The sequence below is a fragment of the Phoenix dactylifera genome, chromosome 2, assembly GCF_009389715.1.
Source record: "Phoenix dactylifera cultivar Barhee BC4 chromosome 2, palm_55x_up_171113_PBpolish2nd_filt_p, whole genome shotgun sequence".
Taxonomy (NCBI): Eukaryota; Viridiplantae; Streptophyta; class Magnoliopsida; order Arecales; family Arecaceae; genus Phoenix; species Phoenix dactylifera.
Window position 1 is genome coordinate 29156865 of NC_052393.1, and position 144179 is coordinate 29301043.

The 144179-nt window shown below is 40.8% G+C and overlaps 9 protein-coding genes across 18 annotated transcripts; 6 read left to right on the forward strand and 3 right to left on the reverse strand.

Moving 5' to 3' along the window:
* Nucleotides 1-4977: 4977 nt before the first annotated feature.
* On the forward strand, nt 4978-6837 carry LOC103720449 (coniferyl alcohol acyltransferase-like). The gene is made up of 2 exons (XM_039123914.1): nt 4978-6523; nt 6624-6837. The coding sequence occupies exon 1, from the start codon at nt 5000-5002 to the stop codon at nt 6470-6472; it is 1473 nt and encodes a 490-aa protein (XP_038979842.1). The 5' UTR covers nt 4978-4999; the 3' UTR covers nt 6473-6523; nt 6624-6837.
* Nucleotides 6838-19440: 12603 nt separating this feature from the next.
* On the reverse strand, nt 19441-34779 carry LOC103720451 (U-box domain-containing protein 4-like). 2 transcript variants are annotated; one of them, XM_008810155.3, is made up of 5 exons: nt 34559-34779; nt 30656-30936; nt 29633-29749; nt 27492-29519; nt 19441-19770 (listed from the first exon to the last, which is right to left on the reverse strand). In XM_008810155.3, the coding sequence occupies exons 2-5, from the start codon at nt 30929-30931 to the stop codon at nt 19711-19713; spliced, it is 2481 nt and encodes an 826-aa protein (XP_008808377.1). In that variant the 5' UTR covers nt 30932-30936; nt 34559-34779; the 3' UTR covers nt 19441-19710. The 2 variants fall into 2 exon arrangements, with proteins under 2 accessions (XP_008808377.1, XP_008808379.1); XM_008810157.3 differs by having other exon boundaries at nt 27492-29507; nt 34559-34778.
* Nucleotides 34780-42959: 8180 nt separating this feature from the next.
* Nucleotides 42960-49742, forward strand: LOC103720452 (protein NUCLEAR FUSION DEFECTIVE 4-like). Of its 2 annotated transcripts, none has more exons than XM_008810158.4 (3): nt 42960-43512; nt 45911-46881; nt 47195-49742. In XM_008810158.4, the coding sequence occupies exons 1-3, from the start codon at nt 43201-43203 to the stop codon at nt 47688-47690; spliced, it is 1779 nt and encodes a 592-aa protein (XP_008808380.2). In that variant the 5' UTR covers nt 42960-43200; the 3' UTR covers nt 47691-49742. The 2 variants fall into 2 exon arrangements, with proteins under 2 accessions (XP_008808380.2, XP_026665555.2); XM_026809754.2 differs by lacking the exon at nt 42960-43512 and adding an exon at nt 45014-45334.
* Nucleotides 49743-50795: 1053 nt separating this feature from the next.
* Nucleotides 50796-52566, reverse strand: LOC103720453 (xylulose 5-phosphate/phosphate translocator, chloroplastic-like). Its single transcript, XM_008810159.4, has one exon. It carries the CDS (start codon nt 52445-52447, stop codon nt 51122-51124), a length of 1326 nt encoding a protein of 441 aa, XP_008808381.2. The 5' UTR covers nt 52448-52566; the 3' UTR covers nt 50796-51121.
* An 8808-nt stretch (nt 52567-61374) lies between these two features.
* Nucleotides 61375-68477, forward strand: LOC103720456 (maltose excess protein 1-like, chloroplastic). 8 transcript variants are annotated; one of them, XM_039123918.1, is made up of 10 exons: nt 61375-61667; nt 61748-61903; nt 62000-62290; nt 62375-62464; nt 65663-65764; nt 65846-65964; nt 67314-67376; nt 67457-67518; nt 68005-68092; nt 68160-68424. In XM_039123918.1, exons 1-9 carry the CDS (start codon nt 61422-61424, stop codon nt 68085-68087), a joined length of 1212 nt encoding a protein of 403 aa, XP_038979846.1. In that variant the 5' UTR covers nt 61375-61421; the 3' UTR covers nt 68088-68092; nt 68160-68424. The 8 variants fall into 8 exon arrangements, 6 of the variants coding, with proteins under 6 accessions (XP_038979846.1, XP_038979847.1, XP_038979848.1 ...); XM_039123919.1 differs by having other exon boundaries at nt 68172-68424; XM_039123920.1 differs by having other exon boundaries at nt 68180-68424.
* A 23562-nt stretch (nt 68478-92039) lies between these two features.
* On the forward strand, nt 92040-93378 carry LOC120104501 (aspartic proteinase CDR1-like). Its single transcript, XM_039115727.1, has one exon. It carries the CDS (start codon nt 92040-92042, stop codon nt 93327-93329), a length of 1290 nt encoding a protein of 429 aa, XP_038971655.1. The 3' UTR covers nt 93330-93378.
* A 3089-nt stretch (nt 93379-96467) lies between these two features.
* Nucleotides 96468-97784, forward strand: LOC103720458 (aspartic proteinase CDR1-like). Its single transcript, XM_008810164.2, has one exon. The coding sequence runs from the start codon at nt 96468-96470 to the stop codon at nt 97752-97754; it is 1287 nt and encodes a 428-aa protein (XP_008808386.2). The 3' UTR covers nt 97755-97784.
* A 19161-nt stretch (nt 97785-116945) lies between these two features.
* LOC113461444 (LRR receptor-like serine/threonine-protein kinase FEI 1) lies at nt 116946-126560 on the reverse strand. The gene is made up of 3 exons (XM_039123922.1): nt 126342-126560; nt 121472-121605; nt 116946-117610 (listed from the first exon to the last, which is right to left on the reverse strand). The coding sequence occupies exons 1-3, from the start codon at nt 126541-126543 to the stop codon at nt 117284-117286; spliced, it is 663 nt and encodes a 220-aa protein (XP_038979850.1). The 5' UTR covers nt 126544-126560; the 3' UTR covers nt 116946-117283.
* Nucleotides 126561-128264: 1704 nt separating this feature from the next.
* On the forward strand, nt 128265-131549 carry LOC120110029 (the record flags this gene model as incomplete). Its single annotated transcript, XM_039123996.1, has 7 exons — nt 128265-128504; nt 128612-128763; nt 128941-129095; nt 129372-130321; nt 130778-131026; nt 131114-131257; nt 131363-131549. Coding segments are annotated over exons 1-7 (2077 nt in total), but the record flags the coding sequence as incomplete, so codon positions are not given.
* Nucleotides 131550-144179: the final 12630 nt, after the last annotated feature.

Consider the following 144179-nt stretch of genomic DNA (forward strand, 5'->3'; position numbering starts at 1 on the left):
GATAAGGGTATTTCAAATATCTATAGAAGCAAATATATACCTAAGAAATAAGATAACCTAACCCAAGATGTGCACAATTATGCAGAGAAGTACGGAAAGAGAGCGCACAAGTACAAGAAGAATATACTATATAAATAATTTTTTATGTTTCAACGAGACTATGTTTAGGGCATAAAGAAGTCTAGAATCCACTTTAATGTTACGGATTATATTGGTCAAGAGATTGCTTCCAATACAAGCTTAGGAATGCCACCGCTATAATATGGCATCTCTTAATCTATCTTGCTAGGCTAACACCTTCAATGATGACAATCCAACTCTAAAACACTTTTTGGATGCATGTCCAATAGCCTTGGATCACAAGAGAACTTCAGCAAGAGGAAATAGGAGAGTATTATCCAAAACTCTCTTCTCTTCCTGCTAACAAAAGAGCCTCTTCTACTTGCTTAATTGGAGCTTTGGTTTTACTAAATAATATTCTATTAAGCATTCTTTTGCAAAGCTTGTCTTTGTGGGGAATCTTAGTATGACCCTACTTCAAACTAAGCCAACATAGATGACATAAATGGGCCAAGAGGTGATTTCGATACACCAACCTAATAATATTCTACTCAACCGACACGGTATGCATGAATCACTAAAATTGCATCGACAAAGTCATGATCTGCCAATCGATCTCATTTTTGTCAAACACGAGATCATATTATATAGTTCAATTTGTATCATCGATGTACATGTAATTGGTTGTTACCTTGTTAAACTGCTCCTCTGCCTAACAATGGTCCCAAAAGAGGCTCCATTGCCACATGTTAGACAAGGATTACGCTTTACCCTACCATATTTTTCATTTATCTCATGAATCATAGCAATTTCCTTGTGCCATACAGAATAAAATATTGAGTTTTCCTATAATATGAACATATGTGATATTTTATTGTATAGAAAAAGTGATCTTGACTATTCATTGATTGAGCGTATTATATAAAACTAGTACAGAAGCTATCAATTTTTTTGTTAAAAAAAAAACTCTAGCCTTCTAATGGACCCATCGTTCTTTTTTTTTTTTTTTTTGGGGCTCCATTTGGCTTGGTTGGCGAGAATGCTTGGTGGTGGTGGAGGCAGCTGTGACAGTGAAAGCGATGGAGTTTGGTGGAGGCGGTGACGGTGAAAGCCTTAGAGGGTAGCGGAACTTCTCGGCGATGCTGCCAAGGGAGTTCGCCGGCGAGACGACGATACCGATAGAGACGAGGCGTAGGGCAGGCAACAAGGCATAACCAACAGCCCCGTCGGAAAGTGGTGAGCCTCCGAACTTTAGGAGGTGAACTCCGACAAGCAGGAAGAGGATGGAGGCAGTAACACGCAATATAGTGCAACGTTCGCAGAAAACGAAAGAGTGGATCCGGACATTCTCCTGCATAAAATTACAAAAAATGTTTTTTTTTTTTTTTCTAGCTTGACCTCAGAAGCAAGCCTCCAATCGCATTTACCAAGTCAAGGTATAATATGTAAGCTCGATTAATGTCTAATATAAAACCTAGTTTAACTTTTTATTATATGATTCTTGCGTGTACATGGCCACGTGGTCCGGCAAACTTTTAATTTTAGAATGCGGACTTTTTCTGGATGACTTCTGATGATAAGTAGCCACCAACGAAAATGATCTCTAAGGTGCGTGTGTGCATATATATATACACACACACGCTTAAAAAAATTGCTGTCTTCAGAAAAAGAGCGCACACGTGGAGCGATGAAAAGACTCCCCCATGATGATTGAGAAGATCCAGAATTCCGAACATGCTGCTGGTGGGATGCGATTTCTTCACGACATCCTTCATCTTTTAGATGAGTACGCCTCTCATCAAGCTACTCATATTTATAGAGATGCCAACAGTGCTGTGGATTTGATATATCCTATGCAGCTCATTATTCTGAAGATTTTATTTAGAAGAACCACGTCTATGTTCCGTCTCCTTTGCAATTTTTTCTATTTTCTGACTTTATGGGCTGCACCCACATTCGTTGTGTATAAATTGCCAATGTAGTAAAAAAAAAAAAAAAAAAAAAAGAAAAAAAAAGAAAAAAAAAGAAGAAAGCATCTAGCACCAGAGTGAGTCCAAACTTGGGCCCGTAAAAATTGAAGCCTTCAACATAATATGGAACAAGTCCACAAACATTTTTTTTTGATCTGGCACTAATATGGCGTGCACGTTGACTAAAATGTATGATACTATTCCAACGTAATCTGGTAGGTAATTAAGTATACAAATCTATACATAGGTAGGTATCTTAAGTATATAATTAATTATTACTCCCTCTGGGTTGGAGAATCAGGATTAATGATGGGTTTTATTGCATCATATTTTGACGATGACATAGATTTGATACTAGCAGAGGGATATTTTGGTGTAGTGTTAGTTTTTCCCGTCTGCGTCTCATTTTATATATGGAGGAAATGAAAGCATGCATTTAAAGATCTATCGCAAATATTTACCTGAATGTATTTTTCGATATACGGATGTATTTTTACTAGGTTGGTCTAATAAATTTGATTTTATCCAAAAAAAAAAACAATCTGGACTGGATTGATGTGAAAACTGATGTGCACAAAGCTGTTGATTTGAGCCACTAAGGTGGTAGCCTGGTGGTAAGGAGGTTTGGACTCCATCCGAGTTGTCCGGGTTCGAAACGCACGAGCGTCGATTAAATCAGAGAACCGTATGCCCCACGTCCGGATAGCTCTGTGTGGATATGCTTTCCTTCCATCAGTAGTGAGGTAGCGCTGGGGTGACGTACTCACATGTGGATGGCCCAGTGGAATTTTCCACGGATTGGAGAGAGCACGCGGAAACTTGTGACCCGCATTGAATATTTTCTTGTGGAAGGGGGGCCAGTGGAGGCTGCTACGCGGGTGGGGTTCTGCCTCTCCCCCTTCCCTCCTACTTTTCACCAAAAAAAGCAGTTGACTTGAGAAAGAAAGAAAGCTTCTGCCAAATGGCTATAATAAAGCTTAAAACTAGACTTTAATTAGCTAAAGAACGATCCAGTGGAATGGATCCACGATTTGAACCAAACTACCAAATAACTAAACCACAATGCTTTTTCAAACTAATGAGTCGACAACGGTAGGTGACCAAACTGGTCCCGCAAGTTCAATTATATATGAAAAAGGACACCAGCTCGTGTACGAAAAGTTCTCCTAGAGTATTGAATAAGAGAATATATATATATATATATATAGTACGACAAAATTAGGAAACGTCTCACCTCACATTCTATCAAAAAACAGTGTCAAGCTATCTCCACCCACTCATATTCTTTTATTTCCTCAAGCTAATGTAGAACAGAATATCGAGTCAATTCAAGGGGTTGTTTGATTCATGAGGTGGTTGGATCATGATATATATGCCATCACAGGAAACTGAGTTGGAAGCATCCCATCATATTTCCAAAGCTTGATATTTCTACTGTTATATCATATAAAAACTATACTTTGCCATTTAATTTGACTTCTTCAGGCGTATAAATATATAGTCTAGCCGGATGATGTGCCGGTCCTCCAACTTGGAGTTGGGCAGTCTGACCGAGCCAGGCTTCTCTCATTTTTAATGCATGTATGCACGTACCAAAAGAAGAGAAGGGATAGCCTATGTCTTAGTTCTCCATCCAAAATGTTCTCCTTGTTACTTTACAGGTAAGTTGGCCATAACAGAATATTAAACAAGCATTAGTTTGACTTGGAGGCACGCTGCACCTAAAGCCTGTAAGCAGCTATCCAAAAATACTGTGAGAGATGTAAAGTCTGACCAAGAGAGCCAATGCCTCTCTCCCACCAACTCTACCAACTGAAGTTTGGACTGCAAATAGAAAAATATCGAGCTGCCCAGCCGCATCACTCATCCAAAAAGAGTAACATCTAAGGCATAATCCAACTAACGCTGCACTCACTCGTGGAATAGAAAAAACCTGGATTAGTAGGGAATCCCACCAGCAGGAACCTCTCAAGATTCTCTTAATTTTTTGAGTTGGCAAGTTGTTGGGTTAGAAAAAAATAAAATAATGAAAAAGATTGGAAGAGAACAATCCAGGCCGGCCGGGAACTCGGATCCTTGACAACTAACTGGATTTTTTTTTGTTTTAAAAAAGGAATTACTTATATCTCTCTCTCTCTCTCTCTCAAGTTTTTATATTGTGTATATGATCCTGTAATTGCGAATAGTTTTATTTTGCACTAATGTTCTCATCGTGACAATTATTTGTCAGTTAATACTCAAATTCTTTAATGGAATACTGCATGCTCCATGTCAAACAACTTGCTATCCTTGATTTATTATGAATCCAGCATAGCAAATTGTACTTGTATATGACTTGAGAAAAAGTTAACCTATCTCACCGGTCTAAGCTCAATTAATTAGTTGCCAACCTTTCATCTGAAAATAGAACTTAAATTTGTATCCAAACAAACAAACAAAAAAATCTCAAATCGCGATGCGACGTCCCTACTTATTATTGTTTTTTTTCAAAAAAATTGTGTCCACCGAACCCCTTGTACGTCTGCCGGAAAGAGCAAGTAAACGCACCCTACTGAGTGGACTTGGTCCTTCCTTGGCTGCGGTAGGATCACAGTTAGAACGGTAATCAATAATTTAATATAGCACAAGTTGACGCTGAGTAGTTTTCAAATATCCCCTAGATAAGTGTGGTTGTTCAGAGGACAGAGATGAAGCACCGAAATAAAAGATAACCAAAGAAGAACGTCAGCTAAATAAATAAAACAAGTGATCCACCTACTCCTCCTGATCGACATTGCTTCGCCGGCAGACCCCACCATATCCGTTCAAATGTTTGCGACCCATTCCACAACTAGAAGAGAAGAGATGAGATGAGAAAGCTCTTTGCTGTCTGAAACCTTACAGCTATATATTATCATATGGCGTTTCTCTCTCATACTCATACCATGCACCAGGACCACCTATATCAGTATAAAAGCTGAGCGAACCCCATGCCCAAGCCTCCATTGCCATTGCCTTCTCAATCAACTTCACAACCCTTTGGATCCATCTCTCCTCTTGAAATGGCTTCGGCCGGCGATTCCAGCAGTTTCCAGGTCAAAATCATCAGCAAAACCCTCATCAAAGCCTCCGACACCACAATCCAACCCTACGTCCTCTACCCCTCCAACCTCGACCACCTCCCTAGCAACATCCCCAGCCCGTTCCTCACCATCTATCCGAAGCCTCCCTCCGGCGGCGACTACTCCTCGGTCGCCGCCACCCTCCGGCGCACCCTCCCCACCTTCCTCAACTACTTCTTCCCCTTCACCGGTCGAATCAGGCCCGACAGGAACGGCGTCCCGGAGATCTACTGCAACAACGAGGGGGCCGAGCTCGTCGTCGCCCGCGCCGACATCCGCCTTGCGGACGTCAATTTCCACGACAAGTCCAAATCCTTGGAACGAATCGAGCTGCCGTACGAGGAGGAAATCCCGCTCTCTATCCAGGTTGTGGGCTTCGCCTGCGGCGGTTTCTCCATCGTGTGGGGCGGCACCCACCTCCTCTCCGACGGCCATGGCTTGTCTTTCCTTCCCACCCTCTGGACCGAGTATGTCCGGACCGGCGAGCTCTCGAGAATTCCCAACCACGACCGGTCCATCTTCCGGCCCCGCTCGCCGCCCAGCTACTCCCCGGAGACGGACCGCTCCCTTGCATGCTTGACCCCCGACGATCTCATCAACTCGCTCTCCGCCGGCGCCTTCGTCAAGCGGCTCTACCACGTCGACGGGAAGCACATCGACCGCCTGCGCGAGCTGGCCAGCCGGGAGGGCCGCAGCGCCACCCGAATGGAGGCCTTCTCGGCGTATCTCTGGAAATCCCTCGCGAAGGCCGTCGGGGACTCCGACGTCGGCTGCCGCATGGCGTGGCTGGTCGATGCCCGGCAGCGGCTAGGCCCCAAGTACACCGAGGCCATGAAGGATTACATGGGGAACGTTATCACGTTCGCGACGAAAGAAGCCGGCGTGGCGGAGCTCGTGAACGGCTCCTACTCGCAGGTCGCCGGCATGGTGTCGGCGGCGGTGAAGGAGGTGGCGGACAACGCCGAGGACCACTTCCAGGAGATGATAGACTGGGTGGAAGGCCACAAGGTGGGGAAGAGGGCGAACCGGGTTCAGGTCGGGCTCGGTAGCCCGGCCCTAGTGGTGAGCTCCTTCCACCATATGAACATGAACCTGGACTTTGGGCTCGGTCAGGCAGCCCTAGCAATCCCCGATCTGCCTTGGGGGAGATTGGGTTCGGCTTTTGTGATCGTGCTAGCGAGCCCTAAGGGCGACGGCTCCTTGTACATGAACGCCTACATATGGTCTCAGTTAGCCGTCGTGCTCGAGTCAGACCCGGACCGTGTGTTCAAGCCTGCCACCGCCGAGGGTTTGGGCGTGGTCGAGCCTGCATCTCATCAGGTCTGGCTCAGTCGATTATAATGATCGAGATCGATATCGATGGATGCAAGCAGATCTCTACAACTTAATTAGGTTGCGCATAAATTTTATAGTTTGGAAGCATGCTCGCAGCATGATCGGTAAAAATTATTCATGCATGCATCCTAATCGTAGAAATTTTCTGCAACTGCAGATTGCAGAGGATTTGTAGTCACTCCAAGGAGAAGAGCAATGATTGAAGGCGTCCTTTGTGTGAGCTTTGAGTCGGTCTGTAACCTAAAAATATAAAGCTTTGTTTGGAATGTTTGGGGACAAACATTTGTATTATTTTATTGTCGTCGAAGTGTGTAATTAATCTTGCCATCCTACTCGTTTTGGTTAAGAAGTGAGTTCAGGAGTTGTTTTCACTTTTCGGCCATTGTATCTTGTCACCGCGATGGATAACGTCGATCCCACGACTGCTTGACGCACTCTTCCTGGCCCTACACACCAAACAAACGAAAAAAAAACAAAGAAAGAAAAGAAAAGTTTCACTTGAATAGGAAGCAAACGAGAGCTCTTCCCTTTCTATCATGAGAAAATGCTCACACCTTTTCCACTAGTTTGGCTTCCACTGATACATGAACACCTGTAGGATGGCTACTATACATCTCGGGAGGCTGCCTCTGCAAACTAATACCTACGGATGCAACGAATAAGCATTTGAGGTTTTAATTTCCTCCAACACTGTATGTTTTTTTGTTTTAAATATACCTATTGCTTCTTTCTAGAGAAAAGAATGTATCTATTACTACTTTCTTAAGGAGAATATAATGATAATAACATTTGATTTGCTAGCAAATAGAGCAAGTCAATGCTATAGGAGTTGTACCATCTACGCTCCATTCAAGATGGTTTACTTCTCCAAATTTCCTAATTGACTGCCGTTAATTTCCTCAAAATCTGGCCCTTCTTTCATTATTTTTCTCTTTATTATCCTAATGAAATTGGTGAAGCCTTGGCTTTCTCTTCTTTTATTCTACTTTTCTTTTTGTTATCATTAAAAAAGAAAGAAAGAAATGAGCTTCCCATGCACTAGAGATTGCTAATGGCACAAGGAAACATACATACATATATATATATATATATGGGGATTGATAACCTACTCTCTGTTAGGGTAGGTTATCAATCTACCCATTTTTCATCAGACAAAAAATATTCTTACTTTTTATAACTTTTAAGGTTACTTTATGTCTTTTTACAATCTCACATATACTCACCCTCTTAACCCCTCCAATTAATGCTCTCTCTCTCTCTCTCTCATACATATACATATACATATGCATACATACATACATACACACACATACATACATACATACATACACATACATACATACATACACATACATACACACATACATACATACACACATACACACACACATATACATACATACATACACATACATACATACATACACATACATGCATACGTATGTATGTACATACATGCACGCGCACACACACACCGGAGGGAGAGAGCATTAATTGGGGGTTGAGAGGGTGAGTTGATGTGAGATTATAAAAAGACATAAAACACCCTTAAAAGTTACAAAAAATAAGGGTATTTTTTGTCCAATGAAAAATGGGTAGATTGATAACCTACCATAACAGAGAGTAGGTTATCAATCCCCTATATATATATATATATAGAGAGAGAGAGAGCCACGGAACATTGTTGATCTATCACATCAGAGGAATCTCAATAATTGTTGTGTACCCCAGTTAGGATGTAGCTAACTATATGAAGCTCCTAATATGCAAGCTCAACGGTATGACGCTTGGATCTACCCAATAGCCGCTCCCGATTCAACATATATTAGCATCGTGGCATATTTTAATTGGTTGGATCTTTTAATGAGCTATAGCAAGTTTAAAGACGTACCAATTAGAAGCACTTAAATATTATTTATACTATTTATTAGAATATTCTATAATTAAAATACAGGAGACATTTGTATTCCAGTAATCTCGCAACTTTGTCGCGCATTTAAATCATGAGGAGTGGTTGGTTGCAATTGGAGAGATAATCCCATCCAAAACTTGGGTGGTTCGATAAAGTCTTCTCAGCTAGCTTTCAAGAAGGCCATTCCGCTACCATGCAACTTGGGTTCTACTGGATAAGTAAAAAAAATAATTTTTTTTTTTTTTGGTACCGAATGGAAAATAATTATTGATAGCTTTGTGTGCTGCGACAATTCAGCATCTCTTGATCAGCATGTGTACTTGGATCCAATATTTAACTCAAAATTATAAGAATTTGTTCAAAAGTTTGGCAAGATCTCCATTGGTTGTACCTGCGTTATTTTATTATTTCTAAGCATAAATTAATTGCGTTTTTTAATCTTTTGGTTAAAAAAGAATGGATACAGAGGTTAGGTTGCCCGGCGGTTGTTAAGAAGTCTATATATGGTTTCCGTTGATGATGGATGACACCTCCATTGGAGGACAGCTCTAATCCTATCCGGAACCAAATAAAACAAAGTTTTATTTAGGTGGACTAGAAAACGTGGCTCAGAGTGCATGTCTGACTTCGTCACAAAGTTTCCATTATTCTTTTCTCATGGTTTTTAAACCATCATATCTCATGAGTTATCAACTAGATGAATCAAAATCTCAATTTATTTCAGTTGATTTAAAGTATATTTTTTTAAAAAAATTATAGTTTTCAAAAATTCGGTCAATATTTAGGAGCCAAGACATTGGAATCACGTTCTTTATAATAAATTTGTGATTAAAAACTATTTGAGCTATCCATTGGAAGATTTGATAGTTAAAAAATTATTTCAGTGAAAAATGATTGAAAGTATTGGTTGATATGAATATATCATTTCGACTAAGATCCCTAATTTTATCAACTTTTATCAGCTAGCCCAGATGGTTGGGCTAAAATTTGGTGCCCGGTGATCTCCGCCGCGATCATGGCCATGGTCAAGCCATACATTACATTTGTAGGTTTGTAATTTTGAGCAAGTCCCCATTACATTTTTGGGTGTGCAACAAGAAGACGGACGTGAGATATATACATGACATGCAGGCTCCAGTTCAGTCAGTGCAGGCCAAGGAATTTGAGGGTAGGAAAGGATGATAAGCTGCAATCTTCAAGAGTAGATATGCTCTGGATCACCCTTTCTTATTATTCCAGGCGTGTACTTTTCCATGTTTAACTTGTCTCATGGCTTTAAAGACTTTAGAATTTCCTAGAGAGTAGGATAAGCGTTCGTTACCAAAAAAAAAAAAAAAAAAAGTTTCTTGAATTCCATGCATGAACAGATTGCATGTCCACTCAGTCAATATATGACTCGAGCCATTACCATATTGTTTTCGATCATAAAAGTTCTGACGTTGTAGACTTGTCTAAATGTCGCCTAACCTAAGAGGTTGGAGTATGACCAATCCTTCGTCTTACAAAGATTATCCATGCTAAGATTTAAGATGACCGAAGGACGTACGACTCTTTGCGCTTCATGCATGACGTTAATTTTTTTGGTTTGCGGCTGCTCGCCATGGTTTGACTAATTAACTTCTCCCCACCAAACCTACCACCCCGTCTCCCCCCACAAAATCATTATATTTTGATATATTATTACTATATTCTATTGTATTTTATATAATCATATATTTATACGATCAACGAATAAAAATTAATTAATGATGGACATTCAAATTGAAGATCTAAACCATTGAACATGATCTATATTGCAAAAGATATTTGAAAATCAATGTGATTATCATTTGTTCTTCAACCAATTCAAACCTCACTGTGATTTGGACATAAGTTTGGAATATCATGGTGATTATATTCTTAAATACAAGTGGGCAACAATTATTGAGCTAATTTCTTGTTGGTAAGACAGTGATTGGCCGGTCCATCGAATCCTAAACCAATGAAAACTGCCATGATAGTGATGCCAATAATCGTTATTATAACAGGCAGAGCAATCCACAGTTGAAAGTTGAATAGTAGTAGGCATAGGAGGGAAAAAAAAAACAATTATCCCCTTTGCTGGCTGCGATTGGAAATAAGAGCATAAACATGCCAAAATCTATGCAATACATTAAAGGAGAGCCCGTGGTCTTCCGGAACAACAAGTGTCACATTGAAGTTCGCCCAGATGTCGGCGTCAGAGACATCCACTTGGCGCCATCCAACTAGTTTGAAAAGTTCGGAGTTTAGCATTCTGTCACACCGAAAGAGATCACTCTGCACCATACCTTGAACAAAAAAAGAAGAGAACAGTGCCTATATTAATGAATGAACCGTGGATTGCCCTCCCTCCTCCATACTTGTCTGAATGAAATGTGAACCGTCTACCTTGCCTCCGGAGTATGTAGCCCATTGAAACAAGAAAAAAAACAAAAACCAGAAGAAAAAAAAATGGAGGAAACAATACCTGTCTCAATGAATAAACCGTGAATCGCCTTCCCTCCTCCATAGTGTGTAGCCCACTAAAAAAAAAAACTAAAGGCAGAGAACGAAAAAAAGAAAGGAAACAGTACTGTCTTAGTGAATGAACTATGAAACGTAGTCTACTGAAATAAGAAAAAAACAAAAGGTAGAGAAAAGAAAAACGAACGGAATCAATCTACAGGCAAGCATGATTGTGCCATCACGCCGGCAAGCGGATGTCTGCGGTTACCTCGCCTCACCGTAGCTGAGGCAGATGACGACTGTAGCTGTCTTAATGAAGCAAGAAAAAAAAAAGCATAAAAAATAGAGGAGATTAGTTTGCAGGCATGCATGACCGTGCCATCCCGTTTGCAGGTGGATGTCTGTGGTCACGTTGCCATGCCTGCTGCAGGCACGGTCACTCCGTCATCCTGGCCACGGTGAGGTGTGGAGATCACTGCTCCGTTATGTTGCTACCTATAAAGCATTGTGACCACAACTTATTTCTTCTCTTCCGTGTCCCTTTCTCATCAAAATATTGAAGGGTTGCTGCAGGAGACCTGCAACCGTCCTCTTCTCGTGTCATCGTCTGATAAAAGGAGGACACCGTTGATCTAAAATATAAGTTTTTTCCTCTTCTTCTTCCTTGCCTAGGCTGAAACATTGGGGGATTTCTGCAAAGAAAAGATTCGATAGTCATTAACTTCCTGTGTTGTGGGCACGATAAAGGAAGGAGAGGAGGGAGTAGGGCTGTGTGAGGAGATGGAAGTGGTGGCACTGTAGCAGGGGGTAGGATTTGGAGGAGGGAGATGAGCATAGGACGAGAGAGGGAATGAGCTGGAGCAGCGTCAAGAGATAGCAGTGGGTAGGGGTTGGAGGAGGGAGATGAGGAGAGGATGAGAGAGGGAATGCGCTAGAGCTCTCTGGAAGTTGCCTGGAATTCTAGAGAGCTCACAGATTTTAACTTGTACCGACAGAGATCTCAAAGCGATCTGATGGTGGGGGTGAATCAATGTATCGATACGGGCCTCAGAATGTTGGTGTATGGGATACGATCGAGGAGAGGGTGAGAGAAGAAATGAGCTGGAGCTCTCTGGAATTCTAGAGAGCAATTCAACGGCAAGGAGTCAACATATAGGTACGGACTTCAGAGCGTTGCTATAGCTGATATAGGAAGAGAGAGAACAGATCTCAAAGTGAGGGGTGGTTCTATATACACCCCCCCTATTGCTCAGGACACCCCCAAAAATTAAAAAAAAATTAAATACTCTCTACACCCCCCCATTTGCTAAGGACACCCCTAAAAAATTAAAAATTCCTAAATTACCCCCCACCCTCCCCACCCCCTCACCTAACTTGCTCTCTACACCCCCCAAACCGCCCCCCCCACCCCGCTCTTCCCCTCCAAAACACCCGCCGGCTTCTCCCTTCCGCCCAAAAAACCTCGCCTCAAGCACCTCTTCGGCGGCCAAACCCCCTCCGTCTCCCTTTGAACTGTTCCGCCCAAAGCACCTCGGCAACGCCCAAACCCCCCCGTTCCCCCTTCTCCCTCTCGTCGCTGGCATTCTCCCGATCTCCGACCACCTCGCCGGCTTCTCCCGGAACCACCTCCCCGGCCATCTCCCGAGCAACGAGCACCTCGCCGGCGCCTCCACGACCACCTCGAGGTAGCTCCCCCCCCCCCCCCCCCCCCCGCCGGCATTTTTTTTTTTTACGGTTCGTGCTCCGTTCGGCACTGGATCGCCGAACAAAAGGCTTCTGTTCGGCTGAACAGTGCCGAACAGAAGCCTTCTGTTCGGCAACCCTCAACCGAACAGAAGCCTTCTGTTCGGCTGCACAGTGCCGAACAGAAGGGTTCTGTCCGGCTCTGTGCAGCCGAACAGAAGCCTTCTGTTCGGCACTGTGCAGCCGAACAGAAGGCTTCTAGTGCCAAATCGCGTGCCGTGTTGAATTTTGTGCCGAACAGATCCTCTCATTTATGTATGCAATTGAATTATTTTCTTTGATATAGCCTAACATTGAATTTCTATATTTTCAGACATGGATCTCGGTCCCTTCAGAGTTAGACCTACGGCGTCAGCTAGGAGACGTCGTGCTAGGATTGCTTCTCCCGAGCCTGCTCATATGCCATCGCCCTCTCCTGAGTCAGAGCATGATGATATGCCCGCTAGGGGCGAAGACGATGAGTCCGTTGGACCATGTCCAGGAGGTCCAGAGGATGAGTCCGTCCTGATCAGTTTCAGGACGCATATAGCAGCTTCCATCTGGAGCCTAGCCAGTACTTCTGGGTGATGAGCCTGGCCCGAGTACAGCACCCTCTCATTCGGATCCAGCACCCTCTCATTCGGACGTACAGCAGTACACGCGTCGACGACGGCGTCATAGGGATTGATGATGGAGCCTTTATTTTGATATTAATGAAAAATATATATTTTTGGTACATTTACGTGTAATCTTTGTAAAGCCTGGCCCGTTCTATTTTACACAAATATAACAGTGCACATAACAATCAATCTAACAATGCGAAGACAGATATTTTTTGATTTATATTGATGATGGAGTTTCACAGTACATGACTCTAAGAGCCCAAAAAAATTTACAACTTTCAAAAATTGTACATATATAAACAATCAATCTAACTCTACTGTCTCGCTAATTATAACATTAGGTGAGATGCTCTCTTTGAACTGTTGAATCCGGGCTTCATATGAATTTTCCCATCCGGTAGCACAAGGAAGATGATATTTTCGCCAGTTGGTCGCTACTGGCGGAACGGGATGTCCCGGCAACAAGAACACCTTCAAAATTAGAAATAAGAAAATATTAATAGCTACAAAATTATAAATAAGCAAAATTAAATAAGCAAAATTAAATATTCGCAAGTGTTGTGAACGTAGTACCTCAACAAAATGATTTCCATTTACGAATCCGATAGCGATATCTTTGCGGGATAGAAGAGGTACTGGCACAAAACGGAGAGGTAGGAAGGTCAGACATTGTTGCAACGAGAGATGGTATAGGACAACATTATAGCAGGATGCTATAAGATGACCCATTCCGGCATAGTCATCCATCTGTCATATGGTGGACAATCATCATAATATGATAATGCATGAGTGATCTCAGCAATCGTCCCTTCCACACCATATAATGTGCGATAGTGGTCCGAATGACATTGCAACTCTTGCAATAAATCCTTCCTAACACGCACCCAGTCATCTTCTCCAAATCCCAGTAAGTCAGCTATTGCCCTAAATCCGCAATTCCCATCAGCTTTTACATCCTTGATATGCTGGATGTATGGTCTCAAGGCAGAAGGAATAGCATCAATATAGATAATGGGCGTATGTGACTGGGCTCTAGTACGAAAAACCTGCAAATAATATCAAATGATAAAAAATATGTAACAATGGCAGAAATATCCAAATAGTTATCCGTCTCAGCACATCCCGTACCGGCACGGCACGGCACGTCCCGACATGTCCCGTATCGGCACATCTCGGCACGGCACGTACCGACATGTCCTGTATCGGCACATCTCGGCACGGCACATCCCGTATCGGCACATCTCGGCACGGCACGTCCCGAAATGTCCCGTATCAGCACATCTCGGCACGGCACGTCCCGACATGTCCCGTATCGGCACATCTCGGCACGGCACGTCCCGACATGTCCCGTATCGGCACATCTCGGCACGGCACGTCCCGACATGTCCCGTATCGGCACATCACATACCGGCACGGCACGGACCGTCCCGTAGACGTTGTGATACCTATTGTAAGGAAATAAATATTTGGTACTTACCTTTTGCTTGGGCCGCCTCTTTTGAATCTGAGTAGATGGATTGCAGATGGTAACTTTCTCAACACCAGGTGAATAACTATCCTGTGCAGATAGAACCAACTCAAACGCAGACGGGTCACGTCGAGTAGACGTATCAACCTTCATTGAAGCGCGCCCACGTGAACCGGTCTTCCGTTTTGCAGGCTCTAAAAGAGGTGTACTATCTGGACTTGCAATCTCTCGTAACTTCTTGATCATCTGCAATTGAGAAGCCCCATCTAACTTCTTGAATCGTAGCGCAATCAAATCTAACTCTGCATCACAACTCAACTGAATTGGCTGCACGGGGGGGGGGGGGGGGGGTAGGCAGAATATCAAGTTTCCTCCAATGAGGATCTATGCAGTCGAGAGGAATGGGCCGACCTTCCACCCTGTACCGCGCAATCTGGTGAGCACATGGTATACCATGTGTGCGTCGAATAGCGCACCCACAATTTGAATCATCAAACCCAACTGAATTGGCTCGTTTCGATTGGGCGAGGACATGATTTAACGCTCTTATAGATATGAAACCTCGCAACTCTTTGAATTCAGCTGGCTTGAAGTTGTGCTGCACTACCAATAAACTCTTCTCCAATGAGGCTTTAACGGAGCTGTGCTGCAACTCAATCAATCCATGTATTCCAGTCCAAGATGACTCGAAACTTCCTTGGCTTGATCCAAGCTGCTTTTTGAGCTTTGCATGTGCACTCTCGACCCTAGTAAACAAATGAAAGTTAGATATAACAATTGAGGCAAATTAAAATTAAATGAGTCTTTATTTGTGATACCTATTTGTCGTCACATTTCCGTAGTGCCTGCATGTATCCGTCCACGCCGCAACAAATCTTTCCTTGTATTTGCTCAGCCAAGTATCTGACACATACTGTAGTACATCTGGATAGGTACCGAACTCTCTCTGCAGTGCACTCCAGCGATCATTATACTCGTCTTCCGTGGAGGACAGCACTAGTACATTCCAACTCATAATAAATTTATCCCATTTCTCCTTCAATTCGAAAAAATTTTTGCACTTGGCCAAAACATTCCTACTAATATGCCATCTACATAATAAATGTCTAGCAGTAGGAAATACTCTATGAATTGCATTCATCAAAGCCAAGTCTCTATCTGTAACAATCAACTCAGGCAAAACATCATCAGCTATGACACTGCGCAATCTCTCTAATGCCCAAGTATAGCTTTCTTCCCACTCAGAATTTAAGTATACAAAAGCAATTGAAAATGTCATGTCAGTAGATGTCACCCCCACAATCTCTAAGAGCGGAAGACGATACCTATTCGTCTTGTACGTGCAATCCATTATCAACACACGGGGAAATGCACGGAACAAATCAATGCTGCCAGGGTGTGCCCAAAATAAGTCATGCACAACATCCGTATTAGTACAATTCCTATGCCACTCAATATATTTAGCCTCTGATAATTTACCTAATAGATGTTGCATTTCAGACCTCCCGACTTTCTCTACAACCTTAAACCGTTGACGTACATTGTAGATAGTCTTGATAGTCGTAACATTGAGGGCATCTCTTTCCTTCAATGTGGATAATATGTCCTTTGGACGAACCAAACTCTTCGACATATCCACTAACAATTCCGTCTCCTGCTCAGATAATCTCCCTGCATATGAGTGCCCCTCCAGATTCTCTGCAGCGGGATGATTGTGCACTCCACATACGACCAGTAATATCCAATCATCCGCAGTATCCAATTTCTTTCCTCTTAATGCAAAAGGGCATCCACACTTCTTTGTCCCACAGGCAGTCTTTATTCGCTTTTCTTTTTTGGTTCGGTACGTCCCACCCCTCTCACAACCTAACGTAATTCTGGGTTTCTTAGAAATGGTACCTGCATCGGATGATTTGATTACAACAACAAAACCATTTCGCCTCCCAGCTTCACGACACCAATTACACAAGTCCTCTCTACTCTTGAAGATCTATACATTAAACAATTTATGTAAGTACACAGTTGTAAAAATAGCTCGCTAAACTAATACAAAATTGCACAATACATTATAATACCTCGTAAGTTGTAAATTCGCTTGTGTAATCCAGTACAAATTCTGATCCAATTATACTCGATTCGGTTGTAGCATAGCCCTACATATAAAATAATTTATCACCAAGAATTAATGAATCAGAGGATCTGTTCGGCACAAAATTCAGCACGGCACGCGATTTGGCACCAGAAGCCTTCTGTTCGGCTGCACAGTGCCGAACAGAAGCCTTCTGTTCGGCTGCACAGAGCCGAACAGAAGCCTTCTGTTCGGCTGCACAGTGCCGGACAGAAGCCTTCTGTTCGGCACTGTGCAGCCGAACAGAAGGCTTCTATTCGGTTGAGGGTTGCCGAACAGAAGGCTTCTGTTCGGCACTGTTCAGCCGAACAGAAGCCTTTTGTTCGGCGATCCAGTGCCGAACGGAGCACGAACCGTGAAAAAAAAAAAATTTCGAAACAAGGTGGAACACGTACCTTTGCGGCCGATTCTTCGTCCCAAATCACTAGTTGCTTGTCCATGCTTCGAATGGGGCTTAAATCTCCTTCAAAGATCGCCTAAACGATGTAAATGGATCGAGGGGTTTAAGGGGGGGTTTGAGGGGTGTTTTTTTTTTCTTTTCAAAACGAAACGGAGGAGGAGGAAGGGGGTGTACTAAGAAAATTTCAAGGGCAATATGGTAATTACACTAAAGGTTAGTTTGGGTATTTTTTTTTTGGTTTTTGGGGGGTGTCCTTAGCAATAGGGGGGTGTATATAGAACCACCCCAAAGTGAGCCGGGAGTGGAAAATACCAGCACGGCTCTCAAAGCAATCCAGGGGTGGGTGAGGGAAGAAAGCGGAGCTCTTTGGAATGTTCTGGAGAGCTCGAAGGGTTAGGTTGTATCGACATGGATCTCAAAGTGATTCAATGCTAAGAGCAAATTGGCAGATGTGGGGAGAGGAAGGGGTGAAGAAAATATCAGCACGAATCTCAAAATGATTTGGTTGAGAGTGGGAGATTGGGCGGTAGGATCGTGTGGAGGGAGATGAGAAGAAAGTGAGGTAGAGAAAAATACCAGCACGAAACTTAGAACGATTCGGTGGAGGGGGCCGGTTTGGGCGGGTGGTCGACTCTGCTTCACCGATGTTGCGCAGACCTCCGTGAAAGCCGACGTTGCCGGAGTTTAGGCGGATCTCAAAGCATTTCGATGGGAGAGGGGTGGGTATGATTGTGAAGAGGAGAGAGATGAGAAGAGAGCAAGGGTGGCCGGAAATATCAGCGTCGATCTCAAAGTTATATGGATGAGAAGAGGGTGAGTGTGAGGGAAATAATTAAATTTAGATTTGAAAAATGTATTTTTCTTCTTATTTGAAAATTTAGTTTTTAATAATTTTTTTAAATATAAATGTATATAGTTCCCACACAAATCTTGGAGCTATAGAATTTAGCTATTGCAATTTTTATTTATTCATTGTATACTTATGATTTAGTATTAATGTGATTTAGTACTGATTCTTTTGAGTTAGATATCATTTACATGCAACAAAAATTGTTATAATTTGGAATTGAACCTTGTATTTTCCTACTCATTTTAAATTTCGATTGTTAATAGCTTATTTAAACATAAATGCATAAAATGGTTGCACAAATCTCAACTGTATAGAATTTAGTTATTGCACTTGAATTTAGAATTAGAAACTCTATTTTGCCTCTTATTTGCAAATTCAGTCATTAATAATTTGTTTAAATATAGATGTATATAGTTGTTGTACAAATCTCGGAGTGCTATAGGATTTAGCTATTGCATTTTTTTATTTATTATATATTTAATATTTAATGTTAATATGATTTAATACTTATTCTTTTCAATTAGATATCATCTATATGCAACAAAAATTGTTATAAGTCGGAATTGAAAGTTGTATTTCCCTACTCATTTTAGATTTCAATTGTTAATAGTTTATTTAAACATAGATGCATAAAATGGTTGCACAAATCTCAAATATATAGAATTTTGATAACTCATTTTTTTTTTCTATTTATTGTATATTTTGAGTTAGATATCATCTTGATGCAACAAAATTTGTGATTAAATATGTTTTTTTTCCTTTAGATGCTTGGTTGTCATTTGATAGCTAATTTTTCAGTTTAACTAAAATCACAGAGATGGTAACGGTGAAAATTTCATTAGAGGACATGTTGCAAAAAATCACTAATAAATTAAGTCTTTCTAGACCAGTTTATGAGATGAAGGTCAGAGCTAATGGTTGTCTCGGGTCTTATACAGACATAGTGCTAGGATGTGAGGATGTGTCATCTAAAATTGTTAGGATCTGGGGATGTTTCTAAAAAGATCAAAATGAGTCGGATGAAATTGCTGCCGGATTTGCAATAAACAAATTGAAAGAGGAAGTTTAACATTGAAATTGAAGATTTTAATTTTGAAGATAAGGAGTATTATAAATATTTGTATCAAAGGATTAATGCCGCTCATGACAATCTCGAGCATGAGTATAAACAACTACGCTGCAAAAATAGAAGAGAAGATACAATACAAAAATCTTATAGTGTGACAACTGCTGCTTACGACTGCCTGCACACTGATTCCCAGATTGGGTCATTTAGACTGCAGTGAGAGTTCTGCTGCAGTCTAAGTAGAGATAAAGCTATTCCTAGTAATTGTCACCAATAATGTGCATTTCAGTCTAAAAACATATTAATTAGACTTGAGGGAAAGGTCGATGGATGCTGAAGTTTACAAACGGCACGAAAAGATTATATATTATAGAAAAAGGCATATACAGCAGTATCAAGACAAACAAAGAATCAATGGACTTCAAATTGACCACTTTACAGATTAGTCACTCTTACAAAGAAACATCCCTAGAACACTTATCTGACCGACTTAACGTAGGAAAGCTTCAAAACAGTTGCACACTTCCGCTTAAGACAGTTAAATAAGACCCAATTGATAAGTACATAAAACTAAAAGCCAAATATAGATTGGTAATATGTATGCCAGGATCATCCCCTCCCTGCTTTACCATGCCGCTGATTTCGGAAAATGCCAAGAAGATTCTGTGCCTGCAAAACAGGAAGCAAGATTCACATCTTAGGGTTGCCGTCGACCAATTTAATCAATTAATTAGACTTAATGCAGATGGAAGGAATAAATAAATAAACAACAGAAATTATTTTCACACCCTTTCTTTAAAATGAAATTATTGCATAACAAAATAAATTGCAATTTTTTAATCTTAACTCTTAAGCTTTTTAAACCAACGTGCACCAGATGATACTGTATGCCAGTTTCATAATAAGAACCCAGTTGCTATGATGGCGTAGAGCAAATTCAATCCGTATCATATAACAATCTGAATATATTTTAATATTAACCTCACACAAGTATCAAATACAAAATTCATCCCAAAATCATCCCAATGGCATAAATTACTGCAATACAGCATGCAAAGGTCCACTTGAGTAAACCATTCATAAAATTCCCTTTGAGCATAAGGCAGAAACATTTAGTAGTAATCCTACAAACCAAAAAGCAAACAAAATAAAAAAAACATCCGTCAATAAACAAAAACAACATGGCATAAGTTTGGATGCAGATGAAACCATCATTTCCTGACTTTATATGATTTTTAAAATAACAAATCATGATTTTATAATACTGGGGCTTGGTTGTGCAACTAATCTCCTAAAAGTCCAAAGACCATGAAACTGAAAATTTCTACTTTGCAAAGAATTTTCCAATTTGCACCCTTTTTCCCTCTTCCATGTAACTTTTCTTCATTTCTGAGCCTCTACGTTAACAACCAAAGGAACGTTAAGCATAGCCATGAACAACAAGTGATAATTTACACTAGCAGCATGTTTTCTTCTGAATAAAAAGAAGTAAAAGTAATATGCAACATTTTGATAACAAATGAATATGCATACAAGTATGCCTCTCTCTCTATATATATATGAATCAAGGGATGTCTGTCTCGTTTGTCTATGCAGGAGTTCCTGAACCTTTTTATACAATTCCATCCAGTTTGCCCAGATCTTACTCTCCTCTATTCCATCCTTTCAAAACTCTCTTTATTATCACCTCCTCAAGACCCACATTAAACATGACCAGACAAAACCAGGATTTTACTGAAGCAAGGCAACATTAAAAACATTAAAAATAATATTGAACTTTTTGCCCAAAAAATATAATTTGCCATGGAGATTTGTAGGACAATATAATGTAAACTTCACCATATGAAGCCTTTCACTAGGAGAAGTCATAATAATTTCATGCAGTGGAGATCCAATTTGATTATTTAATTATTAAAAAAGCATTTATTTTTTAATTATATCTATGCTTAATTGAAAGTCAAAATAAATAATGGTTATTAATATGTGTAATTGATACAGAAGGATCATAAAATCATAAAACCTATTGTGCACCATTTTGGCTACCTCGGGTAGCTCTAGATAGGTTTCAAGAGTAAAATTCACCATAAAGACTGAATTGCGGATCAAAACTTCCGGCGGCCATAACTTCCCTCGATGATGTCTGATTTCAGTGCACTTTTATTTGAAATTGAGTAACTTTTGAAGATCTCTTGGAGTGCGACCACCCCCCAAGGGTTCATCACACCCTGCTAACAATAAGGTTTGACGATGTTTAGGCCTCAAAATGTGTTAGTCAAAGTATAAGCTTCCATTTTGGGAAAGACTATGACCGGGTATATCTTCCAGAAAAGAATTGGGTGACACAATAAAAAGCTAAATTGATGAGATCTAGCTCTAGTAAAATTTTAATTTTTTCATGATTATTTATACCAGTCATTTGCTATTTAGTAGAAACGGTAACCTCTTTTAATTAGAATAGAACTTTGCCCTGGATTTTGAAAAGGCAAAACTCGCTCATATAAATAAAGGATCTATGTGACAATTCTATGGCTGCTTTCAAAAATTCTTAATATTCTTTATTATTTTATTTTGGTAGATTTGAGTTGAGCATGTTGAAAAAAATCCCTTCTTCTCCTTGATTGGATCATTAATTGAATAATTAATTCAATCAAAAGATTTATTGTTCATCAAACAAATCTAAGAAGAAGAAACAAGGTAGGAATTGTGAGCATTTGCATTACCTTGTTTGATGCTAATGTCTAAGATCCTATGACAATTTTGACGGCGAGAGGGAGGGAGGGAGGGAGGGGGAGAGAGAGAGAGAGAGCATTCAAGCATTGTTGCAAATCATGTTTGGTCTCTTTAAAACCCAAATGCATGCCTACAACAATTAATCGCTATATAATTTCTAAAAATTCTGGCTTGGATGAAAGGTTCTAGTTCTCCTTCCTATTTAGTTTATCCTCTAGAAGGAAACAGGAGGATATTTCGAGCACTTTTAATTTCCTTCTTTTCAGTCGACTTATGAACTTATAGAGAGAGAGAGAGAGAGGAGCTTGGTGCATGGGATTAGGAGCAACTGTAAGCACTCTAACTGGTAAGGCTAGAAAGAAAGTGAAAGTTATTGCATAAAATTAGAAGAAAGATTAGAGAACAACCAAACAAATCAAATGAGATTTATTGCTTTATCATACAGATGGCATGTTACTAATTAAAGCCTCCAAACAAGTAAAGACTGGCGCATTTGATTTAACCCTCATATATTGGTTTTTCAGCTCATCCTTGCAAAAGTCATTAGACATCTACCTCAACAATCTAATCATTGTTATATACATCTTGCCTTCTCAGAATCCTTGGACACTGTTATTTTAAGTAATGTCCTGAACCAGGTGACTCAAGATCTTATAAACCATGTTTTCCTTTAAACTGTCAAGGAACACACCTAGTAACACTTTTCCACAAATGCGCACTCATCAAAATGTAATATCTTCAAAGTAGAGGACCGACTTCAGCACTTGGTTCATGAATCACATGACCAAAGTAAGCATATCAAGAAGGTCATAAGGCATTACAAAAATCAATAGAAGCGTTTTTTTTCATGAAAGCTATCTTTGAGTCATTCATTCAGATTGGACAAACATAAGCATTATCTTTCTTCGAAAATGATGTGAGACACCGTTGAGCATGTCGAATGTGTTGTCTACTCTCTGAATAAAAAAGAAAAATAGGGCTTTAATCTTCTTCACCACTTGGCCAAATCCACCCACATGTGTCACAGAGCCTGGCTTGGAATTAGCACCAAAAATGCATGAGATGATGCTCACCGACAAATTAGTTCACCAACACAAGTTCTTTAAAAGCCGCAGAACTTGCCTTTGAAAGCCTTCAGGACATCCTATATTGAGCCTGATTTGGAAGGACAGCTTCAAATATCGAATAAATGAAGTGAGAACTTAACTTTCGGGCAACAAATCTAGTAGATGCCATTTATAGTGATGCCTCTAATTTCAGCAAAAAGCAGGCATATTTTCATATTATGTCCTTCCATGTATTACTAACGGAATCACAATCAAAATTTTTTCTAGCTCTTCCAATGATTCTAAAAAATTAATTGATGGTCTTCCTTCTCCTTTTTTCAGCTTGTTCCCCCTTAAAGTATTTGCATAGTCCATGACAAAAGTATAGGCGATCTATTTCCAATAAACAATGTGTATGTATCTCAACGCCATGAACTTTGTACGTGATAAGAGATCATATCTTCAACATCACAATCTACATTATCAGCAAAATTCTTTCCAACAAAAAAGTTCAACTTGAACAAATGATCAACATGTCAACATGTAACTTACAGCCCTTCTTTAGCTAATAATCCTATAAGGAGAAGGATGTAACATGGAAATTAAATCCAATGATTCCACCCTGGTAATATATGTTTCAATATGTATCTGGGCCTAAAAGAAGAACTTCGGGAATACTTTATAGCCCAAAGATGAATGTAACAGCCTTAAAATAGACATTCGCCAAGTAAAAATGGAACCTCTGTCATTCAGACACTATGAATGGTCGCATTATTTATTCATTAACAAAAAGAAACATACAGCATGCACCATCCTTTCTTCTGCATCTTCCCTCCCTTCTTCCTACCTTTCTCCATGATTTCTTTATCTGTGATATTCTATTAGATGACTATGATCAGATTATAAAAGGGTAGCAAGCTAATGCAGCATTGAATTTCTCCTATCGAGGAAACACAAAGTGAATCTAAAACAATTTGTCAGACTTGGTATATACATAATATTAGACAAACAACAAGGATAGTGTATTCAGAAAGAGGAAGATGTAAGTATTCAAATCTATTTCCAGATTTTACATCTTTGTATGAGGGTCTACATGTATTCCTTGTCAGACCCTTCAGACCACTAAATACTTGTTCAACTCCCATTACATTATTACTAAGGCCTTTCCAAAAATAAGAACAGCATTTCTCCAGGCTACCCAATCAAAATCCATTTGTGTATTTGACTAGGATGTTATTACTCCTACAGCACCCTGCCCCCCCCCTCTCTCAAAGAATTTTTTTTTAAAAAAAAAATAAGATCCATGAGATCCCTACACAATATTTCAAAATCCCAACCAAACAGTTATACGGCTGCTGCAAACTTTAATTATGTAACACTTCACAATCTAATCATAAACTGATATCATATCCCTTACAAATAACATACAGCACAATATGCATATAGGTGCAATACGAGATGTAGACAATCTTGCAGACACAAGGAAAATGTTTTGCAGAAATCTTGCAGCCCATCAACACCAAATCCCATCTTTTTTGGATAAAGTAAATCACCTTGGATAAGAATCTGTTATATCTGAGAAATTTGGTTGGGGAAGAACAAAAACAAGCCAATCAATTCTCTTAAATTCCTCTTTTTTGTCCCTTTCAATGTCAACCCTTGTCATCCAGACAGTGAGTTCCAACATCTTAGCAGGCCATAAAAAAAAGGTGCGGCTTAGCATGGCAAGGTACATGTCATGTTAGCATCTTACCGGAACACAGCACTAGGATGATGCTAGCCATGTGCTTCTACTTGGGACACCACCATGCAGTCTGTCCCAATCACTGGCACCACACATCACAAAATAAAAGAATACATCCATGACAAACTGGAAAGCATAGCACTGACATGATTTTTAGATCCTTGGCCAAAGATGCTAAAGGATTGTTTGGATGAGTGGATTTCCAATCTGTTGATAGCTTAGGTCAGCAGCTGCCACAATCTCAATGAAAATATTATTAGTGTTGGCTTGGTGGAGGGAGACGGCCAAGCTCTTGCAATCACTTAGCTTTTAAGATAATTTATTCCATCAGAAAGCCAGTTTACCTTATCCCTAAACTTTAGGGATTTGGGAGCCGCAAGGTTTCTCAGTCAGGCAAAAAACCCTCTCCTTACCCTGCTGAGCTATTCCCTCTCTTAACCATAAAGGGAACATTCCATGTATAGCCTGAAAGAGCATCCAAAGAACCCCTAAATCTTAAAGTAGGCTCACTGCTATAGAATATTTATTGGAGTTGCCAAAGCTACCCATTACTCCACATCTTTAATCTACAAACATCACCTCTGTTGGAAATCAAACAACTACAACAAAACATATTATATATCAAGGGTTTTATACCTATCCCCATACTGGTTTTGTCCCAGAACAGTATGATATCAGTATGCTCAGGATGCAACAAGATAGTATCAACAATATCAAAAAGCAACCAGCATGCAACTTGTATGGTTGGTACATATTGCAGGTACACAACCATTATGGACCATTTAAGAGGGAATCAGTGTTCTGCACCCATACTAGAATCATTTGTCTATCACAACATCGGCAGAACCAATACCAGGCACCGTACCGGTTCTCTGATGGGACAAATCGGTATGGACCCGCGTCGTGCCATGTTGGGACTGTATCGACACAGTAGAAGAGGCGGGGAAGAGGGAGAGTGAGAGAGGAAAAGAGAGAGAGAGGGGGAGGGAGGGAGACCAGAGGAGGCCGATGGAGAGCGGTGGAGGGCCGGTGGAGGCAACCGGAGGCCGGCGCCGAGGCAGCAAGGGGAAGCCGTGGCCGTCTTGCCGACTTCACTTAAAAATCACGAAATTAAAAGAGCGGCCGAACCCATATTTCGAACGAAACAGGGGAACGACCACGACTTCCCCTTGCTGCCTCTCCGCCGGCCTCCCTCCCTCTCCCTCTCCCTCTCCCTCCCTCCCCCGCTCGCTCTCTTTTTTCCTTCTCCTTCTCTACCTCCGGCAATGGTTTTCATTTCCATTACCAGTACTATACAGGTGGGCCGCCGAAACTGTACCGGTGGGCCGCCGGTACGGCTCGGAACAATCGAAATCATCTGGTTCGGGACGGTTCTGCCGACCCGAATATATCGTAATGGTATAGTGCTCATGGTACCATACCGAACTGGTAGTATTTAATCCTTGCGATATATGCTTTCCAAGTTAAAAAAACCATACATAGATTCTCGTCACTAAATTTTTCACTGGTCACTATAACATATGTTCCTGATGAAAAGATTAAAAGAATCGATCCTTGACTATTATTGTCATCTTTCAATCAAGGATTAAAGTATTATTTGTTGTGCCCATGCCAAACATAGCTTCGCATGGTATGGTCATGCAGTGCTGAATTTTGATGGCCACTTGCCCAACCATGTATATGGGCTTGTGGCAATCAAAATGGGTCCCTGCCAATTCATGCTGCACTACCACATACTAGCATGAGCCTATATGGACTGACATACATACCCATGCTGATACAAGCACAACACGATGCCCTATTCCATGCCTTCAACATCAATATTCAATCCTCCTTACCTATATCTTCATATTTTACCCCTATGTCCTGTAAGGCAATCCACCCGATTTCGGAAACAACCTTTCTTCTTACAAATACTATATTTTCCTTATTTCAAGCTCTCACTAAATAAATTTTGTTAACCAAATAAAATCGAGTACTAGCCATAATTGAATTCCTCATTTTCCTAAACTTTCTTCTCATTTAACAGCAATTTCAGTGCTTGCTACTTCAGTCATCTGAAATATAAGTGGTAAATATATGGTTCCTCTAGTTCAGTCCTCCAGGTGTCCTTTCCAGTGGCTTCTAAAGAACGAAAATAATCTTACCATCTTCAATAAACCTCACTCCCTTCTCAAACGTATACTGCCTTACACCCAATGCACATAATTTGATGTACTAGGAAATTTTGTGCACATGCAGTGCATCTGTGCATGTGCCATTTGATAGCTTAATTTTGATATAGTTCAACAATCAAACTGTCACTAAGTTAAAGAATAGAAGTGGTATGTCTTTCTAAGATTCCTCTTATTTTAAGAGCAAAAACTCTACAACCACATATTCATATGTAATAATGATATATCTTCAACCAGATTGCCTTTAAAAAAGTATGCCAAACAAAACTACAAAAAATATATAAAAAGTATAGATCATAAGTAGTAATGGTTCCAAAGAGCTATCCAAATATATTTTTAAAACTAATGGAAAGTTGGAATGATCAAAGAATAAAAGACACCAATACTTTGATACCACTTATGAATTCCAGAAACTTCTATACCAGAAGTATGGAAATAAAGGAGGAAGGGAAATTGAAAGACATTAAAAAAATAAAGGTTGCATTAATCAAAGAGATCATAGAACAGCGACAATACTACCACTTACATGTGGCCGAATATTGAGAAAATTTATATATGAGAACTAATCTCCGATTCATAAATCTAAAATGATGAAAATTTTGGAAATATAAACAGAAGAGGCGCCTATCAAAAAACATAAAACATGCTTATGTACATACAAACACAAAAAAATAAATGATGATGAAATGAAAATACCTTTTCTTTAGCTCGTGGTGTCCCTGACTGTGATAATGCTACTAGTGGTGGCACGGCACCTTCTTGGAGAACTTGAGTACAAAATCTATTGCTATTTATACAGAGTTGAAGCAAAGCTGCAGCAGCATTTTCTTTCCCTCTTGCAGATCCCAATTCAACAACCTCCACAAGGGCAGGGATTCCACCTAAATGACCAATTGCTCCCCTCCCTTCTGCTATAGTCGCAAGGTTTGCCAAAACAGCCACAGCCTTATCAACCATGCCAGCAGCTGGGTCCATCAGCTCTACTAAGTGCTTCACAGCCCCAGCCTGCACTATACGAGCCTTGTTCTCATGAAATATCGATAAATTAAACAATGCTGTTGCAGCATCTTTCTTTCCTCGAGGAGTCCCATTTCCTAATAATTCAACCAGAGGTCCGATAGCACCAGATCGTCCAATCCTAACCTTATTGTCTTCAATTACTGAAAGGCTAAATAAGGTTGCAGCAGAGTTCTCTCTTGCTTCAGGATTCCCTGCCTCAAGAACATGGATAAGAGGATCAATGGCACCAGCATTTGCAATGATAGTCTTGTTGTTGTCATTGATCGATAAGTTCAGAAGTGCTGTTACAGCATTCTCCTGAGTCTTAGGGTCCGTTGAACGAAGCAGATCAACTAACGAGCTTATAGCTCCACATTTTGCAATTACAATTCTATTTTCCATGTTGTGTTTAGCAAGAAAGCGCAGCTCTTCTGTAGCAGCTCTCTGCACATCAACTGAATCACTTTTCAAATCCTCAATCAGTTTTCGAACTTGGGTCTCAACACCAGATAGGTCAGGCCTGGAATCCATAGATGAAGATGTTATGATCCTGGGGATAGATGACCGTCGAGAAATGGTTTGGCTTCTAGAACGAGCCTCACCCAACCTTGGAGGGAATTCTGGTTCTCTCTGAGGAGTGGAGGAAACCGGAGTCTCTCGTGTAACTTCTCCTGAGGTATCACTGCTGTCATGTGTAAGATCACTGGAAACTTGTGACACCACATTTGCATCTCCAGTACCTGGAAGATAATCATTACTTGAAACAGCACTTGAGGCTGAGACACTTCGGTTATGGCCCTGTAACTGCTCATCAACTACGGAGGCTTGAGAATCCTGTTCGGGTTCGTTAGCAGTTTGGCCACCAGAATCAACATGCCTCTCTCCCAAGCTAGGTGATAATCTTGCAATATTTGCATCACACCCATTTGCAATTTGCAAAGGTGCTGCCACAGGTAGGGAACTATGTTGAGAAGACAAAGGCTTCTCGTGCAGAGAACTGTCTTTGAGGACTCCATTGGACGAGTGCGAATCCTTATGTGAACTCACTATACACCTGTCAGATTCTGGTGATCTTGGATGGCTAGTCCTTGGAGAATGACCAGAATGAGGAACATGGCAATCATTACTACTTGAATCAATGGGGCTAAGAAAAGATGAAGGGTGATTCATATTCACGAGTTTTACGGGATGCGGAAGCTTGATGTCATTTGATTCACACCAGTTGGCTATTAATGCCTTGACAGTATAGTTGGGAATCAAATTAGTGTGACCGAGTGTTTGATGCGTCTTGGGGCAAACATTGAAACCTTGATCAAGCCATTTTCTAATAAAAGCCCGCTCATATGTTTGGCCAGATGCCACAATCACCGGGTCAGACATCAGTTCTAGGGAAAGTGGGCAGCAAAAATCAGCAGGAATCAGCACCCCATTAATGCTGTGCACCTGTTTTATTTTAACCAGGCACTCATGCATATGAGTGACAAGTGCAATCATATGATCAATCTGTTCTACTTGGTTTTCGCCATTGCCAACCTTCACTTTAAGCTTCTCAAGGGCAACAGCCTCCATCAGCAATTCTTGATTAGATGACAAGCTCAAAGAGTTTGAAATTTTATCCAAATGCTCAGGCCTAGGAGTAATCTTCTCCCTCTGATCTCTTAAGGCCTCTTTGATGACATCTGATATCTGGTCATTATGCATATGCTGAGTTTTCTGCACACAATGCTGAAATGGTTGGTCCAAAGAAACCTCAATCAAAAAACAGACAACGGAGCTAAATATATCACGATGAGATGGAAGAATAAAGAGCAGTTCAAGTTTCATATGTGTCTCATTACCTCGATAGATGTTGAAGTAGAAGTAACTATCACAGATGGAAGCAGAGAATTAAGTAGTTGGCATACTTCAATAGCATATTTTTGAATATTTGTTATTATGGATTCAATCTGCAAGACCTGGGAACAGCAATTCAAATTCCAGTTAGAAAATAACAGCATTGATGATTCTTTGGGCATTACCATAGCAACATGCTCTTCATTACACACATATCTCATTGAATTTAGCATATGAAAGCCAATTGATAGTGATGTGTCATTAATGCATGAAACGAAAGGTATTGCCTAGAGCGCTGTAAAAGTATATAAATAGTTGAACTTAAAAACAAGAAGTCTTTCTCCAAAAACACCAGCAGAAAAACAAAATATGAGCATATAACCTTCAGTCCTTAATGACCTTAGAAGTTTTAACAATCCTTACATTTTGCAGAAGGTGTTTCTCATGTTTTAATATTTTATTTAGTAAAAACGAATGGCTTCAAAAATTACTCTATAATCCAGTTCCACATTCTTCCAGCCCACGTTTAAATAGCTTACTCTCCAATTGCAGAGGTTAGATACGCAATCCAGTACTGTCCTCTTACAAGTTAAAATTGTTATCTAGCAAGTTATAATGATGTTAGCTTTGTTTAGAGGAAGAAGGCGTTCATAAATAGCGAGCTCTAAATTAACAAACTAAATATTTTACATTTCCAACATTGCTGCAGACATGTCAAGCTTGGAGTTGATATGAATCAAAACTAAAACCTGGGGGCAGAATCTGGCTAAAATTTCACTGTGTAATCCAGGAAAAAACATTTCCAGTTGAATGGTGACAACAATAACATTAAATGAATTGTTCTGAACAAATACAATGAAGAAATCAGCTTATTATGTGCACAGAACTTACCTTTCATGCAAAGAGAGACATCGAAAAGATAACAGTCCAAAAAGTTATTGGTAAGACACATTTTTTAATAACAGCAGCAAATGATTTCTTCCAGAAAAAATAGGCTAAGTTTCCAAAACCAGGTCAAGGTGACATACAAAATAAACTTTACTCATGGTAGGGTGCCAGCTCCCAATAAGTTCTCTGGCTTCATTGACAACACCATCAAGTTCTTCCAACAGCTTAATTAGATTCCCATCTGATGATATCTCAGAAGCCACAGCTTGATCAAGCACAGGTTTCAAACACTCCAAGATTTCATCAATTTTCTGGAAGTATCTTTGAACCAGCTCGGATTTTATAGAGTTACTAGATGACAAAAGATCAAAGCGTGCAATGCTACTGAGCAGTGTCTTTAGCAATGATATCTCCATTACACCTGTTGCAAAAGCAAAAACATGAGTATACTTCAAAACAGTCATGCATCTGTATAGAAACTTGTAACTCCCTCTTGGAACAAAATAAGAACTTCCAGCTCCAGGAAATTCTTACAAAAGGACATCTGCACAACAAGTTTGAGTAATTTAGTATACCAAAAGAAGTTATTTATTTTTTGTAATTCGTGTCTGATGCCATGAATTCTGCTACTCACACTGAACTGGAAAGTGAAATGAATCTGAGGCAAATGACAAAAAAATTGTTATAAAATGTACAATCAAGAGCCTCACAAAATTGACAGTCATGTATGTTTGGTTTCATCAACCTAAATGGTAAAAACAGCATCTAATGAAGAGTAATTTCCCATCTATCAAAAAAGAGTTAAGAACTAATATACAATTTCTCTTAAGCAACCATCATATACGTTTATAACGCATCAGATAGTGTATTTACTTGTTCTCTTGAGTATTTATATGGTGGACTATGGGTTGGCATCCTCAGTGAATTTATTGTCTTTCAAGTTCAGTTGTTACTTTTAGATTTCCTAATTGTTAATAACATTTGTTATATAAAGCTGGTAGAAGTAGTCATTTGGCTAGTTTTGCACCACTATTCAATGCAAACATTTCCTAGACTCTCTCATATTAAAAATTTCTTAGACATCCACTTCCCTGCTTTTTCCCCCCAATGCACTTGCCCATCCACTGCTGGTTCAAGGCTTCAAGGCTCAAGCAACTATAAGCTGGATTTGTCACAAAGCTGATAAATATATATAACCTATAAGTTTGTTCTTTCCATGTTGTATAAATTTTCTGGTGAGCTACAACATGATAATGATTTACCATTCTTGATTGTTTTTAACTACGATATCAATGATCTTTTGTAATTCCTGAACCATTCACCACTTTAGCTTTCAGTGGGATTGTTATTAGGAATTTTTATTGATTAAAAATTAATATTTTCTTTTTGAAGCAATTTTTATCACAAATTTTTCATGGATCATTATCCTTCATAAAGTATGAAAAATTCTTATTCCGAGTTCAAGAAAAAGAAGTGATTTCTCCTAAATCTATACCCATAAGGAAAAGAGAAAAAGCATTTTGCTGGCACCGCAAATGGTTAGTTGCTCAACCATTGAACATATTCTAGGGGGAAAGAATAAGATTTCACTCATCAAGTGCTGAACTTCAAGAAAAGAAGTGATTTCTCTCCTAACTTCCTATCCTTAAGAAAGGGAAGAAAAGCATTTGGTTGGCATTTGGCAAATCGTTAGTTGTGTGACCATCGAGCATATGCTAGAGGGAAAAGAATAGGGTTGCACTCATCAAGTGCTCAACCCCATTTGTGGTGTTTTTTTTTTTTTTTTGGGGGGGGGGGGGTATGCTCAATGTACATCTGAAAATTGTTCTCAGATTTGCAGTCATCCTCATATTATGCATTACACAATCTTGTACCATAATCAATATCCAATCACATCATTGTAGGTTATTGATGACACAGGAATCAATCCTTAAATTAGTAGACTAAAAAACCATACAAGATCAAGGTTTACAGTGGAAAGCTTCAAGTTCCCTGACATCCATTTCCAGAGTTCGGATGCTTAATTATGCGGGTAAAGATCTGATTATTTTAGCCAAGCATCAAAATTGTTCCTTCACATAGCTGTTAGTGTTACCTTTTTTAATATCTATTGGATATATTGATGCAAAATTATAATCTTTTGTCTCACTGCGATTATTAAACAGCAATTCCTATGCTCTCCACATCTTGCACTTTTTTTAATGCTTGCAAAAAATGTTTTGCGAGCAGTTCTTCCCATTTGCTCCCTCTCTAACTCTCATTATGATATCATGGAAAGGTTTATAGAATAACGCACTTGTCCATTCGAATGTCATCTATCTCAAAACCTTTAAAAGTATAAAACTTAAGAAAGCTGATTTTTGAAGAGGTCAAATGGTTGAAATAGTTTAACAGGCTTAAGGATGTAATTTTAGATCATGGAAACTTTATAACTCATCTTTGTAATGCTTTCCACATGCTTGCCCCCCCATCACTATCCCACTTGAACCCTCCAATGCTCATTCTTTGTCCTAAACCGCTCTTGATCCGACTTCCAAATATTTGCACTCTTTCTCTCTCCCTGTGTGTGTCTATATGTGCACATGCACTTAAAAATACATCCTACCAATGGACAAAGTATCAAGTGGTAGTCCACATATATAACCAGGAGGAATTAACAATCAAATTTGTGCCACAGATTTTCAAACTATCATTGAAATACAAGAACCAAGAGCATCACTTATAGTCAAAATAAGCTGAAAAGATAAGCTTCTCCAAAGCATCATGTCTTATTTTGGCGTGTCAAGGCCTAGGGGTTATAAATGATATTCCTTGTCTTTATTTCGTGTTTGAAATATATAGAAAAGATAAAATTAGGGGTTATGTGTAGAGTTCTAATATCTGAGTGCTTAATTTCTAATCGAGGCCATTAACTCTGGAGATTATCTTCTTAGATGAATATCATATTGTGCCTTTTCCCCTTATTGCATTATGGTATATCAAGCGAACACACCCATTTTATATCTTGTCAAAGTGTTCGGTAATGCATCTGAAAAATGTTTCTATCAGAATAACAGAGTTTGGTGTTTGTAAATTAACATTTAAATCTTCTCAAATTTCAGTTGCACATACCTATCTCATATCCTTGATTGACCGCCACTTATGGTCATCAAATTTCAATTCATATAGATCAAAGTTTTGAATAAGACCATGACTTATGAATCAATTATCACTACAATAGCGACGAATATAGACTACAAAATGCCAACAGGCCAATAAGTACAAAATCTCATATAATCAAATATGAACTGCAGGACCGCACAAACGAACAGATTTGGATACAGACATCAAAATTTTCAAGACGCCCTCCCAACAGCAAAGGGACCAAAACCCTACTCTACCAATGCTAACACCCTCACAAATTCTAAGCACAACCGTAATTCCAATATCAACGCGTAGCTAATTCTACCAGAAATCCCATATCCTGGCGTGTAAGCAAACTACTTGCCATTCAAAATTTAAAAGAAAAAAATCAACAAAATCCCATCAAGTTAGCCTAAGACGAACCAGAGACCCTATATATCCAACGAAACCATCAAGAAGAGGGCTCGACACCCCCAAAAATCATTCTTTCATAACGATTTCAAGGTTTCAATTCAAATGAACGAGAAAAGCACCCTGACCCTCCAGCTAAACCATTTCCCCAGTCAAAAAGTCAGGAAAAAAAAATATAAAAATCTGATTAATTTCCCACAGCCCAAACGAACGCAAAGCCCTAGAATCACCCCAAACCATAAATAATCCTGCTACGTCTCAAAACGATACCTTTACAACAATTTCGCGGCTAAAATTGATATAGAAGCGAGACGGAACCCTAACAATCGGCTTCCCGCACCAATCGACAAAGGCAAAACAATTGGCACCAAAGATTGAATAGGTAGATGAGAGAAGGAACCCATTAATAATGGATCCGAACGAATATGTTCCGGATTAAGGAGAGATCGAAATGAAACGAAACGAAGACGAGAAATGCAAAAGGGAACGAAGGGGATGAGGGCTCTAACCTTCACCTTTCTGCTTCGCCGTCGCCGCCGTCGCCGCCGCCGCCGAAGGCAACTTCGCCGGCGTTCCTTCAAAGAGGGAGGGAAGGAGGGGGTGTTGGATTTGGGGCTTTTATTATTTATTTTTATTTTTTTTGGTAGAAGGATCTGGGCTTTCAATGGAAGGAAGGAGGGGAGTGGGGGAATTTTTTCGTCAGCTTCGATTTTCACCTTCTCCGATTTTTAAGCGGAAAGGGGTGGAGAGAGACTCGGTTAACGCACACCGACGATGATATTCTTACCCCGACTTCTTTCGGTGTGAGTCCGCCACCCTGGCATTTAGTCGAGCTCAATATATATCAAGATTAGGACTAGATATCGTTGTGGGATACAAATGATCAGGTCCTAGCTTGGCTTAATTAGGACTTGAATGAGCCAATTGCAAAAATATTAGGGAAGCTCAGCTTGGGTTGGTAAGAGCTCAGTATATATATATATATAAGTTGCTCGAGCTGGTTTGAGCTCGAGCGAGCTTGACTTCAACCATTCAAGCTCGAGCCAAGCTCGAGCAGCTTGCTGGTTGGCTCGGCTCAACTCATTTGCACCTCTATTTTATTAATTATTATTAATAAAGCATGTTTAATTAACTAAAGATGATACCATGATTTATTGTATATTTAGAGAAATCAAGATTTTCAAACATAATAACATGAGCCACTAAATTTTTCTAATTGGAATTTAGATTTTTATCAAATAGGTGAAGTTCTTGGCTGTTGGACCAAGAAACTTAAGATTGAATCTCGCCTTCAATTTTGAAGGATAAACTCCATTATTTAGCTAGTTGCCTACAGCCCTTCAATTTTAAAAAAAAGAGCATAAATATTAATTGTTTTACTTTTGCATTTCATCCATTACGTTGATGAAAATTTAATTCCCGGAAGGAAACTTCCGACAAATCCAGAAAATAGTCATGATGGAAGTATTATTAATAGCTTAGTTTTGTTTATCAAAACTTAGAAAAGGTCGGATGCATGTTTATGCATGTCAATCTATCCTGCGAATGACCCGCTTTAAGCATATTTGGATTTGACATAAATAGATTTAAGTTGTAAATAAGTCAATCCTTCTAAATCTATTTATTAAATGAGTTAGGTTCATGTTTAAAGCTTTGATCTGTTTAACCCATTTAAAATAGGGTCGAATTATGATCCGACCCGTTTAACATATTTATAACCTATTTGATTAAATTGAAATCTACTTAACCTATTTCTAACCTATTTAACCCAACCCGCTTAATCTGTTTAAATCCATTTAACCTGTTAAAAATCCGTCTAACACGTTAAACCAGTTTAACCTGTTTAATAAATGGGTTATGTTGGTCAGGTCGGCTTACCTATTTAATAAACAACCCGGATTCAGATTTGAAATTTTGATCTATTTAATATACAGGTTGGGCTGGAGTTGTTGAATTTTAGATCCGATCTGCATCCAATTCCAATCTGCATCTAACTTGACCCGATTGTCACCCCTAGGAATTAGGATAGGGTCTACGAGAAAGAATAAAATGACATGATTGGTATGGTGCACAGTCATATGGTGCAAGCGGTAGAGGATATAATTTCTCGATGGTCTCGATTTGGTAAGTCCACACCATCCATCGGCAAAAATGAGTTGGTGGCGAGAAGTCGGAAATAAGCGCACTAGCAGTATCCATAAATTAATCAAGGGATCCATTTACCGGACCAAGTAGGAGATGACTGGGGGCAAGCATTCTTTCAAGACACTTGTGGTGTGTTCACATGCGCGGGATGTTGGTATGAATCTAAGCCACTGGATAAGGACTTTGACATGGGAATCGTTGAAGAGTCAAGACGCTGAACCAGCGAACTCCATAGCCGACTTTTTTGAGATCATATATTTTATTCTTCTCGGTAAGCTTGAAGATCGTTGACCAAACCAGCGAACAAGAGCAAATATATTTCCGTTTCTCTTTTAAATTCGCATAGGAAATTTTGGAGAGGCTTTGAAACATAAGAAATTATCGATCGTTGGAATGTTTCAAATGGTCGTCGCTTGGAGCGCCGACCTGCATGCAAGAAAGTTCGAGAAGTTTTGACCACTCCACCGGAATCAATGATAGGAGGATCGAGTGTCTGCTTGGATGGCATCATCTATCTCTTGCCCAAGACTAAGACACAAGAGAGCAAGGGTTCAATTTAGAATGATGTTAGTCCTTGTTTCGACCCGATCAACAAAGTTCTGGTTGCATGAGCTTTAGCTTGGTCTACGGAGCCGAGGGTTGCAACCTAATCGTTAACTACCTTCTTACCGTAGAAAAAGCGCCACCCGTAACCAACCGGTTGTTAAAGGTCCTCTTTGATGTAGAGTTGATCACGAGCCACGTTAGGTAAATAAGCCCAACTTGAAGTCCGACTAAAAATAAATATAGTTTAAACATGAGGCCCAGCTTGCGATCGGCTCTACTCTGATCTAAAAGAATAAGGAGAATAAATGCCCTTCCACTTCCTAGTAAGTGCGCTTCTCTTGGTTCTCTCATTCAAATATGAGTTAGCTTCTAGATATTTTATAAACCGAAGATTATGAACATTATAGAATTTCATTTTGCGGCGACTGTCATTTATTTTTATTTAAAAAATTATGAATATAACATATGCTCAATATTTCATTGCAAAATCATATGGTTAAATTAATACTCGATAGCTAGGACCTTAGTTGTCCCATAGCATTATGATTTTACACGACGTACATGGTTCAAATAGACTATTGTCTAACCAACTAAAGTGTGGAGAGGCTTCGGAGCAACCATATCACAGGTTCAAAAATATATGGAGCTTTTGCGTATGTTTATATTTTCATATATGGTTTATTACATATATATATAGATCCTCCAAACTTAATATGTACATATAAACTCCTTCCAAATCATTATTCTAAGTAGTTTCTTAGCTGATAGTGTCACTAAATAACAATTTTAAGCATAAAAATAATTTTATTATTCTTTCATAATAATACCTCTAAGAAAATATATTCAAGAATGCGACTTTTTATAATATAAACTGAATATATTGCTTTTTTTCAAGGATATTTGTGCAAAGGATAATAGTATCATCTTATATTCATAATAATTACTTATTTACGCTAATCAGTAAAAAATCTAACAATAGGGATAATGCTGCAAAACTAGTATTATATTTATACCATATATGTGATTCACTATCCATCATATACACATATTATATAAATATCATGTCAGGCCGGAGTGGATGCACAAACCACTGGCCCAAGCTTAGTCTAATTCAAATTTAGGCCAAAAATTTGCGACCGAAGTTGGATGCAATCCATGAAGTTATTGGCCCAGCCCATGCGAAAAGGTGGGTTTAGTTGAGCAGGCCATGGGCTGGATCGGTACGTGTGAGTCAGTACAAATAAACACGGTACTAAATGGCTCATAGCCGCAAATCATTGGAGGGCACACGTGACCCGATGTACTATCTGGGCCCGGCCCAGCTGCCCTCGGGTCCACCTGCAAAGGCCGTACCTTTTTCCTAATCTGAAACAGAGGACGGGTTCCACCGCCCCCACGCGCGCACAAAAAGCCAAAAACAGAGAACAGGTGGCGCATCCCTGTTTCTCCCGATCGCGCGCCCTTCCCCCTCCCGCGCGACCCGGCTCCTTCCGACCACCTCTCTCACCATCATTATATAAATTTATTTGTGATTACATTATTATTAGTTAGAGCTTCATGGTTTTTACCCATCATGCATAAGTTGTGTGATATGATCAAGCATGGAAGATCATATTTGTTGTATGTTCACTTAAAAACAAAATCAAAGTGGAATCAGACAAAAAATTGATTTACGTATGTGTCATGCGATCCGAGTTTGGGCATGTGGCATAGTCAGACACTCTTTAGGGCAGAGCTCTAAAGATTATACTAGACCTGAAAAGTTATCACAACTTCAATATCCATAATAAAAAATGATCTCCTTTCATAACAAGTAACAAACTTGTAAAATGATCTCCACCGAGCCCTCTCCTCTCTCTTTTTTCTCCCTCCTCAGTGGCCGGTGTGCCACCCCGGCCTAGTGCCCGTCCGAAGCTCCTTCTTCAATGAGCCCCGTTTTCTGTATTTTGAGACATCTTCTCTTTTTTTCGAGCACCGCTGCCACTAGCTCGCCAAACCAAGCTCCTCGGCCAAGATCCTTCATCTCCGCCACCCGTGGGTAAGCTCTCTTCCCTCTGTTCCTTCGATCGAAGCCAATCGAGTTGTTTCCTTCCTTTGTTTCGGGCCAAACTAAAACCGAAAATGATCTTAGTTTTTCCTTTCTTGTCGGCCGCCGCCTGCTAGCGACGGTTGGCCGTCGACAACCCAGGTCTGGCCGCCACCATCCTTCCTTGGCTCCTCTCCTCTTTCTTTCCTTCTCTTCCTTCTCGTTTTGTTGTTCTTCTTTTCATTTCTTATTTCCTTCTTATTTTATTATTATGTATTAATTCAAAAAAAAGAGATTTACTTCCCTTGCTGCTACCTTCTTCTTGGCCCATAGTTTAGATGTTGTAATGGCCTCTACCATCGACAAACCAAACCCAAGCCCCTGACTGAATTCGATCTGAGATTCTCTCTTTTCTTCTTCTTTCTCAGGGATCCTAGTGTAAGTCTTGCTTTTCTTATTGCTCGGATCCAAGTTGACCTAGTTTGAAGACCTTGAACCGCCCCAGTTCTTGGGTGGTAGACCAATCTATTACTTTAGCCCCAGCTAGATCTTTTTAAAATTTGGCCACTATTGACCTTTTACCTGACTAGTTGAATTCTCTTTGTTTGGACCCACCTGGGCAGTCGGACACTGCCACCTAATCGATCTGATTTGGCATGAGGCTGTATCTCGAATAGTATTTTAATTTTGATTTTGTTTGGCTTTTAAGATATTGATAAAAAGCAATTATATTTTAATAATACTAAAGCAGGTGAACTTGACCCGTCTAACTAGAGTGAAATTTTGAAGCGACAAGAGCTAAGTAACCTAATGCTTCAAAATATGTTTTTTGAATTTTTAGTAAAATAATAATTAGTTTATTAAATTTGATTATGATATATATTTTATGCTTAGTTAAATAGGTTAGATATGTTATTATTATGATAGTAATTATTTTAAATTATATTATGTGTTATGTTATGAATTTTGAAAAATATGACTAGGCAATTTATGAAATATGTTTTATATGTATGTATTCTCAGCATGGCTATGATCTTGCCCTGCAAATAGAGATTATTCGTTGGCTCTGTCGACTTGTAATATTTGAAAAACTGGTTTTGACACCACACGGCCAATGATTAAAATATTGGTATTTAGACAATATACCACTGGTGGTTAATAATAGTGATATTTACCACTTTGTACATTCTGACCCATGTCACTGGGTTACGTAACCATAGCCTGATGTTGGGTTTATAGTATTAGTTTATAATAATAATAATATACTTTAAAAAGAAATATGTATTATTCAAGAAATAATTTATTTTCTAATTAATATTTTGTGCTTTTAACTAATTATTTAGCATGCTTAACCCGACTTTAGGGTGTTATGTTGCCTACTGGGCTAGTGTCACTTATTATTATATTTTCTCTATTTTTTAGATATGGATACATGATTGTTCGAGGCTAGGAGAGTGTGCTAATTCTTTTGAAGATACTTTCAATTATTAGAGTTTTAATCAGATTAGTTAGAGTAATTTATTTGATTTATGTTAATAATATGCAAATGTTGACTTATGCCACTATAGAACTATTGTAAGTATAATTTAGATAAGTTTTTGATTAAATAAATATTTAGTAATTATTATTTTTTTATTATGATCATTAACGTTACATGCTTTTATGGTCCACTATATAAGTATGCAACATCTGTTATCCTCTGGCTTTAAGGAGTGACACCCGCAACTGCAGCATGCTAAGCATTTATTAGGTCTTTCATGTTAAAAGTCAACTGACAGTTTTTTGTGGAACTAAATGTCATTTTTTTATGAACTACTAAATTAACATAAAAATCTGGTTGGGATCCACTCAAGTTCATTGTTGAATTTAAAAGGCTAGTTAACGAATCACAGCCGCCCATGGCCACGATGATGGTCGTGATTGAATGTACCGACCCAGCAACTGCAGCATGCTGTCCATTTGTTAGGACTTTCATGCGAAAAGTCAATTGACAGTTTTTTTGTGGAACTAAATGTCATTTTTCATGAACTACTAAGTCAACATAAAAATCTGGTTCGGATCCACCCCAGTACAATGTTGAATTGCAAAGGCTGGTTAATGAATCACAGCCGCCCATGGCCACGATGATGGTCGTGATTGAATGTACCCACCCTGCAACTACAGCGTGCCCTCCATTTGTTAGGTCTCTCGTGTGAAAAGTCAATTGACAGCTTTTTGTGGAACGAAACGCCATTTTTCAGGAACTACTACGTTAAAATAAAAACTATAGGATTATGGGTCGATTATGCCTATATTTATAAGTATTCAGAAATAACTTTGGATTGGATCGGCCAAATTTAATAACAATCCAATTGTTCAAAAATACTCTAAAGGTAACAATTTATGATCCAACATGCCGGCTCAACCTACAAATGATCTACTTTAAGCGGGCTTTGATTTAACATAAATGAGTTTGGATCATAAATGGATTAACATATCTAAATCTATTTATTAAATGGGTTGGGTTTAAATTTAGATTTTTGACATGTTTAACCTATTTTGACCCTTTTAATAATTATATCGGATCATGACCAGATTCTTGTATATGTTTTACCTATTTAAAATCTACTTAACTTATTTTAGTTCTATTTAATCTGATCCACTCAACCTATTAACTTGTTTAAATCCAATTAATCCATTTAAAACCTATTTAATCTGATTTGATTTATTTAATAAAGAGATTATATAGATTATCTGTTTAATAAATATATGAGATTCATATGTAAATTTTGGTTTTTGTTGCATGTATACCTGAATATTAGATTTTGCATAAATACTATTCCAAAATTGATATTTGCATGTATACCCTCGTAAAACACTTATCTTACTTTTCTACCATTTCTTATCCTTATTTTGCCATATATACCCACGTCGTCGTTAAAAAATTAATAATTTTAAATTAAAATAATTAAAATATCCTTAATGGGTAGACATGCAAAAAGAAACTATATAAGCAAATAACAACTTTACTAGGATATTTTTGTAATTTTGTATATTTAGGAGGGTATATATACAAAACAAAAATCCTAGTAGATGGAAAGAATTTAGACACACTAGTTAATGTGATAGCCTTGTATTTATTAGTTAATATTATAGCTAATTCTGCATTTATTAATTATTGTTATAGCCATTAGACTGATTAGAGTCATGCATTTATGCTTCTATACAAGTAGGATGAATTAATATATCATAAATTAATATAAGTCTCAAGATCTGAAGTGTTGCTCTTGTATTGATAGGCTATAACAATCATTGTTATTCTTCTAACACTCGCAATGATGTATTTTTCTTTTTAGGTTCAGTTAAATAGAAAAAAAAATAGCAGACAACAACAAGAGGGAAAAGAGGACAAGATGACATTGAAATACCTTTAAGTTGTTTGCTTAGAGTCCATCGATTGATTTTTGGAACAGCTTCCGCAACCAAGATAGGTAAGTAGAGAGGGGAGATTTGAAAGATGGATTGAGTCCATGGAGAGCTCCCGACGGCAACTAGATTCGGGAAAGGAAAGATTGAGAAGCAGCGAGAAGATGGGTAGCGGCGAGACTCGATCTTCGGCGAAGGGAAGGGAGCAACGAACATATCTTAGTGAAGGGAAGGGAGCGGCGACGAGTTCTCCGACAGGGCAAAGACCGATGATGAGAGGGACTTGGACAATGAGCGGCGAGGAAAGAGTCGGCAAAAGGAAGAGAGGAAGAAGGATCAATGGCGGTGGAGAATTGAATCGAGGAAGACGATGAAATAGTATTTTTTTACACCGTGAAATACTATTGTTTCAGAGGATCATGCAAGCAGGACGATTGCGGGAGGAAGAAGTCGATCGCGAGCGGATCATGATTCCCAATGAATTCGGAGATAAAAAAAAGATAATTTCATAATTCTATTTGATTTTTCATTAAAATAAATATGATTTTTATTAATGGTGTTAGAACAATCGTTATGCTAAGAGATATTTATAAAAAACAGTATTTATAAAGATATAAATATAAATATAAATTTATGAGGGTATTTATATAAATGTAAATTTTTAGGAGGGTATTTCATAATAAAACCCGTAATTTTCAAATAGATGTTGATAAATTTTGAACCGACCAACGCGACCCAATCGGATCCCATAAATGCTATCGTGTCAGCAGAAGTCCCTTCGGAGGAAATCGGGAAAGCAGCACATTTGGATCCCTCGGCGCAACAACGATACCAAACCGGAACCCAGAGCCCAGAGGCCGAGAGCGTCGACGCCTATTTAAAGCCCGAGAGGGACGGTTGAGGCCTCCCACCGGCGTTTGGCTTCGCGTCCCAAAAACCAAAACCACAGAATCCCAATCCAAAGAAGAAGAAGAAGAATCGAATTGATTGAAATCAAGAGCGGGAATATATATATATATATATATTTACATGGCGGGGGGGCAGTCGAGGAAGTGGATGATATTGGTGGCGACGGTGTGGATCCAGGCGTTCACGGGGACCAACTTCGACTTCTCGGCCTACTCGTCGGACCTCAAGGCCGCCTTGGGCATCTCCCAGGTCCAGCTCTCCTATTTGGCCACCGCCTCCGACCTCGGCAAGGCCCTCGGCTGGTCCTCCGGCCTCGCCCTCCTCTACCTCCCCCTCCCCGCCGTCCTCCTCCTCGCCGCCGCCATCGGCGCCGCCGCCTACGCCGCCCAGTGGCTCGTCCTCACCGGCCGCCTCTCCCTCCCCTACCTCCCCGTGAGTCCCTCCCCATTTCCCACTTTACTTCACAGATTCCATCGTTCTTTTTTTTTTTTAATTTCATTTTATTTTTTTTAGCCGTTAACCAATTCGTACTTAATTATATATTTTTATAATTTCTGGGCTTCGAAGCGAAGGGATTAGTTTTCTATCCAGCAATTCTGGCACGGTCTGGTGAAAAGTCAAACCAACTTTTCCTTTCTTTATACTTGGTTCTCTTTTTGGAGGGGGCTTTTACATATAAACTCCTGTCTTTAAAGTTACTAGGTCAAACACTTGGTGATTATGCAGCGTGCACTCAACGCTATAATAGGTTAGCTTGAACCTAAAGAAGTATCTACTAAAATTAGTACCCTTTAACAATAATAGTGGGAAGCTAAAACTAACGAGGAGGATTTTGTTGGAGGTTGCATATTAGAGTTTATAAATACAATTACATCGACATGAATTCGCTTTTCTCAATTGGGGGCACTTTGTATTGATATAATTCTCTAGGGCTCCTTAAAAGACAACATTGTTTATGTGTTCTCATCAGAGGTTCTTCGTACCCAAGTTGAAAGGTGAGAAAGTTTAAGTTGATGGATGTTTTAATCTCTTAGTGAATAAATTATCACCGGAATATCAAATATGAATGATACAATAAAAGGGTTAATAAATATTTTTAAAAAATATTTATAACAAAATTTTAAATTAATAAAAATCTAGCATGTTAGGGCATAGCAATTTGTGTTGTGATACCTTATTTCTATCGATAGACAGACATAACTATGCTGCATTTTTCAAAGAGGTGGCATCATAGTATTCTCAATCTATCCATTTACTTATCTTCTCTCATTTATGTATGGGTGTTATTTATTTGCTTGTGTCATATTTCCTAAGTAGAGCTTCCATGTTTCGAGAAACGGAAAAAAAAAAAGGAAAAAAAATCATGTAACTAGGTGGTAAATTTGGAAGCCCGGGATCCACAAGTAATAGTGTAGATAGTCAAGGTGTTATATGTAACATCAGTTAGATACCGCCACCGGATTGTTAGCGACGCCGGAATTTGGTTATTGTACTGCCACGTGGGCGGCTTATCCACCATGCGATCATGGGATTCCCTCAATCTTGGTACCTGTGGGGAGAATGGATACACGCGGACCCCATCAGTCATGTCATCCTCTGGTCACCATGACGTTCGTGAATCCCTAGTTCGATATAGGAGATGGACGAGCTTCCTTTCTTGCAGCCGTCCGATCAGCATCAACGGTCGGATATGTTCCCAAAATGGGTTACAGCAATAGAAAACTTAGCGAGGGTCTAAACGAGCTGACGCCGTTGAGCAACAGAAGGCACTCTTTTCCTAGATATTATTAAGGATAGTTTTGGTCTTGGAATCAATGCATGGATACGTTGCCGGCCACGCCGCTGGGAAGCGCCTGCTGATGGACTTCGAGTTCGACGTCCGCTTGATTCCATTCTGTTTGACGGGTAGGAGCGTCCGAAAAGAGTCAAAAGACTCGTTCGGAACCACGGCAACCAACTGCCAGTCGCACTACCTGATAAAATGCGAGAGAGACTTGTTGCTGAGACTTAAGATGGAAGGCACATTTTTTTTTGGCACTCGAGATGTTTGAGGATATGACGCATGGGTTAGGCACCTGGCACTTGGTTCGGTCAAGCATCAAATGACCTGCACTGCAATCTTGTGACTCACTCTTTCTCTTGCGAATTAAGGATCGGTACCAACTGTTTGGACCATCTCGACGGTAGCTTAGGAGCTAACGAGCACCAACCTTAATATTAATTCCCCTTGCATCTGGTATCATGCATGATAAAGGTAAGGCGTTTATCATTATCATAGGCAAGGTGGAGGTTAGATGGTCCAAATGGATGGTCATAATATGGTAATTATAAGATGATGGTTTGATACATATCTATCTACCTATTGGTCGAAGGTGTATCCTTTCTGTGCCTTCCTTCCACCATTAATTAGATCTTCCACCGGCCGCTTTGAAATTCATGCAGCCAGATGAATGATGTAGTTCGGAGCATTTTGAGATCTGTGTGGTGGGTGATCCAACGATGGATTCCTTATAAATTAAGGAAGGCAAAATTTTCTTTCATGCAAAAGATAAATACAACCCCGGTCCCATGACATACACATACATATGCCTGTGGGATTAAGGTGGGACTGGGACAGGAAGATATTATAACTTTAAGAAGTATGACACTAATAAATTATCTCGGTGCCCGAGCTTGTCTATGGTTTTGCTTCTCCCATCTTTTATTCCTCCCCTCCTCTCATTGGCATGCATGACAAAGTATGACACTAATTGGCATGAGAAAGTAGGTATATATATATATATATATATATATGTTTTGAAATGAAGCAATTGCATGCATGGGTTTGCAGGTGTTTCTGCTATGCTTGCTGGCCGGATGCAGCATCTGCTGGTTCAACACCGTGTGCTTCGTGCTGTGCATCCGCAACTTCCCGGTGAACCGCTCCCTCGCGCTCTCCCTGACCATCAGCTTCAACGGCGTCAGCGCCGCCCTGTACACCCTCGCATCCAATGCCTTGGATGGTTCTTCCTCCACCTACCTCCTCCTCAACGCCACCCTCCCTGTCCTCGCTTCTGCCGCCGCCCTCCTCCCCATCCTCCGCCAGCCCCCCACCCACCTCCTCCTCCTGCCTCCCGACGCCACCCGCCGCGACTTCCACGTCTTCCTCCTCCTCAATGTGCTCGCCTTCCTCACAGGCCTCTACCTCCTCCTCCTCAACTCCGTCTCCTCGAACCGGCCCGTCCTTGCCCGCCTCCTCCTCGCCGGTGCGATCATCCTCCTCCTCGTCCCCCTCTGCATTCCAGGCACCGTCTGCGCTCGCCATTGGGTTCGGCGGACCATCTACTCTCGCTCGGGCGCCGACGATGTCCACTACTCTCCATTCAGCCGCATCGAGGACTTGGATCTTCGCAAGGAGCTTATCCGTGGCACCAACACAAACAGCAACATCCATGAGAATGATAGCAGCAGCAGCAGCAGCAGCAGCAGCAGCAGCAATGATAGGGTCGTCGTTGGAGAGGAGGAGACGCGGCGATGGTGGTCGCAGCGGTGGCGGTGCTGCGAAGGGGTGATGGAGAAGAACCGGCTGGCGGCGATCGGCGAGGAGCACAGCGCCAAAAGGCTCATCACCCGGATCGATTTCTGGTTATACTACGTGGCCTACTTCTGCGGCGCAACGGTGGGGCTCGTTTACTGCAACAACTTGGGCCAGATTGCCCAGTCCCTGGGAAGGGAGTCCAAGACCACATTGTTCGTCACCGTCTACTCCGCATGCTCCTTCTTTGGCCGTTTGCTCTCCGCCGCCCCTGACTTCCTTCGCGGGTTCGTATCTCTCTTCCCTCGCATCCCTTTAATTAATAACTCAAGCTTTCGTAGATGCAACCTTATATATGCTGCCAACTCTACGAATGGAACTCCATTTTGGAGTGTACTAATTAAAAGCTTCTTGTACCTGACACTTCCAAAGTTACAGACGGCTAACTATATATATATTAGCGTTAGCGTTCTTCCTAATTAAATTTCATCAAACATATCGGTCTTAAGTAAGTAACACATGCCTAGCTCGTAGCAGACGGTAGTTCTAGGGAACAAATAGCAGCAGCATCAAACAGGCTGATGAGATTTGTTTTCGCAGGAAGGTGTACTTTGCTCGAACGGGATGGTTGGCGATAGCATTGGTGCCGATGCCGCTGGCCTTCTTTCTGCTGGCGGAGGCGGGCGACGGTCATGCTCTGCTTGCAGGCACGGCGTTGGTGGGACTGAGCTCGGGGTTCATCTTCGCGGCCGCGGTGGCGGTCACGTCGGAGCTCTTCGGGCCCAACAGCGTCGGGGTCAATCACAACATCCTCATCACCAACATCCCTCTGGGATCTCTGCTCTATGGCTTGCTTGCTGCCTTGGTGTATGATGCCAATGGGAATTCAAGCTTCAGGGGGGTGCAGCTTGGCGATGGCATGGTGGTGTGCATGGGGAGGAAATGCTATGCTAAGACTTTCTTGGGGTGGGGTTGCATCACTTTGGTCGGGCTGCTCTCTAGTGTGTTCTTGTTTTTGAGGACCAGGACGGCGTACGACCAGGCTGAGCATGGCCAGCCAATGCCGCAGAGCAGGGGTGGCGAGGATTTCCGATGAGAAGGGATGCAGCTCGAGAGACGTGCTAGTGTTTACTAGAGAGGTTGACAGACCAAGGGGGCAAGAAGCACCAAGTGTAGGTGTTCTTGTCTGAAGCCAGATTGCGCTGCACTAAATTATGACGCATGGAAAGGATATATATTGTAAATGGAGTAAAGGCAAAACGGATCCAACTTCTGATTAAATGGACCGTTTTCTAAACATTAGGAGACACTAGATTTCAACATATGAAGGGTGATTAGCACAGCCAGCTAATTGTGTGCCAAAAGAGAACTCTGCTTCCCATTTTCTTAATAAAATAGGGATGGAGATTTCTTAATTATAACCTAGGTGTTTGGAGAAAACAAGTGCAATTCGCATACCATAAAAAAGTCAAGCTTTCGCTAAGTTGTAAGACCTAAACTTTGATGAGATGTCATCAATACTCTACAGGGTTTTTGGGATAGAGTTCGCTTTAAGGTTGGTTCTGGGAAGATAATTGGATTTGTGATGCTTCTCTCCGGGTTCATTTCTTTTTGTTATATAAGGTTAGTCGCCGGGAAAAAATGGATCGGTTGCAAAGTACTTCAATGCAAGAACAAGTTCATAGAAAATTAGATTGCCACTTCATCACTCTAGAGAGGCTGAGACACAATTCAATCATCTTTTATCCCCATAAGCTATGTAGTTTCTTTATCCTAGGAAGAGGATCAGGTGGTGTGGAATTTAAACAGCAATGGATCCTTTCTCTACTGCCTCCCTATATCAATTCTTAAACACCAGAGGAATTAGAAGCAAATTCGCGAGCTCTTTATGGAAACTTTGTGCGCCGCTAAAGAGTAAGTGTTTCATGTGGCTATGCTGGAAAAAAAAACTTAATACAAGAGATATGCTGCAAAGAAAACTGGGAAAAAATATGGGTGGTTGCATCCTTTTGTCAAAAAGCCCCGGCCATGGTAAAAGCACCTTTTTCCATTTGCTATTTCTCCCCATCAATCTGAAAAGCTATTTGCACATCACTTGGAGTATTTCATCCTCAATTGAGTTTTGATTTCCTATGCCTTCTTTGGTGAAGAAGGAATTTTACAAAAGCTCTGCAACCTGTGGTGCTCATGGGGCTTGTTGATGAGAAAGAAAGGTCACAATTTTTTCGAACAAGCATTCCTCCACTGCATCTATTATCTCCGAGGACTACAACTCTTTAATGAGCGGTCATCTCTCTGGGACCAAAAAATGCTTTCTCAATTTATCAGATTTATGTTGGTGGGAAAAAAATGTATGTTGGATTGACCAATGTATTGACGAAACAGCTTAATAGTCACAAGTGAAGGATCCAACTTCATTTTTTCAAAAAAAAGAAACTTCTCAAAAATAAAGCTAATTACTCCTTAATAGGAGGAAGCTTATAGATGATGACTGATTGTTGAATCAACAAACAGGTCTATGGTACAAGTCTCAAGTATGATGAAACTGGGTGAATTAGTCATAATTTGATAACATTTTATATACTTTTTATCTTTTTCCACGTTGACGACTTCAATCTCACAGGTGATGACTCCTTATACATTCGTTAGAACTCCTAGCTATTCAGTATTGAAAACTCTGCCTTCTGCAAAACCTAACCTTCATATCTGCTAATCAGCCATCATTTGTACCATGGATTCATTTTGCATCTCCAGATCACCACTTCAACTAATTTCTAGAATCTTTGTGCTACATCCTCAGTTTCCTTTATATAATTAAATTTACCACTCATCGTTGATGTGCTGTACATCCCTATTTTGCCCTCTTTCTTGCTGTAACACTTTTAACTTGTCCTCCAATTTCAACTAGTATATCAGCCACATCCATAGGTGTTGTTGACCTTTACCATGTTCATCTTAAGGTAACCTCATCTATTACTTACAGTAGTTTTGTTATGTCCAGCAAGAGAGAATTCCTTACTCTTTTCCATCAATAACTGACAAGAACATTGTCTTGGTTGCATATAAGAACCTCACAAACAACTGTTAATTTGTCAGATGTAGTTCTCTTAACAACACATTCTTGAGACCAAGCACTCTTTATATTTCCCTTTTTTTCCAAAAACATATGCATGCATTACCCTAGATCTGAAAGCAAAAACCATGCTACCTGCCTTCATTATATTAGGCCTCAGTACGAATCCAGTCTCATGCCTATGGGGTAGAATTAACACTTGCAAAAAAGGAGGAAAAAGAAGGCTGTAGGTTCTTGACAGCCTCAAGTTTAACCTCGAAAACATCAGAACAAAATGGTTTAAATCATCGCCCTTCTCCATTCATTTCCACCGAACCCCTTCTCGTCAAGCTTCCTCAACAGTCAAAGCTATCTGCAGCACCTCTCTCTCTCTCTCTCACACACACACACACACATACACACATTTGCTAAACCAAAATATGAATGCTCACAGTATCAGTAGAATCTTTATCCTTTACTCGAAATGATTATTTGTCTTCTATAAAAATTTTCAATCTTGCATTTCCTCTTGTTGCTTCTCTTAGCTATCTATAATATTTTTAATTATTGACCGCACAAGAAATCAGGTACTGCTAAGTGTGCAGCTCAACAGTTCATATTTTATTGCCATTGGTTCTCTAATAGTCCTCTACTCTATAATCTCAACATATTCGCCAATCTGCAGCAACAAAAGTATGACTAACAGAGAAAAAAATTTGACAACATAACAGGACATGGTAAAGTACTTAATTTGACCTTGTCCATTGGATTTTAGAGAGGGAAAATGTAAGATACCAAATATATCTCCCAGAAAAAGAAATTTTACAACCAAGATAATTCCAAGTTGCGCTCCAGAGGGCCATATGTCAACCAAGGCAGCGAAACATGGTTCAAGCGCACCGCAGAGTTTTGTTCTTTATGCATCAGATATATGCTTGGCAGCTGTAGCAAGATCTTGGCATGAAGTATCATCCAATTGTGCTCAAGGTTGCATTGGATAAGCATATGTGTTATTCAAGATGGATAAGAAAATATTGATTATATTATCTATTGTTAACTCGAATCGTCTAGTCTAGAAGCATAAATCATTTCTACTCTTTTTCGAACAACATAATAGAATAATATCTGAACAGAATTTAAAAAAAAAAATCACTGTCAAAGCATGAGGCTATAGACTTCTTTTTTTTTAATAAAAAATTAAGGCAATATCCGAATATTCAAAAAACCAATAGTTACAGTGCATTCCATCGAATACATTAAAGAACTAAGGAAACAGGAAAAGAGAGATGAGATCCCCAAAATCACATTGGGTATCCCTCTCTCTTTTCACATTTGATCAAAAACCATCTTATTGTCATGGCTAGGTTGCAGAAAAAGGCATGAGAAACAAAAGAATAACAATAAGAAAAGGAGGTAAAAGAGATGGTGTTGTCACCAGAGTAGAGCCAGACTCCTCAATGGGCAGCATTTGCCGATCAGCTAGTCTTCTTCTCAGGAACCGCTTTGTTCTCCTTCTTCCCCATCGTCGTGGCCTGTGAATACAAGAAAGTCCCCAAGATCGCGATGGCCGACCCAAGAGCATTCAGCGGCCGAATTGGATTCCTGAAGACCAGCACCGAGGCGATGATGACCACCACCCGCTTCATGGTGTTCCCGACCGAGAACGTCAACGGACTGATCTTGTCGAGCGCCTGGTAAGACGACTGGTTGTAGAGGTGGTAGAAAATTCCTGAGAGGAGCACCCACCAGTAGAACGTCCACGGCGACGGCACGGCCGCGAGCGCCCGCTGGAAGCCGCCCGGCCACCGAGACCCCTCGACGAAGACGGCGACGGGGAAGAGGTAAAGAAGGGAGACGATGCTGATCCAGCCGTAGAGATTGAGGCCATTGATGTGGGAGAAATCTTGGAGGCTCTGCTTGGAGTAGATGTTGCGGAGGACGAAGCCGACGTTGGAGATGAGGGCGGTCCAGAGGCCCTGGGCGTTGAAGGAGACCTCGGTGACCGCGGCGAGGGAGCAGCCGGCGACGATGGGGAGGACGGAGAGCCAGACTTGGATGGGGTAGAAGCGGCCGAGGAAGGCGGAGAAGACGACGGAGAAGACGGGCTCGGATGCCTTGATGACGTGGGTGAAGGAGACGGCGACCTTGGAGAAGGAGACGCAGGCGGAGATATGGCCGATGGTGTGGAAGAGGGCGGGGCCGAGGAGGGCGGCGAAGAATCTCTTGGAGACTCTGGGGAAGGGCTGGAGGCGGGAGGCCCAGAGGAAGGCCATCCAGAGGGAGCCTACGAATAGCTGGAAGGAAGCCAGAAGCCAGGGGTAGGGGAAGATGTTGAGGACCTTCTTGTTGTAGATGTTGAAGACGACGTTCTGGAAGTACCACAGGCCGAACACCACGGCCAGATATGAGGTACTGCTATTCGGGGTGGTGGTTTTGGATTTGCGTTCGTTCTCCGCCATGGATTTACCGGTGGAGTCATCTTCATTTAGATCTGGGATGGAGTCCTCTCCATCTTTCAGCTCTCTGATGCCTTCTTCTTGCTTCTCCTTTCCTGGTGGAGCATCGGGGTCTCCATCTGCTGCTGCTGCTGCGGCTGCAGCTCTGGGGATTAGAATGGGGGATCCGTGGGTGGGTGTTTGGAGGAGGACAGAGGGGCGCAAACGGGTGGGATCGCGGAGACAACCGAGGGTGGTGTGAGGGGGGAAATAAGGTCTCAGGATGCGGGATCCGTGGACGGGGGATTGGGTTTTGGTGTGCCGGAGAAGAGGGCATGACGAAAAGGGAAGTTGCAGGGATAGCATCTTGTTGCCTTCTACTTTTTGCCCGATACCTGTTCGACGTTATGGCTCGGAAACGGAAGAGAGAAGAACGGCGAGGGAGGGAGGGATGGACGGAGAAAGAGAACCAGAAAGGATTCTGGGCAATCAAATCCGATGTCGCTCCTTTTAGCTCGGGACTAGCTGTTCCGCGAGGCATCGGACGCGAGCCAGGCATGGAAACCTGGGTTCGATGATAGATAATTGGATGGACGGACGATGCTGGTTTATTGAATCACGGAAATTCGACGGTTTAGATCAAGGGAGGACATGCGAGACCAGCGAACTCAATAACGTGGTAGCTAAAATAAACTCTCTAATTTAGCTTCTATTGCATAACGGCGGGAGATCAGATCTTATTGGCTGATTATAAGTACTCTCCATCTGGACCGTCCATTCGATGGACCTCAAGTTCCTGGAAGGAGCAAGATGTAATAAAGGCTTTGCTGAAGCTTTTATAATCAAACAATTGAACCTCTACGGACGCCCCTTCCAAAACTGTTGCTTTGTGTTTTAATGAAAATATTTGCCATCATTTCCTAACTTTAGCCCCGAAATTAAGTATTAATGTTGGACATTTGCAAGGCTAAATAGCAGACCCATAATCTAAACAAACAAACTGTTTATTTAATTAAGAAAAAGATAGTGTTAATATTTGAAATTATAAATTTTGTTTTGCTTAAATAATCAGCCAACATGCTATATAATGGGGTTATTATTTTTCTTATATAGCATTTTTTTTTCGTGAATTAATGACAATTAATAGTCATCGGCTAAAAATCAGATGAATTAGCTATTGCATTGTCACTTTCTTCAACATCTAATCCATTAGATGACAAACTTGGTTATGTCCGATGTAAACGGTTGCAACGACTTTAAAGCCATTAAATTTGTTCTTTGGTCCTAGCTGGCTGTCTACTAATCTCTATTGGTTGTCTTATATACAGCAGTAATAGACTGTTAACCGTGGAGAGTATTAGAAATATTTTACTTGGAAATTACTATATCTTTATTTTATAGAAGTGTTATAAAGGAATAATCTACTAGAATAAAATTAAAAGATTGAAAAGAGCTTGCCTGAATCAAGACGTGTGATATACACTGTCCTAAGAACGTGATCGCCTCCTATGTGTAGGTTTGCGGCGATTTCGTCTTCAAGGTACAATAACCTAGCTCAGCTTGATCCTCTTCTAATGAGCACGATCGCTATAGAGGCTTGACCCGATCAACTCCTTCAGATGTCCAATAAAGAAAAAAAAAGATAGAAAACAGAAAGTTGAAGGGTGGAAGAACTCTCTGTCCGTGGAAGAAACTTTTGAGAGTTAGAGTACCAGTAAGAGAGAGAGGGATTGAATTGTTTTGTGATTAATCATGGAGAAATTAGACTCTATCCAGAAGACCGAAGTGTCGCGATGGTTCCAAAGATACGTGCTGTTTCAAGAATATCGTATCTTTTTGAAAACCAACGTTCTCTTTTAAAGAGTCACAATTCTTCTAAAAAAGATGTCTCACAAAAAAAATATTTTAAAGCATTTAAAACAACTAAAGTTTAGAAAATAAGAAAATTTTATTTTTTTAATTGAAACTCCAACAGGGAGCTCGTTGCATGTATACTCTGATGTTGTAATACGCTGTAAACTCTTTTGTTTGCATATGTGCTATGCCCTCTTACTATAAAAAAAAAAGTATTAAATTCATGTGAACTTATGCCCATCAAGCATCCTCATCCATACCTAGCAAATCTATTGTAGCTGCCACTAAGCCACGAAGGGTGATAATAAAAGGTATCATGGTCCATCTAGTATGATTTTATGCAGCGTAATAGAATACAAAATATGGAATATGATCACTTTTTTCAATAAATCATCATTTATACATGGATTACACATATAATATAGAAGAAATATATCTGTTAGCAGATACTAAGATCACGAAAGTACATAACCTTCTGAGAATCACTATCCTTAGCTACTTCAATCCACATATTGATCTACAGTTTTAGCTTGCTTTGAGTCGCAAGAACTACAAGCCAGGGGATACTCTATAAGAAAAGCTTGTCCCATAATTCTTCTCCCGTTCTCTTACACTCAATCTAATGGAGATGGGAAACCATAGCTTGCACCACTCTCTGTATATGTGGTATATGGAGGCTTAGCTTGGATGCCTAGCCCTTGGATGCCCCTCCTTTTTACAGACGAGGGGAGGTCCTAGGTCTTTCTTTACATGGACGTCCCAAAATCCTAGTCCGACTTTGATACAAAGGGGAGACGAGGATGGTGAAGTGGTGTCCTTACTTGGAGGCCCCTCTCTAGAGTCATACATGGAGCTAACTACTAGGGAGGCTGCCTCCATCTACATGGTGCTTATCTTGGCAATGGTGCCGACCACCTACCTTGGTTAGTCAACCTCCAATTGGATCCTATTCAAGTGGTGAGAGAGTTTGCTCAAGTTCAATATTTCTTAACTAGTTCAACCTCTGTATCCAAACTATTTTCCTCATACAATCCCTTCTCCAATTAAGTTTGGATCTTTCTTCATCTAATCTATGAGAGAATAATAATTTGGGATTCTTTTCCAATTAATTTAGAAATTGATGGCATATGCTAGATACTTTACCAGGATAGGTCAACTCCTCACTAAATACACACATCTTCAGATCCACTTAGATATTAACTCCTCACTAAATACCCACCTCTTCAGGTCTACTTAGATATTAACTTCATGAGCCAATTTGTTTTATCGAATCTCTTGGCGAATAAAATAAGACCACTCATTCTTCTTATTTCTACACAAGTTACCTCTTGCAATTAAGTCCCCCATTATTCTAGCATTCTCGTGTGACCATTGAGTATAATACTATTAGATTCTTAGCCATATGATTTTGATGGCCTATTAGAGTCGTGGACCATGTCAGACATTCTTTTATAAAAGATCTCATGCAATTGCTTTTGAGAATAATTGATTATTAACTATGACAATTTTGCAAAATAATAGTTTTCAGAACATTTCAAGTTATGGCATGGTTGAATTCAATATGTTTGATCGTGTCTCTATGTTTACACCACATCCTAAGGTATAGTGGAAGCCTAATGATTGGTTAGATAATAGCCACATGGCAGTATCAAGACTAAATTAAATAAGAAATGTTTTACTCTTATTAACAACATCAAAGTGTTGGATAATAGGCTTGCTTACACCACATCTTGATAAAAGATATGAAGACTGGCTAAGATGATGCCATATGGCAAGGCTTTAAGAGGCTCAATGATAGTTAAGGGATAGACTAGAAAATTATACAGGTTTGTAGGTTGATCGAGTTACCACATGGCATCACCTTAGATAGACCGAGTGGCATATAAAGAGTACTACTTAGACTAGGCTATGTGGTGAGCCATTCAAAGGCATAGGCTGTCCTATAGATGAACTGTGGTGCAACTTAGGCCGATTGTGAGTAAAGAGAGGTTGCCTTAAATTAAAAGCTAGTTATCTTCTATGTTGTTCATGTTTCTAAGAGAAGTCATCAACCTGATACATGATGAAAATCCGATTTGTTGAAATGGTTATCGAGAAGACAAGATGTGAGAAGTGAAGATAAATAGTTTTTGAGACCAAAATAGACTGCAACAACTATCCAAAGAAAGTGGTTATAGTGGTGTTAATCAAGAATAATAGAAGAGAGACAACTGTCTAGTGGTTCAAGAAAGAATGTATAAATACTAATTTGCAATCTCATGAAAGATCCTTCACCAATGAATAATCGGCAATTCAATTTTTACCTTTTTCAATTATTTTCATTATTGCTATTTATCATTTAGGTTTTGTTTTTTCTCCCTAGTAGCCTATATTGTAGTTACCATTCTCTTTTCCTAAAAAGGAAGTACCTCAATAGTGAAAGTCCTTGAAGGTTAAGGCAGTGGAACCCATTGCCATCTATTCTTTCTGGTCTTGACACTTATAACATGATATATAGCCTAGCTTTTCATTGGTTCCCTCTCTCCTGCACTAAGAGGAGAGATCTAGTGGAGAAACCATTTCTGGCACACCTGATGGGATACAAGTAGCTACATGATACCATCTAAAAAGAGGAGTGATGCTCAGCTATCAAGCTCTATGAGAAGTTCGACTCACACACTACTGATAAACTCCACACACCCCAGATCAAGTTATTCGAATAGAGTCTGTGGGCTCAACCTAGAGTGGAGGTCTCTAATGAACAAACCGGCTCAAGCCATTTAAGGGATGATGGCCTCAATAGTCAAATTCCCTCAAGTGGGTTTAGCTTAGTTCTTGGTCTATCCTTGACATAATATTATCTCGCAATTCATATTTCATATGGAAAAGCCAACGAGATATTAGAGACGGTTACAAGCCAAGTGGCTATTATGGTGAGCCCATTTGAGGCGCAGCATGAGTCTTCCTCAATAGTGATTACAAAGTAAGTTGAGGGACTTGTCTCCATTATGCTTGATTTATATCTCGATCAATATCGGACACCACAAAATATGCCAGTCAACTTTGCTATAAATGTGGCTAATAGCAACCTCTATGTGATGAACAAGTCGGCGATTCTCATCTACAATATGGAAGTATTAGGACACTAGAGAAACTTGACTTTCAAAAATATATGACTTATGAGAAGGAAAAGGCCAAATTCTATGCTGGCGAATCCTTAAGGTTTAAAGATTAAGATAATAGAGATGATGTTTTGCCAGCAAATATGGATATTACAAATCAATCCTGGCAAACTATTGCTAATGCATCAATCAACGTTAGGCCAACTTTAGAACCTCCAAACTATCAATGTATGCCGAATCCTTAGGCTGAGGGCAACCTCAGGCGAATTTTGGAGTTCACAACATCTATTGAAGCCTGTTTTATCAGTTGGTTCTAGGTCCAGCAATTCAACCTATTCAATGCCATAATGTTGTTCTAATTTAAGTCAACTTCCTACAAAATATAACCCAACCGGCTAACCTGATATGGACCAGCTAGGCTGTGCCTATCGGCCAGTAATGTGGCTAATTTACAAAAAAAACTCTATCTAGTTTAGTATAACCAAGCTTATGAATTTCCTAGGGGATACAAAATCCTTGAATTCTCAAGGTTCTTGGGAGAAGACAATCTTTCTACTATGGATCACGTAGATTGGTTCTCTGTCCAATATGGCAAAGCAGGAAACAATGATTTCCTCAAGCTCAAGTTGTTTGTTGATACCCTAACCGGATCGGCATTCTCGTGGTATGTGAATTTATCATCAACTTTGTTTTTACTTGGCAAAAACCAGAGAGCCAACATTTCTAGTTTTATTGAATAGAGCTCGTGGTATTGGTAGTTGATCTTGCTAACCTAAGAAGTCAGTCAAAAGTTACATGGCTAGATCCAAAAGAGCCATGAATGGATGTTACACCTTACTCTGCGAGGTCAAATATGTCAAGATTGCATAGAACTACCTAAATTTGGAATTAAGGAGAAAATTTGCTGGGCAAGAATTCTTAAATCTTTTTTAGTTGACAACATAGGTGGTGAATTATGAATCAATCCTTGGGGAGGAAGAATAGAGAAGAGCATCCAAAGGGATGTATTTGAGAGATCCAAATTATAAAGTCTTGGACATTGAGGCAATTTTTTAGCAATGCATCATAGACTAAGGTGAATGTAATAAAATTGATGTGATGAAGATTTTAACTAGTAAACCTTATATTTGCAAAGTGTTGAGTAGGTCAATTGGATAAAATTGGCCAACGACGAGCGGTTAGTCTGTTCCAAAGAGTAACATTAAATACTTATTTGGCATCACTAACATAGAATGTAATTTCAACCTTTTGTTGAAATAAAATAAATAAAGCTTTCTGAAAGTCACAAAATTTCATATGGGAAAAAAACTGAAGGATAAGAAATATTGCAAGTGCCCACTTTAATGCCAGTTTTTTTGTTCTAAAGATGAGTATGATATATGCTGGAAAAAGAAGCAGAAAAAGAATTGACAGAAAATGGTCTTAGGAACTAACCTTCTTGAAGCAATTCACGTGAAAGACCTAGAGGACCCTTGAAGGTTGAAAAAAGACCCCAACTGACACTACACCTTCCCTGTAATTTAATCCCCTTTGTTCTCTTCCATATTCCATAGGACTAATAGGTTTTGGGTGCAACAAATTGCAAAGCTACTTCATAAAAGAAATATAGGATAGAGCTCAGCTAAATGGGGCTAATGGAACTCATTAAGATAGCCTGTGGAACATGAGCAAAAAAATATGGCTGTTAATAGTTGGAATTTTACAAAATATTGAAGGCAATAAGATGGCCCTATAGTTGGCATTGAACTTGTTTGCTGATCAACTGACAATAGATTAATGTGGCATTTTAGCTCCATTGAGGTAAGGAGCTAATAATGACTAGAATCCAACCAAATGGTGTCATTATAATCAGAACCAGGAAGTCTTATTCATTTTTTTAAATATGCACGTTTTTCTGAAAACTTGTCAATTACATCTAAATCAATTTTGCAGAGAGATTTATGGTTTGGCCTTTAGAGTAGGTCTTGTCAGTTTCTAGACGAATTCCATTAAAATGATTGTATGCCTACCTGAATTTGATAATGTTTCATGAAAATGAACAATTAAGAAATTTTAAGGAATATATTGGATAATTCTAAGGAATGGCAGTTGATAAGTTTTCGAGGTGACGACGTTGCAATTACCCACTATCTCTCTTGACCCCTCTCTCTCCCCCTTCCTCTCCCTTCCTCCCTCTCCCTCTCCCTCTTCTTCCCTCCTTCCCTCTTTTTCTATCTTTTTCTCCCTCTCCTCCCTCTCCAACTCTCCCTTTATCGGTGCTACAAAATAGCATGACACGATACTTCGGACAATTGATACATGTATCGATACTGATAGAAGGATCTAATACGAAATGGAAAGCCATGATCTTAAACAAGTATTCCGACCTAGGATCCAATCGCATGATCTAGATTGGATGATAGCAGCCCCACATTGATGATCTGAATCATTGAATATGATCTACTATCTTTAAATTACTTACATATAAAAAATCATATAATTTGGTGACCTTTAGCCTATATATCAAGTGGTCAAAAATTGAATAATTTAAGTAGCATGAAATAATTTATGTCTTTTTGACTACTTGATTTATAGGTTAAGGATCTTTAAATCACATGGTTTTTGATGTTAAAAAATTTAGAGCTAGTTAATTATATCCAATAGCTTAAATAAACAATGTGGCATCTCATTATCTAATTTAGATATGATCGGATCTGAGTGGAGATCCATTAGCCAAGCCAACCTCTTATATACATTACATACATATATGTCGGGGTGTGCAAAGAAACTGCAAACTGACCTAAATTGGTCATTTCAATATAGTTTGGGTCAGGTTTTTTAACATTTGGTTTGGGTTTAGTTTGGAAATTTTTTCAACTAGAAACATCAGTTTGGTTTTAATTTAAGTTTCAAGACAACCAACTTAAATCGAATCAACCCATATAAATATGTATCTTTAAGTCAATTCTTTGGTTTAGTATTGGCTTTACCTGTTCAAGTGCTCAAAAGCCCTAGTTGCCCCTAAATTGTGGGCTCTACCACCGCTTTATCGCTTGAAGTTATCCTTTGCCTTTCCCTTACCAGAGTGGAGTCTTGACTTGCTCCATCCCTCACCTCTCTACCTATTTTTTTGTCTCTCTTCTCTCCTCCCCTACTAGGAAGTTTAGCCAAAGAAAGCAAGTTCTCTCCCCTCCTTCGCCATGCAAAGAGGCAGAGGGAAGCGCCTCTCTCCTATTCAAGGATGATCTTAGGATTTGTAACATCTCTCTTTGTTCTCCATGTTAGTCTCTCCCTGTGCTCCCAATCTTAGCGTTTTGCTATTCTTGTTATGAGAAATAGCACAACATAGTCCCTTTTGATTTGATTTCCATCTCTTCAATTTGCTATTTTGATGATTTTGCTCCATTAGGGTTTTGATTTTTTCTATGAACTTGGAATTGACAGTCGCCATTATTGTTTTCTTTATTCAACTTTATAAATTTCAAGTTTGCTTTCTTTGGCGGAAGGAATTTGTTTCAGATTATGCGTTCATTAGATCACCATTAGGGTTATTGCTAATGGATTCCTTCCTTCAATCAAAGATTTGGATTACAATTTACATTTTTTTTTAAAATGCGAAGAGCTCGATTTCTGCGAGCAACAATATTACCAGATCCGCTTCTCGCCCTGCTCAATCGACTTATATCTCTACCCATCTCCCAAATCGCCTTCCAGTTCTATCTAATTGAATGGAACCGAATCAATTTTTTCAGATTTGTTTGGATCGATTTTTGTATATTATCGATTTGATTTTAGTTTCAATTTTTTAAAACATAACTTAAAATAAGTCAATTTAAAAAATAACACTAAACCAAACTGCCTCAAACTATGCATATCCTGCATGCATGTACATCATTCACATATTATTACTGTTGGTCTGAGTGGGTTTGAGTGGCTTCATTCATCTTCCTTCATGGTATAATTTGTAGTTAGATCAGATCCGCTGCTGTTGAGTTAGTGAACTAGTTCAATTATGAAGCAATATGTATTGTTAGTTATATTTACACCTGATTGGTATGAACCGCCATTGTACTTCAAAAAAAAAATGTGAGAGAGAGAGAGAGAGAGAGAGAGAGAGAGAGAGAGAGAGGGGCAACATGAAGGTGACTGTATTGTATTTTTTTTTTCTATTTATTTGTTTTTGCCAACGCTGCATCCAGGTTGGACTGGTCCACCAGCTGACTGGTGAACCTGGTCCAACCCATAATCTCTCCCATTCACGTGTCTCTCCTTAGCACAACCACTTAGATCCTCTATCCACGTGCCACCTCCAGATCCGTCCATCCCCCCTCCAAAAACTCCTTGGCACCTCTCCTTTCTCTCTCTCTCTCTCTCTCTCTCTCTCTCTCTCTTTCTGGGGACGCCAGATGGCCTTCGCGGCGGTGGCGCCACGGCCGCTGCGCCTCTGGCCACCGGGCGTCCAGCCACCGCCGCCCTCCCTCCGTCCCTCTCAGCCTTGCTTCTTGTCCTCCCTCCGCTCTCTACGGCTCCTGAAATCACACCACGATCTCCCTAAACCCGTAAAAACCTTCCTTCCCCCCGCCCCTCTCCACCTCCTCCGCCGCTCGCCGCCCTCCGCCGTCTCCGACTCCCCGAACCGCCCTTCCGTTGAGGTATAAGACCCAATGCCGTCTTCTCCCGCCCTTCCGCCTTCGAAAAGTCTATTTATCTTGTCGAAATCTTCTCCTTCTAGGGCTCCTCTGGATTCCGGCAATGGGACTCGCTAACCGCCAAGTTCGCCGGCGCCGCCAACGTCCCCTTCCTCCTCCTTCAGCTTCCCCAGATTGTCCTCAACGCCCGAAACCTCCTCGCCGGCAACAAAGCCGCCCTCTTCGCCGTCCCCTGGCTCGTGAGTGACTTCTACCTTCCTCCTCTCCTCAAAGATCCTTCTTTTCTTGCTTAAGTTCTTGAGAACAGAGTTCGAAAAATTGGAGAACTGTGCCAGGGGATGCTGACGGGGTTGTTGGGAAATCTCTCGTTATTGTCCTACTTTGCGAAGAAGAAGGAGACGGAGGCCGTTCTCGTTCAGACATTGGGAGTGCTGTCGACCTACGTGGTGATCACGCAGCTTGCGATGGCGGAGGCCATGCCCCTGCCTCAGTTTGCGGTGACGTCGGCTGTCGTTGCCTCTGGTCTTGTTCTCAACTTCTTCAATTACTTTGGCTGGCTTCATGACGGGATCTGGCGTATCTGGGAGGACTTCATTACCATTGGAGGTGTCGCCGTTCTCCCTCAGGTGAACATCGAAGCCTGTGGTTCTGAATGGGGTTAATGCAGTTCAATTCTTCTTCCCTTGATCCCGTGCATTGTGGATTTGCAGGTTATGTGGTCTACGTTTCTTCCCTATGTCCCAAACAGCATCTTCCCTGGGTTGTTTTCTGGTACTATAGCAGTTGTGGCTGTTATCATGGTAAGTTGTAAATCCAGGAGTTCCCTTTTTCACTTATTACTTGCTTTGGAACTTGATATATTACTTGGTCTGGAACTTGATAATAAGCAAACTTTGGTGAAGAGTATGTCATTAGTAGGTTATTAAGGATAGTTGTATCGTGAGAGGTCATTGATGTTGTAAGCTGATAACTTATCAGCACCCATGGTTGTCAACCCGACTATGTGTAGCAGATAGCAAAACATCCTTTTTATCTATTGTAGATATCTGGTTGGAAGGTTTTTTTATGTAGGGAAAGATTCTTGTATGGATGTCATAAACTATTACGGATGCAAAACTAGAAAATCCTTTAAGTTTAACATCATCAAGGAAAAACCCAAAAGGTTCTTGATCTTCGAAGAGGAAGTTCCATCACACTATTAATGCCCTAACAAAATTTCTTAGTTACACGTTAAACCTTGGCAGTCTTCTTCTTTGGTATTCTTGCTCCTGATGGTACCATTTCAGTATTTGTTTTTTTTATGGTATAAGTGATGCCAGGTCATTCCAACTATTGTTTATTGCCTGGGACTTCTCAGAATTATGTCGGCAAAATGTTTGATGTGTTGAAAGGTTGAATCTTTGTAATTTTGATAAAACCTTTCTTTGGAGTTAACATCATATTGAATAAGAAATTAAAGCTTTTGATCCGCTTGTGAATTTCGTGGAACAGATCTATATTGTCCTTGAAGATGTCCCAGAAGTGTATTTATCTAGGGAGGCTATCAGTTTCCTAAATGTTTTTTGAGAAGATCCATAATGTACCTGATTAGGTCCATAAACTGCCACTAATCACTATAAATTCATCTAGTCTAGGCATAATTTCTTCACCCGAGAGATAAAGCTCCCTTTTGCATCTCCTGCTCATCATGGGTTTGATCAGATTCTTGCTTGCCACAATGATGCATTTTAGGCTAAACTTGATTAGATTTGATTAGTTCCAAGCTATTTGGTTCTTCTTCTAATTAATTTGCTCTTTATCTAGTGTGTTTTGCCTTTTATTTAAACCTTTTGGGAGAAGATTCAGTATGATCTATTTTGTAGTGACTTTCATATGCAAACTTGAAACCATTTGTGTGGTGAGACTGTGATTTTATTTTGTGGAGGAATATTCTCTACAGCTCCTAATCTAGGCCTAGGTTTTAGGAAGCATGAATGTGGAAGCTAATGCTGAATTATGTTATATTTTGACAGCCCACTATGCCTTATGGATATTTGTTCACACACATATGTCGCAAATACTTATATACTGAGTCATATGCCCTAGCTGTATTTTTATCACATTTTTTCAAATTTTTATGTTGGTGTATTTGTAACTCATATCCTTGTCCATGCTTCATAGCCTAGGTCAGTTTAATTTTTTTTTAAATGCACTAGGATTGTGTTTTGAAGAGGTTTTGATGGAGTTTTATATGTTTTATGCGGGGCCCTATAGAGTTACGAGTTTTGCTAGTTTGAGAGGCTATCAGTTTATCTAGGGAGGCTATCAGTTTATCTATGTAGGCTATCAGTTTCCTAAATGTTTTTTGAGAAGATTCATAATATTCCTGATTAGGTATGTAAACTGCCAGTAATCACTATAAAGTCATTTGGTCTAGGCATAATTTCTTCACCCAAGAGATAAACTCCCTTTTGCATTTCCTATTCATTATGGGTTTGATCAGATTCTCGCTTGCCACAACGATGTATTTTAGGCTAACTTGGTTTAGATATGATTAGTACAAAGCTATTTCGTTCTTCTTTTAATTAATTTGCTCTTTTATCTAGTCTGTTGTGCCTTTTATTTAAATATGTTGGGAAAAGGTTCAGTATGATCTATTTTCTATGTTGTTGAGTCTGTGGAAGTTTGACATTTCTTCTCACACCATTGCAAATGATAATTCACTAATTGATTAGAATAGTCCTTTCCTCAGTCAAGCAGTCAGAAGTTTTAGATAGTTGTCCCTTGTCTTGTGTGCCAGGTCGGGAGAAAGTTAATAATTTGAGATTGCATGTATCCTTCATGGGCTTGGCTTTATGTGTTTTTGATATTCTGCCTTCTCTTGGTCATTACTTTTATTATTAGGGATGCTTAGAGCTTCAAACAACAAGGGAAAAAGTAAAAAAGAAGAGAACCTGAGGGTCATCAATAAAGCCTGTGATCAATGCAGTAGACCACCTTTTTTTAAATAAGTTCATTGTTTGAAATTTATTTTGTATCAGCTTATATGCTGCTCGGTGCTTCCAAAGAAAGTTAACCCATGAACAATGCAATATCCCTACTCAAAATTTTATCCTTCTGGTTACCTAAATTTATGAAGAGCTGTTTCTTTAATGCTTAACATCCATATGACACGGCAACAATTTTGTTTAAAGCTAATGTTCTATATCCTTTAATTTTATTTTGATTTACCTCCTTTACAATTGTGTGATTTTTTGGATTTGCTAATATTCTAATGCTTCTATGAACTGATACATTACTTACATGTAACTTTTTTTTTGCAACATGAGTGTGATGAAATTTTTGGCTAGACAGTGGTCAGTGTATCTGATACTTTTGGGTCTTTTTAATTTTTAATGGTGATACAACTCATTCATGGCAGGGATTGGTATGGATAAATGTTGATTATCAGTTTTAGCTTGCAGGACCCCATATCAACCATCCAGAAACTGTTCTGTGGTTGAATGTTTGATGTTATGGCTTAGAAAGAAAAGAAAGCTATTATATGAAGCACTGACTTTTTCTCATTCTTTACTGTTTATTCCTATCTTCGGTATTTGATTATGCTTCAAAATAGGTATTCTAATTATTCAATATAAGAATTGTTAATGAAAATATATTGTTTGAATCCAAGGTTTTAAATCCTGTGGGATGGGGCTGTCCCGGTTTTTCTATGGAATGGGATGCGCCGCCATCTTGCCTCGTCCTGATACTTGGGACAGGGGATGTCACAAGATGTGCTGATCAGAATGCTGGGATGATGGCGGGACGGTCCTGTCCCGATACATGGGATGGTGCCCCGTCGCGGTGTCCCACAGAACGTCTTGCAGGACGTCCCGCCGGAACTTGAATCCTTGCTTGAATATAATACTACTTTATGTACTGTGATTCTTTTATTGTTCCATCAAGAAGTTTCTAAAATTAGTTTTTAAGTTTTAAAGTTCATGTGCCCCTTTTGATTGTGTTACTAACACATGCAGGCACGGACTGGGAAACTTTCTGATGGAGGGATAAAATTTGTTGGTTTAATATCTGGATGGACTGCAACTCTGCTTTTCATGTGGATGCCGGTAGCACAAATGGTACAGAGATGCTTTAGTTTGATTTCTTTAATATTCTACCACCTGTTACTTGGAACATTAACCTTGAAGCTGTTTATGCAGTGGACAAATTATCTCCACCCAGATAACATTAAAGGTTTATCAGCTTTCACAATGTTGCTTGCAATGATTGGAAATGGTCTTATGATTCCACGAGCTTTATTTATTCGTGATCTGATGTGGTATTCCATCTTCTTGACTCTTTGCTTCCTATTGTAGCTCCAGTTATTAGACTTAGTTCGGTGTTTTACGAAGTATATACAAGTGATTTTTTTGACATATAGATGTCAAAGACCCAAAATAAGCATTTGTTTAATTGAGATACTTGTGTGCTTGTGATTCATATGTTCCTTTTAATAATTCAGATCTATGCATCCTTTAGTTTTTTGATAATGGTGTTCTTTTAGACCATGAGAACAGGCTTGTTAACCAACTTACTTTGGTTATATATTGCTGACAATATGCAAACAATTACATAATTCTTCTATTTGATTACAAATTTGTTTCAGAGCTTATACTTTGTTTGATATTTCACTCTGATTGCAGTTTTTTTATGAACTCTTCTAGCAAGTTCAGGTTATTCCTCGTAGTAGGATTTTTCAGTCCAATGTAGTTGCCATGATACTTGAAAGATAATATTAACTTTCTTGGTATGTCAGAGTCTATCTTATATTTGTTATTAAAAGTCTTATGCTGTCACAGTGACTTTGCCTCTGATATCTTTCTCTGGCTGCCCTCCACATATTCAATCACCTCAACAGGCTTTACAATTTTCTAGGTTAGTCAGAAACCTATTACTTGTTTCATGATTGTATCACTAATTATGAAAAGAGACTCAGATTTTTGGAGAAGGGTAGAGTGTTAGCCTTAATTTGAAAAGTAATCAATGCACTTAGGGAAAAAGTTATTTCTTGATAGGGAAAATATATCATCCTTGTCATTACCACTATCATTGTGCAAGCCCATTCCCATTAAATGAGTGCTATGGAGCAAAATCCAACTCAAGAGGGCTGCTTAAGAATCAAACAGAATTTCATGACTGACTGGAAACTTGACAGAAACCCTCAAAGAGTTGGTCCTGAATCCCTGGCCATGACAACTTTTAGATAGAGAGGTCCTGCCTCGAAACCTAGAAGGCCAATTGGCAGGTAAGATGGCCTAACATATTATTTTGTAGTTTAAGCTCATGCAGGCAGGACAAAATTCCCCTGGTCTTGGACAGGGTTTCAATGGAAAGGAAAAGAAAATATTATAAAGGGGGTACGTTATGTTTTCTGAACAAATTGCTATGTATTAGACAAAGGGTTGTATCCTTTGGTGGTCTTGGATAAACACAAAAGCAGATTTTATAAGCTTTTCAACAAAGTAGATTTTGAGGGACGGAATATAGAATATTTAGTAAGGCTGTTCTGACATATGTTGAATAAGAGAAATAGAGAGAATATATATATGTTTTAATTTCTTCTTCGGTTTAAATTTCATAAACAATTTATTTTGAAGTTTTGTGATTTAGTAATAATTTGGATTGCAGGTTTACTGGTTCAGCTTGGGCAACCTTTCTTCTTGGTTGGGGAAACTTGGCCTGCATGTACTGGTAGGTTGTCTTTGTTTAATAGCTTTGAAAGAATGCGACTGATTGATTACTAACTCTATATTTTTGATCCATCATTCCAGTTTCAATAGTATCAGCAGGGAATTTTTCTTCTCAGCAACGCTTGGCTTGTTTACATGGCTAGGTTTCTTTCTCTACTCCTAACCTCATTATGCTTTCATGGTATCTATTAACACATTTTTAGTTCATTATCCCCAAACTCAATTTAGTGTATCGCGCATGACCATTAGTTATGTTGTTTTAAGTCTTGCTGATTCATGAAAACAGAGATTTGGTGAAATGTTGCTTTGGTATAGCTTTTCTTTGAAGGCTGCTTAACCTTCACTTCAAAATTTGAACGATCGAGAGGAGTATGTCAACTTGTAGTATCCCTTGATTAGAATGCTGCGACACCCCTTCTTGTTGGCTTTCCACCCTGAAACATCACTGACAAATGCGATCGATAATTAACAAAACTGGGTCTGTGCTGCTGTGATATGTATTACTCTTGTTAGAACTTGGAAGTGCTTTGATCGCAGGACAACTGATTATGGCTAAAACATCTTGTAATTCTTTTCTATTATTGGTTGTGCTGTGTATTATTTGATTTGAGTCTACCATTTTCAATCAGGAGTGGCTCTCTGGAGGGATACGGTGGCCTACGGTTACAATTCGCCAATGACTGCCTTAAAGGAATTAGTATTTGGAACATGATACAGGTACTGCCCATGGCGTATTACTGCAACATTACATGGATTATTGTTTGTTGGTCATTATTTTTGCCAGATTTTGGTCCAGTACTTCAGGTTGACATTGGGAACATGCTATTCCATTCTGGCCTTATAGTTGCTTCGTGGAAAGCTGCATGGAGCCAAAGATGTTGGAGACCCTATGTCGAGTGGGTTTGCTTCTGTGGCAGTTATTTACCAATGTAACTGCTTGCCTTCAGCATGAATATTGTGAACAACTGATATAAAATTTTGTAATATAGTAATTTAATAATTTGCTATGACTTTATGAATGGTTATTCGAACAGTGCACTCTTCATGGAGCTGGTATTGTCCCTTTTTGTTTTTTGTACGTATTTTGACTATCTATTAGACATCCTAGTGGTTATTGTTGAATTTGATTTCTATTCGGGGAGCTCATCAACAAGCCGAAGAACCCTCATTGCCAATCCTGTAGTTTCTGATTCGTATGCAGTATCACACCTTTTGGGTAGGGTGGATATGCTGATACTTTCACTGCATAGCTTTTGAGGCTTTCCTTGTGGGTGATGATGAGGCACTCCCATTTAGGACTTCTTTGATTCGCCGAAAGAATTTTTTCTTATTGGAATATTTTTTCTGCGAAGATGATTATTAGGAATATGATGTCTGAGAAAATGGTTTTGGCATGTTTGGTTGATCATGAGAAAGTGACACATTGTAGAGTGGCTTATGTTTGGTTGAGCATCTACTTTTCTAGAAATGTTGTATGAAATACTTATTATATTCTGAATAAATGGAGAGATCTTACCCATGGGTTTTGATGGCTGAAGGGTACTTCTGAAAAAAAAAGATTCCAATTTTCAACTAGTGAGAAAGTAGCTTTTTTATGCCCTTCATGAGTTTTTCTTTTCCATAAAATATGAGAATCTTATTTTCATAGGAATGCTACTTTTCTACCTCTCCTTTGAAATCTAACCAAACAAGAAGTATTTTTTTGTTTTTTGTTTGACCATACCTTCCCTTCTTTTTTTCGTGAACTAAATGAGTTCTTAGGGTTTGATTGGTTATTTCTATATGATTGGGATGTGAATCTTGTAAGATTCGTAGATTTGGCCGTTCATTTAAGCATAGCTCTGTATCAACCAAGCTATACTTAGCCAAATCTTGTGGGAATAAAAAAAATCTTCATAGATCTTTATTCCTTCATTTAGTCTAAAGGTTAGGGTATGGATTGAATTTGAATAGGTTATTAGAAAAGCTAAGTTAGATGAGCCAACATGTTTGATTTCTATGGAATTTTCAGCCCAATTCTATAAGAATATCCAAACAGGCTCTTAGGAGGAATGTCAGTCGAAGGGATGGAATAATTGATAGCTTGGTTGTTGGCCAAGGTGGCCTTTCCACAAGTGAAAGGCACAGATGAGTTCTTTGATCTATGCTTCAATATCAATTTATATGTTGAGTTCCCAAATATCACATTCAGTTCATTGAGCGTATTTTGTGCCTTGCAATCATGGTCATGGTCAGCCACCAAATGATGATCTTAGGAAACATACTGTACAAAATTTTCATATTGGATATGATGTAGTAGAAAAGAGTTATTTTTTTCCTCTCATTGATCATATCAAGCTCTAAGGCTATTTTTCCCTGGTTGTGCTTCTAATCAAAAGGCATGAATTGTGATTGAGCCATGGGGGAACTGCATACATTAATCTTTTAAAAGAAATGACATAATTTAATGCCATTGGTTAGTTGGAGTTGCCATTATAAACTTCATGATTTTATCATGCTAGAACAAATGGGATAATTTTCTGGTATCCGTTCTATATTATTTAATTTCTATATCATGTACGGAATTTAAGGTTTGCATCCATGCAAATCTAATCACCTCAATTTTCTATATTCGAAGCAAATGGATATCCATTGAGCAAAAAAGATGTTATTATATGAAGCAAAGATATTGCATCCTTATGCTTGCAAAAATTGACTAACAAAATCAGCTACCTAACCGAATTTTATAATTAAATGCTACCATCACATGGATAATACTACATATATGCTTAACCGAACTTGTTTCTGAAGGCCAAGAAACATTAGGGGAAACCATCCACCACTTATTGTTGCAGAGAAATCATATATCCAATGCACTGCATATAATTAAACAGGAGACTTGAGCTCAATCTATATCAAAAAGAGGATGGGTTTTGCTACAGTGCTCCAAAGGGTATGTTAGTTCTTTTAATGCTTCATATATTCCCGACTGTCCGATTCAATAGAAATGGCTTGGATTTGTCCGCCGGCAACTGGTTGTGTCCAATTATATGCATTAGCTGGTGCAGTAAATAATTTAAACTTCAAGATCGTTTTAGTGCTGAAACAGGTTGTAGGTCCCATAAGTATCTCGAATTTAGGACCTTTTTCCAAATGCTATTCTATAGGTGTGAAAGTAGACCAGATAATATTTGTCCGTATCTATTTTCATATCTGAATTTCTCCGAATATGGTGCATGGTATATGATATATAATATATAGTTTCATTAAGAAGCATAGATATTTCAATATAAAATAAATAAATCTAGCAAAGAGTTTGAAATATGACAGTTTTAAAGAACATATGAATTCATCTCTACGCCTCGTATAACTTTTGGAGTCAAATATGCGAGAAACCGCCTGAGATGCTTGTGCAGCTCTACCAATATCGAAATATGTCTATTAAAAAAAGTAAACAATATAATATATTCGATCTGTATATTTGCAATCTACATTAATAATAAATAAAATTTAAGATATTGGACTCATGCACAACCTGTTCTCTCTCGAAAAATCAGTAGTGAACAAGCTCCCTCCACTGATGAGGGTATACATTAGAAGGACAATTACGAGCAACCTCCTCTTCTGTCACACCCTCTTTCTTGTAATCCATCTTCAACTTTTTCTCTAATTGTTTTCATTGTGGTTAAGGGACTTCAGCACCCAGTCATGGCACTTTGGAGGGAGCACAAACTTACTTTATACCAAAGTAAATAATATTATAAATATTAAATCAAATTACATAATTATAATAGCTAGCAAATTAACATACAATATCATTGACAATTCTCTACTTGTACAAGTCGTAGTAGCTCAACCTTATACGGAGGAAACATATCATTCTACTTAGATAGTTAAGTAGATATAATTGACCTTTCCGCACAATCGATCCTAGAAAATCTACTAAATGCTTTCATCCCTCTTGATGGGATGCCGATCTTCTCACCCTCACGAAGCTGCTCGGCTGCTTGGTTCCGTACTCCGAGGGATCCTCCTCAACGAGCCTGCTAACTCTTGGATCCAACGCTGCGGTGTCCAATCCGCATGCAGTATCCACGCCTCTCGTGCCCAACCAGTATGGGGCAATAATTTCTACACTGTCGTTCTTGAGGCTCTCGGTGTTAGTGATGACAAGCTATTCCTGTTTACGGGAAATGTGATAGTAGATTCCGGCACCACTTTGACGTTCCTCCGGTCGAAGACACTGAAGCAGCTGACAACTAGGTTGCTGGGGATGGTGCCCTACCGCCGAGTGAAAGATGTGGATGGGTTCTTCGATCTATACTACGATATCAGAGGACATCTAGAGGCAGACTTCCCGGATATCACATTCCAATTCACAGGAGCGACGGTGAAATTGAGCAAGCTGAACATGGTGAGCGTGAACGGTCGACCATCAAATGATGATCTTGGGCAACAAGGTGCAGCAGAACTTTCATGTTGGCTATGACCTGGTGGAGAAGAAACTTCACTTTGCTCCTACTGATTGTATCAAGCTCTAAGGACTGTCAGGTATGCTTGTTTTCTCATTTTTAATCGTAATTAACTAGAAACGGATGGAGGGGGTCTGATAGGAAGTCTATACTAGATGCTAAGCACTCATCCAAAATCCAATTCTACGTACTCTAGAATATATAGATATCTATGCAATTGCATATCTTGTTAAAAGTGCATTAGTTTTGACGAGGGGACCATATAGTTGAGCCTTCTCGGTTAAGTGGACTACTCCACACTTAAAATCTGAAGTGTTCTCCGAAAATGTAGTACAAATGCAGTTGCTATTTTAAATTGGTTTTATCGCCCATCGAATTTGGTAGCTATATATTTTGAATATATTTTGCCATTATGTTGACATTGATAGATGCTTCACTTTTATTTTATTTGATCTTTTATATACATATATTGGATTTAGGCTAAGAGGGTCCAATTAATAAGGTGGCATACTTAATTATAATACATGATTGAATTGAAACTAAAGGAGGTGCTTTAACATGCCATACATATAAAAGTGAGAGATATAGATGGAGAAAATCTCCTATGTTTTAACATGGGAAATTAAAGGGGATTCATCTAAATTTTCTGAAAAATGCTTTGGGCCGACATTAGTGCATGCGAGAAGTTCATAGCCTCAAATATTTTCTAGCTTGACATTAGTGCATGCGAGAAGTTCATAGTCTCAAATATCTTCGGGCTTCGCCATCTCATAAGATTCTTGGATCGTTTTCTGAACCACGAGTGCCTATCCCTCGAATGTGGAACCAAAGAGAACAGAGATCTTGGAATTTCTCGGGGATCGGTTGGGAGGGCGTTGGCCGAAAAAATCGCAGAGCTTCTTGAAAAGAATTCAGACATGCATGATATATAACTCTAAAACCAGAACATATAACTCCAAAACCTCTAATACTCGAATCGATCAAACAAATAGAGAAAGATGACTCGAGAATCAAAAACCTAGGTCGGAAAAATGAAGACACCGAACACGGGAAGGGGATCCCGAGTGCAAGACAAATCTGGTGAAATTTTTACCTAGACAAATCCAGAGCCCGTAGACGGCTATATCTAGGGATTTTCTCACCAAGACAGAGAGAAGAAGGAAGAGGGGGGTTGGGGAGCTTCCACCTAGGGTTTCCAGGATTCTAGGGTCGTGGCATTTTATAAGGGGGGCAAGTAGGATGGTGTCCGACGATGCTTATAAGTGTGGTCAGACACCATAGGCTTCACCCGTCATCTAGGCCTAGGTTGGCGTCCGACGATGCTTTTAAGTGTCGTCTGGCCCAAAGTTGTAAGAGAAAAATTAGTGTTAAGTAGGATGTTTAGTGAGTAGGATTCTACTGACGCTTTTTTTTGGCCTCCGACGATGCTCAGAAGCATTATCTTACAATTTGCTTTTCATGACGCTACCTAGCATCGTCTTTGTGGAGTGATTGATTAAAACCCTATTTGATTTTGATGAGATCAAAGCAATTGAGTATATTTCTTGTTTACTAATGAATTCAATTAAGTGTTTCAGTGAAAATCTTGTCTAAGTGTCTCAAGACTTGGTTCATAATTTTTGGATAAGTTAAGAAGTCAGCTTGAACCAAAGTCTGAGACTCGAGTCGACTCCAAGCGTATCAAGTTCACTGGCACGAGCTCGAGTCGACTCCGGATCAGTACGAGTCGACTCCGACTGAGAACAGACAGACGAACTGAAAGCTTCAACTCAGAACCTGTCAACGAGTCGACTTCCGAAGTGTGCGAGTCGACTCCGATGTTCACCGAGTCGACTCCAGGATAGTAAGAGTCGACTCCAAGAGGAACACAAAGAAAAAGTCAGAGAGCAGTTTTCGGGTCTGAGATTCGAGTCGACTCTAGTGAAACGCGAGTCGACTCCGATGGATGGCAAGTCGACTCCAAAGAAGGTGAGAGTCGACTCTCAGAGGAACACAAGAAAAAGTCAGAGAGCAATTTTCGGACTCTGAGATTCGAGTCGACTCCCGCAATATGCGAGTCGACTCCAAGACTCCGCGACCATCAACATACAGAAGACCAAGTTACTGCCTCTGAGATTCGAGTCGACTCCCAGACAGCTCGAGTCGACTCCAAGACAGCTTCACATCAAAAAGGCAGAAGACCAAGTTTCGGAAACTGAGAGCCGAGTCGACTCCGAGGAAGTTCGAGTCGACTCCAAGACTGGACGAGCCAAAAGACAGAGAATCGAGAGTTCGGGCTCTGAGATTTGAGTCGACTCCCAGGACAGTCGAGTCGACTCGAGTGGATCAAATTCAAAATTGGATCCACGGACTTCAGTGGATGAGCCGACTCCGAAATTGCCAAGTCAGCTCCAGAAGTTGGCGAGTCGACTCCAGGTCAAGACGAGTCGACTCCCAGTCGTGAAGGCAACTTTAATTCAAATTTGGAACAGTTGCCGAGTCGACTCCGGAAAAGCTTGAGTCGACTCCCGCTACAGCCGAGTCGACTCCTGATCGCGCGAGTCGACTCTAACCCACCAACGGACACATTGTCAGGCTGCGCAGAGTGTGCAGAACGGGCAGAAAAAGCTCTCTAACGGCTAGTTTCCGTGGGGGTTGGTTTAAATAGCCACAGAAGACTGTAGCAAGGCAGAGAAGAACCATTCCACTCCAACTAATCAAGCATTCAAGCTCTGCAACGTGTTCTTCAACGAAAAAGAGAAAGATCTGCATTTACTGCATCCACCTACATCTTCCCAGCAATTAAAGCCTTCTCCTCCTGCATTCAAGTCGACTACTCACTCAAGAGGAGACCAGAAGTTTAAGAAGCCATTCCTCTTCTCCAACCTAAAAGCGTTTGAGGCTTCTTAACTTCATTTATTGTTCATATTGTCTTTTATCTGCTTTTGAGAAGCTGTATTTTTCTGTTTCTTCTTTTTATTTACACATTGTATTTGCTTGGTTCAATCGGGGGATTGAATCAAGGGGATTGAGGTTGGTTGGTGAGCCGAGTGTAAAACCAACGTGTGTAAGGGTTCGATTGTGATCCCGAGAAAACAATCGGGGTGGTTCTAGTCGGTGAGCCTGGGAAAACCGACCGAGTTCGTTGTAAGCTCGTAAAACAACAAGTTTGGTTGTGAGCTTGGAAAACAACCGGCTGTAATCCAAGGGGGTTATAGTGAATTCCCAAGTGAGACTTGGGGAGTGGACGTAGGAGCAAGGGTTAGCTCCGAACCACTATAAAACTTGGTGTTTGTGATTGCGTGTCTCTATTCTTCTTCCTTTCATATCACTCACAGCACATAGTAATTAATTAAATAACTTACACTAGTTTTAATTACTTATCCACATCGTTTTAAATACCCAAATTATTTTAAAACCCAATTCACCCCCCTCTTGGGTTGTCTATCTGGGCAACAAGTGGTATCAGAGCCTAAACTCTTCCACCCAAGAGTTAAAAGATCAAAATGACAACCCCATTTGGATCTTCCCACATTGAGGGTCAGTCCACCCAAAGACCCCCTTTCTTTAATGGATCCGACTACTCATACTGGAAGGCTAGGATGAAAATATTCATCCAAGCCCAAGACTATGAGATGTGGACCATTGTAGTAAATGGCCCATACATCCCATCCACATATGTAGAGGGTATCACGGTACCCAAATTAGAAAAGGATTGGGATGAACATGACATGAGAAAGGCACAACTAAATTCTAAAGCTATGAATGTGTTTTACTGTGCCTTAGACAGAAATGAATTCAATAGGGTCTCTACTTGCAACTCTGCAAAAGAGATCTGGGATAGACTTGAAGTGACCCATGAGGGCACAAATCAAGTTAAAGAATCCAAAATTAATATATTGGTTCATAAGTATGAACTATTTAAAATGGATTCTAATGAGACAATCACTAGCATGTTCACTAGATTTACTGACATTGTCAATGGCCTAAAAAGCCTTGGCAAGAACTATACTAACAGTGAGCTTGTCAGGAAAATCCTTCGGTGTCTACCAAGGCCGTGGGAAGCTAAAGTGACGGCAATCCAAGAAGCCAAGGACTTGAACAAATTACCACTCGAGGAGCTTCTTGGATCCTTAATGACGCACGAGCTAACCATGAAGCAACACAACGAGGAAGAGTCCTCCCACAAGAAAAAGGTAATAGCTCTGAAATCTACTTCATCTAACAAGGAATTATCTTGCAGTAGCAGCAGTGAAGGAGAAGAACATGAGGAAGATGATGGTGAGGCACTTCTTGTGCGCAAGTTCAAAAAATTCATCAACCACAAGAAGGCTTATCATCAAAGGAGAGGCCCCTCAAATTCCTACCGCAAGGACAAAGGTAAGGAAAGGAAAAATGAGGGGATTGGGTGCTATGAGTGCAAAAAGCCGGGACACATCAGAGCTGAGTGTCCCTTACTAAAGAAGGGCAGCAAGTACAAGAAGAAGAAAGCCCTTGTCATCACCCTATCGGACTCCGACACATCATCTTCATCATCGGATGAAGAACAAGAAGAGAAGGCCAATTTCTGCTTCATGGCCAATGAAAATGAGGTAACTTCCGAAACACAGCTTGATTTTACATTTGATGAACTTTATGATGCTTTTAATGAATTAATGATAGAATATAAGGCAATAAATCTTAAGAATAAAGAACTAAAAATAACTAATCAATCATACCTACATAAATACGATAAATTAGTTAAGGATAAGGATTTAATCACCAAAGAAAATATAGAACTTAAGACAAGCAACCAACTTTTAACTCAAAAGACTAATACCTTAACTAAAGATAATGAAAAACTAACTAAGGAATTTTCAGAATTTAAAAACCATAAACAAATCTTAAACAAGGATCTAACAAACAAACTAAATGATCTAAAAACAGAAAATCAAACACTAACTAAAGAACTTAACAAATACAAACCCTTAGTTGAAAAATTTACATATAGTTCTGAAAAGTTAAATATGATACTCAATAGTCAACGAGCAGTATTTAATAAAGCGGGTTTAGGATATAAACCAAGAAATAAACAAAAACTTCTTAGTAACTTCTTTGTTAAAGCTGGAAAAACTAAAACTAAGAAAATAACCTGCTTTTGTTGTGGAACTATAGGTCATAAAGCAAATGTGTATAATTTTAGGAAAGGTAAATCAAGAAGAAAAATTAAAAGGGTATGGGTTCCAAAAGGAACCAACTTGACTAACCATGAAGGACCCAAGAAAACTTGGGTACCTAAGTTGACATGATTTGCTTGTGTAGGAGTGTCTTGCAGCCAAGGTCAACAAAAACTGCTGGTATTTGGATAGTGGCTGCTCAAGGCACATGACGGGTGATAAGGATCAATTTTTCACCCTTGAAGCTAAGAAGGGAGGTGCTGTGACTTTTGGAGACAACAACCAAGGTCACATCTTTGGTATTGGTAAAGTTCAAATCACCCCTTCAACTTTTATAGATAATGTTAGATATGTTGATGGTCTTAAGCATAACTTGTTAAGCATTAGTCAATTATGTGATAAAGGATATGATGTTATGTTTAAACCATCACTATGCATTATAACAAACCCTAATGACAGTAGTTTAGTTTTTAAAGGGATTAGACGTGGAAATGTATATGTTGTTGACCTAGAAGATCTTGCAAAACATAACCAATGTTTAGTTGTTAATGAAACTAAAGATAATGATGCTAGTTGGTTATGGCACCGTAAGTTAGGTCATGCAAGCATGGACACAATAACTAAACTAGTTAAAAGAGATTCCGTGATAGGTTTGCCAAAATTAAAATTTGAAAAGAACAAAATATGTGAAGCATGTCAATTTGGCAAACAATCTAGGAACTCATTTAAATCCATAAAATGTGTCTCTACCTCTAGGCCTCTAGAATTATTACACATGGACCTATTCGGACCAACTAGAACAACAAGCCTAGGTGGAAATAAATATGGTCTAGTTATTGTAGATGATTACTCTAGGTACACATGGGTCATGTTCCTAGCACATAAGGATCAAGCATTTTCTGTTTTTAAGAAGTTCCATAAGGAAGTAACAAATGCTAGAGAGTCTTCAGTCATAGCCATTAGAAGTGACCATGGAACTGAATTCGAAAATCAGTCATTTGAGGAATTTTGTAGTAAAAAGGGGATAACCCATAATTTTTCTGCACCTAGGACCCCACAACAAAATGGAGTTGTGAAAAGAAAAAATAGGACTCTAGAGGAAATGGCTAGAACTATGTTATGTGAAAGTAACCTCCCTAAGTACTTTTGGGGAGAAGCCATTAATACTTCTTGCCATATATTAAATAGAGTTTTATTAAGACCCATCATAAAGAAAACATCTTATGAACTTTGGAAAAACAGAAAACCAAAAGTTAATTACTTTCATGTTTTTGGATGTAGGTGTTTTGTTCATAATAATGGAAAAGATAATCTAGGTAAATTTGACTCTAAATCGGATGAAGGAATATTCTTAGGTTACTCTACAACTAGTAAAGCCTATAGAGTCTTTAATAAAAGAACCTTAGTTATAGAAGAATCTATACATGTTGTATTTGATGACTCTAGTGACATCTCCTCTAGTAAGAAAGTTAATTTTGATGATGATGTTAAAATTCTTGAAGAAAAGATAGATGAGATGGCATTACAAGATGATAATCAAAAGTTGAGTGAAGGAGCATCATCAAGCCAAGAGGCTATTGTGGATCATGGGCTAACTAAAGCTTGGAGGTATGCTCACGGGCATCCTAAGGAACTAATTCTAGATGATCCATCTCAACCGGTTAGGACTAGAGCATCCCTTGGAAATTTAAATAACCATCTAGCTTTTGTCTCACACTTTGAGCCCAAACACATAGAAGAGGCCGAAAATGATGTAAATTGGATAAATGCAATGCAAGAAGAATTAAACCAATTTACTAGAAACAAGGTATGGAATCTAATAGAGAGACCTTCTGAATATCCTATTATAGGCACGAAATGGATTTATAAAAATAAACTTGATGAAAATGGAATTGTTATAAGGAATAAGGCTAGACTAGTAGCAAAGGGTTATAATCAAGAAGAAGGTATAGATTTTGATGAAACCTTTGCTCCTGTAGCTAGACTTGAGGCTATTAGACTATTATTAGCATATGCATGCTCTAAGGACTTCAAACTTTTTCAAATGGATGTAAAAAGTGCATTTTTAAATGGGTATATTAATGAGGAGGTATATGTAGAACAACCTCCTGGTTTTGAAAATCATCAATACCCTAATCATGTATATAAACTGAACAAAGCACTTTATGGTTTAAAACAAGCACCTAGAGCATGGTATGAGAGACTTAGCAAATTCCTATTAGAACATGAATTCTCTAGGAGAAATGTAGATACAACCCTATTTCTGAAAAAGCAAAACAAAGATATGTTATTAGTACAGATTTATGTTGATGATATCATTTTCGGTGCTACTAACAATCGCCTCTGCGAAGAATTTGCTGATTTGATGCAGAGTGAGTTTGAGATGAGCATGATGGGAGAGCTGAACTACTTCCTCGGGCTTCAAATCAAACAGTCTGAAGGAGGCATCTTCATCAATCAAGCCAAGTATATCAAGGAGATGCTCAAGAAGTTTGATATGGAGGAAAACAAGTCAATCAGCACCCCTATGAGCTCATCATGCAAATTAGATCAAGATGAATCAGGTAAATCTGTAGATCAAAAACTTTATAAAGGTATGATAGGATCCTTATTGTATCTTACTGCAAGTAGACCTGATATTATGTTTAGTGTTTGCATGTGTGCTAGATATCAGGCTAATCCTAAAGAATCACATCTAGCTGCAGTTAAGAGAATTTTTAAATACTTAATAGGAACTAAGAACATAGGGCTATGGTACTCTAAAGAATCTAGCCTAAACTTAATAGGATACACAGATTCAGACTTCGCTGGATGTAAGCTTGATAGAAAAAGTACCAGTGGATCGTGTCAATTTCTAGGAGAAAATCTTATCTCATGGTTTAGCAAGAAACAAAACTCGGTTGCATTATCTACTGCTGAAGCTGAATATGTTGTAGCCGGGAGTTGTTGTGCTCAAATCTTGTGGATTAAACAACAATTAGAAGATTATGGCATTAAACAAGATAAAATTCCCATTAATTGTGATAATACAAGTGCCATTAATCTAACTAAAAATCCAATTCAACATTCAAGAACTAAACACATTGAGATAAGACATCACTTCATAAGAGATCATGTATTGAATGGTGATGTGACACTCCAATTTGTTTGTACTGATAATCAATTAGCAGACATTTTTACAAAACCCCTAAGTGAAGAGAGGTTTAGTGTGCTTAGGAGGGGATTAGGAGTGATTGATCCATCCTAGTGGTGGTTTCCACTAGATTCATTGATTTTGATGACTAGATTGTGGTTAAAATAGAGTTTCTTTTCAATAATCATCAAATCAGATCATACTTTAGTGTTTTTCCCCCATTTGGCACGATTATAGCATGATTTTTAGGTGCGTGCCAAGGTTAGAGACGACTCAAGTAAGTTTCAGAGTCGGCTCCTAAGGGGGAGTCGACTCGCGCATTTGCGGGAGTCGACTCGCAAAGATGGCAGCAGAGGGGGAGTCGACTCGCATATAGTCGGGAGTCGACTCGAAGTCTTCAGGCGCATAAGGAGAGTCGACTCGCGCATATTCTGGAGTCGACTCGAGGTCGAGTCGACTCGCGACTCAGTGGAGTCGACTCGCAGTCGGGATCCGACTTTTTAACCCTAGATTTGTCGTTTCGAAAATACTTTTCTCTCAAGCCGCCACTGTTCAAAAGCCCTAGAGCCGACTCCTAGGTCGTCCCCGATCGTCTCCAACCCCTTTTCCGTCGATCTTTCACCGGTTCTTAGGTTTTTCATCCCTTCCTAGGTCGCCCCCGGTCGGTCCCAAGCCTCCTCCGTCGACCTTTCTCCATCCTTTAGGTTTTTCATTCCGTCTAGGTCATAATGCCGCGTAAGACCGTTGTCCGGAAGAGGTCCCGACCCGAGGCCGGTCCCGAGCGGCGCTCCAAGGCGCGGCACGATCCCGCGAGGCAACCACCTCCGGCTCGTTCCCCGCCTAGGGCGGTTCCCGCGAGGCCATTGGCCGGGAAGGCCGTCACCACCGGGAGATATGTCGATTTCGACTATCTCTCCCGGGAAGGGTTCACCATAGGTGATAGGCTTAGGGCACAGGGATTAGAGTACTTCCTCACTTTAGATCTCCCCACTTACCCTGGCCTTGTTAGAGAGTTCTATGGTACCGTCCATCGGGGAGATGGGGGTATCGAGGGCACAGTAGCCGGTGTCCCTCTGTTTGTTACAGAGGATCTTATTGCCCACATCCTCCACCTTCCATTAGTAGGGGTGGCTCCCACACACCCTGAGGACAGGGTTGAGGCCCTTACGACCGTTCTAGGGCATCCACCCCAGTCACCTCTAGACGAGGTATCCGCTAGCTCACTACCGATTGAGGTGCGGATCCTTTTGAGTATACTGTCTAGGTCCATCTTCCCTAAGACAGGGAGATTTGATTTTATAAATGAGAGAGACCTAGCTCTTATGTTTTATATTCTTCAGGACACCCCGATCAACTTCCCCAAACTCATCTATAGGTATATGTGTGAGCCCCTAGATAGACCTAGGCTCACCCTCCCATACGGCATGATATTCACCCTTCTGTTTAGGGAGTACGAGATTCCCATTCCTGAGGAGGAGCCTTTTCGCGTATTGCGATGGACTGATCGCACGCGTGCAGGGACCCTACACAGGATGGGGTTTCGGAAGAGAGAGGGGATCTGGGTTAGGAAGTCGTCCCTCACCTCACAGACCACCAGACCTTCCCCCAGTCCTGAGCCCGATTCAGACTACCCAGACCTTCCAGACCATCCAGATCTTCCATCCACTCCTGCTCCTACCACCTCAGCCGGACCCTCCTCCTCAGCCACTCAGCCTATGGAGGTCCGGATCTCGTCTGAGCAGCTCCGGGAGCTGCGGCAGGAGATAGTCCGAGATCTGCTCCAGGAGCTCCGGGGTGCGGTGCCTACTCCCTCTCCTGCGCCCACATCTTCCGCATTGGTCCCTTTCCTGACAGCCGTGACAGACATGACGGCTGAGGTGCGGCAAGAGATATACAACATGAGGACCTTGATACAGGCCCAGATCCACAGCATGAGTGAGGTCACGAGCACCACTCGACAGATGCGGGATGACATCGGCCGTGACATGTCCACCACCACCGCAGGGGCCGAGCGCTTGTCGAATGTGCTCATCGACAAGCTGGACGGACTGCAGAAGTCAGTACTCGAGCTGGATACGACACAGAGCAGGGCCATCCAGGCCATCATTCGCCAGCTAGAGAACGTGACCAATGCGGTCCAATCACTCGTGGAGCGCATGCCTCGAGGAGATACATCCTCGAGAGGAGGAGCCACATCCTCGAGAGGAGGAGTCACATCCTCGAGAGGAGGAGATACATCCTCGAGAGGAGGACCTACATCCTCAAGGAGACCGTAGCTACTTTTTGTATTTTGCTTTGACATGTATTGCTTTACGTTACTTATTGTATTCTGAAATGTACTTACATACAAATTAATACAATGAGTAGCCGCATTTTTCTTCAATAATGTGCCTTTTGATCTATGTTTGATTGTGTGTTTTGATTACCTCCTTTTTGATATGATGACAAAAAGGGGGAGAAATATGTATAAAATATGTAAAAGGGAGAAAAATATGCATAAAATATGTAAAAAGAATCAATGGAAATCAATAAAAAGATAAACTCTTAAAACACACAAATTCGTTCTTAGTGGATTCGGTACCTCGAGGCTCATTATCTCTCTTTTGGGGCTCCTAATGGAGTAATCTCCAGAATCTATTCAAGGGATATTTGGAGATTAGCTGAATCCTACTTAAGAACAAATTGACAGATTTTTCCTCTAAAAACCAAAAAAAATTCAGTTCAAAAACTTCAAAGCATTAAAGAAAATTCAAAGAATCAAAACATAGTAGAATACATATGTTGAGGGGGAGAATCTGAATTTTAATCAAGCAAAATCATTAATGACATATAAGCCAAACAATTGATTGTATAATATGAAGGCTTATATAATTCCAAATGAAAGGGGGAGCTTTAACTCCGAAATTTATTGTTTCACTCCTTTCAAGCTTGGATAAATTGAATTACCAGACATTTGAATTCATTTATGGATTTTATTTCATTGTTTATTGTGCAATTCACTTTACATATACTCAGTGTTTTGTCATCATCAAAAAGGGGGAGATTGTGGAGTGATTGATTAAAACCCTATTTGATTTTGATGAGATCAAAGCAATTGAGTATATTTCTTGTTTACTAATGAATTCAATTAAGTGTTTCAGTGAAAATCTTGTCTAAGTGTCTCAAGACTTGGTTCATAATTTTTGGATAAGTTAAGAAGTCAGCTTGAACCAAAGTCTGAGACTCGAGTCGACTCCAGAGTATCACGAGTCGACTCCAAGCGTATCAAGTTCACTGGCACGAGCTCCAGTCGACTCCGGATCAGTACGAGTCGACTCCGATTGAGAACAGACAGACGAACTGAAAGCTTCAACTCAGAACCTGTCAACGAGTCGACTCCCGAAGTGTGCGAGTCGACTCCGATGTTCATCGAGTCGACTCCAGGATAGTAAGAGTCGACTCCAAGAGGAACACAAAGAAAAAGTCAGAGAGCAGTTTTCGGGTCTGAGATTCGAGTCGACTCCAGTGAAACGCGAGTCGACTCCGATGGATGGCAAGTCGACTCCAAAGAAGGTGAGAGTCGACTCTCAGAGGAACACAAGAAAAAGTCAGAGAGCAATTTTCGGACTCTGAGATTCGAGTCGACTCCCGCAATATGCGAGTCGACTCCAAGACTCCGCGACCATCAACAGACAGAAGACCAAGTTACTGCCTCTGAGATTCGAGTCGACTCCCAGACAGCTCGAGTCGACTCCAAGACAGCTTCACATCAAAAAGGCAGAAGACCAAGTTTCGGAAACTGAGAGCCGAGTCGACTCCGAGGAAGTTCGAGTCGATTCCAAGACTGGACGAGCCAAAAGACAGAGAATCGGGAGTTCGGGCTCTGAGATTCGAGTCGACTCCCAGGACAGTCGAGTCGACTCGAGTGGATCAAATTCAAAATTGGATCCACGGACTTCAGTGGATGAGCCGACTCCGAAATTGCCAAGTCAGCTCCAGAAGTTGGCGAGTCGACTCCAGGTCAAGACGAGTCGACTCCCAGTCGTGAAGGCAACTTTAATTCAAATTTGGAACAGTTGCCGAGTCGACTCCGGAAAAGCTTGAGTCGACTCCCGCTACAGCCGAGTCGACTCCTGATCGCGCGAGTCGACTCTAACCCACCAACGGACACATTGTCAGGCTGCGCAGAGTGTGCAGAACGGGCAGAAAAAGCTCTCTAACGGCTAGTTTCCGTGGGGGTTGGTTTAAATAGCCACAGAAGACTGTAGCAAGGCAGAGAAGAACCATTCCACTCCAACTAATCAAGCATTCAAGCTCTGCAACGTGTTCTTCAACGAAAAAGAGGAAGATCTGCATTTACTGCATCCACCTACATCTTCCCAGCAATTAAAGCCTTCTCCTCCTGCATTCAAGTTGACTACTCACTCAAGAGGAGACCAGAAGTTTAAGAATCCATTCCTCTTCTCCAACCTAAAAGCGTTTGAGGCTTTTTAACTTCATTTATTGTTCATATTGTCTTTTATCTGCTTTTGAGAAGCTGTATTTTTCTGTTTCTTCTTTTTATTTACACATTGTATTTGCTTGGTTCAATCGGGGGATTGAATCAAGGGGATTGAGGTTGGTTGGTGAGCTGAGTGTAAAATCAACGTGTGTAAGGGTTCGATTGTGATCCCGAGAAAACAATCGGGGTGGTTCTAGTCGGTGAGCCTGGGAAAACCGACCGAGTTCGTTGTGAGCTCGTAAAACAACAAGTTTGGTTGTGAGCTTGGAAAACAACCGGCTGTAATCCAAGGGGGTTATAGTGAATTCCCAAGTGAGACTTGGGGAGTGGACGTAGGAGCAAGGGTTAGCTCCGAACCACTATAAAACTTGGTGTTTGTGATTGCGTGTCTCTATTCTTCTTCCTTTCATATCACTCACAGCACATAGTAATTAATTAAATAACTTACACTAGTTTTAATTACTTATCCACATCGTTTTAAATACCCAAATTATTTTAAAACCCAATTCACCCCCCCCTCTTGGGTTGTCTATCTGGGCAACAGTCTTAGTTTCATCTCCACCGGCGCTACTAAAAAGTGTCGGCAAATTTTTGTATGCTCAGAAAATTGCCGACGCTTCTTTCTTGCGTCGGCAGAAAAGAGTCGGAAAAACTAATTTTTGCTGTAGTGATCCTACAAAAAGCCTGTACTCAAGTTTTGCAATACTCTGGTATCCTGTGTATTTAATGCACGATGTGTCATTATTTTATTTCTAGCTCGAATTTACATAATTGTAATTTCAAGTTAGATTATAATTGCGTACAAAATTAATGGGCTGGACATAATTATGCTACATCTACATCTACATCCAAGCCAGTGGGAATTGAACGTTTGGTTTTGAGTTTTGACGGCTGAATCTGCATTTGAATTTAACTTTTGAAAATTACTTTATGGGAATTTTCGAACGATTAGAAAATGTCGTCACTTGCTATGGAAATATGAGATATACTGTAATTAATGACATATGGATATATCTTTCCATCTTTGCATAGCAATCATAGTAATGTTTTTAATGTCTATGTGGAATAGCTTCCCTTCGCTTCCCTTTCTCCCAAATGAAGGAAACAATCGAAGATCAATTATGTAAAAAAAATCAACTGATTTTCCTCTAGACCACAAATATAACAAATATTGATTTACAGCAAACAAATACCAAATAGAACCTGGATTTTCCAGGTTTCCCTCGCTCCTTCGAGTTTGCCCCTTCTCCACGAGGCGGATAGACGTCAGATCAAGTCGTCATACATGTACCCGAAAGAAATAATACTCCCTCGTTTGCCACTAGATTACTGGGAGAAGGAGATAATACTCCGCTTGGCAGCGAAGGCAGGGAGACCGTTGGCCCTGGACGGCGCCACGGATCAGGGGAAGAAGCGGGGCTTCGCAAGGGTGAAGATAGAGCTGGACATTAGCACTCCCTTGAAGCCAGGCATGTTCGTCAATGGCAGTTCGGAGGATTGTGGGGGAAAATTCTGGCAGGCATTCGTGTATGAAAATCTGCCAGAGTATTGTTTCAGATGTGGGCAGGTTGGCCATGGAAGGGTCAACTGCGCTTCAAACTCTGCCGCGGTGGGTGAGGAGGAGATAGGAGGAAGCCACAGAGAAGGGAATGATGGAGAAGGAACAAACCTACTGAAGGCTACCATTCCAGTGGGAGGAACGGAGTTTGGGAAGGAGGAACCTTTGCTGTATGGCCCTTGGTTGGCCACTCACTGCCTCGGACAAGGGAGGATGCCCAAGGTGGACAGCCGGAAGGAGAAGCCAGCGGTCCCGTCCAGTTCCGGCTCGGCACAGGGCCCCCCTGTTCCAACCAGAAAGGGGGTGAGTCTGCCCATCGCTACGCCGGACTCGGAGGGGTGGCAATATCTATCCAAAGTGGCCCGGCGGAGGTCGTCGGAGATGGCGAAGGCGGGCGACATATCGGGCGGAGGCTTGGCTTCAAACGGCATCCCATTGGGAGGGCGGACAGTTGGGATGATGGTCCTCCATTCGAGCAGGGAGGGGAAGGGCCCAGTGGAGGTCCAGACGGAGGAGCCCACTGGGCGGAGCCTTACAGACGGTCCGACGAAGGGGCCCAACGGGCCAGGCCCAAGTGCTTTTAAGGAAAGGGCGCCCTACGGATCGGGTCCAAGCCCGTTCAAGAGGCCTAGTGGATTCGGCCTCCCCAAGACTCGGTCGACCCAGACTCTGGATGGCCCGGCATCTTCGTCCTCATCCAAGTTTGTGCTTCCAGGGGTGCAGGATTCGGCAGCCTCCCGTTCGGCGTGTAGGGGGGATGGGGATCGCCGGTGGAGCTGAAGTTCGCCACCACCTGTGGCGGCAACAGCTGATCTCCAGACTGGAGATAATCAGAGGAACCGGCAGCCGTGGACACCCAAGAAACCTTGGAGGGGTGTGGCTCGGGCAGTGCCGGTAGCGGCGGACTGGCGGAAGCGGACGGTGACGAGGCAGGATTCCGGTGAGGTTGATGAGCCTATGACCGGACATGGGAGGTTGCCATCGCTGGGTGTAGGGGATGATGGGCTAGGAGTGGGGGACGGCTCAGGCCTTGATGGGAGGACAAAGAGCAAGGCGTGCCGGCTAGCACGCCCAAATAATGGTGGCACTGATGGTGGGTCTGGGGAGGTCGGTGCGGAGGTTGAAGGTGCTAACTAGCGCCCATCAAAGCCCCTTGACCCTGTAGTGTGCCATTCGGCACAAGGAACAGTGAAGCGAGTTTCATCAATGAAGGGTCTTGTGCAGATAGGGGAGTCTGGCTGTGCTGGAGTTGGCAGTGGGCAGCGGGGGGAAGCAGAGGGCCGTGAGGAGGGGTCTGTTGACATGGCGTGCCATTTGGCACTATTGAATAGTGAAGGGAGGCATCTCCAATTGTTGCTTCAAATGATGGATTCAGCTAAGGGGTTAAATCCTAATGTCGTGTAGATTGAAGGGGAGAGGAGCGTGAAGGTAGATGTTGGTAGCGGTCTTGGGGGAGTGGACCGTGCAGCCTCATCGAGTGTATCATGAAAGTTATCCTATGAAATTGCCATGGAGCGGAAAAACCTTCCTTTGCCCCGGCTTTCCGCAGATTGGTGCATCAGCATAACCCGGATATTTTTGTTTTACTAGAGACCCGGTTATCGGGGAGGAGCCTACAAAAGGCAAGGAGGGCAGTGCCGAGGTCTTGGGAGTTCTATGCAGTGGAATCTCAAGGCCTCTCGGGAGGTATTATTGTCACTTGGGCTCAGAGCAAATGCAGAGTTGACATTTTTAATGTTTGTACTCAAGAGGTGATTATGGTAATCTTGGAGGGTAGCGGCAATCCATGGGTCCTTGCAGCTGTGTATGCTAGTACCGAGTTTAGGGAGAGGAGGATTTTGTGGGAGGAGGCTTCTCAACTGATCAGGCAGGGTCAACCTATGTTGATGGCAGGTGATTTTAACTGCATTGTCAGTGCCCAGGAGAAGATGGGAGGGAATCCCTTCACTTACAAAAGGAAAATTAAGGAGTTTCAAGATTTTCTCGACTCGAATGGATTGGTTGATTTGGGCTTTTCGGGTCCGCGGTTCACTTGGTGCAATAATCAGCAGGGATATACCGAGTATGGGAGAGACTGGACAGAGCTTGTGCTACTGGTGGGTGGGTTCAGTGCTTTCCAGAGCATCATGTCAGACATTTGCCGAGGATAGCGTCGGACCATTATCCATTATTGGTGAGTACTGAGGCATTTATTCATGTATGTTCTCCTTTTAGATTTGAGAAGCTTTGGCTTTGCTATCCGCGATCTTGGGAGATGATCAGGGAGGCATGGAGTGTACCGGTCAGGGGGGATGCTATGTACCGGATGTCCCGGAGACTGAAACTGACAAGAAGACGATTGAGGAGGTGGAACCACGAGGAGGTGGGGAATATTTTCAGGAGGATTGAGGATTCAGAGGAGGCCATTACCAGACTTCAGTCCCAGGAGGCCCAGAGTGGAGGTTTATCGGAGGAGGAGATGGGGGAGCTCAGATCACATTTGGCGTTGCATGATTCTCTTCTCAGACAGCAGGAGATACTCTGGAGACAGAAGTCGAGGGTACAGTGGATTTTGGAGGAGGATCGGAATACCAGATTTTTCCATCAGGCGACATTGATCAGGAGGCATCAGAACAGGATTAGAGCCATCAGAGGTGAGGATGGGCAGTTGTTGGAGGATCCGGATATGATACCGAGGATTTTGGAGAGCTTCTTCAGGGCTAGGTGGATCGAGGAGACAGGGGGTGTGGGCCCAGTAGATATTCCGATGCCTCTGGCAGGGGTGACGAAGGAGGAGATTGCAGCACTGATCAAGCCAGTATCGGAGAGGGAGATTAGGGAGACGGTCTGGTCCCTTAAGGGGGACAAGGCTCCAGGGCCGGACGGCTTTCCTCCGTTGTTCTTTCGGAGATATTGGTCGATTGTGGGACAGGACATGACGGCAGCCATACAGCAGTTTTTCAGCACAGCTACATTGTCTGCTGACTGGCAGAGGACGTTCATCACATTGATATCGAAGCGGCAGGATGCTACCGAGCCGGGGCACTTTCGCCCGATTAGCCTGTGGACGACCATGTACAAGGCTACATCAAAGATACTTGCCGTTAGGTTGAGGGACATTCTCCCGAGGCTGATTAGTCCAGAGCAGGGGGCTTTTGTGGGAGGGCGGAGTATCACTGACAACGTGCTTATTGCACAGGAGTTTATGTTTGATCTTCGTAGGGCCCCGAGGAGGAGGAGCTTGATGGGGATCAAGCTTGATATAGAGAGAGCCTACGACAGGATGAGATGGAATTTTGTGGAGCAGTCCTTGCAGGGGTTTGGTTTTCCTGTGAGATGGATTAGCTGGGTCATGGGATGTGTTCGGGGCCCCTCTTTTGCTATTTTGGTGAATGGCATGCCGTCCCATTTCTTTGAGTCATCTAGAGGATTGCGACAGAGATGTCCTCTCTCCCCCCTGCTTTTCATTATCTGTGTAGATGCACTCTCGAGAGCTATTTGATTTGCTGTGTCTATGAGTGAGTTAGAGGTCTATAGGCCAGTGGAGGGGGCTACTCCGATCTCTCACATGCTATTCGCCGATGATTGCTTATTGCTAGCCCGGTCGTCTTGACAGGCCGCAGGAGTCATCAGTAGGATACTTCGGGACTATTGTGCAGTGTCGAGTCAGAGTATCAATTTGTCAAAATCAGCTATCTACTTCAGCCCGAAGGCTACATTGGCAGTGAAGAATTCTATTTTGGAGATTTTGGGGGTAGGTGAGCAGGATGGTACTTTGAGATACTTGGGGATTCCTCTTTCAGGTCAGCGACTACGCAGCAGAGACTGCTCCTCTCTGGAGCTTAGTATCAGACATAGATTGGAGGGATGGCAGATGCATACATTATCGATGATGGGGAGGATTACTTTGGTTCGGTCAGTCCTTACTTCGATCCCTACTTACTTTCTATCCAACTCTCTCATTCCAGTGACATTTCTGAGGACTCTTGAGCAGCTCTTTAGGAACTTCATCTGGGGAAGGAGTAGGGGTAGAGATGGGATTCACTTATTGGCATGGGAGGTTGTGTGTCAGCTGACCAGATTGGGAGGTTTGGGGGTGTAGTCATTGGTGGTGAGGTGGGAGGTTTTAGCGGCACGGCATGTAGCTAGATTTATGCTGGAGCCCGACAGCATGTGGTCCTCATTGATGAGGGCCAAGTATGGTCCTTTGTTGCCCGGGATACGGGCTGGCCGTCACCACTCACCGGTTTGGAGGGAGATGTGTGCCAGAGCCATGTTGGTGCTTCCGGAGATTAGATGGGCCATCGGGGACGGGCGATCTATCGATGTTTTGGAGGATAGCTGGGTGATTGAGCAGCCGATCAGCCGGCTGCCGATCATGGTGGATTCGACAAGGTTGAGTGGATACAGAGTATGTGACTTGATGGACTCTGCTGGGGGTCGATGGAGGACTGGGCTGATTCGGAAGGTGTTTGGGGAGCAACTGGCAGAGTTGGTTCTGGCCCTTCCGGTACCAGCCCGGGAGGAGCCTGACAGGTTAGTTTGGAGGTCATCAGGCCGGACGCGGATACGAGCTAGGGATCTCCACGCTTTGTACAGTAGGGAGCCGGCTCGGCAGATTGAGGGAGGATGGATTTGGAGGATGCGGATTCACCCACGCGTGGCGCTTTTCATCTGGAAGGTGGCATGGGGATGCCTACCAACCAGAAGCTTGCTAGTTCGGCGAGGAGTGCGGGTCACCCAGTTCTGTGGGGTGTGTACGGAGACTGAGGAGACTATTGATCATGCTCCTTTGCAGTGTCCTAGGACGAGAGAGATATGGAGTAGATCACCTGCTCCCTTATCCCAAGTGGTGGAGTCGGTATAGGATATGATCCATTTGCTGAGTGTTTCTATGTGGAGTCCCAGACTTTGGGAGGGGGGATCCTCAGAGCATATCTGGCCTACCACATCTGGTTGGACAGGAATGCTGGCATATTTGAGGGCAGGCGGTCGCTTCCGAGGCTGGTGGTGGAGAGAGCTGTATTGCAGGCGAGGGAGGTCACCGCAGCTACCACGTTGTTCTCTTCTGAGATGGCCAGGGACATCTGGGGCACTCTTTCTGCTGTTATAACGCCCAAGTTCGCCCTTGTTTCTTGGGTGCCCCCACCCTTTGGTCATCTCAAAGTGAATTTCGATGGTGGTATGTCGGTGGATGGTGTATCTGGAGGTATCAGATTCGTGATCAGAGATTCTTTTGGCAGACTAGTAGCAGCCGGAGGCCGGCGCACTCCTGGGATTACTGTTGTAGGGGCAGAGCTTTGGGCTGCATGGGAGGGGCTGACATATGCGAGGAGGACCCTTGGAGCCGAGAGGGTGTATCTCGAGGGGGACTCTTCTGTGGTGATTGACTGAATCCGAGGTGTGGATAGATATGGGGATGGCCATCCTCTTATCAGAGAGACTCGCAGGCTGGTTCAGGAGATGGGTGGGCTGCAGGCAGTACATGTGTTTCGGGAGGCGAACAGAGCAGCAGATTGGGTCACCTCCTTCGTCGCTCGGCACTCCAGAGATTTTCTATGGACAGCTATAGGAGATATTCCCTCTCTTTTATACTTTTTACTTTCTGGCAGGATGTACTCAAGTTAGAGCTATATAAATGCCGCATTTACCAAAAAAAAAAAAAGAAATAATAAAATCAAATCGTCATATTAAGAACAATCCCATTACCATATCAGGCCAAGAATGGAACGTTGCCGAAGATAGAAGGTTCATGCAGGCTGACCGAAGAATGTCCAGCTTCACTGCATGCAGCCCGTGCATCGATCTCCAGCGAATCCTTTCACCTTCTGATATCCCTCCACACAGAGCACACCCCTTCATTTTCCCCAGCTATAAATACTCCACCACTTCACCAGCTCCGCAAACACATCCAGAAATCATCAGACAATGGCTTCCTCTTCTCTTGCTCTCTCCTCCCTCCTCCTCCTCCTCCTCCTCCCTCTCCTGGCCTCGGCCAAGGGAGGCTTCAGCGTCGAGCTCATCCACCGCGACTCTCCAAAGTCCCCACTCTACGACCCTTCGAAAACTCTATCCGACCTGGTCCTCGAGAACGCCCGCCGCTCCATCGCCCGCGCCGACCACCTCCGCCGTGCCTTCTCCCTGGCTGCCTCCGATGGCACTTACCAGTCCCCGGTCGTCTCTGACACCGCGGACTACCTCATGGAGGTCAACGTCGGCACGCCGGCCAACAAGTTCTTCGCCATCGCCGACACCGGCAGCGACCTTACCTGGACCGACTGCGAGCCCTGCGAAGGCTGCTACCCGCAGGATTCCCCCCTCTTCGATCCCACAAAATCTTCCACCTACCGCGACATCTCATGCCAGGCGGACGCCTGCGCCAATCTCCCCCATGCGAGCTGCTCAAACGACAGCTCCACGTGCCAGTACGCCTACGGCTATGAAGATGGATCGCACACTTCCGGCAATCTTGCATCCGAGACCTTCACCTTCGACGTTGCCGGCGGCCGCCCCGTCAAAATCCCCAAAGTGGCGTTCGGATGCTCGCATGATAGCCAAGGGAGCTTCAGCAACGCAACCGCCGGGCTTGTCGGCCTCGCCCGCGGTTCTTTGTCTCTGGTTTCCCAGCTGGGCTCCGTCATTGACAAGAAATTCTCCTACTGCTTGGTTCCTTACTCCGAAAAATCCGTCTCGAGCAAGATCAGCTTTGGTGCCGACGCGGTAGTCTCGGGCCGGAATGTGGTATCCACTCCTCTTATCCAGGGTCTTAACGACACTTTCTACACCGTTTCTCTCCAGAGCCTTACCGTCGACGGCGATAGTATCCTGGTGAATAGCGGGGATGTTATAGTCGACTCAGGCACGACCCTGACGATGCTCGATCCAAGACTGGTGCGATCATTGGAGGATAAGTTGACGAAGATCATCGATCTCCCGACGGTAAAAGATCCCGAAGGGGTGTTCAACCTGTGCTTCGATGTCAGCAAAAGCCGGAAAGTACAATTCCCGGATATCACGTTCCAGTTCGACGGGGCGGCTTTGACATTGAGCTCCGTCAATACGTTCATTCCGTATGACGAGAATACTGCGTGCCTTGCTATCGTGCCGACCGAGGAGCTTGGGATCATTGGCAACATTGCTCAGCAGAACTTCAACATTGGCTATGATCTCGAGAACCAGAAGCTCTCCTTTTCCCCCGCGGATTGCACCAAGTTCTGAAGGGTTCTTATTAGCTATCGATGTTTTCCCTTCAGTGTCTCCGTTCACTAGTTTATGGACTTTTGTCTTTCCATTTAATCTATTAATCTGCACCGAAATATTTCATAATAAATTTCTATGTAAAACAAATAGAGTTCACTCATTTTAATTCTTTCTATATCTATACCACTAAAAATGTCTAGAAAAAAGATCACTCATTTTGGTACTCTTCGGCCCACCCATTGCTTGGGTACGGAATTAAAATTATGTGGGAATATATTTTACTATGATCCGAATGAGCTCTATCCAACATCAGAAAACATATATAAATTTCTTGTCCAAAATATATAAAGGATTTTTCCTTTTTTTTTAAATTTTGCATAAAAAATTCACTTTGTAATCAAGTTTGCAAAAAAAAACAAATCAGATTTATTTTATCTGCAAGAAAATATATAGTTAGGGTTCTTGGATAATTCTATTCCGGAGTCTAAGTACAAGATGCAAAAGTTTAAATAGATGTCTTGTGCATATTTAATAATTAACTATGCATATCACTTATTTTATACTTACGTCCATGGATAGAGTTTGCAAACTCTTAAATATTTATCGTTTTCTAAGAAAGAAATTAAACTTTTTCTAGAAAATTAAAATTAAATATGTTTTCAATAAAAAATCCTTATTCTCTTTTTAGCCCGAGAATATATGTGTGTCTGTCTATAGAGGCCAATCTCGTAGATACAAGAAACAAGGAGGATAGTTTAGCCAATGGCAGGATCGATCTGAAATTTATCTATCGGGCTGAGCTGTAGCATATGTCAAACACCTGAGCAGCCGTTCAAACCATCTAAATCCTATATAAAAGACAAGGATTCTCCCACCATTTGCTGCATGTAGCCTATGCACACATCATATATTGGCCAGCACCCCAAAGAAGATATTCTTCTACTAGGGGTGGCAATTTACACTGCCCTATCGGGTACCCGACCCAACCCGACCCAAGCTTAATGGGGTAGGTTTTACCCCATCCTATCGGATTTAGGGCGGCTACGGATAATCAAAAAATCTATCTTAAACTCGACCTACATATATATAACTCTTCATAATCTTCTCCTTGAAGCAAAATAAACAATTGGCTTCTTTAGCCTCACCATACCAAATCTGTCTAACAAGCCTCGTCTAACTCTGCTCGCCTTGTCCCACCCTGAGACTCTACCCACCCTGCCTGGCCCCGAGGTAAGTACTGGGCAGGTATAGGTAATGGCCTATCCGATCCACATCTGATCCGTTGCCATCTCTATTCCCCTCTCTTTTTATTGGGGCCATTCCATTTTCCCTCCCTCCCCCCAGATGAGTGTCCTTTTCCTTTCAAGTTTATTAAACATTAGTTTATTAGCTTCCTCTTAAATTTGACTAAGCTCTTCCTACAAAAATGACACACCAACACCTGAGCCTTTTCATTTTGATCACACGGATGAACTAAAGATCTTTGCTCAACATCCATAGTTATGTTTTCTTTTTTATTTTTGTAAGAAAGCAAAAAACTAAATTTGATTACTCTTGTAACAACTTTCCCTCACTCCTTTAACCTTCCTCTATCTCCACCATCCAATAAAGTTGTCACACCCCGACCTGTAGGCATGGACCGAACATGTGGTAGGTGGCCGTACTTCCTCAGGGTTAAATTGCAATAGGATATACAAGGCATGCATTTATCATACATATAAATATCAACTCAAAATCAATGTAGTGATATTACTACAACAAGGCACATATAAGGTCAACTAGTTTCTAATTTCCTTTCAGCTCAGCCTATAGTCCATATCCAATCTATTCTTCGGCATCTAAAAAATATACGAAGAGATGATTGAGCTAGAGCTTAGAAGTCATCTTTACCTCTAGATGGATCAAGCATAATATGCTTAAAGCATCAATTTTCAAAATATAAGATTTTCAATTATAACCAAAATATTTTGATAAATACATGATGTAAAATATGTTTATGATCATAAATTTTAAAATATGTAATGCAATTAATTAAGAAAGAATTTTCAAATCAATATAGGTAAATCATCTGCTCCCTCTTTTAGCCTTTACTATGGCTATGATCAGCTAGTGGAAAGCCTTGCAAGAGACGAACTCCTAACTACAATATGCGATCATTAGCATATGCTAATGATTTAGCAGCCCTGAAGGAAACTACCTCTAAAATCACGCTAAAAATATACTTGCAACTACAAGTGTCAGCCATCTCACCCTACTAGAATAACTGAAAGTAAACTAACTCCAGACTATAATATGCCGTCAATTGGTATGTGCCAGTGATTGCACTGGAGGTTTGGAAAGAGACTTTATTTTGAACCCATGTGATCATAGCCATATTAGATTGCAAACATGAAAAGTGATTAAATCAACATGAATTTTGATGCAATAATAATTCAATTCATGCCCAAGTAAATCATTTAATGCTTGATCCTATATTTTAAAATTTATTTTTTATGATCATAAATTTTAAAATATGTAATGCAATTAATGAAGAAAGAATTTTCAAATCAATATAGGTAAATCATCTCCTCCTTCTTTTAGCCTTTAATGTTTTTAATCAATATAGGTAAGTCATGGTAACGTCTTTAATGTCTTTGTGTAATAGCTTTTCTTCACTTCTCTTTCTCCCAAATGAAGGAAATTTAATTATGGAAAAAATCAACGGATTTTCCTCTGGACAACAAATATAAAAAATATTGATTTACCGAAAATAAATACCAAATAGGACCTGGATTTTCCAGGTTTCCCTCGCTCCAAGTTTGCCCCTTCCCCACGAGGCGAACAGACGGCAGATCAAGTGCCTATTTACATCGTACAGACGTACGTCAGATCAAGTCGGCATACATGTACAGGAAAGAAATAATAAAATCAAATCGTCATATTAGGAACAATCCCATTACCATGTCAGGCCCAGAATGGAACGTTGCCGAAGATAGAAGGTCCATGCAGGCTGACCGAAGAATGTCCAGCTTCACTGCATTCATGCCTGTGCATCGATCTCCGGCGAATCCTTTCACCTTCTGATATCCCTCCACACGGAGCACACCCCTTCATTTTCCCCGGCTTTAAATACTCCACCACTTCACCAGCTCCGCCAACACATCCAGAAATCAGACAATGGCTTCCTCTTCTCTTGCTCTCTCCTCGCTCCTCCTCCTCTTCCTCCCTCTCCTGGCCTCGGCCAAGGGAGGCTTCACCGTCGAGCTCATCCACCGTGACTCTCCAAAGTCCCCACTCTACGACCCTTCGAAAACTCTATCCGACCGGGTCCTCGAGAACGCCCGCCAATCCATTGCCCGCGCCGACCACCTCCGCCGTGCCTTCTCCCTGGCTGCCTCCGATGGCACTTACCAGTCCCCGGTCGTCTCTGACATCGCGGCCTACCTCATGGAGGTCAACATCGGCACGCCGGCCAACAAGTTCTTCGCCATCGCCGACACCGGCAGCGACCTTACCTGGACCGACTGCGAGCCCTGCGAAGGCTGCTACCCGCAGGATTCCCCCCTCTTCGATCCCACAAAATCTTCCACCTACCGCGACATCTCATGCCAGGCGGACGCCTGCGCCAATCTCCCCCGTCCGAGCTGCTCGAGCGACAGCTCCACGTGCCAGTACACCTACAGCTACGGAGATGGATCGCACACTTCCGGCAATCTTGCATCCGAGACCTTCACCTTCGACGTCGCCGGCGGCCGCCCCGTCAAAATCCCCAAGGTGGCGTTCGGATGCTCGCATGATAGCCAAGGGAGCTTCAGCAACGCAACCGCCGGGCTTGTCGGCCTCGGCGGCGGTCCTTTGTCTCTGGTTTCCCAGCTGGGCTCCGTCATTGACAAGAAATTCTCCTACTGCTTGGTTCCTCACTCCGAAAAATCCGTCTCGAGCAAGATCAGCTTTGGTGCCGACGCGGTAGTCTCGGGCCGGCATATGGTATCCACTCCTCTTATCCCGGGTCGGCAAAACACTTTCTACACCGTTTCTCTCCAGAGCCTTACCGTCGACGGCGATAGCATCCCGGTGAATAGCGGGGATGTTATAGTCGACTCAGGCACGACCCTGACGATGCTCGATTCAAGCCTGGTGCAATCATTGGAGGATAAGTTGACGAACATCATCGATCTCCCGACGGTAAAAGATCCCCAAGGGTTGTTCAACCTGTGCTTCGATGTCAGCAAAAGCCGGGAAGTACAACTCCCGGATATCACGTTCGAGTTCGAGGGGGCGGCTTTGACATTGAGCTCCGTCAATACGTTCATTCTGTATCACGAGAATACTGTGTGCCTTGCTATCGTGCCGACCGAGGAGCTTGGGATCATTGGCAACATTGCTCAGCAGAACTTCAACATTGGCTATGATCTCGAGAACCAGAAGCTCTCCTTTGCTCCCGCGGATTGCACCAAGTTCTGAAGGGTTCTTATTAGCTATCGATGTTTTCCCTTCAGTGTCTACGTTCACTAGTTTATGGATTTTTGTCTTTCAATCTATTAATCTGCACGGAAATATTTCATAATAAATTTCTATGTAAAACAAATAGAGTTCACTCATTTTAATTCTTTCTATATCTATACCACTAAAAATGTCTAGAAAAAGATCACTCATTTTGGTACTCTCTAGCCCATGCATTACTTGGGTTCGGAATATATGATTAAAATTATGTGGGAATATATTTTACTATGAACCGAGCATCGAGCTCTATCCAACATCAGGAAACATATATAAATTTCTTTTCCAAAATATATAAATGATTTTTCCTTTTTCTTAGATTTTGCATAAAAAATTCACTTAGTAATCAATTTTGCAAGAAAAATTAGTCAGATTAATTATTTCTGCAAGAAAATATGTAGTTTGGGGTTCTTGGATGATTCTATTCCCGAGTCTAAGTACGAGATGTGATAGTTTAAATAGATGTGTTGTGGATATTTCATAATTAACTATGTATATCAGTTATTTTGTACTTACATCCGTGGTTAGAGTTTTCAAACTCTTAAATATTTATCGTTTTCTAAGAAAGAATTTAAACTTTTTCTAGAAAATTGAGAATTAAATATGTTTTTAATAAAAAATCCTTCATTCTCTTTTTAGCCCGAGAATATACGTGTGTCCGTCTATAAAGGCCAATCTAGTAGATATAAGAAAGAAGGAGGGTACGTAGTTTACTCAGTGGCAGGATCGAACTGAAATTTATCTATCGAGCTGAGCTGTAGCATGTGTCAAACACCTGAGCAACCATCCAAACCATCTAAATCCTACGTAAAAGACAAGGATTCTCCTACCACTTGCTGCATGTAGCCTGTGCGCACATCACATTTTGGCCAGCACCCCAAAGAAGATATTCTTCTACTAGGGGTCGCAATTTACACTACCCCATCGAGTACCCGACCCAAGTTTAATGGAGTAGGTTTTATCGGCTACGGATAATCGAAAAATCTACCTTAAATTCGACCTACATATATATAACTCTTCATAATCTTCCCCTTGAAGCAAAACAAACAATTGGCTTCTTTAGCCTCACCATACCAAGTCTGTCCAACAAGCCTCATCTAACTCTACTTGCCTTGTCCCACCCCAAGACTCTACCCATCCTGCCTGAGGCAAGTATAGGGTAGGTATGGGTAATAGCCTACTCTCTTTTTATAGGGGCCATTCCATTTCCCCTCCCCCTCTTCCCCCAAACGGGTGTCCTTCCCCTTTCAAGTTCATTAAATATTAGTTTATTAGCTCCCTCCTAATTTTGACTAAGTTCTTCCCACAAAAATGACACATTGTTCCAGCACCAACACCTGAGCCTTTTCATTTTGATCACATGGATGAACTAAAGATCTTTGCACAACATCTATAGATATGTTTTCTTTTTATTTTTGTAAGGAAGAAAAAAAACTAAATTTGATTACCCCTGTAACAACTTTCCCTCACTCTTTTTACCTTCCTCTTTCTCCACCATCCAATAAAGCTGTCACACCCCGACTTGTAGGCATGGACCAAACATGTGGTAGACTACCATACTTCCTCGGGGTTAAATTGCAATAGGATATATAAGGCATGCATTTTTTTCATATACTTTAATATCAGCTCAAATTTAATGTAGTGATATTACTACAGCAAGAATATTTATACCATAACAAAATTTAGAATGATGTTTAGAGAATCTTATAAAATAAAAACATACAACTATCTTATCAATTCATTAACTTAAGCAAAGTACGTATAAGGCCGACTAGCCCCTGATTTCCTTTTAGCACAACCTATAGTCCATATCCAATCTATTTTTCAGCATCTGAAAAATATAAGAAGAGATGATTGAGCTAGAGCTTAGAAGTCATCTTTACCTACAGATGGATCAAGCATAATATGCTCAAAGTATCAATTTTCAAAATATAAGATTTTCAATTAGAACCAAAATATTTTGATAAATACATGATGTAAAATATGTTTATCACCATAAATTTTAAAATATGTAATGCAATTAATAAAGAAAGAATTTCCAAATCAATATAGGTAAATCATCTGCTCCCTCTTTTAGTCTTTAAGACTATGGCCATGATTGGCTAGTGAAAAGCCTTGCAAGAGACTAACTCCTAACTACAATATGCGATCATTAGGATATGCTAATGATTTGGCGGCTCTGAAAGAAACTACCTCTAAAATCACACTAAAAATATACTTGCAACTACATGTGCCAGTGATCACCTTACTAGAATGACCTAGAAGTAAACTAACTGCAGACTATAACATGCCGTCAATTGGATGCCATCATTTTTAGAAGAGTAAAAGAACTCCTCAGCAAACAGGAGGTGTGATATCTAGGCCGAGCTTGCCACTGAACTATAAGCCTCCACCTCCTGCATCATCGATGCTTGCCGGAGCACTCTAGAAAGGAATCTACGCAGATGATGAATAGAAGTGGGGACAAAGGGCATCCCTGCCTCAACCCCACCGATGACTTAAAGTACTACGAGAGATAGCCGTTTATCAGTAAAGCAAAAGATGGGGTCAGAATACATCCCTAAATCTACCTGATCTACACTGGGTGAAAGCCAAATCCCTCCAAGCAGCAAGCCACGAAGTCCCACTGCATCCTGTCGTATGCTCTCTCCATATCGAGCTTGACACCCATCAGGTTCCTGCATCCCGGCACCCACTGAAGATCCAACATGAACTCGTGAGCAATGAGAACGTTGTCTAAGATGGACCGCCCCCCAATAAAAGCACCTTGCTTAGGGCAAATGAGTATCGGTAGGATACCCCTCATCCTTTGGACTAGGACCTTCGCTACAATCTTGTACAAGGTGGTGCACAAGTTGATCGGCCGGTAGTGGCTCGGCTCTATCGGATCCTGCCTCTTCAGTATCAAGGTGATGAAGGTCCTCTTCCACTCAACGGGCATCATCGCCGATGAAAAGAGCTGCTAGATAGCCGTTGTCACCTCCTGCCTAATGATGTGCCAGTTTCTCCAAAAAAAACTGGTGGGAAGCCATCCGAGCACCGGGCCTTATCCTCGCCCAAAGACCAAAGGGCTTTTTGGACCTCCACATCTAACACCGGCATGACCAGAGCTGTGTTCTCGTCCCCAGACACCCTCGACACTGGGCCCGACTCACAATCTCCACCTGCCCCACCCACTGACTTTGTCCACCTGGCTCGAAAAAATTGCTCCATGGTCCTCTTGATAGTATCTGGGTCCTCTATCACCTATCCATTGATGTCCCTGATTCCTCTGCCGCCGGATGATGGTCGACTGGTGGAAGAATTTTGTGTCCTAGTCACCCTCCATAATCTACTGAACTCTGGATTTCTATCTCCATAAAACCTCCTGCTTCCTGAGTAGGGAGTGATGCTTGACCAGCAATCCCCTTAGTTCCCTCTGCTCTACATGTGAAAGGCTGCCCCCGTGGTCCTTTAGAGCCTGGAGTCTAGCAATGGAGCCTTTAGTTTCCTCCACCATCCTGAAGTGTTCCCTACCTCCGTCCTATTCCATCTGAGCAGCCGGCGCCTGGTCAGCTCCAACTTGCGAGTCACTCTGTACATCACATCTCCCTGAACTAGCGTCCACCACGCCTCCCTCGCCACTTTCTATGACCGCGGGTAGGAAAGCCAAACCTTCTCAAAACAAAAAGAATTATGAATTGAAAAGACATGTGAGGTACTCACCAAGATAGGGCAGTGATCTAAAGCAATCTCGAGTAGGTGGCGCACCTAGAAGTCCAGAAACCTCTGGATCCAGTTGGTCGAAGCGAAGGCCCTATCGATCCTCTCCCAAACATGCACCTGCCCCAGCCTATTGTTGCACTAAGTGGATCTTGGACCGGTGAAACCGAGATCAGCAAGCCCATTGGATAGGATGAAGTCCTGGAACTCCCTGATCTCGATCTTGTTGCTAAAAGCCTTCCACCCCCCACCCCCACCCCACTTCTCCTCCAGGTCGTCAATGCAGTTGAAGTCCCCCGCCATCATCACCGGGTGCCCCAGCTGGATGAGATTGGTGACCTCTTCTCATAGAGATCTTCTCTCCCTATAGTCCATACTAGAATAAGTAGCCAGTAGGACCCAAGGAGACCCATTCTCCTCAGAGATCACCAGAACCACCTGCTGACTACATTTGTAGAATATGTCGATGCTGCAGCCTCCTAACCTCCATAACACAATAATGCCCCCTGATAGGCCTTGTGACTCCAATGCATAGCTCCCCCAGGATCTCGAGATGGACCACCTCACCCACTGCAAACTAGCCTCCAACAATTGGGTTTCAAACATGACATAAATCTCGGGGTCGTGCAAATGCACCAGCCTACAGAAAGCTGGTCTAAAAGATGGTTTTCTAGCTCCTCGACAGTTCCATTAGAGGATCTTTTTATCATGATTTGGGGGGTGATGGCCCGGGCTGCACCCTCCTGGTCCTGCTTCGCCCCAGCCACTCCCTTATCCTCCTCTCCCTCACGCTGGCCCCTCTAGCGCCCGCCTAAGTTGTTGGGCCACGGCCTCATGTGACGGCTCGTGAGAGGGCACACCAGAGCCATTGCCCGTGACACCCACCTGGCCTTCTTCCCGGGGCACCCTCCCGAGTCTCGTAGCCCCAGGGCCTTGCACCAAGCCAGACTCCTCCCCGCACGCCTCCACCATGGTGGGGTCTGGCCTCTCCCTTTCCTTGGCCGTGTCTGGGCTCGTCACCTCCCGCCGGGGAGGCCCATTCATGGCAGTGTCCATGTGGCCTGCCAGCCCACGCTGAGAGGTGGGGGCAATGAACGCTCGCTCTCGGCCGGCTCCGCCTCCCTGTGCATCACCTCCGAAAGCCTGGAGGCCGCCCCCAATTACCGGTGAGAGGCTCCAACTTTGGAACCTTAGCCAGTCGCCCAGCGGGTGTGTCGGGCCCTTACCCGGCATGAGGGGGGGGGGGGTCCCCAGCAGGCTGGCCCGACTGCCATCGGTTTCCTCCTTGTCGGGCTTCTGGCCTGCTTCAGCAAACCTGGCCCAGCTCCTGCGGCCCCACCGCTTGATCCATCGCCCGGCTTGGGCCTGGACCTAGGCCTTGGTCCTGGGCTTGGCTTCCACTAGGTTGGTTTTGACTCGGTGTCGACTCTGGGTGAGTCGCAGTGGCCTCCACCAGACTCGGGGCCAAGTCACCGGCCTCGGTACTCTTCTCCAGCGAGTTATGCTGGGTAAGCTTCTTGGGATTCTACCAACCCTCAGAATCCGGTAGAGACTCAGGCGCAATCGACAGAGACTCGGGTGCAATTGGCCCTTTCTTTGCTGGACTCGGTCCTGAGTGCAAGTGGTTCAGCCCCTGAGTCGACTCAGGGAGGAACTCGTTCGTCTTCCTCATGATGCCCCCTGTTGCGCCGCGCTTGAGCAGTGGCCATCCATGGGCCGAATATCGGCCAGCCCTCCGGCTCCGCTCCACCAGCCTTCGGATCCCCAGATGGCACGCCTGAGCCCTTCGCCATCCCGGAGCCCCCTGCTTCTCCATCTTTGTCTCAAGGCCATGGAATCGGCAGTTCCCCAACTGAAGCCCGATCCGAGCACATCGATAGCAGAAGGCTGGCAGGTCTTCGTAGATGAAAGCCTGCCAGTACCTCGTATCCCCTCCCTGGTCAAAGGTCCCAGGTGACAAGGGCTGAAGGGTGTCGACCTCCACCTTCACCCTTGCATATCCAACCCGCCGTCGTTCGCTGAAAACACCGTCGAGCTCCATGAGCCGCTCCGCTACCACTGCTATTTCGAGTATGGACTCTGTCCCAAAACTCGATGGGGAGACATGGCAATCGAATCCATATGACCGTCCGGCTCACGGTATGGGTGCCAGGGATGAAGCCGAACTGCCATGTCTCCAGGCCCGCCACCAACCACAGGCCAGCCGCCATTGCTGCAGCCTGGTCCTCCTGGACTTGAAGCAGAGGGTCATAAGCCCCTCCACTATGGGAAATACCTCGACCGGTTGTTGTAGTTTAACCAGACTCCGAAGGTCCCGCACCATCAGCTCCGCCGAAACAACGCCCTTTCTTCGAAGAACTGCATGTGGTCTTTACTGAACGTTGCAATTAAGAAAGCATCAAGTTTTTGAGTCTGAGTCTGGAGCCTCCCAGTCAAAGAAGGAACAGAAGAGGCTACACAGGGACAGATCCTCCGATGATTTTCTGACAATGATAACGAGGATGGTAAAAACACAGCTACGTCGACCAGCTCACAAAGACCAGAAAGTGGAAAACTGACAAAGGGCAGCAGCAACGGCCAACGAGCAACGGACAAGTCGAGAGCAACCACTAGCAGCATCTGTGATCTGCTGCGGGATTTCTTACAGCAGCAGCAGCAGATGATGGAACGACGCGCTCGAGATTATGCCGCAAGTAGAGCTGGAGGGATGAAGACTGGGGCTTGCTTTCTATGGCCTTATGATCGGTTTAGCTTTGAAATCGAACTTCCATGCGTAGAGAAAAGAACAACATGACGATTTCCGAACATGTGAGAAATTTTAGAGATCAAACATTGTGCATCTACCAGAGATTATTTTTTGCAAGGATTCATCACAACAGAATGTAAACGGGAGAATTTGGGTGTCCGTACCTGAAGTTGGGTCCTTAAGTATCATCATGGAGCATGATAATGCTTATACAAAAGTTACAAACTAGTGCTTGCAGTAGAGAAATTTCAGTCCAGCCATGTGACCTGCACCAGATTGTTGAACGTATGGCCGCCATAAAGTGAATGAAATGGCAACTGAGATTTTTTTCTCTTATGATGCAATCCATATGCACAAAGTGACACTTTCAGAATTCCTTTGATTCTTTAAGAACGGGTGACACCGGGAAGTCTTCTTGCAATCGAACACTAAATGCCACAATCATACAGCCATTTATGGTCCTCATGAGGATCGTAACTCGATATTATAATGAACCAGTAAACTACTTCGGGAGGTATAGAACATTGTCAGTTTTGATTTCGCATGAAATTGGTGTAAATAAAAATTGTACCTTCAAAGGTCCCACCGAGTTCCGATATACTGACATAAAAAGAATATGGCTCCGGCACAAGCCAGTCACCAGCTAACACATCAGTAGAAAGAGGCAATCAACTTTGGTTGGAGAATGGTATGTCAGGTTCTGAAAAGCAGTAGATAAGCTGTTAAATGCTGTTACTGTAAGTTGGTGATGGGTATGTTCCATCTTTCTCGAGTGATTTTCTTATCCTGCGGACCCACAACACAAAGCCAAGTACCACAAATCAACAGGAGCAAAGCGATAGAATATATGACTGTTCCAGTGGGAGCTCAAGCAAAGACAACACGTTACATAATTTTCGTTAACACCGTATATATTAACACATACTGGGCTTGTAGCAGCTGATGATTTTTCTGAATATGACACGAGCATTGGGAGCAGTGCAAAGACAACTGCATTCGCAAGGCAAAGTTATTCCCGGATCCAATATCAACAGTGTTGGTTTCTTCTCCAGAGCCGAAAGAAGAAAAAGCAAAGGGAAGGGGCAGGCCATCAAAGTGAACTACGTTTCAAGTTCATACAGCTCGGTTCAGCATGCACACTAGAATTTGTTGCACTTCCTGATGACTAACCACCTGACTCACTAGGAGGCTTCTCCTTGGGGTGCTTTGATGCATAATGGTCCACAAGCTGCTTATGGTTTGCCAGTTGCACCTGGAAATACCACTTGAGTTTAGGCACATGAAAAATTTAAAGAGGAACATAAAGGGCAAAAAGAAGGTAAGGCAGTAGAAGGGAGGGAGCACTGCATCTATATCCATTTATGAGGAGAACTGCAACTCGTCTGTCTAGTAACATGTTATCTGCCAATGCCAGAAAGTATAGGATGTATCTCAGATGCGTCAGCTCTTATCAAACATATTAAGAGTCTTGAGATTTTTTTGACCGAGTTATAATAATTAATGTACAAATGAAAGGATGCACAAATACATATACACATAAGTTGACCTTATGTTGTATGAGATGATTGCTTTAGCTATATAGCAAGAACCTTTTTTTTACCATTGCTGGATATAGAAACTTCTTAAAATATGGATACGATGGATATCTCAATAGAATTCTCCGTCATCCCTAGGATTCCTTTTCTTTCAAAAAGGTAGGTGATATCGCTAAGTATTTAAATAATGTCTATGCTAAAAGGTACAACCAAATAGGTATATAAAACAGGTGCATGTTCCCAACCCAAGAAATAATAAAATTTAAACAAAAATCACTTAATTGTATCTCATAGGTTAAATTCTATGTATTTGATTTTCATGGTGTCCCCCACCAAATGGCCAAGATATTCATGGGAATGGTAAATTAGTAATGTTTTACCCACTTAGTTTGCATTCAAGTGAGTTGGGCTTGAACAATTTTACATCAAGGAACCAACTTGTGGATGGACCTGGCCCAAAACTAAGAAAAGCAATTAAACTTTTAGTACCAACAGAAAATTAGCTAGCATCCTATGTATTAAAAGAGATAGTATAACACACTACTTATTCAAAACCAGCTTAAAGGGAAGTTCATGACACCATCCATAAAAATGATCTATAAACTAAAAAGTAACTAATAAGCACTGGAAATGGTGACTACGATGCAACCTGGCTACTAAGGCAGAAGAATAAAATCACTAAATCGACATGGTCAAAATGTATTCATGGGTTAAATCAATTCCTTGAGAGGTACCATGTTCCTAAATATGCGCATTATGATTGCTGCCTAAAAATAAATAGATAATGCTGATGCATCATGCAACATGATGTAAACTTGATGCATAAAGGAACTGATTCATAGATTACAGATAATATAAGTATAGTCACAAGTTAGTACGATCTCCAAAAATGTCCGCAAGTCACCTTTGCTTTTTTGAAGATGAAAATTTCAACCATTTGATATTCTGATGTTCATACATTATGTGAGTTTGGAAAAGTACTCTATTTAGGCTCAATTTCTTTCCTTCCCTAGCAGATCATTTGAAGAGAACTGCTGCGGCTGCATTAGCTCTTTGCCTGGCTACTTAATACCTATGGAAAGGGATGTATCGACTAACAAGAATTCTCCCAAACTCATCTATGAGAATATCCGCAGCAAACTCTAACTTGGACATCAGAGGAACCCAAACAACTCTCTTGAGTAGTCACCAACTAATATTTTCCTATAGAATAGCCTAGGAACGAATCAATAGGTCCAAAACCCTAGGGTAGCAATAATGCTTAACAATAATGTCTTCATGGTGGGTAACAAAAAGGGGCACAGAGACCTTTTCGCAACTCAACACTGCAATTCTTCTAGTATTTATCTCTCTTGTCCTTCTGAACAACATCAAGTTCCTCAAGAATTGGCTATTAAACATGATGCAGCTACCTCTTGAGGTCAAGCACATACATAGCCAAAACATCTTTTCACGGATGTCAATGCTTTTCTTGAAAGTCCTAATTCAACATAAGTAGACAACCAAAGTTCACCATACTGTCCCACACTGTCCGGTTCGAGGCATTCCGAACCGTACTGAGGGCGAACCAGAATGGTTTTGCCCCTTGGTTTGAAAAATCAAGGAAACTCGGTTCGCACTGGTACAGTGTAGGTTTGGGCTCCATGCCCCCCCCCCCCACCTTCAATAATTGAGAGAAAGGCACTAAGAATGCTTCCCGTGCCTTCTCAACCTCTCGCACATATTTTTTAAATCCAGAAAATTCCAACAAAAGCACCGGACAATTTCATGCCGAATTGAAGTTCAACTTAGGTAAAATGCCTCTCCCCCTTCTCATTTTAAGCTTTTTTCTTTTTGTTTAGAGACCAAACAATGGCAATAAAATGAAAAAATGAGGATCATGCTAAATTTTTCAATTTTGACATGATCTCATGATATGGATGACCTACACAATCCCACCAAAATCATGATTTTTCATTAAGTCTATAAAATTATAAATTAAAAATACATTTTTAAATTAAAAAATAAAAAATAAAATAATTGTCAAAAAATTTCTGTAAATTCAGCAGCATGATTAGGGGTATGCATGATATTCCATCAAAGTTTGAGATCAATTTATTTAAGTTTAGGCATGATCATGTACATGCACAAATTTGAATAAATATTTGAAAAATAAGTAGGGTTTTGTGTATTCTCGTGGGTTGAAAAAAAATATATGTAGCATTCTTAATAGAGTGCTACACAGATTCAAAGTCCAATTAATTTTATAAATATTTTATATTAAAAAAATATTTTAAAATAAAATATAAAAAAATATCTAAATAATAAAAGTATTATGAAAAATAGTATTATGTAGGGATAATTCAAAAGTACTTTTTGAAGTAGAAAACTAATTTTTTACATTACAGTAAAAATTCACTATTTTTTAAAAAATAATTAAATAATAATACTCTGAGAAAAGAAATATGCATAGTGTCTATGTTAGGTGCATAACGTTCACTACATCCTCAGATTGATAAAGAAAGTGACTGATCAGGTAGGAGAGCATAATGTCATGCAGATAGTCACTGAAAATGATCCACAATACAAAGCTGGCAGGGAGATCTTGATGGACAGGCAGCCGCATATATTCTAAACCCCATGTGCTGCACATTGCATTGATCTCATGTCGATAGACATCGGGAAGATTCACAAAGTGAAGCAAGTCATGGAGTCAGCCCAATCCATCACACAGTTCATCTACAACCGCATATGGATATTTACTTTGATGATGAAGTACACAAAAGATGACATCTTGAGATTAGTAGTCACACGGTTTGTAACAAACTAGATTGCACTCAATATCCTTATTGAGAATAAAGCAGGCCTACATCAAACGTTCGTCGATGACAAGTGGCAAGAGAGCATATACGCCCAAGCCAAAATTGAGAGAAGTCATATGGCGGGCTTGGTAACGAGCCAACAGTTTTGGCAGCAGGCTAATAAGATTGTGAAGGTTATCAAGCCATTATGGAGTGCTAAGCGCAATGGATAACAAGAGATACTGACAGATGGACTTCCTCTACCATATGATAATGGCTACCAAGGCCCAAATCAGATAGGCCGATCCAAGGCATGTGCAGGAGTATAATGCCATCATTGACCAGAGGTAGGATTAATTAACCAGAGGTAATATTATCAGATCAATAAGGAATTGCATTTAGCAGATAATTTCACTCATGTACCCGTTCATTATATACCGTTGTGTTCTGAGTACAGCTGTTATACCAAATCAATAGTAAACTATATTGATAGCCTACTATCTGAACCTGAGAGTCCAATAAATTGTCCTTAGGATAGGTATAGATGAGGAACTTTTGGTTGTTCTACACAATATTATTTATAAGATCGAGCCTGATCAGAGGGTCACTGCTCTATGTTTAAAAAAGGTGAGTTAACTTTGTCAATTTTGTCAACTCATGTAAATGATTGATGTCATATAGCATGTATGATGTATCTCTTCCACAGACAAAAATGTTTAGGAAGGGATCAACCAGCTTCGACAGCTTGGCAGCTGTAGCAAGCAAACAGAGAATGAGTCCATGTATTTTAAGATACGAACAACAACTATTATTTGGATGTTATACAATTAGTATTTAGTAGTGTCCAACATATAGTTTTCTTGAATGCTTTTATAGCTAAATGGAGGTTCCATTTTGACCTGTCATTCGAGAAACTAAGATGGTTGACAATCTGGAACCTCTCATAAACAACCTCCTTTAGTGTCCGTGAGCGCAACTGGTCTACCTTCACCCTCATCCACAGTAAACAGAGGAACTATCTCATGTAGAAGAGGTTGAATGATCTAGCGTATGAAGAGAAAGTCAAGTTGAAGTACAACAATCCACTTCATAACGACCTCATGCATGATGAAGAGGATCCGATGATTAGGTAGCTTGAGGGCCAGCAATAGAAGCCAAAGCTGGATAAGGCAAGATTGCCTTCTCGACCAGCTAGTTTCATAGTTAGAGAGGCTAGGATGGGCAAAATGACATATTCTGAACTCAGTTCTAGCTGATCATCCACATGAGGCAAGGGACAATCGATCGTCGCATGGCTCCATGTTGGAGACATCCTCATAGCAGTTCGATCAAGAGATGCTGAGGAGAGATCATCACGATACCTGTCTAGTCAAGGTAGATGGTCCACTCGATCCTCCCAACAGAGTCAAGGCTACAAGGTAACTGTTTAGACCAGCAAGAAAATCAAAGAAAAGGTGGTTGCGTCTTCTTAGGAAATTCTCGAGGAATCCATTCACTCTAATTTAGAGACTAGATCATCATGTGATACTAGCAATGACAATTCATCTGGCGATCGGGAAGATAGTGAGGCACAGGGCATCATAGTTTATGACTCAACCCCAAGATAGTCGTCGATTCACCGATGAGTCCCAATTTACTTATGCCACACAAGATAGAGACCACGGTGCACGACCTGATAAAACCCACGAGGACACCATTGCATACAAGAGACAGGCTCCTCATGATTGTTTGAAAGGTGATGCCACTGCAGTAGATAACATTGCACATGAATCCCTAGATGTATCTGATTCCAGCAGCATATCGAACCCTATTCCATACCGACAACCTATGACCCGTATACTTGAGACATCGTACTCAAGCAACTACTATACTTCACAACCTCAACCATCTTTCGGATTGAAATTTGTTATAGACATCTTTGGATGGCCAGCTTAGTTTCAGAGTTGCATGACTCCTCCCAGAGCAGTTATCCAATGGACTACAAAAAGATCATGGAGGCTTATCGCAACATAGATCTCTTGGAGTATTAGTTTGACACTCCTCCAGAAAACTATTACGATCCCAACGTCTCCTAGTCATATTGACATTCCACCAGATTTTAAACATCAGTATGTATTTTATACTTTAAATACATTAAAATCGATTCAATTTGTTGTATGGTATGTGTTTTTACTTAAAAATACATTGGTTGGATAGATCCCAATTCTATTTCATGATAAAAGACAAAGAAACAAGATTAAAATGACATATTCGACAACAAACCAACAAAAAATCTTAACTACAAAATTCAAAAAAAAATGAGAAAAGAAAAAAACAAAAAATAATCAAAATTCCATATCACTCAACCGACAGATACATCAAGGTGTACCAAGTATTAATACCATACCAAACCAATACCATAGCATACCTCCTACCAACTTGTACAAGTTTCGATACTAGTACAACGGACCTCGTAGACAACAAACATTATAAAAGGTAGTTGGCATAGTCAAAATTTAGGTCAAAGGCCGTCACTAAAACCCCATCGACCCTGACCTAATTCAGATTCATAGGCCTACATGCCAGGCAAGAGTCCAAAGATAAACCAATAGAACTTTTTGGTCTAGCTTGGTTCCAATGAAATTATACCCAACTTAATCATGCAACATGTGTATGCAATGGTTTCACTCCCGGTACAGTGGTCCATCGTGGTCTTGGATGAGGTCAATACAATATTGAGATCAAGGAATGCCGTACCAGTCCGTACCGGCCGGTACGGGCCGGTACGTACCGGTCCGGTCCTTGACCGGTACCGGACACAGATGAAAACCGGTATTTCCGGTTTTCTTCTGTGAACCGGCCGGTACGGTACCGGTATTTCCGGTTTTCTTCTGTGAACCGGCCGGTACGGAGACCGTACCGGCCGGTACCGCTTGGTACCGGCCTCGTACCGGTGCGAACCGGCCGGTTCGCACCGGTACGGTGTTTTTTTTGGGAGGGGGGGAACCACAGCGCCTCGCTGTGGTTTTTTTTTTTTTTTTGATGGGAAAGAAAGTGGTCCGGACCGGTACCGTACCGGTCCGGCCGGCCACCGGTACGCCGATCCGGACCGGTACAGCGGACCTTGATTGAGATGATACCAAGATGGACCGGAATAATAATTAAAAAAAGAACAAAGAGAATATATATATATATATATATATATATATATATATATATATGGGGATTGATAACCTACTCTCTGTTATGGTAGGTTATCAATCTACCCATTTTTCATTGGATAAAAAATACCCTTATTTTTTGTAACTTTTAAGGGTGCTTTATGTCTTTTTACAATCTCACATTAACTCACCCTCTCAACCCCCAATTAATGCTCTCTCCCTCTCTCTCTCTCCGGTGTGTGTGTGTGTGTACGCATGTATGTACATACATACGTATGCATGTATGTATATGTATGTATGTATGTATATGTATGTATGTATATCTATGTATGTATGTATATGTGTGTGTGTATGTATGTGTGTATGTATGTGTATGTATGTATGTATGTATGTGTATGTATGTATGTGTGTGTGTATGTATGTATGTGTATGTATATGTATATGTATGAGAGAGAGAGAGAGAGGGAGAGAGCATTAATTGGAGGGGTTAAGAGGGTGAGTAAATGTGAGATTGTAAAAAGACATAAAGTACCCTTAAAAGTTATAAAAAGTAAGGGTATTTTTTGTCTAATGAAAAATGGGTAGATTGATAACCTACCATAACAGAGAGTAGGTTATCAATCCTCTATATATATATATATATATATATATATATTAAAAAGTTGGTGTCATTGAGTGCCAATCCACCCTAAGATCTAGGACATAATGGTTTGCTCAGGAGAGACGCTAGATCTCAAATGCACTACAAGACATGATTTCTCTCTAACCCAGTACAGTCTACCACGATGAAGTAGGATAAACAAGATCCTTAATCCTTGTGCACGTGGTTTATTTTTATGCACTCAGCCCAACATGGTCCTATTCTATACGGATAATTTACCCAATATATCATTTATACATTTACTCCTATAGCATTCATATTTCTTATTAATTTTATTAATTATATTTGGAAGTGTTATGATAAATTATTTTAACTACATGAAGTGGAATTTAGCTCACCAAATATCATTGCTCATTGGCAACCAAACCCAGAACCAACAGCAATAAATATCTAGTCCTATCTTGTAGGTGAATATGGGCCTTCATAGACTTGAATCGGCCCACAAACCCGATAATTCTGATGAATTATATCATTCCCAAACTCGGGTCTAACCTAATTTTTATATCATAGGACTCGTTTGGCTCATGGGAAAAGGAGGGAGGAAGTGTGGTCAGCAGCAAAAAAAAAAAAATTTGCTCATGTTTGGTTGGAGATTTCAAAGAAGCAAGATAGGAAAGTAGCTTTTCCATGAGAATAACTTTTCCATATTTTATTAAAAAAAACCACATGGACATGGGAAAGCCACTTTCACACAGGCTGGAAATTGTGATAATTTTTTTCCAAAAATACCCTTAAGACATCATACTAAAATGGATCAAACTTGGTCTCTTCAAATAGTTTGGAATGTGTGCAGCCACCTTACATGACTAACTCTGCTTCAAACTTAAAATGCTTTGTTGCCAATGATTATTTCAAAAATAATTCGCATGATGTTATGAGAAGGGATGGTTATGAAGCTATTGACAATGATCTATCTCCTAATTCAAGCATTCCTAGTTTGCAAACCAAGTTAGGCAGTGAAGCTCCAGTAGAGACATCCATGTCACAACTCTCAACATTCTGTTGATACTACTGATATTGGTGTTCCAAATATTGTAAGTAAGAATATTGTATCTAATTCTAAGGGCATAACAAATATTTTATACCACTTTTTTAGAAAAGCAAATGCTCAACCAAACATAAATCACTCTAGAAAGTGTGCCTCCTATGCCACTTTCCCATGGTTAACCAAACATGCAAAAACGACTTTCCTAAGTATCACACACCTGGGCATCAGCTTTCCAATATTGCAAGTGAACATGTTCAAACATAAAAGTGATGACCACTACTGACGGTCCTCGGTAGATATGAATGTTCTACCAATCAACATGAGATCTATGGCATGCCAACTGCCGTTAAATAATGTAGATGACTGCATTGCAGGTAATTATCATTCAAATATCATTACAAGCACCAAAGAACATGTAAAATCCCTTAATAGTCAACACTAACGCCACCAACAAAGGATCTTCCCAAAAAAATAAAAAACAAGGGGATGGGAACAGGTTCAAATTCTAAGCACGGGAAATGATGCAATAGTTCATCTTTTCTTGGTTGTTTTAAGGCCAATGATGTCATGCTACACTTACATAGGATTTTCAAGGACCGATCATCAAACAGTGAAGAAAAAAACTGTAGAGAATCCAGTCCCATAGGTATTCATAAATTGACAGTTTTAACGGGAATGCAGGTAATCTCTCAATCAAATGATGAAACTTTAGGCAACCAATGATTCATCCAACTGATCATCTTCTTCCTCTTTTTCCCTCCCTTTTTCAAAAGACCATACAACACGAACACTGATCCATCATCATTACACGATCTATTAGGAAAACCCAAAAAACAAAAAAATCATGATACTCAATGAAATGGGTAGCTTTTGCCTCCCTTACAATCAGAAAAACAGAAACAAGAAATTGTGATAGTAAAAGTAAAAAAAAAAAAAATCAGAACAGGCACATGAACCATAAAGCTAGAACAGATGCACAATACAAACCAGAAAATGGTTCGATTTAGATATGCTGTGTTTGCTGAATTATAGATTTTCCCAGTGCGCCACCATGAAGTGTCTAATTAAAGAAAAGGTTACATGCCTATCATGTAAACAAACAGGTATTTCCGCATGAAGAGATCCATCATATAATCACAAAAAGATTTTATCTCGATGCTCTTCTATTTCTGCTCATTCAAAAAATGTAATCTAATGGATAATCATCAATTTCAGTTTTTGAACGAGGACTAAATTCCCATGGACACGAATTCAGAGCTAGGGTTTAGAGGGATAGGGTTGGGGACAATAAAACGCATCAAGATTCGATCTTGGCTCGCTCGCTTTTTCTACTGAACCATGGATTTCATCTAATGGGATATCATAACCCAGGGCATGGATTTCTAAAGTTAGAACTGACATATTACATAAAAACACATTAAGATTCGATTTTGATGTGCTATTTTCGCTGAATCATGGATCTAACGTAATGGTTACTCACAATTTAAGTTTCCGAACGAGGATTAATTCCCATGGGGGCGAATTCAGAGCTAGGGTTTGGATGGATATAGAGCTAGATACCTTGCAGATGGGGCAGCCAACTTTGAGGCCGACGGCCCTGGCCTCGAGCTGGGAGCCCTTGGACTTCTGATTCCTCTCCGCATTCTTCCTCTGCGCCTCGATCTTCTGCTTCCCCCGCGTCATCTTTGCCTTCGGAACCCTGCCTCACCCTTTCCTCGTCCTCTTCTCTCCCTCCTATATTCCTCTCCCTGGGATATCACACCGGAACCTTTGACCAAACAACGGCGTTTTCCCGTGGTTTCCATTTTATTATATACACACTCCTCTTTTCGGAAAGCGGGTCACACTTCTGTTTTTCTGGTAGAACATGGATATCGCTCGTCCTAGAACGCAGATGGGTCGGATTAACTCATCCGATCCAACTCGATCTGACTCAATTTAAACTACCTACAGAGCCATCAAATTGGACACGTTCTATTTTCAAAGCTAGATCTAAATTTTCTGAATTCAGATCCAACTCAATCTAATTTATTTAAAATTTGAATAATTTTAAATTTCCAACTTGACTATCCAACTCACTAAACCATTTAAGCTTTTAGAGTTAGAAAAGATGAAAATTAAAAATGTATAAGTAAGCTCCGAGGATAAATTATTAAAATAAAAAGTTGAAGGAGTTCAAAATTGTTTTTTTATAGAAATTTTTTTGGGATGGCCGTTGCTGAGCATGAGATGGAAGAAGTTAGCTGTGAACTTTTTGATACCTCCATGAGAAGTTATAATCCATCGTGTGAACTCAAATTGAATTTACCGTACAGCAGAGAGATACATTGTGATAAGCTTCGAAGATTGTCTAATATTTTACAAAGATCATCATATGCACAAGTATTGACTTTATTCAAGTCTCATAATGACTATCAACAAATAAAAGAATCAAAATAATAAATCAATTATATTTTTTTTTCAAATTTTAACACTATCTTAAAAATCTATTACTCGTAAATAATTACATACCATGGAATTGGAAACTATTATTTTTCTAGAAATGCCTCTCAAATTTTCAAATGCCTTCACCTTTGGCCCAATGAACAAACTTCTTTCTGTTTAGAAATACGTGCACTCATAACTCATCACATATATGCATTCAAGATCAGAACTTTTAATATAAATAATATGTGCAATAACTATTAAAATTTATTTTCATATCTGAAACTATTCAAAGAAAATTGGATAAAAATTTAAGCATCCAACCAATATCCGAATAGAGATATGGATATCCGAATATCCGATTCCATTTGTAACTCTATTTAATTTTATATAATACTTTTAAACTTTTTTTTAAACAAATAAATGACCACATTAATATATTATTAACTTGACTTATCATTTACTTAGTAATATCTTTGATTCTATGGTCATGAAGTTTAATGATCCGACTTTTATCCATATTTATATACATATTTTTGGTATCCAATTTGTATTCATATCCGTTTAAAACAAATATAGATATGAATTTTTGCATTCTACTAGCATCCATATCTGTATTCATAAAACAAAATAAATATGGATATGGATATACTAGTATTCGATCCGTATATGATCTAATTTCGACCCTAATATCTTAGTTATGACCCGTAAATTTGAGTTTTTCTTTAACCTCGTTCTAGAGTTGACATAAGAGTAGCTGAATGCAGTTTACACGAGGGATGGCAGTGTATTCACCCAAGCCTCATCCCGTCAATGATGCATCAAAAGTAGCATAGATTTTGTCAACAAGTTTCCAGTTGGAAATTCAAATTCATGGAAGTCAACGAGGGACAAGTAGATCAGTTTCTTTTGCATGCATGCCTTCAGTAGAGAGGAGCCTTCCTAATCAAGCTCGCATTAACACAAGGAACTAAAGCATTAATTAACTGTTTGATAGCCTTATATTTGTGTGCTCCCACTTGCTCCCATCTTTTCAAGCGCTGGGTTATATTTGTTGTGACTACATAATCAATTAAAAAGAAAGCAAAAGAACAAAAAATATCAAAGGTCATGCCCCCCCATTAATTTCCTGCATAATTTGCTGGTGGTTTTAAAACATGGATTAATGTGAGATACAGATAAAGAAATAAGCTGCCTCTGCGAGGAAGCAGTACTTTATTGTGGATCAAGGTAGTATTACATAATTGATAAAAAGGAAACACTTTGTTAACATGACACAAACCAAGTTCCTCCATAATGTGAGGAAATTTGGCTAATTAAGCTTAAGTAGGGCCATCATCTTCCCTAGAAGGCAGCTTAGAGAATGTAAACAAAATGACCCAGCAACACGTACCACACACATCACGCAACAAATAGATATAACATAACTCGACAAAGTGCGAGAATTCATCGATCTTCTTCTCTTGTTTTAACAAGGAAAGAGATTTTATCTCCTTCTCTTGCATGCTTTGACAAACTCACATGGGAGTTGGCCCAAGTGAGTGAAGCAACTGTTCAGCATCTTTAATTCTCTTCCCTGCTTTGGGCTTCGGCAAATTTCCATCATGTTCAACTATCTTTTCCGTGTTCGGTGTATCTCCTCTACACCCATCCTTTTTCTCGCAAGGTCTATGGTAAGGCGCTGCTTCATGAGGACGACAATTCCCCTTATGTCCAACTCCACAATGAACATCACCACCACCTTTTCCAATAGTGCCGTAACCAATATCTTCTGCATTATTTTCTTTCACCAAGCAAATGCTTGCGAGTAATGCCATCAATAACCATGCACGGACTGCAGCCATCTGAGAAAATGTCATTTACGCATCTTAGCTTATGAGCAGGAAGAAAAAAAGGATTATAAGAAATCTCATTCATTAAAATAAAAAAGTTGAACAATGTAGTCCTCTTGGATTAGTGGCCTTTGTAAGAATGATTGGAGATGAGGGAATTTTAAAATAGGTGGAATGACTTTGATCATTATGGTCACGGATACAACTTGCTTTGATCTTAAGACCCTTTTTTTCGAAACTTTTCCAAGGAAAATCTTTAATTAGCAAAATAGAAACTCAAGTACCGAGGCATGATTAGTATAACATTCATAGAAAGTTGTGATAATATGTAATATTTACAACATCATCTACGATCATTAGTGGTAAAAAATTTTCCATTTTCTATTAGAACGAGCAAGATATGGATCATGATTGTAAGTATATTTAGTAAAAAGAGAAAGAGGAAGATATTTTTTACATAATTTTCTATGTTATTTCTTGTTGGCTGATCATGAAATGCATGCAAGACCCATTTGTAATCTTCAACACCAAGTGGTACATAGCTTGTACTACAATTGTGTTTACAGAATATAAGCCTTCTTGTTTCTCATAATAGGAACATAATCATTTCTAAAGATTGATAGGAGGAATTCCACACAGATAATATATTTTACTTTACTTTCTGCTCATTGATATACTATTAGTCTATCTATTGTCAGACTAAAAACTACAACATAATATAGACATCAAATATGCTTTAAATAATGTTGGTTGAACACATGACTTACAGATATTGATATATCTGTATAATGAATAATGAGCTTCAAATAAATACACATTGATGCACATATATAAATAGCTTTTAAGTAGTCATAAAACAATGTATGCAAAAATAAAGCGTTTCTTATTAAGAAAAAATCTTGATTTTGGAAAATCAAAAGTGAAGTAGATTTTTTTTGCAAAATTCCCTTGATTGTATGTGTTAGATGAAATATAAAATAACAAACTATATCTTTCCAATAGAATTGGACCGATGGTTGTCACCATCCCTATAGTACGTATTCTGAAATGAGGTTTGGCATTTGAAGACAAATGGCAGTGCCTCTATTGTAATATAATACAAGAGAGAGAGAGAGAGAAGAGGTAAGGAAAGAAAAAGAGAAAGAAAGGATAGATGGATGAATGAATGAATGAAAAAGGAGTTAAAAGCATATATTCATTCATTCATTCATTCTTCTTAGAAACTTGGTATAGAAAATTTAGTACACAATACCTTTTCTTTTGCACTATCTTGCGGATGACCTATAAGCAACCAACTTGCTTTCATGCCATTCACGACCGCTGTGTTATATACAATAGAGGCAATGACATGAATAGTGGACACGCATGAACCACGAAGGGAGGATGGAGCCTGTGAATGTGAGGAAACATTGGGAAGGGAGGATAGAGCTTGTGGATGAGAGAAAAATTCGGGGAGAGGGGGTAGAGCCTAAGTATGGGAGGAAAAGCTGGGCCAAGAAGACCGCAAGGAATAAGGAACCTAAACGGCCAACATCTTGTTGCCTTAACCATTTAGACTTGTTGTCATGCCACAATATAATCTTGCAACCATCTATTATTATAGGAACAATAATCAATTGCATGCACTTATTTGCATATTTTTGATTTTCCCTTGTAGTCAGAGTCAACCATGATTTAGATAGATTAGAGGATTACCTAAACATTTTTTAGCCTCAATCAAGATGATTCTGAAATCTAGCGAGTGATGAAAATGATAAAAAAGATTAAAATCAGCCGAGCATAGACAAGAATATACATATTTTCCAAGAGTGATCATTATTATTTCTATTTACTTATTTATTTTTGAGATTGGAAGGTACTCTAAGTCCAACTTTGTGCCGAAAGAATATCTAGATCCCTACTCACCCAACCCAGCATCAGTCGAAACCCAGGCCACAAGCCAAATCAAGCCAGAGACTCTTTAAAAAACACAATTTCAAACTACTTTTTTTTTGCGCTGGGGAGGGGGGGCGCGGGGGTGTATACTATGTTCCAGATATACTGCCATTTTGGAAGTTGCAATGAAGATTAGGAAGTAATAATAATCATAATAAATAAATAAAATAAAAACAATGATTATAAATAATTAAATATATTAAATATAAAAATAGTAAATATAAACTGAATGCATGAAATCGGTATCAGAGGAAAGGTAGGGGGACATGGACTTGGTGGGTTAAAAAGTACTTCAAACTTCAAAACATTTTAAAATGAAAACTAGTGAGAAGAACGGTTAGTCTAGAGAGATAATGACTTCTGCAGTTACTAAGGAGAATGATAGAACATAAAGCATATTTTTTAGGTATGTACTAAAAATATAATTGATAATATGATTCTTCCGAACAAAATTTCTTTGAAAAACCAAGCATCTTTTTCGGTAAATTTTTGACAGGCAAGAACCATCTGATATTTTGCTCGAGCACAGGCCACGGAGATCAGGCCCATCCTTTCTTCAGATAGACCTTTGATAACTCGAGACACCTTGGGTTTCCCTTCTACTCCGGCAGCTCCTCAGACGGTATTTTTCACTTGGGAGCCCCCACTTTCGAGTTTCCTCAAGGTCAATTTCGACGGATCGGTGCTGGATGACGGTACGCAGGGCGGTGCAGGCTTTGTCATATGGGACCCACACTCTAGGGTGGTGGCAGCAGGTGGTTGCCAGTTATTTGACACGTCGGTTCTGGACGCAGAGCTGCGAGCTGCCTGGGCGGGTCTGCGTCATGTGCGGGTGGTGCTGCAGGTTAGTTCGATCATTCTGGAGGACGACTTGGCCACGATTATCGGATGGATTCAGAGGGTGTCGAGGGGTGACGGCACATACCACCCCTTGATCCGTGACATGGGGATGATGATGAGAGATGGGAGGACCTTCCAGGCCAAGCATGTATTCAAAAAAGCCAATGGGAGGGCCAACTGGGTGGTTGCCCACGCGGCCCACCACTCAGGGTACACCCTTTGGTCAAGGAAGGAGAAGCTGCCACTAACACTCCGTGAGTTGTTGCATTTCTCAAACTTACCACTTCATCTATTTCTCCTCTGCCTCTATCCCTCGAAATCACCCGCGGCCATTTTTTGGATACACAGCGAAATGCCTTGGAAAATTCCAAACTCAAACTTAAGGCCTCACTAGAATTCAGCATTATATCAACACGCACAGGCTCGCAGGCAGAGAGAGAGAGAGAGAGAGAGATTTCAACCGCTCACGACCAACAGACTAAATAACATTCCAAGGTACTGAATCAGAAATATGCTGAGATGGAAAGATAAAACTTCTCACTTCTACCATTGAGAAGAAGAGACGAGGCTAAACAGTTCACAGATGGAAACACATTTATAGAATGTACGGAGAAGAATAAATGAATGAAAATAAATGTGTCCAAAACATTTTATGTATTCCTTGAAATGTATCTTCATCATATGAACCAGCAGTTGACAACTAAATGAAATGCAATTAATCTGAGTTAGAGTCATAAAAGTCACTCAGACACGGTGTCATAACCTCTGACTCCAATAATTGCACCACTCTGTGCATTGTAGGCCGCTCTTCTGGAGCTGAGGAAACACACTGAATGGCAACAGAGAGCAAAGCATCCAGGCTTTCAATTTGCACGCCATCGCAGTGTGGATCAATTATTTCTCTTTGACGGTCCTCAAGGACCAAGAAATTCAACTGCAGCAGAAATAGAAACAAAGAAAGACACCTCATAAAAGAAGAAGAAGAAGAAAGAAAGAGAGAGAAAAAAATATGACAGTATGAGAAAATCAAATCAGATATTTAAGAAATTATCTCCCCTTAAACTTGCATGCAGAAAGAATAAGTAATCAAAGAATTACCCATCCTAGAATATTCAAGTCTTTCTCAATGAATGATGAATCAGTGGGTCGTTTCCCACTCAAAACTTCCAGCACCAAGACTCCAAAGCTGTATACATCTGTTTTTTCTGTTGCCCTACCACTTTGCATGTACTCTGTAAATTTGACCACAATTAGACAAGGCATAAGATAAAATATATTCCATTTTCACACCATTCGAGCAAAGATGATTACTGGAAACACAACTTTCCATGTCTATATACAAATATAGCTGTGATTTTTGCCTAAGAACCCAGGTACATACATATTAGGTCTATGCCTAAGAACCCTGGTACATACACATTAGGTCTATTAACTGCATTCTGTCCCTGACATTATAGAAAGCAAAAAGTCCATAATAGCTTGCGATTTCAAAGAGAGCTCATCTACTCTACTGGATATGCATATGCCTGTGAGGAACAAAATGATTTTAAAATTCACAATTTGAATTATGAAAATCATTATAAATAAAAGAAAGTAGCATTTCGAAAGAACTGCATCCCTACAAACTAAATTCATTAGGCTACCTACCTGGAAACACGGGGACTGAGGATCAGTGGTGCAACAAATGTATGTATTTTATAACTAGAATTGTATTGTATGAAAAGCTTTTGTGCTAAGAGAAGAGGGAGGAGAAGCGTAAGTGATGACATGCGTTGCAATACTTGGGAACTAATGACATTTGAAAGGTGAAGCACCATAAATCAAGTTATCAGCATTTGCATTGCAATACTTAGGATAAGAGCATACGGAACACTATATCTAGACAATGAAAGATAAATTATATCATAATTTAGTTTGAAGACCTAATATGGAAATGAAGGAAATTAAAATCAACTATCAAGAAATAGCATCTGATATAACATGTGAATGCAATTATGACTAACATACATACAAAATGCATCAACATAAGACTAATCAATTGCTTAATAATTACAGAAAAAAGTAGCATATATATACTAACATGGGTGCTGAGCATGAAACAAGGTTTGAAAACTTGGCTTTAGTTCCAGTTGTGGCAGAGCCTGCGAAGTTTCAGTTAGAGCAATTTCAGTGGGTTCCCGCTTGAGTTTCGGAGATTTGGCCAAAAAATAGGTAAAAATGCCAAAATAAGAAAAATAAAAGGGATCATGTATAACATAATTTAGAGGATATTATATTGTCTGAAATATTTGGATTTATTGTCGTGGTGTTTACTATATGGTGGCTTGAAACTTTCAAGTATTATAAAATGTTTAAGAAACCAATAAAAATATTAGATAATTATTTAATTCAATTTTTTGTTAACAATTACTGATCCAGATGGAGAGTGTTCCATGTTCAAATCTTGGGAGGTAAATACCAATCTAATGGGTATGCATAACATTCATGTTACTCTTGATCATTTTGGCTGAAACTTAACCACAGGTAGACCAAAAAAATTGCTTTGATGGTTTGATGTCAAATATAAGAGGCCATATTTTGTTGAATCAGGAGGCCATGTGTCAAGCACACGTTTCTGCAGTGCTGGTCCCGAAGGTTGCATGGTAGTGATCCAAGGAATCATTATAAATAAAATTTGCTTCAAGTAAAATGGGATGGATCATAGCAAACTAAATCAAAATTCCAGTACACGGAACCTAATTTTGCATGACATATGCCGACGAACAAGAGAAATCCATACAAATATTAATGAAAAAATGGTGTCTATCGCACGAGGCTCCCACTATTGCAAGATGTGGGGTAGATCAAATGCACGCAGCCTTCTAGTTAAGTGTTCCATACCCATGACGTTAGGTCGCAATAGAGAAACCTTACCACTGTGCCAACGCCCGCTTTCTAATAACTAGACATCTTAATATTATTTTGGAAATATAATATCCATAAAAGCACAACAATGTTATTTGGCTCAAAGATATAAAATTATTTATTACATAATTTTGATAACATTACCCATGATTTCAAATTATAATGGTTAATGTATAAACATGCATACTCAATGCACACACAATGAAAAGGATTACAAAAAATTTTCACCGAAGCAAACTTACCGGTTGCACCTAGGCTCACCCTCCATACCAATATAAGTAACAAGGATGATTTATTTTGTTAAGCAGGAGAACACAGTCCTATTAAATAAACGAGTGGTACATGATGATTTTCAAGAATGGTGTGCTTTGAGTAGAGTTCTTTAGTCATTCGTGAGGCTTATCAGTCAAGACCAGCCAAGTCTTCCACCTGTTAACTCAAATATTCCCATGTACAGGATTGGTTGATGCAAGAAGAGCACAAAAGGAAGTGAAGGTCACAACCCAACATTAGTTATTGTAGCATTTAACTCTAGGGCCCCTCTTAATGTGTCACGCCCTGAACCCAGCACCCGGGTCCGGTACGCGACCGGCCGCATGAGCCCTAGAGCAGTGCCCTAAAGATCATGCAAGGCCTATGATTAACAAAAATTCCAATAAATCCATAATTAATTTAGTAATTCAAATAAACAAGTCCGACATGTCCAAATAAACAAATTAATTCAATTACAAGATCTTCAAATGTTCATCGACATCAAAGAAGGATAAACAAACTAACTAGCTAATGACTCTGATACTTGCACTCTGCGCCCATCCCATCCAAATCTAAGCATCCTGCAACTCTGATAAAAAGAAAGAAGAAAAGGGGATGAGCTTCACAGCTCAGTAAGAATCCCTACACATCCACACCAACACAATAATAATATAAATCTGAAAACTACGACAAGTTGAAGCACATATCATGAATCATAAACCGGCTATCAAAGCTCAAATAATAGATTTAAGTATGTACATCAAACATCAATAAAAGTCCAGCCATACAAGAATGATATAGCATATGATAGCTCATAAACCTGTATTATAGTTTCAATGCCTTTTCTTCAACTTGATCCAGATTAATTATCTTTTTGACTTTGGGTCAAATCTCGGTCACATTTTTCAGCCTGTGGTGGGGCAACCAAATTATCACATTTTTAGCCTGTGGCAGGGCCTGCACATTATAGTTCCACATTTCTAGCCTGTGATGGGGCCTGCCAAAGTATCACATTTTCAGCCTGTGGCGGGGCCTGCACATTATAGTTCCACATTTCTAGCCTGTGAGGGGGCCTACCAAAGTACCACATTTTTAGCTTGTGACGGGGCCTGCCATAATAACAAGATAAACCCAAAGTCCCTTTTTCATACAATCCAGTTTACATCCACACATCAATTTTTTTTTATTTATTTTCGGCTTTAAACTAACCACGGTCACCTTTCCAGACGGGGCAACCAATATCGCATGGTTAGTTTAGAGCACCACATCCATCAGTCCATCATGTAGGTGTAGGATTGCGCATGCATGCATCCATCATGATACCAACCACAAGCGAATATGATCATAATATCAACCACAAGCCAATACGATCAAAATATAATTTAATATAAAATTATTTTTAATTTGTCTGGATCATAGCATATCATACATATCTAAGTATAAAAAATCATGCAGGGTTGGCGTACAAGGATCTTTACCCTTTATTGAAAACTCAGACATACTAATTACCCGCCCTCATGGCGATCTATAAACCGGAATGCGCAGGACTCCGCTCAGTGTCCTCTGGTCCAATAGATTGTTTCCCTACAGAATCAAATCATCATTAAAACTTATCCAAACTATATGACAATCCAGAACTCTCAAAACAATAATCTCCCTAGATCGAAGTTTAGAGAGAGAGAGCCCCAACTAGAGAGAGAAACTAGAGGGAGAAGAGAAGGGCAAAGAAAGAAGAGAGAGAACCGAGTGGATCTCCCTCCCTCCCTCTCTCTCTCCCTTCTTCATTCTTCCCAACGGAAAGGGGGAAGGTGCTCGGCAGCAGGCGGCCAACGGCTGGCGACGCACCATGGTCGTCAGCCCGTGGCGGTGCCGGCGGTGTGCCATGCCCGGCGACGGCCGGCTGAACGGAAGAAGGCACCAAGTCACTGAGAGGAGGCTTGGTTCTCCTCAATCCGGCGGCTTACTGGTCATATTCCCAAAGAAGAAATGGCCCAAAGATGAAGGAGAAGGAGGAGAGGGTACTCACCTTGCCTCCGGCGAGCTTCTCCGGCAAGCCCGACGGCAAACCACCCAAGCTTCTCATGGATCCCCTTTATTTTTTTTTTGAGGGGCTCTCGGTTGATGCCCTAGGAAGAGGGGAAAAAGGGTCTTTTATCCATTTAGGTAAGATTGATCCCCATTTCCCTCTTCTTCTTTTTTTTTCTTTTTTTTTTCCTTTCCTTTCGGTAGATTTGGGGAGAAGGGATAGTTTGAAACAGGGAAGGGAGAAGACCCGATCGGGAGTCTCCCTCCCCCTTTCTCATGGGTTGGGTTGGTGCCCAAAGCCCAATGAAATGTGGGCCCTTACATAATGGCTTGGTTTTTATGGGTCCCATTGATAGGTGAGCTGTATCCGAAGGTGTATGAAGGCTTGAACAGTCCAAGATGTACGATGTTTTGTCAATTCCTCTTTGTTTTCTTCTTCCAACTAGCAACATAATAAACCAAACATCAAATAGGTGTGTTTTAGTTGTGTTGGAGGAAGAGAAAACAAGGAAGGTGAGAGAGTGCTGCATGAAAAACTACTTAACTGGTACAGAAAATCATCGTTGCGATGATGCCCCTAGAAAAAAATTTAATTGCAAGCATGTAATCATATGAGCTCACAAACAGAGTAAAGCAAGTAGTTGAGCAATTAAATTCTAAAGCTTCCAAGAGATTAAAGCAAGTATTTCAATATTTAGGCCCTAGAGTTTCCAAGAGAATAGTTGCAAGTTACATCTATATTTTCTGAAATCAATTTGATTTTATTGGATACATAGTTTTCCCATACCTGGAGCAAGATAACCAAATGTTCCAACAACTATTGTAGTGATATGAGATTCTTCATCCTCCAATAGTTTTGCGAGTCCAAAATCAGACACATGAGCCTCCAAATTTCCATCTAGTAATATGTTGCTTGATTTAATGTCACGATGTATGATTCTAGGTGAACAATCATGATGCAAGTATGCAAGGCCTTTTGCAGCTCCCATAATAATATTAAGACGCGCATCCCATTCCAATTGTTCAAATCTTTTTGCCCAATCAGCAAAGCAGATTCCACACCATTAATATACCTAGTATAACACATAAACACGTCCAAGAATATAGTACCACAATGACAGAACTTCTAACCGAGCTTGCTATATATGATCAAATGACAAAAATAATACATGACAAACACAGTCTAAACAACAGAGGACACAGGAGAGTTTGGCAAGGTTTTACCAGTCAAATCTGTAAATAAAAAAGACATTCAACAGAACAAGTTTCAGTGGCTATCAAAGGACTTAGGGCTGAAAATTTTGAAGTAGCATGCCTATGCCACCATACATTAAAGAATTTTTTATATAAGGATTTTTCTTTTAAGAAAAAAGCACAAATTTTCTGTCAAGACAATGAAAGGATACATATTTTTCTAAAATATCAGGTCTAAAATAGTCACATAGGAAATAAAAATTCTGCATCAGTTCAGTTCTAATATTCAATACATCAAGATTGAATTACCTTAAAATGTCTCAATTTATCAACTCTGTATCAGCTGATACAGGGTTTGCACAGTCCATGTAAAGGTCCCCTAAAACAAATATGGATAAATAATAAATTCATTCCTCTTTCTTCCCTATTTCAACCCAATAGTTTCAAGCAAATTGCTTGGAAAAGTCTAGCTTGGAAGGGGTTTGCCCATAAAATTCCAGTATGAAGACCAACAAGGCATAGCCACCCAATTCCACACTAAATCTAAATACATTTGCAAGAAATTCATAGAAAGATCAAACAAAATATGTGGTTGCAGCATTAGACCCATGAAGAACCGAGGCTCATTGCCTTTCAATGCTCTTTGTCAAGGTTATTTCCATGTCCAGAGAACCTTTGAGGGTTACTCTTCTAGTCGCATGAGATTAAGAGTGTGCACGAGCCAAGCTCAAAAAAAGCCAGGCATCGCTTGACCTTGTAACGAAGTCAAGCTGAGTAAGAGCCAGCTCATTTATATTTGAGCAGAAATCAAGGTGTTCATAAACAGCTCATTTAAGGGATATTGCGAGAATCTAAGGTTTACTAAGAAATTCATATATATTTCGAGTTAACTTACAAAATTATATCACAATTTTATAGTTAGAAAATATCCTTTTTACATAAATTGTGAGGCCCAATAATCCCACATTGGAAAGACTCGTTCCAGAGCCCGGGCATATGAGGCGGGTGTCTCCAAATCCTGCAGACGCATTTTGGATGGAAAACAACATCGGGGAGGGGTGAAGGACGCTTGCATGAAGCCTCGGAACCGGATAATATCTGGCAGGGGAGCCCCGTATTCCCCCCTCATGTGGCCCCCACGTAGGCACTGAGTGCCTCATGTGCCTCGCAGAGGCGGGGGCGTGACATTTGGTGGTATCAGAGCTCAGGTTTAAAATCACTAGGGATTGTAACTGAAATAATTATATTTAGCCTATGTTTTAGGATTCCTAGGATCCGTCAGAAAGGTTGAGAGATGGGTAGGAACCAGATAAGGGGATAATGTTCATTTGTTTTATTAACTATTTCGTATTATTCTGTTTGGATGATTTTATGATATTTATATTTTTACTAAATCAGAATGCCGCCTCATCGTGTCCGTAGCCTGAATCGGATGGTTAGGGGCTCTCGGGGAAGGGTCCCTGCTAACCAAGCGGACGAGGCTTCGCAAAGCTTAGGGCCCCAGGGTCAATCAACAATGACTCCGGAAGCTGTCGTTGGAAATCAAACTCGGGTGTTCGAACTGATCAAGGAGGTCATCGGGTTAGTACGCCAACAGAGGCAACAACCTCAGCAACCAGTCCAGCAGGATGTTGCTCCTCGTGAGCAAAGAAGGAGTATAGCAGAATTCAAGAGAATGACACCTTCGGCTTTTAAAGGCACCACTAGTCCTCAAGAGGCTGAAACCTGGATAGATGAAATGGAGAAAGCCTTCAGGGCAATGGAGTGCACCGATGAAGAGAAGGTCAGATTTACCACCTATATGCTCCAGGACCGAGGTCATCATTGGTGGATGTCTGTGGGGCGTACATTGGCACCGAGCAGGAGGCACTTACCTGGCAGAGATTCCACACAGCATTCTACTCCAAGTATTTTCCCTCCAGTCGCCTGAGGGAGCTAGAAAGGGAATTTCTCAATCTAAATGAAGGAACTATGACTGTGGATGAGTATGAGGCAGAGTTTGATAGGCTATCTCGGTTTGCTCCCACCCTCGTCATGGATGCAGAGTCCCGGATGAGGAGATTTGAAGAAGGATTGAAGCCTCACTTACGTCGGAGTTTGGCCGCAGTACACTCGACAAACTACGATGATCTGGTAGACAGGGCTAAGAATCTGAAAATTGTCTGGAAAGAAACATATGATACCAAAGATAGGAAACAAAAGAAGAGAAGTAGAGATTATGATGCTCGCAGTGGACAGAGTTCTAGCAAGACTGCAACATCTCATAATCAATCTTGGCAATCAGGGAAGCAAGGATCTTATGGAAAAACTATTCAGCAAGAGAAGCATAAGTGTGATGCATGTGGTGGTATGCATAAGACTGAACACTGTAGACGATTATCCGGTGCTTGTTTCAGATGCGGCCAGCAGGGTCATAAGGTAGCTGAGTGTCCTCAACAGGACCTTTGATCAGTTCAGAGGCCTCTAACTACAAGAACCCAGCAAGTGCAAATTTCTCCTGCTCCGGCTCAGTCAGCTCAGCCTTCTTATCCTAAGCAGCAGAAAGGGGGGAGACCGCGCACACATGGTCGTATTTATGCACTGACTCAGTAGGATGCTCAGGCATCCAACACTGTGGTGTCAGGTACATTGCCAGTTGCTTTTATTTATACTCATACATTATTTGATTCTGGTGCTATGCATTCCTTTGTGTCATCTACATTTGTGCAAAAACATGACCTGCCTTGTGTGCAATTAGAGTACGACCTGCATGTTAGCATTCCTGCCGGGAGCGGGATGATTGGTAACCAGGTCTGCAATACTTGTCCGATTCAGATAGTAGGTAGAGACTTGCATGCTGATTTGATAGTTATAGATATGCATGACTTTGACATAATCCTCGGTATGGACTGGTTAGCATCACAATTTGCCACCATTAACTGCCATGAGAAACAGGTAAACTTTCAGATCCCCGGAGATACTAAATTCAGCTTCGTAGGTAGTGGTGCTTATAGCTCCCCTCGAGTTGTCTCCGCTATGCAAATTAAGCGGCTGCTTAGAAAGGAGAGTATGGCGTATATTGCCACAGTGGTTAATACTAGACAATCGGATCAAAGATTGGAAGATATCCGAGTAGTGAATGAATACCCTGATGTCTTTCCGGAAGACCTTCCTAGCTTGCCACCAGATAGAGAAATTGAATTTGCAATTGATTTGATTCCTGGTACTACACCAATATCTAAGACCTCCTATAGAATGGCTCCAGCTGAAATGAAAGAATTAAAGAAGCAGTTGCAGGATCTTCTTAATAAGGGTTTCATCAGACCTAGTATTTCACCTTGGGGAGCTCCAGTCTTATTTGTAAAGAAGAAGGATGGTAGTATGAGATTATGTATTGATTATCGAGAGATAAATAAAGTAACAATAAAGAACAAGTATCCTCTATCAAGAATTGATGACTTATTTGATCAGTTAAAGGGTGCTCAGATATTCTCCAAAATTGATCTTCATTCTGGGTATCATCAATTAAAGATAAGGGCTGAAGATGTGCCTAAAACTACTTTTCGTACTCGTTATGGGCACTATGAATTTTTGGTCATGCCTTTTGGACTGACAAATGCCCCTGCAGCTTTTATGGATCTGATGAACAGGGTATTCAGACCCTTTCTGGACAAATTTGTAGTGGTCTTTATTTATGATATCTTGATCTATTCTGGGAGTCAGGCCGAGCACGAGCAGCATTTGAGATTAGTACTGGAAACCCTAAGGCAAGAGCAGTTGTATGGTAAGTTGAAGAAAAGTAAATTTTGGCTAGACAGTGTGATGTTCCTAGGGCATGTAATATCTAAAGAGGGTATCTATATGGATCCAAAGAAGATCGAGGCAGTGGTCAACTGGAGCAGGCCCAACATTGTTACTGAGATTCGCAGTTTTTTAGGCCTAGCAGGATATTATAGATGATTTGTTGAGGGTTTTTCCTCTATTGCTGCACCTTTGACTCGACTAACTCGTAAAGGAGTTAAGTTTGAGTGGTCAGATCAATGTGAACAGAGCTTCCAGGAGCTTAAGCAACATTTGGTGTCAGCTCCCATCCTTACCCTTCCTTCTAGTGGTGAAGGTTATACCATCTACAGTGATGCCTCAAAGAAAGGATTGGGTTGTGTGCTGATACAGAATGATAAGGTGATTGCATATGCTTCCCGACAATTAAAGTCATATGAGGAGAACTACCCCATTCATGATCTTGATGTGTTTGCATTAAAAATTTGGAGACATTATTTATATGGTGAATCTTGTAAGGTATACACTGATCACAAAAGTTTGAAATACCTTTTTACCCAGAAGGAACTAAACATGAGATAGAGAAGATGGTTAGAGTTACTGAAGGATTATGATTTGGCTATTCATTACCATCCGGGAAAAGCTAATGTGGTAGCAGATGCACTGAGTAGAAAATCCACTAGTAGTATTGCTGCCTTACTCACCTTTCAGAGAAGAATTCTGGAAGATCTGAGGAGAGCAGAAATTGAGGTATGTTGGCATGACCCTGATGCACATTTGGCAAACCTACGTGTCCAACCTACCTTGATAGAGAGGATCAGAATTGCTCAAGCAGATGACCCTTAGTTGCAAAAGCTTAGAAGTGATATTGAATCAGGTTCTCAGTCAGAGTTCAGACTTCATGAGGATGGATCATTGAGATTCAGGAACAGAATTTGTATTCCAAATGACTCCGATTTAAAGAATGAAATTATGAGGGAAGCTCATAATACTGGATATACAGTACATCCTGGGGGTACTAAGATGTATAAGGATTTGAAAGGTATATTTTGGTGGAATAATATGAAGAGAGAAATTGCACAATTTGTGGCTCGATGTTTGACATGTCAGCAAGTTAAAGCAGAGCATCAAAGACCGGTAGGGTTGCTCAGAATGTGAGGCTACGTGGGAGCTGGAGGATGAGATGAAGGAAAAATATTCGGACCTTTTTTGCAAACTAAGGTATGTTAAATTTCGAGGACGAATTTTTTTTAGGGAGGAAGAATGTGAGATACGGGGTTGAAGTCGGCAGCCCTCGCCGACTTCAGCCCCGATTCAATTTGGGAGGAACCGAAACAAAGGATCGCGATTGCGATCCTCTCCGGCTCCTCCGGGGGACAATTCACGGCTGCGGATCTCGCTCGACCGCCGCGATTTTCGCGGCGGAGGGCCGTTACGATGGGGCAATAAAACCCCCATCTTTTCTTCCCCTAGGGCCACCTCCGAGCCCCCTCTTCTTCCTCTCCTCCCTCTCCTCTCCCTCTCCTTCCTCTGCTCCCTCTTCCCAAGTCGCCGGTGAGCTGCCTCGGCCATCCACCACCATCATCCGAGCCTCCCCTGTTTCTGGATCTCCTTCCTCTTCGGAAAGCACCGTCGCCACCGCCGCTTGACCATCGGATCGAGCATCGGCGGCCGAGATCTTCCTCCCACTGCCTCTGCCACCGCCGGTAAGCCCTCTTTTGCCCTTGATTCCATGCCAAATAGCATGCTTTCCTCCCTCTATTTTGGCCCCATGATCCGAGACCGTTCTCGGTTGATTCTTGACCCCGGCCACCGCAACGGCCACCAGCCGCCACTGCGGCCTGCTGGCCGTCGACTGAGAGGTGGCCTTCGGCCACCCAGGCCGGTCCTCTACCCTCTTTCCTCTCCCTTCTATCGGTTTCTATCTTCCCTGTTCATGGGGGGGGGGGGGGGGGTTGGGGAAGATGAGGGCCCTTACGGGCCGAACGGGGCCAAGCATGGGCCCTGTTCACCATGGGCCCAACTTGGGCCCGGTCCGAACCCGAAATCCGAAACAAAAAAAAAGAAAATCCGAAATCCGAAACCCGAACCTGTTGGGCCATGTCCAATAGTATTACTTTTGGTTTTGCTTAGCTCTGAAATTTACGAAAAAATGAATTAAATGTTAATAGGTGAACCTGATCCGCCTGCCTGAAGTAGGAATTAAGCGAGAAGAGGTAAGTAACTTAATGCTTCAAAGTGCATTTTTCTAAATTATTTGGTAAAATAATTATTATTGGATTAGATTTTGAAATATGTTTTGTATTTAGTAAAATGGGTCTGGCATGTTAAATTTTATTTGAAAATCATGTTATATGCTCTGAAATCCGTGAAATATGACTGTACAGTTTATGAAATCTATTTTTATATATATGCATTCTCAGCATGGCTATGATTTGTTCTGTTCTGTTCCGGCCCCGCCAATGGGGATTATACGTTGGACCTATCGACTTGTAATCTATGAGGAACCGATTTCGACATCGCGCCATCGGTGATTAGAATAGTGGTTTCTGGACACCGTTGCCACCGGTAACTAACAATAGTGGTTTCTGGCACTCTGTGCAATCCATGCCACAGGGTTAGTGGCCGTAGCCTATCATGTTGAGATTCTGATATCAGATTTTTTGGAAAAATAATAATAAATTTTGAAAACAGCAAAACAATGATATTTATGATTTATTCCAGACATTATCCTGTATTTTGATCTGATATGCTCTGACCCCACTTTGGGGTATTTTGTTGCTTATTGGGCTAGTGTAACTCATTATTTTATTTTCTCTATTTTCAGATTCAGAGGCTTGATCGCACGGGATTGGGGAGTGCGTTAGATTTTTCGATGATTTCTTCGGTTACTGGCATTTTATTTAGATTAGTTTGGACATTTGAAATATGTTAGCAATTGTTATTTTGGAATTTTATAGGACTGCTTTTGAATGACTTTAATTATTTATGTCAATTTCAAGCATCTGTGATTATCCTCAAATAAGTTTTGAACATCTGTATTTGCTTCGATATTATCTGCTGCCTTGCACGCCTGTGCGACCCGCCGTGCGGGCGTGCGGCATCTGTCGTGCCTCGGGGCAGAGGAAGGAGAGGGAGAGGAGAGGGAGGAGAGGAAGAAGAGGAGGCTCGGAGGTGGCCCTAGGGGAAGGAAAGATGGGTGTTTTATCGCCCCATCGTAACGGCCCTCCACCGCAAAAATCGCGACAGTCGAGCGAGATCCGCGGCCGTGAATTGGCCGCGGTTTGACTGGTGGGGGTGCGGCGGGATACCCGCGGCACCCTTGCCCCCGTTTGTCCCCCGGAGGAGCCGGTGAGCCGCCTCGGCCATCCACCATTACCATCCGAGCCTCCCCTATTTCTGGATCTCCTTCCTCTTCGGAAAGCACCGCCGCCACTGCGGCTTGACCATCGGATCGAGCACCAGCGGCCGAGATCTTCCTCCTACTGCCACTGCCACCACCCGGTAAGCCCTCTTTTGCTCTTGATTCCATGCCAAATAGCATGCTTTCCTCCCTCTGTTTTGGCCCCATGAACCGAGACTGTTCTCGGTTGATTCTTGACCCTGGCCACCGCAACGACCACCGGCCGCCACTGCGGCCTGCTGGCCGTCGACCGAGAGGTGGCCTCCGGCCACCCAGGCCGGCCCTCTACCCTCTTTCCTCTCCCTTCTCTCGGTTTCTATCTCCCCTGTTCATGGGGGGGGGGGTTGGGGAAGATGAGGGCCCTTATGGGCCGAACGGGGCCAAGCATGGGCCCTGTTCACCGCGGGCCCAACTTCGGCCCGGTCCGAACTCGAAACCCGAAACAAAAAAAATAAAAAGAAAATCTGAAACTCGAAACCCAGTTCAGATCTGAGCCCGGAATCCGAACCCGAACCCGAAACCCGAAACCCGAATCCTGTTGGGCCATGTCCAATAGTATTATTTTTGGTTTTGCTTAGCTCTGAAATTTACAAAGAAATTAATTAAATGTTAACAGGTGAACCTGATCCGCCTGCCAGATAAGTAGGAATTAAGCGAGAAGAGGTAAGTAACTTAATGCTTCAAAGTACATTTTTCTAAATTAATTGGTAAAATAATTATTACTAGATTAGATTTTGAAATATGTTTTGTATTTTGTAAAATGGGTCTGGCATGTTAAATTTTATTTGAAAATCATGTTATATGCTCTGAAATCCGTGAAATATGACTGTACAGTTTATGAAATCTATTTTTATATATATGCATTCTCAGCATGGCTATGATCTGTTCTGTTCTGGCCCCGCCAATGGGGATTCTACATTGAACATGTCGACTTGTAATCTATGAGGAACCGATTTCGACACCGTGCCACCGATGATTAGAATAGTGGTTTCTGGACACCGTTACCACTGGTGACTAACAATAGTAGTTTCTGGCTCTCTGTGCAACCCATGCCACTGGGTTAGTGGCCGTAGCCTATCATGTTGAGATTCTGGTATCAGAGTTTTCAAAAAAATGATAATAAATTTTGAAAACAGCAAAGCAATGATATTTATGATTTATTCCAGACATTATCTTGTATTTTGATCTGAGATGCTCTGATCCCACTTTGGGATATTTTGTTGCTTACTGGGCTAGTGTAGCTCATTATTTTATTTTCTCTGTTTTTTAGATTCAGAGGCTTGATCACACGGGATTGGGGAGTGCGTTAGATTTTCCGATGATTTCTTCGATTAGTGGCATTTTAGTTAGATTAGTTTGGACATTTGAAATATGTTAGCAAATGTTATTTTGGAATTTTATAAGACTGCTTTTGAATGACTTTAATTATTTATGTCAATTTTAAGCATCTGTGATTATTCTCAAATAAGTTTCGAACATCTGTATTTGCTTCGATATGATCTGCTGCCTTGCACGCCTGTGCGACCCACCGTGTGGGCGTGCGGCGTCTGCCGCGCCTCGGGCTCGGGGCATGACAGATTTGATGGTATCAGAGCTGAGGACGTTTCTTGTCCGATGGCGGAAAGGGTGTGAGGCCCAATAATCCCACATCGGAAAGACTCGTTCCAAAGCCCGAGCATATGAGGCGGGTATCTCCAAATCCTGCAGACGCGTTTTAGGTTGAAAACAAAATCGGGGAGGGGTGAAGGACGCTTGCGTGAAGCTCCGGAACCGGACAATATTTGGCAAGGGAGCCCCATATTCCCCCCTCATGTGGCCCCCACGTGGGCACTGAGTGCCTCACGTGCCTCGCAGAGGCGGGGGCGTGACATAAATTATGTTAGTCTTTAATAAAAAAGTACAAAGTTAGATTTTTATTTATAAATAATAATTAAAATAATATAGATTATGAAATAAGTATTCATTTTATTCATTTTTTTAGCTTACTAGTTGGATGGTATGTGCATTCATGTACATATTGCATTTTACAATAAATGAATCATAATCAATAACTACAATACTAAATCTTGTGAACTGAAGTTTGCATTCATAATGCTATAAAACAGACTTATTTGTAGATATATTAGGATGATACACATTCTATCTATATCTTGCCTATCTTATGATTATACTTTTTTCTTTTCCATTTGAATGCTCCACAAGAAGGAAAAATGGATTAAAACAAGTGAGAAGACACAAGCATGCACTAGGAGATGGATGTTCAAGGTTTTAAACCATAAAACATATACATATGTTAAGTTTTTTTTAATTGATTACTATTATATATATATATATATATATATGTCATGCTTAACAAGAAATCATAAGATTAAAAAAAGGGCATTGCACAAGGCTCCTTCCATTGAGAGATCTGTAGAGGTCAAATATACGTTGCATTATCATCACATGCAAAGAAACTGTTTCCTATTTCAAACTTGTGATACCTAGCTCACAATGGAGCAACCTTACTGTTGCGCCCAAAGCCCACCCTCTAATAATAAAATATATTCACATTATTTTGGAAATATAATATAATTTATATTACATTCTCCATAAAAATACAACAATATTATTTGTTGCAAGGATGTAAAATCATTTATTATATAATTTTGATAACATCACCCATGATTTCCAATTATAATGGCTAATATATAAGTATGCATATTTAATGCACAGACACAATGAAAAAGATTAGAAAATTTTCAGTAGAAGCATCTTAATGCACGACAAACTACCTGAAATTACTGCAAATAGAGATCAATTGCAAATCAGCAATTAGCCAGTACACCTACATTATCATACAAAAATTATGAGTTCTACATTTAGTACAATCAAATTATAATTAATTATTTAAAATTAACTATTAACATAATTTCAATTGATAATAAAATGATTAACATTAAATAAAAAATTAAATGTACAAATTCCAAAATTATATATGTTTGTAGTAGTAACAACTTTTTAGAAAAAATATGCTTTTCCTTTTTTCTGTAGCTTTCTTTGTGATATTTTTGCCACTTTTATATCCTTTTCATTAGATGAATGCAATAAGTGGTGGTTAGTCACAAAATTTTCTCAAAAATAAAAAACACTTCAACTTATTCATGACAAATGAAAAAAAAAACCACAAGTTATCCTAATAAAAGAGTATTCATAAGGAAAAGGCATGGGTTTTAAATTCAAGTCTCCTTGCTTGGTTATTGAATTTAACATTTTCATTCAATGAATAATGATCTAAGAAAATAAACTTGTTTATTTTTTGTTATTAATAATTTATAACCATCATACAGTTAATTATTTAATTCTAAAATATTATCAAATGGGTTTGGATAAAATAACGGTTGAAGTTTCTGTTATATGGACAAATACAGTAAGGGTGGGTCCTTTGGGCATTATCAGTATTATGAAAAATCGGTATGGTCCCCCATGATGCTTACACCCATTTATTATGGCCTAAAGAGAGAGGGGGTGGGTGAGGATAACAATCCCAGCTGGACCCAAAAGTCTAGCTAGAACAAAGAATCAAGAAGGCAATATTCCCTTCCCGGTTTTATAATAGGCTATAGAATCAAGCTGAGGTGGAACAAACCAAGAATACCTCTAATTCAACTTATTTACAAATCAAGCAAGTTGTACTCAAGCTAAATTTTGTGCCAAAAAAAAATGCTGGCCATGAAAAACACAAATTCAACTGCAAAAAATGATTAGAAAAGTTAAAGCCAGTATTCAAGATTATAAATCTTCCACCACAATAACCGTCAAATCATGGTACACTATGCCAGCCCGAACCGGATATACTAGTATTTCGATCCATATCCGATCCGATTTCGACCCTAATATCTTAGTCAATGACCGTAAACATTTGATTTTTTTCTTTAACCTCGTTTATATGGTGCTACATTTATCAAGGACGGTTATTGTAAACTAGAGTTACATAAGAGTAGCTGAATGCAGTTTACACGAGAGGATGGCCAGTGTATGCACCCAAGCCTCATCCTGTCAATGATGCATCAAAAGTAGCATAGATTTTGTCAACAAGTTTCCAGTTGAAATTCAAATTCATGGAAGTCAACGAGGGGACAAGTAGATCAGTTTCTTTTGCATGCATGCCTTCAGTAGAGAGGGAGCCTTCCTAATTAAGCTCGCATTAACACAAGGAACTAAAGCATTAATTAACTGTTTGATAGCCTTATATTGTGTGCTCCCACTTGCTCCCATCTTTTCAACGCGCTTGGGTTATATTTGTTGTGACTACATAATCAATTAAAAAGAGAAGCAAAAGAACAAAAAATATCAAAGGTCATGCCCCCCCATAATTTCCTGCATAATTTGCTGGTGGTTTTAAAACATGATTAATTTGAGATACAGTAAAGAAATAAGCTGCCTCTGCGAGGAAGCAGTACTTTATTGTGGATCAAGGTAGTATTACATAATTTGATAAAAAGGAAAACACTTTGTTAACATGATACAAACCAAGTTCCTCCATAATGTGAGGAAATTTGGCTAATTAAGCTTAAGAAATTCAGTAGGGCCATCATCTTCCCTAGAAGCAGCTTAGAGAATGTAAACAAAATGACCAGCAACACGTACTACACACATCACGCAACAAATAGATATGACATAACTCGAAAAAGTGCGAAGAATTCAATCGATCTTCTTCTTCTTTGTTTTAACGGGAAAGAGATTTTAGCTCCTTCTCTTGGCATGTTTTGACAGAACTCACATGGGGTGGCCCCAAGTGAGGTGAAGCAACTGTTCAGCATAACTTTAATTCTCTCTCACCTGCTTGGGCTTCGGCAAATTTTCCATCATGTTCAACTTCTTTTCCCGTGTTCGGGGATCTCCTCTACCACCCCATCCTTTTTCTCGCAAGGTCTATGGTAGAGGCGCTGCCTTCATGAGGACGACAATTCCCCCGTTATGTCCAACTCCACACATGAACATCACCACCACCCTTTTCGGAATAGTGCCGTAACCAATCATCTCAGCCATTATTTTCTTTCACCAAGCAAATGCTTGCGAGTAATGCCATGCAATAACCATGCATGGACTGCAGCCATCTGAGAAAAATGGTCCATTTAACGCATCTTAGGCTTATGAGCAGGAAGAAAAAGGATTATAAGAAATCTCATTCATTAAAATAAAAAAGTTGAACAATGTAGTCCTCTTGGATTAGTGGCCTTTGTAAGAATGATTGGAGATGAGGGAATTTCAAAATAGGAGGAATGACTTTGATTATTATGGTCATGGATACAACTTGCTTTGATCTTAAGAGCCTTTTTTTCGAAACTTTTCCAAGGAAAATCTTTAATTAGCAAAATAGAAACTCAAGTACCGAGGCCTGATTAGTATAACATTCTATAATATGTAATATTTACAACATCATCTACGATCATTAGTGGTAAAAAAATTTCCATTTTCTATTAGAACGAGCAAGATATGGATCATGATTGTAAGTATATTTAGTAAAAAGAGAAAGAGGAAGATATTTTTTACATAATTTTCTATGTTATTTCTTGCTGGCTGATCATGAAACGCATGCAAGACCCATTTGTAATCTTCAACACCAAGAGGTACATAGCTTGTACTTCAATTGTGTTTACAGAATATAAGCCTTGTTGTTTCTCATAATAGGAACATAATCATTTCTAAAGATTATTAGGAGGAATTCCACACAGATAATATATTTTACTTTACTTTCTGCTCATTGATATACTATTAGTCTATCTATTGTCAGACTAAAAACTACAACATAATATAGACATCAAATATTCCTTAAAATAATTTTGGTTGAACACATGACTTACAGATATTGATATAACTGTATAATGAATAATGAGCTTCAAATAAATACACATTGATGCAAATATATAAATAGCTTTTAAGTAGTCATAAAACAAGGTATGAAAAATAAAGCGTTTCTTATTAAGAAAATATCTTGATTTTGGAAAATCAAAAGTGAAGTAGATTTTTTTTGCAAAATTCCCTTGATTGTATGTGTTAGATGAAATATAAAATAACAAACTATATCTTTTCAATAGAATTGGACCGATGGTTGTCACCATCCCTATAGTACGTATTCTAAAATGAGGTTTGGCATTTGAAGACAAATGGCAGCGCTTCTATTGTAATATAATACAAAAAAAAAGAGAGAGAGAGAGGTAAGGAAAGAAAAAGAGAAAGAAAGGATAGATGGATGAATGAATGAATGAATGAAAAAGGAGTTAAAAGCATATATTCATTCATTCATTCATTCTTCTTAGAAGCTTAATATAGAAATTTAGTACGCAATACCTTTTCTTTTGCACTATCTTGCGGATGACCTATAAGCAACTAACTTGCTTTCATGCCATTCACGACCGCTGTGTTATATACAATATAGGCAATGAATGAATAGCGGACACGCATGAACCACAGAGGGAGGATGGAGCCTGTGAATGTGAGGAAACATCGGGAAGGGAGGATAGAGCTTGTGGATGAGAGAAACATTCGGGGAGAGAGGGTAGAGCCTAAGTATGGGAGGAAAAGCTGGGCCAAGAAGACCGCAAGGAATAAGGAACCTAAACAACCAAAATCTTGTTGCCTTAACCATTTAGACTTGTTGTCTGGCCACAACATAATCTTGCAACCATCTATTATTATAGCAACAATAATCAATGCCATGCACTTATTGATTTTCCCTTGTAGTCAGTCGACCATGATTTAGATCGATTAGAGGATTCCTAAACATTTTTAGCCTCAATCAAGATGATTTTGAAATCTAGCGAGTGATGAAAATGAGAAAAATGATTAAAATCAGCCAAGCATAGACAAGAATATACATATTTTCCAAGAGTGATCATTATTATTTCTATTTACTTATTTATTTTTGAGATTGGAGGCACTCTAAGCCCAAGTTTGTGCCAAAAGAATATCTAGATCCCTACTCACCCAACCCAGCATCAGTCGAAACCCAGGCCACAAGCCACATCAAGCCAGAGACTCTTTAAAAAACACAATTCCAAACTACATTTTTTTTTCGCTGGGGAGGGGGGGCGCATGGGTGTATACTATGTTCTAAGATATACTGCCATTTCGGAACATGCAATGGAGATTAAGAAGTAATAATATCATAATAAATAAATAAAATAAAAACAAGGACTATAAAAAATTAAATATTAAATAAAAAATAGTAAATATAAGCTGAATGCATGAAATCGGTATCAGAGGATAGGTAGAGGGACATGGACTTGGTGGGTAAAAAGTACTTCAAACTTCAATACATTTTAAAATGGAAACTAGCGAGAAGAACGGTTAGACTAGAGAGATAATGACTTCTGCAGTTACTAAGGAGAATGATAGAAAATAAAACATATTTTTAGGTATCTACTAAAAATATAATTGATAATATGATTCTTTTGAACAAAATTTCTTTGAAAAACCAAGTGCATCTTTTTCAGTAAATTTTTGACAGGCAAGAACCATCCGATATATTCTCTTTTATTTTATAAGGTAATATAAATAGAAATGAATATCCAGACTCGCATCTAATGGCTCTTTCTAATGAGAGGAAACTATCCAAACAAAAGGAAAATATAAAAAGAAAGGAAACTAAAAGGTGTTCCACCCTAGCATTGTGTGCTTCTCTCTCTTAAACGTTCCACAGCAGTCAGCAGCGGGTGCCCAACCCTCTCTCTCTCTCTCTCCCTCCCTCCTGGCTCGTCTGCCTCTATCCCTCAAAATCCCATCTCCTCCATCTCAAACTTACCACTTCATCCAATTCTCCAAATTCACCTAGTTAACATCTCCCTCCAGTTACTGTCTTGTTCAATCACCCGCGGCCATTTTTTGGATACACAGAATGAAATGCCTTGGAAAATTCCAAACTCTAAACTTAAGGCCCCACTGGTATCAACATTATATCAACATGCACAAGCTCGCAGGCACACACACACAGAGAGAGAGAGAGATTGAGATTTCAACCGCTCACGACTAATAGACTAAATAACATTCCATGGTACTGAATCAGAAATATGCTGAGGTGGAAGATAAAGCTTCTCACTTCTACCATTGAGAAGAAGAGACGAGGCTAAACAGTTCACAGATGGAAACACATTTACAGAATGTGCGGAGAAGAATAAATGAATGAAAATAAATGTGTCCAAAACATTTTATGTATTCCTTCAATGTATCTTCATCATATGAACCAGCAGTTGACAACTAAATAAAATGCAACTAATCTGAGTTAGAGTCATAAAAGTCACTCAGACACGGTGTCATAACCTCTGACTCCAATAATTGCACCATTCTGTGCATTGTAGGCCGCTCTTCTGGAGCTGAGGAAACACACTGAATGGCAACAGAGAGCAAAGCATCCAGGCTTTCAATCTGCACGCCATCGCAGTGTGGATCAATTATTTCTCTTTGACGGTCCCAAGGACCAAGAAATTCAACTGCAGCATAAATAGAAACAAAAAAAGACACCTCATAAAAGAAGAAGAAGAAGAAGAAAGAAAGAAAGAGAAAAAAATATGACAGTATGAGAAAATCAAAAAAGATATTTAAGAAATTATCTCCCCCTTAAAATTCCATGCAGAAAGAATAAGTATCAGAGAATTACCCATCCTAGAATATTCAAGTCTTTCTCAGTGAATGATGAATCAGTGGGTCGTTTCCCACTCAAAACTTCCAGCACCAAGACTCCAAAGCTGTATACATCTGTTTTTTCTGTTGCCCTACCACTTTGCATATACTCTGTAAATTTGACCACAATCAGACAAGGCATAAGATAAAAGATACTGCATTTTCACACCATTCGAGCAAAGATGATTACTGGAAACACAACTTTCCATGTCTATATACAAATATAGCTGTGATTTTTGCCTAAGAACCCAGGTACATACATATTAGGTCTATGCTAAGAACCCTGTGTTAGAGAACCCGCCCATGCCGCAGAAAAATTTCAAAAATTTCAGATGCAGCGGAAGAGGCATGCGCGGGATCAACCGTTCATCGCATGAACGTTGTTTAAAACCGTTTCGTAGATAGATAAGGATTAAAAACTTTTTAAAACATTAGAAGATCAGATCTTCACCTTGTGCGGGTAGATGATCACCGCAAACTGATGATCGTGGTTTTGGATGAAGATTCGCTTGAAGCCATTCAAGTGCCCGGCCTCTACGAGTATCCATACGAAGCAGGAACCGATCCAAGCTTTCTATCTCCCCGGGGTGCTAGCTCCCTTGCAGAGATAACTTTGGATGGCTGATGTTCTCCCTCTTAATCAACCCTTGATTGTGCTTGGGAGGAGGAAGAAGAAGGATGAAGACTTGATGAAGAACCAAAGCCTGATTTCAGCCTTTTCCTTTCTGCGTTGGAAGAAGGAAGGGAGGAGGGAGGAGGATCCGCCAACCACCTTTGGCTTTCCTCCTTGCTTGCAGCTGAAGGCAAAGGGGAGGAACAGGGCCACGGCACAAGGGAGGAGAGGGCTTCAATTGCTTGCCCTAGCTGCCGCCACACCCTCTTTTAAAGACATGTGGAGCTCCTAACATTTAGGAGCTCTTGATGACTTCCCTAAGAGGGGCGCCGCCCTCTCTTCATGCCGCACCAAAAGAATCAAGGAGGAGGGGCGTGATCCCCTCCTTCTTGTGATGCCCTAATCCTCCTCTAAGGAGGATTAGGTGTCCCTCTTATGGCTTAGTCCTAATCCAATTAGGTCTTAACCAAATCATGAATCAATTGGGTTCAATCTATGCTAGTCCTAATCCAATTTAGAACTTGAATGAACCATGACTCAATTGAACTCTTCAATCGTAATCCAATTAGGAGCCATGTTGATTCATTAGATTAATAATTAATTAGGACTTAAGAAATTCTAATCCAATTAGGACTTGTTAATTTTAGTCCTAATCCAATTAGGACTCTAATTTGAATTCGAAGTCCTAATCCGATTAGGACTCTAGGAATCCTACTCCAAGTAGGAATCCAAATTTAATTCAAAACTCCTAATCTAATTAGGATTGTAGGAATCCTACTCCAAGTAGGAATCCTAGTCCTACTCCAAATAGGATTTCCAGTCAAGTAGGAATCCCAGTCCAAGTAGGATTCTTGTTTTAAGTCCAATTAATATTTGCCTCTGTTCCTTCTTCAACTTATTATCAATCAAATTGATTACTTGTGATTCCTAATCACGATTCAACCATCGGATCGGTCAATGCCTCTAGTGTGTGTGACCCTATATGTTCTATTCTG

What these genes read in the sequence shown, in the direction of transcription:
- LOC103720452 (XM_008810158.4), top strand. Translation starts at nt 43,201, where the DNA reads ATGGCGGGGGGGCAGTCGAGGAAGTGGATGATATTGGTGGCGACGGTG. An exon ending in TCTCCCTCCCCTACCTCCCC is followed by an intron (nt 43,513 to 45,910) that starts GTGAGTCCCTCC and finishes ATGGGTTTGCAG; the next exon opens with GTGTTTCTGCTATGCTTGCT. An exon ending in GCCCCTGACTTCCTTCGCGG is followed by an intron (nt 46,882 to 47,194) that starts GTTCGTATCTCT and finishes TTGTTTTCGCAG; the next exon opens with GAAGGTGTACTTTGCTCGAA.
- LOC103720453 (XM_008810159.4), bottom strand. Translation starts at nt 52,447, where the DNA reads ATGCTATCCCTGCAACTTCCCTTTTCGTCATGCCCTCTTCTCCGGCAC.
- LOC103720451 (XM_008810155.3), bottom strand. Translation starts at nt 30,931, where the DNA reads ATGGAGATATCATTGCTAAAGACACTGCTCAGTAGCATTGCACGCTTT. An exon ending in CCATGAGTAAAGTTTATTTT is followed by an intron (nt 29,750 to 30,655) that starts GTATGTCACCTT and finishes TGCTGTTCCCAG; the next exon opens with GTCTTGCAGATTGAATCCAT. An exon ending in CTACTTCAACATCTATCGAG is followed by an intron (nt 29,520 to 29,632) that starts GTAATGAGACAC and finishes CAACCATTTCAG; the next exon opens with CATTGTGTGCAGAAAACTCA.
- LOC103720458 (XM_008810164.2), top strand. Translation starts at nt 96,468, where the DNA reads ATGGCTTCCTCTTCTCTTGCTCTCTCCTCGCTCCTCCTCCTCTTCCTC.
- LOC113461444 (XM_039123922.1), bottom strand. Translation starts at nt 126,543, where the DNA reads ATGGGAGCTGCAAAAGGCCTTGCATACTTGCATCATGATTGTTCACCT. An exon ending in ATTTGGTTATCTTGCTCCAG is followed by an intron (nt 121,606 to 126,341) that starts GTATGGGAAAAC and finishes TCAAATTTACAG; the next exon opens with AGTACATGCAAAGTGGTAGG. An exon ending in ACTTGAATATTCTAGGATGG is followed by an intron (nt 117,611 to 121,471) that starts GTAATTCTTTGA and finishes ACATTTTCTCAG; the next exon opens with ATGGCTGCAGTCCGTGCATG.
- LOC103720456 (XM_039123916.1), top strand. Translation starts at nt 61,422, where the DNA reads ATGGCCTTCGCGGCGGTGGCGCCACGGCCGCTGCGCCTCTGGCCACCG. An exon ending in CAGTTGTGGCTGTTATCATG is followed by an intron (nt 62,465 to 65,662) that starts GTAAGTTGTAAA and finishes TAACACATGCAG; the next exon opens with GCACGGACTGGGAAACTTTC. An exon ending in GGATGCCGGTAGCACAAATG is followed by an intron (nt 65,765 to 65,845) that starts GTACAGAGATGC and finishes CTGTTTATGCAG; the next exon opens with TGGACAAATTATCTCCACCC.
- LOC120104501 (XM_039115727.1), top strand. Translation starts at nt 92,040, where the DNA reads ATGGCTTCCTCTTCTCTTGCTCTCTCCTCCCTCCTCCTCCTCCTCCTC.
- LOC103720449 (XM_039123914.1), top strand. Translation starts at nt 5,000, where the DNA reads ATGCCCAAGCCTCCATTGCCATTGCCTTCTCAATCAACTTCACAACCC.